Raw genomic sequence first — 144,179 nt, 5'->3', positions numbered from 1 at the left:
ATGCAGCATCTTTTTTCCCTCCATTTCATTGTTCAGCATCAAGGGGGGAGGGAAGAAGAAAAACAGAAAAGAGAGGGAGCAAAATGGACCATGGGGATAGAGGAGGAGAGATGGACCCATGGGATGAGATCTGGGATAAGGGGATGGAAAGAAAGGGACAGGGACTTATAGCCTGACCAGTGGAGAGAGGGAGGGCAATTCTGAAAGTGGTGAGCCATGTAGATGAGGTCAAAAGGGAGAAGACAAGATGAGTGAGAGAGCAGTGAGTACAGTGGTAGAAATGTGGTAATGGGGAGTAGATAGAAAGAAATATGAGTAAAGATGAGAGAGATCAAGGGGGATCTGCACCCCCAAATATTTCTACGTGGGATCCACCCATCGCAAAGGAAACGGGCCCTGCCAAGAAGTACGTACCGCAGGGCAGGAGGGCAGAGCTACAGATTTATCCAGATTGAAGGAGAGCCCAGAATAAAACCCAAATTCCGATATAAGATCCAGCGCAATCGGTAAGAAAACCTCAGGGTCTGTAAGAATCAAAAACATATCATCCGCAAAAGCCAGCATCTTCAAGTTTGCCCCCGTGACCCTGAGTCCCCACACCTCAAAGAGACAAAGCATACAAAGGAGGGGTTCCAAAGAGAGTAAGAAAAGCAGAGGAGAAAGAGGCCAACCCTGTCGGGTACCCCGAAGAATAGGAAAGGAGTCGGTGCGGGTTCCATTAATCAGCAACAACGCCCAAGGATTAGAGTAGAGAAATCGCACCGCTTGGAGAGAGAATCCCCCAAGCCCAACATACTCGAGAGTACAAAACAAGAATGACCAATGGATGCTATTGAAAGCCTTAGATGCATTGAGACTAACAAATAACGCAGGGATCCAGTGCTGTTGAAATTGGGTGAGTGCGAAAAGAACCTTACGCACATTGGCGGCCCTGAACAAAACCAACCTGTTCTGCATGGATAATGGCAGGAAGGTGAGCAGCCAGACGATTAGCCAACATACGGGAAAGAAGTTTAAGATCCACTTTAATCAAAGAAATGGGACGATAAGAGCCAGGATCATCAGCCGCTTTATCTGGCTTCAATAACCACGTGATCAGGGCTTCGTTGGAAAGGAGCCACAAGGGGCCACAAAGACTGGGCAGGAATATACGATAGAACTCACCCGAAAATCCATCCGGGCCAGGGGCCTTACCCGGTCGCAGAGTCTTTATGGCGGACTGCAACTTGAGTGCCTGAAATGGGCTATTGAGAGTAGACACTACATCCTCCGGGAGACAAGGCAGCCCAGAGGACTGAAGGTAATCTGCCACAAGCTTCTCGGGGACATCATCGGGAGCAGCATATAACTGAGAGAAGTAATCAAAAAGAGTGTCAGACACCTCCGAAGTATGAGACACGGTACCCCCCAGGCGTCCAAAGCGTCAAAATCGGTTTGCTGCTCAACTTGGTGTCTACAAAGCGGGCTAGCAAATGCCCTGGCCTATTACCAAACCTTTGGAAGTGATGCTTGTGATAAGCCGCCCATTTCTGGGAATGCAAATGGAGCAGGGAATTAAGCACCTCCTGGGCCGATAAATACTGTTCCCGGGTTGCTGCCAAGGGAGCAGAATGGAAGTTCCTCTTTGCAAGGTGGAGGGCTTGCTCCAAAGTTACTATGCCCCTATTAATCCGTTCATTCCGTGCACAAAGGAAGGAAATAATGTGGCCCCGGAGCACAGTCTTGGCAGCCTCCCAGAACAGAACAGGATCGTCCTGGTGCTGTATTTTAGTAGCAAGATAGTCATCCCATTAAGTCTGAAGAAACCACTGAAACTCCACGTCATTCGCGAGATAGAAGGGAAAGCGCCAAGAAGGGGAACGGGAATAAGTGGGATTTAACTAAATGTCAATCCAAATCAGAGTATGATCGGAGATACTCAAGGAGCCAATCTCCGCTAACGATACCAGAGGGAACAATCCGGGAGACACAAAAATATAGTCAATTCGAGACCAAGTGTTATGTGCAAGGAAAAGATGGGTATAATCACGGACCTCCGGATGTAGAAGATGCCAGGGGTCAATCACGGATATGGTATCAAAAAATCTGTAAGAAGTCGGCCTCTGGCCCCTAAAGAAGAGGACATAGCACCAGACTTATCACAGTCAGGATCCCTGACCAGATTAAAGTCACCAACCAGAAGAAGCGGATCCCCAGAATGTCGTGCACAAAGGGCCACAAACTGTTGCAAAAAGGCAGATTCAGATGAGTTAGGACCATAGACCACCAGCAACAAATATCGCCGGTTCCCCAATGTGAAGCGTAAAAGCAAGTAACGGCCATCTAAGGATTTATCAAGAACATGAACTCCCAAGGACAAGGACCTACGGAAAAAAACACAATTCCCGCGTGGTGCCACAGGGAGGAGACAAAATAGACCTCCCCTACCCAGGAGCGACTCAATTTCAGATGTTCCGCATTGGTGAGATGCGTCTCTTGTAAACAGATGACATCTGTGTGGTAACGCTGAAGTGCTACCAAGATTTTAGACCGTTTGATTGGCAAAGTGATTCCCCCTACATTCCAAGAGGTGAGTCGAAAAGGAGTACTCATATCAGCTAGAGTGAGGAGAAAAAGAAAATAACACACAAGAAAGAACACCAGTATGACACCCCAGGAGCCCAGCCTCCCCCAGGGCAATAAGTCTCAAATAGGATAGCAACAGAGAAGAAACAAAGGGAAAAATCCAAAAGTCCAAGTCTACTAGAGAAGCGGAGAAGAAAGGCCTGTGATTAAGAAAAGAACAGAAGCAGAGCTCCCTGAAGCCATTCCCAAACCCCTGCCACCCCAACCCCACACCCCACCGCCCACCCCCCAAAACCACCACCCCTATACTCCCAACAGAGAACGCTCGCCCCGTCCCACTTAGGTAGGCCGAAGCGATGAAGTCACGTTCTGATGTGAATGGGGCCCCTAGACCCCCCCACACCCAACCCCCCCATCCAAATAAACCTATAATCAAAGGCCAGACACCAAAAGCCTTCCTACAAAGCAACCACTGCACACACGCACACACACCTCCCACCCAGCAGGAACACCCCAATCAGCCGAGCAAACACCAGCAAATTATTAAAAAGCAAAGCACCAAGCCTCCAGAAACCCACAAAAAGAAAACACACCATGTCCCACTGAAGGACTCGATAGAAATGCCCTCCCCCCGCAATCAGTCTCCCTCCCCAGAAAATAAACCTCAGGCATACCAAACCTAAACACTCATCCCCCGAAACACTCCAAAAGCCCACAAATATACAAAGGCCAACGGCAAAAGTCCAATAGCTGGAGAGGCAATAAGTTCCAAACCAGTCATAGAGACTACCAGGCAAGTGGGAACCTCCAACAACCGGGCGGCAGAAAAAAGTCCTCGGAGGTCCAGGACTAACAGCTACTACTCCAGCCTGTCCAGGGCGCCGAAGAGGGAACAGGAGCAGCAGGCAAAGCATCCAGGCAGCCTTGACAGTATCAAAACTCTTCCACCCGGCGCTCGTCCAGATCTTTAAAAGCGCCTGGTAGAGCAGCATGAAGTATTGTTTTTGGTCAAACAGGGCACAGCATACTCGTGAGAATTTCTGACGTCATTCCTGGAGAGCCTGGGAATAGTCTTGAAATAGCCGGATCGGGGTTCCCTCATAACAGAGAGTATTCCTTTTCTATTTATAGCGCCGTATCAATTCGGCTTTGTGGGTAGAGTTATGAACTTTAAATATGGTCACCCTGGCACGTGCATGGTCCTTTGACCTCCTGCCGAGACTATGGGCAAGATCCAGCTGCAAGGGCCCCATCCCCTCTGGTAACGGCAATTCTGTTTGCAACCAAGATTCCAGGGTAGACAGAAGTCGAGAGTTGGGGACCGCCTCCGGTAAGCCCACCAAGTGGAGATTATCTCTCTGAGAGCGATTCTCGAGATCTTTGATTTTCTCAGCCTGACATTGCAACTGCTCTCTGAGAGAAAGGAGGTCTGCGCATCCTCTACAAGCGCTACCCGGGTTTCCAGCTCGCCAGTACGTCGGGTCATCTCTGACAATAAGGATTCCATAGAAGTGAGCTGTCCCGATAACTGCTCGAATCGGGAATCCAGGGTGCCAAAAGCGCATCAATGTGTGCTTCTGAGAGGGGGAGCGTGGAATCCGACTCCGCTACCGCCATCTTAGCGTCAGGCTTTGATGTCCTCGAGTCCTTTCCCTTGTCTTTCTTTGTTGCCTTTCTGCTCATAACTGGGCTTAAATGGAGGACAAACCTGTCCATACACTGTCCCAAGCACTATTTCACCAATACAGACTATCAGTGAGACAGGGTGAGGTGGGATATGACCCGGGGACCCAGAGCCAGAGCAAGACACGTCCTGCTCTGTTCAGTACATCACATGGCTACAGGGACTACAGGGACCAGACGGACTCCATTTGACCAGCAGAGGTAAGAACATCTTCGGACACCGACTAGCCCGCCTGCTTCGCAGGGCTTTAAACTAGGTAAGTTGGGGGAGGGGACCTACTCATATACTGGGAGGGAAAGGAACTATCAGGATGGGACGGGTCGACACTCTGTTTCCGAGATAAGGACCCACTTTGCAAACAGTTCTCTAGGAGCCACACAGACTCAGACAGGAATAGCCTTACAGGGACTTAGCAAACACAAAGAGTGGAGGGCCATGTATGTTAATGCACACAGTTTAGGTAACAAAATTCTAGAACTGGAAACTGAAATAGGAGATGCCAACCTGGACGTGGTGGCAATATCCGAGACTTGGTTCACAGACGCACATGGGTGGGATATGGCCATACCAGGGTACAATCTCCTTCGTCAGGACAGAGAGGGCAGGTTAGGAGGAGGGGTAGCACTATACATTAAAGAGGACATCAAAACCACCAGGATCACTGATGTCAAGTACACCGGGGAGTCCCTCTGGGTAAACCTGGCAAGAGGTGGCAAAAAATGCCTGTATCTTGGTGTGGTATACAGACCTCCAAGACAACCGGAAAACATGGACGCAGAATTAATTGAAGACATAGAGAACATAACTCTACGGGGCGACACTGTACTGCTAGGGGACTTCAACATGCCTGATGCAGATTGGAACACATTTTCAGCAACAACCAGCAGCAACAGGAAGCTTTTGACCTCCATAGAAGGAGTACATCTCAGACAGATGGTAACGGAGCCCACTAGGGACCAGGCGATCCTAGACCTGGTACTCACCAACGGGGAAAGCGTCTCAGAGGTTTCAGTGGGAGATACATTAGCCTCCAGCGACCATAACATGATATGGTTCAACCTTGGGAAAGGATCCCCTAAATCAATTACAAAAACAAAGGTACTCAATTTCCGGGGCACCGACTTCACACGCATGGGAGATTTCGTTCATCAGACGCTGCAGGACCAAGCAGAGACCGGCAATGTGGAAACTATGTGGTCATACCTGAAATCATCCATACACGAAGCAACTAATCGCTACATAAAATCAGTAGATAAACGGCAAAGAAACAACAAACCCCAATGGTTCACTGGAGAGATCTCGCACCTCATTAAAGAAAAGAAAAAAGCATTTCTTTCCTACAAACGTACGCAAAAAAAAGAAACTAAAGTAGAATATAAGACCATATCTGCAGCAGTCAAAACAGCAGTTAGGGAGGCCAAACTTCGAGTGGAAGAAACTCTGGCAAAAAACATTAAAAAGGGGGACAAATCCTTCTTTAGGTATATCAGTGATAGGAAAAGGAACACAGACGGTATAGTACGCCTTAGACAACCGGACGGAAACTACGCAGTGGCGGACTCCAAGAAAGCAGAACTACTAAATGAATATTTCTGCTCAGTCTTCACCTGCGAGGCACCAGGACATGGACCACAGTTGAAAGAGAAACAAGACGTGGATGACCCGTTTCAGAATTTTGAGTTCACACCTGGGGACGTCTATAACGAACTGGCAAGACTCAAGGTGAGCAAAGCCATGGGACCGGACAATCTACACCCAAGAGTGCTCAGAGAATTGAGAGATGTTCTGGCAGAACCGTTGGCAGTGCTCTTTAATTTTTCACTAAGTACGGGGAAAGTACCGTTGGACTGGAAAACTGCCAACGTCGTTCCTCTACATAAAAAGGGTTGCAAGGCTGAGGCTGCGAACTATAGACCGGTAAGCCTCACCTCAATAGTGTGTAAACTCATGGAGACACTGGTTAAGTATAGATTGGATACGATCCTAAACGAGGAAAATCTCCGGGATCCCAGTCAACATGGATTCACCAAGGGTAGGTCATGCCAGTCCAATCTTATCAGCTTCTTTGACTGGGTAACAAAAAGACTGGACTCAGGCGAGTCCTTAGACGTCGTGTACCTGGACTTCAGCAAAGCGTTTGACAGCGTCCCACACCGCAGGCTGCTGAACAAGATGAAATCAATGGGGTTGGGAGAGACTCTAACTACATGGGTCAAAGATTGGCTTAGTGGCAGACTTCAGAGGGTAGTGGTTAATGGTACTCTCTCTAAAATGTCGGAAGTGACTAGCGGAGTGCCACAGGGTTCAGTCCTGGGCCCTCTCCTCTTCAACATATTCATTAGGGATCTGACTCAAGGGCTTCAAGGCAAGGTAACCTTATTCGCTGATGATGCCAAACTATGCAATATAGTAAACGACTATAATCTAAAGGATGCTATGGAGCAAGACCTGCGTACTCTAGAAAGCTGGTCCTCGATCTGGCAGCTGGGCTTCAACGCCAAGAAATGTAAGGTCATGCATCTCGGAAACAGAAACCCTTGCAGAACTTACACCCTGAATGGAGAAACTTTAACCAGAACTACGGCAGAACGAGACTTAGGAGTAATCATCAGTGCTGATATGAAAGCTGCCACTCAAGTGGAGAAGGCTTCATCTAAAGCACGGCAGATGATAGGTTGTATCAGGAGAAGCTTCGTCAGCAGGAAGCCTGAAGTCATGATGCCATTGTACAGAGCCATGGTGAGACCTCATCTGGAATACTGTGTGCAATTTTGGAGGCCACACTACTGTAAAGATGTGCTCAGAGTTGAATCGGTTCAGCGGATGGCCACCAGGATGGTCTTGGGGCTAAAGGGTCTCCCGTATGAGGAAAGACTGAGCAAGTTACAGCTCTACTCTCTCGAGGAGCGTAGGGAGAGGGGCGACATGATTGAGACATTTAAGTACATCACGGGACGGGTCGAGGTGGAAGATGATATCTTTCTCCTGAAGGGACCCTCGACCACAAGAGGTCATCCGCTCAAACTCAGGGGAGGGAAGTTTCGTGGAGATGCCAGGAAGTACTTCTTCACGGAGAGAGTGATTGAGCATTGGAACAAGCTTCCAATGCAGGTGATAGAGGCACACAGCGTCCCAGACTTTAAGAATAAATGGGATACCTATGTAGGATCCCTACGAGGGTCAGCCAAAGGATAGGATCACTAGGGTATAGACTTGAAAGAGCGGGGCAGTAGAATGGCATTCTTACAAATCTACTTAAATGGGACATTAGACTTAAAAGGGAGGGTCGATGGTGTGGGCAGACTTGATGGGCTGTAGCCCTTATCTGCCGTCATCTTTCTATGTTTCTATGTTTCTATGACCCCCTTCATCATATTTATAAACGATCTGGAAATTAGTACAACGGGTGAGGTGATTAAATTTGCAGACGACGTGGCAAATGAGGTTCAACATGGATAAGTGTAAGGTGATGCATGTCAGTAACAAAAATCTTATACACAAATACAGGATGTCTGGGGCGGTACTTGGAGAGACCCCCCCAGGAAAGAGACTTGGGAGTACTGGTCAACAAGTTGATAAAGCTGTCAGTACAATGTGCAGCGGCAGTGAAAAGGGCAAACAGAATGTTAGAAGGGAATCATGAACAGATTGGAGAAGGTTATCATGCCTCTGTATCGGGCCATGGTACCCCCCACCTGGAATACTGCTTCCAGCACTGGTCGCCGTACATGAAGAAGGACATGGTACTACTCGAAAGGGTCCAGAGAAGAGCGACTAAAATGGTTAAGGGGTTGGAAGAGTTGCCATACAGCAAGAGATTAGAGAAACTGGGCATCTTCTCCCTTGAAAAGAAGAAGAAAACCAAAACCCAAAATAAGTACTCCCACAAAACACTATCATTCTTTCTCCATATCTAATCCTGCCACTGCAGATTCCCCCCCCTTACCCTTATGCTCGTGTATGACCCCTAGTACTTTCAGCAAATTCATCATAAGAACATAAGAATTGCCGCTGCCGGGTCAGACCAGTGGTCCATCGTGCCCAGCAGTCCGCTCTCGTGGGAGCCCCCAGGTCAAAGACCAGTGCCCTAACTGAGACCAGCCCTACCTGCATACTTTCCAGTTCAGCAGGAACTTGAATAACTTTGTCTTGAATCCCTGAGGATGTTTTCCCCTATAACAGCCTCCGGAAGAGCATTCCAGTTTTCCACCACTCTCTGGTTGAAGAAGAACTTCCTTACGTTTGTACGGCATCTATCCCCTTTTAACTTTAGAGAGTGCCCTCTCGTTCTCCTTACCTTGGAGAGGGTGAACAACCTGTCTTTATCTACTAAGTTTATTCCCTTCAGTATCTTGAATGTTTCTATCATGTCCCCTCTCAGACAGGGGAGGGGACATGATAGAAACATTCAAGATACTGAAGGGAATAAACTTAGTAGATAAAGACAGGTTGTTCACCCTCTCAAAGGTAAGGAGAACGAGAGGGCACTCTCTAAAGTTAAAAGGGGATAGATGCCGTACAAACGTAAGGAAGTTCTTCTTCAACCAGAGAGTGGTGGAAAACTGGAATGCTCTTCCGGAGGCTGTTATAGGGGAAAACATCCTCAGGGATTCAAGACAAAGTTATTCAAGTTCCTGCTGAACTGGAAAGTACGCAGGTAGGGCTGGTCTCAGTTAGGGCACTGGTCTTTGACCTGGGGGCTCCCACGAGAGCGGACTGCTGGGCACAATGGACCACTGGTCTGACCCGGCAGCGGCAATTCTTATGTTCTTATGATGAATTTGCTGAAAGTACTAGGGGTCATACACGAGCATAAGGGTAAGGGGGGGGGAATCTGCAGTGGCAGGATTAGATATGGAGAAAGAATGATAGTGTTTTGTGGGAGTACTTATTTTGGGTTTTGGTTTTCTGGGTTTTTTTGGATTAGATCAGGGTACTGCACACTCATCCCCGGGCTAGGCTGATCATTAATGGGTGCCTGAAGGATGTATTTGAGCTGCAGCGGGGGACTCGGCAGTGTTGCCTGCTATCCCTACCATTGTTTCTTTTGGCTATTGAGCCTTTGGCCCTTAAGATACGACAGGTTCCTAGAGTTCGGGGGAATTTGGGTGGGGGTGGGTGGGAATGCAAAATAAGTTTGTTTGCAGACGATATTTTACTTTATTTGGATCAGGCCCACGTTCATTTGACTGAAGTGCTGGCGATCTTGTGGGATTTTGGGGCCCTATCAGGTCTGCAGGTTAACTGCAGTATGTCTGAGCTTCTGTTACTGGCTGGGGGCCCTGTGAAACCGTGGCATGCCCTGCTTCCTGTTCCACCTTTGGCCGCTCTGGTGCTTTATCTGGGTATATATTTGAGTACTAATTCTGCTACATTTTACTCCATGAACGACCTTCGCCATCTTGACACCATTGGGAAATTGTGCCAGGCATGGCAGGAACTTCCTTTGGGCCTGTTGGGACGCATAGCCCTGGTAAAAATAGTCCTGCTTCGCAAATTACTCTATCCCCTCCAGGATGATTACTCTATTCGCCGCCAGGATGAACTTCGTTTTAAATCAATAATCTACCGGTTTATTTGGAGGTCTAAGGCTCCTCACGTAAAATTTAGCTTCGTGACTTGCACCAAACACATCACGGCTGGAGAGTTGATGTAGTAACTTCTAAATATTCAGAACTCAGCAAAGCTAGAATAGCAATATGCCATCAGACTCTTTAATTTAGTAATTAAAACAAGCCTTTCTGTTATGAGCTTATAAATGGTAGATTTTATACTGCAAGAGGGTCTCTCTGTATTTAACAGAGGAACTATTTTCAGAAGAACTGTGTTATAAGCTTAGAATAGGGGATAAGCTTTGGCTAAGCCAAGGTCAGCTTTGGCTAAGCTGACCTTGGCTAAGGGGGCTGGGGGTTGAATGTTCCATACGATTGTACAATGTTGCTGCCCTTCTGCGGTGGATCCACAAGGGCTACACAGGGCATGATCGTTACTTTTCCCTAGGGTGGGTTGAGGGCTGGAGCCAGCCCTTTCAGTTCATCAATTAACTACACACTCAGCCGGAGCATGCTGCTCGCTCGGGAGGCCGCTCTACTTTTGTTGCCCTTTCGGCAGGCCTGGCAGTGGTGACGGTGCCAACAGGGCTTACCGTCAGTAATTTCTCCTTTTTTGATGTTTGAGGGTAATTCGGGGTTTCTGCCTGGTTGGAGGCGGTCGGTATTTCAGCAGTGGGCACAAAGAGGCTGCCATCATATGGCATAGTTGCTGGCCTTATCGGAGGCTCCTTTTCCCTCTTTTCAGCAGGTCCAGGCAGCTTGGGCCATTCCCCATAAGTATCTGTTTTCCTTTTTTCAGCTTCGACATTACTGGGCCTCTACCCGTCAGGCCTGGGGGGGATGGAACTCTGAGTCTTTGGACCAGATCTTTGCGGCTACCCCACCTATGCTCAATAGGTTATCCCACTGGTATGGTGCCTTGTGGCTCTCCTCTCGAGTCCCGGAGATGTGTAAATTGCAGGAGAGCTGGGAGGAGGATTTGGGCCAGAGTATTCCTGATCCCCAGTTCTTGGACTGTTTACGGACCCTTTATCTCTTTTCTAAGTTGGCAGATTATCAGGAAATGCAGTATAAAATATTACATAGAGCCTATATCACCAGGCATTGGGGTGCACAGAATGGGTTGTGGACCAGTGATCTCTGTGTCAAGTGTAAATGTAAACCTGGTACCTATCTCTACTCGTTTCTTGAGTGTCATGAGCTCACCCTTGTAGTATGTTTGCCGTGTTTTTGTTGTGGAGTGTGTGGATTGATGCTTGTTTGTTTGAAAGTTGGTGGGTTTTTTCACTTAAAAATGTTATGGCCGATGGTCTAGTCTGGTCTTGTGCTCATTCCGGGAGCTGTGGGTCTGGGTTCACTTGCTGTATTTCTGTTGCTGTACCTTGACCTGCTCCTAGATGGATTCTCTCTTATTGGGGGGAGGGGAGGCTAGTACCTGCTTGTTTTTCCTTGTTCTCATTGTTCTCATTCATATGCTGATTGTAATTGCCTGTCTGGGCCGTTTGCCATTCTAAATAAAAACATTTTTTAATAAAAATTTTCGCCAGCATGAGCAGCTTCTCCTGCCTGCAGCTTACTCTGGCGTTGGCTTTCCCTCTGATGTCACTTTCTGACCCCACAACCTGGAAGTGATTTCAGAAGAAGCCAGGTTGGTGGGAGCAGCAGGCTAGAGGTTTTAAAGAGATACAGGGGGCAGGGGAGTGCACGAATGTGGCATGAGGGGCAGAGAGGTGCCAGCGCCCACACAAAGATGGCGCCCGGGGCGGTCCACCTCCCCCCCGCCTCCTTACTACGCCACTGTCTGAGGGGGAAAACGAAACTACCGATGAAGAAATGCAAGCTGAGATGAAACGGGAATGCAAAAACAGTAACACGATCATTATGGGAGACTTCAACTATCTTGGAATATAATGGAGTCTTGGAAACTCAAAATGCGCTAGGGAGACCGGATTCCTGGAAGCTATACAGGACTGCTTCATGGATCAGCTCGTCAGAGAACCAACGAGAGGAAATGCCACTCTGGATCTAATCCTTAATGGGCTAAGAGGACTTGCAAAGGACATGGAAGAAGTGGGACCGTTGGGAAACAGCGATCATAACATGATCAAGTTCAAAGTTGAAGTAGGAATACCAAAGGGAAAGAGAACCACAGCGACAACTTTTAATTTCAAGAAAGGAAACTATGAAGCAATGAGGGTAATGGTAAGGAAGAAACTCAGGAACAACACAAAGAAATGGCAGACTGTAGAGCAAGCCTGGTCTTTATTCAAGGACACGGTAAGCAAGGCGCAAAAATCGGCATATCCCCAGATTCAGAAAAGGGTGCAAAAAGAGTCTAACAAAAGACCCGGTGTGGATAACTAAAGAAGTGAAGAAAGTGATAGGGGATAAGAAGAATTCATTCAAGAAATGGAAAAAGGGCAAAACCGAGGGAACTGGAATGAACACAGGAAGTATCAAAAAGAATGTCACCTCGTGGCTAGAAAAGCAAAAAGAAAGGGGTGCAAAAAGAGTCTAACAAAAGACCTGGCGTGGATAACTAAAATAGTGAAGGAAGCGATAGGCAATAAGAAAAATTCATTCAGCCCGGGATTCAAGATGGCGTCAAGGACGGACACTTGATCGGGAGGCAAAGAGTCGCTGACTTTTTTCGTTTACTTACCACAGTAAAGACTGACCCACAATGGGGAAAAGGAAGGGGACAGTTCGCCCTAACCCTCCGGCATCTGTTGCCTCGCAGATGATAAGTCAGCAGACGATTTTGGCTGCCTTTGCCCGCTCAGGTGTGGAGACACACGCTACTTCGGAGGTGAGCCTGGAGCTGTCGGGAGACCTCGGCGCTGGAGTACTCCGGACGATTCTGAGTCCGGAGCAAAGGTCAATTCCTCCCCAGCCGGAAGTTTGGTGGTGCAGGGAGCCGCAGGAGCCCAGCAGCCCGGTGAGAGGAGTCTGGATTCCAGCAGAGGAGGGATGCCAAACTGGAAACTCAGGAGGAAGGTGCTGGCTTGGAAGTTCAATTAACCCCCACCACCAGTGAAGTAGAAGTGAGAGGAACTTCTAGTGGGAACAACATTGGTTTTGGGGAATTGAAAAGACCTGCAAAGATTGATATGGAGGCGCTGTGGCAGGCCATATCTATAATGGACGCCAACCTAAAACTGAGTCTTTCAACAATTAAAAATGACTATGGAACTATCTATTCCAAAGTGGAACAGCAAGTTTTACATCTATCTAAATTAACTGAAAAATTGGAGAAACAGGAAGAAAATTTGAATGAAGTAAAGACTGTCCAGTTGGAATTGGTAAAGGAAAAATCATTTATTTCAAGCAAATTGGAGAATTTTTAAAATTCATTTAGATAAAATAATTTGAGACTCTTGAATTTTCCCAAATGTCCAGTCATATCCCCAGTGTAGATGGCGAGAAAATATTTTCGTGAAGACTTGGCCATTCCTGTGGAAAATTTACCTCCAATTGTTAGGGCTTATTACCTGGATATAAAGAGACCTCAAGGGGAGTCGACCCCTAAGGAAACATCTAAGGACAATGTAGATTTGTCTTTATTTTTGGAGAGTTCTCTTGAGGTGGTTACAGATAGAACTACTCAGAGGCGTAGGAAGGAGTTCTTGGCCTTGAAGCCCAGAACCCTAGCCCTCGGAGCTACTTTTTTGTTAAAGTTTCCAGCGAAATGTTTTATTTCCTATCAAAATAAAAATTTTCTTTTTTTTTGAGCCTAAACAATTAATAGATTTTTTTAGGACCAAAGAAAGGGTCAGTTTAGTCCATTGATTTATGACCTGACCATCGGCTGTAGCGTGGATAACCAGTGCTGTTATTCTATTTAGGATAATTTTCTTATTACAGTGGAATGTATTATTATTTTTTATTTCCATGTCTTGAATCTATTATTTGTGGACTAAATAGTTGTTTGTATTTCTTATACATTTATGCGTATGCATATGTTAATTTTTATTTCCTATCTGTGTATATTCTGATCCTTTGTCAAGATTGTTATGCTTGATGAAAATATAAAACTATATAAATAAATAATTAAAAATAAAAAATAAGAAAAATTCATTCGGGAAATGGAAAAAGGACAAATATGAGGGGAACTGGAAAGAGCACAGGAAGTATCAAAAAGAATGTCACCGAGTGGTTCGAAAAGCCAAAAGAGAGTATGAAGAGAGGCTAGCTAGGGAAGCATGAAATTTCAAACCGTTCTTCAGATATGTTAAAGGGAAGCAGCTGACTAGGGAGGAGATGGGACCGCTGGATGACGGAGATAGGAAGGGAGTGGTGAAGGAGGAGAAAGAAGTGGCGGAAAGACTAAACATGCTCTTTTCGTCAGTATTTACAAAAGAAGACACATCCAACATACCGGAACCTGAACAAATCTTCAAAGGAGACCAAGCAGAGAAATTAACATCCATGGAAGTAAGCCTTGAGGACGTACAGAGACAGATAGAAAAATTAAAATCTGACAAATCGCCAGGCCCGGACGGAATCCACCCTAGAGTATTGAAAGAACTAAAGGAGGAAATAGCGGAACTACTACAGCAGGTTTGTAATCTATCCCTGAAAACAGGCATGATCCCGGAGGATTTGAAGATAGCCAATGTTTTGCCCATCTTTAAAAATGGATTGAGAGGTGACCCAGGGAACTACAGACCGGTAAGTCTGACCACGGTTCCGGGGAAAATGGTGGAAGCGCTGATAAAAGATAGCATCGAGGAGCATCTAGAGAGGCATAAACTTATTAAAAATGCCAACATGGCTTCTGCAAAGGAAGATCGTGCCTGACAAACTTATTGCACTTCTTTGAAGGAATTAACAAATGGATGGACAAAGGGGACCCCATAGACATTGTATACTTAGACTTCCAAAAAGCCTTTGACAAGGTACCCCCCATGAACGCCTACTTCGGAAACTAAAGAACCATGGGGTGGAAGGAGACGTACACAGATGGATCAGGAATTGGTTGGCAGGCAGAAAGCAGAGGGTAGGCGTGAAGGGCCACTACTCGGACTGGAGGAAGGTCACGAGTGGTGTTCTGCAGGGGTCGGTGCTTGGACCGCTGCTATTCAATGTATTTATAAATGATCTAGAAACGGGGACGAAGAACGAAGTAATAAAATTTGCAGATGACACCAAGCTATTCAAAGGGGCTAGGACTAAAGAGGACTGCGAAGATTTACAAAGGGACCTAAACAAACTAGGGGAGTGGGCGATGAGATGGCAGATGAAGTTCAATGTAGAGAAATGCAAAGTTTTACATGTAGGAAACAGAAACCCGAGGTACAGCTACACAATGGGAGGGCTGTTATTGAGTGAGAGTTCCCAAGAAAGGGACTTGGGGAAAATAGTGAACATGACAATGAAGCCATCGGCACAATGCACAGCGGCTGCTAAGAAAGCAAATAGAATGCTAGGAATAATCAAGAAGGGTATTACAAGCAGAACGAAAGAAGTTATCCTGCCGTTGTATCGGGCGATGGTACGCCCGCATCTGGAGTACTATGTCCAATATTGGTCGCCGTACCTAAAGAAGGATATGGCGATACTCGAGAGGGTTCAGAAGAGAGCGACGCGTTTGATAAAAGGTATGGAAAACCTTTCATACGCTGAAAGATTAGAGAGACTGAGGCTTTTTTCGCTGGAGAAGCAGAGACTTAGAGGGGATATGATAGAGACTTATAAGATCACGAAGGGCATAGAGAAAGTGGAGGGGGACAGATTCTTTAAACTTTCGACAACTGCAAGAACGAGAGGGCATTCTGAAAAATTAAAAGGAGACAGATTCAGAACCAATGCAAGGAAATTCTTCACCCAACAGGTGGTGGACACCTGGAACGCGCTTCCAGAGGGAGTGATAGGACAGGGTACGGTATTGGAATTCAAGAAGGGATTGGACAATTTTCTGAAGGAAAAGGGGATAGAAGGGTATAGATAGAGGGCTAGTATACAGGTCCTGGACCTGATGGGCCGCTGCGTGAGCGGACTGCTGGGTATGATGGATCTCAGGTCTGACCCATCAGAGGCACGGCTTATATTCTTATGGGACAAAGAAGCAATGGGAGTAAAACCCCATGGTCTGCTGTCCCAGAAGAGCCTCCATGATGAAATGGCAACAAAGCAGAGCTTAAGCTGCATGAAGAGGAAGGGTGGTCCAGAAAGATGGAAAGGATACTCTTTTGTAATCAGAAGAAAGTGTAGAGAGGCCTTCCCTGATATTGAGGGCCCATCATTGGTAAAAATGATGGAAACGACCCCCCTGTGGAAAAAAGAGATGAGAGAGGTAGAACGAAAAAGGTTATGCTCTCTTGGTTAAAAAGACTGAGAAAGCTTAGGTGCAGCAGGAGTCTGAGGTTTACGTTGCTGGCATTGCTGCTGTTGAGGCTGCTGTTTCTTAAGAGTCGGCCTTGAATCAGGTGCTGCCTTTTGAGGGAAATGCCTTTGGGAAGATGGAGGAGGTGTAGAACCTTTATCTGTGGAAAGGTTCAGGTTTGATCTGATGATGGAGGTATATGACTTCTCATGTTCAGACAAGCACTTTGTAATTGACTCAATACAGTCCTCAAACAAGTCATTGCCTTGGCATGGGATGTTGGCAAGTGATCCTGTAGATTTGGGTCCATATCTATGGTGTGGAGCCAGGCGAGACGGCGCCTCGCCGCCGAGAAAGCAGTGGCCCTGGAGGACATCTCAAAAGCATCATATGCAGCCTGGACCATATGTATGTGAAGTTGTCCTAGAGTGGAATGCATATGCTGGAACTCTGTCTTTACATCATATCTCAAATATTGGGTCAATGCTATGCCCACTTTTTTGAAGTACCTTCCAGAGCATCATTTGACAAAGTTGTAGTTTAAAATTCTATTTGTCATCATAGAATTTTGATACAGGCGCCGGCCAAATTTATCCATGGCCTTTCCCTCTCAGCCTGTGGCATAGACCCTGGCCGGATTGGTTGTTGTCAAGGAAGACTCAACAAGAAGAGATTGATGGGAAAGTTGAGATTTTTCAAATCCCTTAGTAACCTATTTGATATCAAGATTCTAGTTTCACTGGCACAGCAGGAACGGAATATGGTGTAGCAAGATTTCTTTTGAAAGTCTGAGTGAGAATGCTATTCATGGGTAATTTTAATGAATCCACATGAGGATGAGGTATACCCAGTTCTTCCAAATACTCCTTAGAGTATGTTGAATCAGATTGCAAAGTGATGTTAAGATCTTTAATCATTTGGAATAAAAATTGAGTAAAGGACATCGAAGCAGAAAGCACAGTTACTTACCGTAACAGGTGTTATCCAGGGACAGCAGGCAGATATTCTCACATGTGGGTGACGTCATCTACGGAGCCCTCGCGCGGACAGCTTTTCAAGCAAATTTGATTGAAGTTTCAAGTTTGCTACACTGCACCATGCATGTGCATGCCTTCTCGCCCACTAGAGGGCGCATCCCACCTCGTGGTCCTCAGTTCCATAACTAGCAAAGAATCCATCCCCGGGGAGGAGGGCGGGTTGTGAGAATATCTGCCTGCTGTCCCTGGATAACACCTGTTACGGTAAGTAACTGTGCTTTATCCCAGGACAAGCAGGCAGCATATTCTCACATGTGGGTGACCTCCAAGCCAACCAAAAAGGGCAGGTGGGAGGATGGCAATTTAGGAAAACAGATTACGTAACACCGACTGGCCAAACCGGCCGTCGCTTCTGGACAAAGTGTCCAGACAGTAGTGGGAGGTGAACGTATGAACCGAAGACCAAGTGGCAGCTTTACATATGTCCTCCATAGGAGTAGATCGGAGGAAAGCAACCGAAGCTGCCATCGCCCGGACCTTATGCCCCGTGACTCGACCTGGGAGCGTAAGACCAGCCTGAGCGTAGCAAAAAGAAATACAAGCAGCCAACCAGTTGGACAAGGTGCGCTTGGAAACAGGATGTCCTAAACGATTAGGATCAAAGGACAAGAACAATTGAGGAACCTTCCGATGAGACCTTGTACGTTGGAGATAAAAAGCCAACGCCCTCTTACAGTCAAGCGTGTGGAGCGCCGTCTCGCCAGGATGGGAGTGGGGCTTGGGAAAGAACACAGGAAGAACAATGGTGGAATGATTGAGGTGGAAATCAGACACAACTTTAGGTAAAAATTTAGGATGGGTGCGGAGAACCACCTTGTCATGATGAAACACAGTGTAAGGCGGGTCCGCAACCAAAGCCTGCAACTCACTAATCCGTCGAGCAGATGTGAGGGCAATCAGAAAAACCACCTTCCAAGTAAGAAACTTGAGAAGAGACTTGTCGATAGGCTCAAAGGGAGGTTTCATCAGTTGAGCTAAGACAACATTCAAATCCCAAACGACGGGAGGAGGCTTCAGAGGGGGGCAAACATTGAGTAGACCCTTCATGAAATGCGTCACGAGAGGATGAAGCGAAAGCGAACGTCCGTCCAAATGCCTATGAAAGGCCGAAATGGCACTGAGATGTACTCGAACAGATGTCGTCTTCAGGCCGGAATTAGACAGATGTAACAAATAGTCCAGCACCGAAGACACCGGGACCGAATCCGGATCCAGATGACGCGAGGAGCACCAGGAGGAAAACCTGGTCCATTTCTGGGAATAACAAAGCCTGGTCAAGATCTTGCGCGAGGCTTCCAAAACTTCCCTCACTGACTGAGAAACCTGGACCGAAGTCAGGGGGAAAGGAACCAAGCGGTCAGGTGTAAGGACTGAAGATTGGGATGCAACAGCGAACCCCGACTCTGAGATAGCAGAGAGGGAAACACAGGCAGCAGCAGAGGCTCCCTGACACTGAGTTGAAGAAGCAGGGAGAACCAGTGTTGACGAGGCCACCGAGGCGCAATGAGAATCATAGTGGCTCTGGATGATTTGAGACGAACCAACGTCCTCAAGATCAGGGGAAAAGGAGGAAACGCGTAAAGGAACCTCCCTCCCCAGTTGAGAAGAAAGGCATCCGCTTCCAGACGGTCTAGGGAGTACATCCGAGAACAATATAGGGGCAGTTTGCGAGTCTCAGGGGAGGCAAACAGATCCACCTGCGGAGTCCCCCAGCGATGGAAGACCTCGCGCAGGACTCTGGAGTTGAGAGACCACTCGTGCGGCTGGAGAAGTCGACTGAGTTTGTCTGCCAAGCAGTTTCGTTCTCCCTGGATATAGACAGCCTGCAGGAAGATGTTCTGGGAGATCGCCCATTCCCAAAGGCACAGAGCTTCCTGGCAAAGGGACCAAGAGCCTGTCCCACCTTGCTTGTTCACATAATACATGGCCACCTGGTTGTCCGTTCACACCAGGACTATCTGATCTCGGAGTAGGTGGCAAAACGCTCGAGCCGCCAGAAAAATGGCACGAAGCTCCAACACATTGATGTGACAGCGGCGATCCTCCGCTGACCACCGTCCCTGGGTCCGCAGACCGTCCAGGTGGGCCCCCCACACGTACTCGGAGGAGTCCGTGGTCAGAACTTTGCGATGAGGAGGGACGAGAAAGAGCAAACCTCCGGAAAGATTCGAAGAGTCGGTCCACCAACGGAGCGAACGTCTCAAAGAAGGAGTCACTGTTATGCGACGAGAGACAGGATCGCACTCCTGGCGCCACTGAGAGGCCAGAGTCCACTGAGGAATTCTCAGGTGCAGTCTGGCGAATGGAGTGACGTGGACTGTAGACGCCATGTGGCCCAGAAGCATCATCATGCGCTGAGCCGACACCACAGGTAAAGGAAGGATCAGGCGGGCCAACTGTACCAAAGCCTCCAAACGAGGAGGCGGGAGGAATGAACGGAGGCAAACAGTGTCCAGCACTGCGCCTATGAACTGAAGTGACTGGGCCGGGCACAACTGTGACTTGGGAAAATTTACTTCGAACCCCAGTCGCTGAAGGAAGATGATAGACTGTCGGGTCGCTGAGATAACCCCCTCTCTGGTTGGGGCTTTGATCAGCCAATCGTCCAGGTATGGGAAGACCTGAAGCCCCCGAGACCTCAGGGCTGCCGCGACCACCACCATACACTTCGTGAAGACTCGAGGGGACGAAGCCAGGCCGAAGGGGAGGACCCGGTACTGTAGGTGTAGCTCGCCCACCTGGAACCGTAAGAATTTGCGGAAGGAGGGATGCACCGGAACATGGGTATACGCTTCCTTCAGGTCCAGGGAGCACATCCAGTCCCCTTCCTCCAAGAGAGGATACAAAACCGGAAGTGACAACATCCGGAACTTCTCCCGGACCGGGAACTTGTTGAGCTTCCTGAGGTCTAGAATGGGGCGCAAGTCCCCGGTCTTTTTTGGGACCAAAAAGTAACGGGAGTAAAACCCCCGCCCCTGCTAGTCGAGGGGTACAGGTTCCACCGCCCGAAGCTTCAACAAGGCCCTGGCCTCCTCCAGGAGGACGGGGAGCTGGGCCCGATCGTATGGGCGAGCCCTGGGTGGCTGTTCCGGTGGCATAGCACAGAAATTGAGAGAGTAGCCCTCGGAGACGGTCCGGAGCACCCAGGCGTCGGATGTTATCTTGGTCCAAGCCACATAAAAGGACCGGAGTCGACCCCCTATGGGTAGGGGTTCCGGCATGAACGCGGAGGGGAACCCGCCCCATCCGCACAGACTGTCAAAAAGACGGCGCAGGCTTGGACGCGCTCTGCGGCTGAGGCTTAGATTGTCCGCCCCTCCCCTGATGAGGTGGACGCCGAGGTGGAGGCCTAGAAAAGGCCGGCGTTGTCTTTTGAGGGTAACGCCTTGAGGGTGGCCGGAAAGGTTTTTGCGGCGTGGCCCTAGGTTTCGGTCGGACCAAGGAGGCCAAAGAGCATTCCTGCTCAGACTACCGCTTGGTCGCCGCCTCTAGGGATTCATCGAAAAGTTCGGACCCCACGCAAGGGAGATCCGCCAGATGCTCCTGCAGGTTAGGGTCCATGTAGAGGGTGCGCAGCCACGCCAGCCGGCGCATCACTACCGCAAAGGCCGACATCCTCGAGACAAGTTCAAATGCGTCGTACACCGCATGGAAGAGGTACAGGCGCAATTGAGAAAGGTTGGACATGAACTTGTCAAACCCCTCCCTACGGGAGACCGGAAGGTCCTCCCTGTACTGAGGGAGGTCCTTCACCATGCCCCTTAAATATGATGAGAACGTAAAGGCATAGTTAAGAACCCTGGTTGCCATGAGGGAATTCGCATAGAGGCGACGACCAAATTTGTCGAGGGTCCGACCCTCCCTACCGGGCGGAACCACCGCAGAAACCCTAGAGGGTTGTGTCTTCTTCAGGGCCGACTCAACCAGCAAGGACTGGTGAGATAGTTGGGCCTTATCGAACCCCTTAGGTGGGATTGTTCTATACTTGTTCTCCATCTTGGACGGCACCGCTGTGACTGTAAGAGGTGAAGTCAGGTTTTTAAGGAAGGTCTGAAGAAGGACCCTATTCAAAGGAAGCCTTGGTGTTTCCCTCGGGGGAGCGGGGAGATCCTGCTCCTCGAGGAACTCCTTAGTGTATTGGGATCCCACCATGAGGTCCAGACCCAAAGAACGTGCCATGTCCTGAACAAAACTGGTGAAGGAGGACGGTCTGGCGGGTGGCGAGGGGGTTCTCGACCTCTCCGCCGAACAGAAGGGGGAAGCCTCATGGGAGTAGTGTGGCTCCCTACCGGACCCCGAGCCCCAAGAGGCCCTATCCAACGGCCTCGAGGGGGTCGGGGACCGTCCGCGTCTTGAAGACCCTCTGGGAGAAGTCCCAGAAGTCCGAGGGACCGAGGCACGTCCCCTCCTCCTCGGAAAGGAGTCACGGGAACCCCCTCGGACGGGAGAACGAAGCAACTCCGGGTTGTCGAGACGAAGCTCCGAGACCCTTAATGCCTCACCCCCGAGAGTCGAAGAGCGAGTACGGCGCCGAGGAGAACCTCGCGACTGCTTGGGCTTCCTCGGACGGCGCCTCGCCCGAGGCCTGCCCGAGGGTGAAGAGCCCCGGGAGGACCTCGAGGAGGAGGAGGAGGAAATCCGACGCACCCTGCGCACCTTGTCACGGGGCTGTACGCTTCGGTCAGGCGGGGCCCCCGAGGTTGAAGTCGAGGGCAAGGTCGGGGTCGAGGCCGGTGCCGCCCCAGTGCCCGAGGGAGTCGAGGCCGAGGCCGCCGAGGGCGGAGCCATCGAGGTCGGAGCAGCCGAGCTGCAATTGCTCGAGGGCCCCGGAGAGCTCCGAGGCAATCAGGGCTCGCAACAGATCCTGGAACGCCGGGATCCCTACCATGGACGGTAGGTCTGAGGCCGGGGGATGCTCCCTGGAGGGCGACCTCAGTCTCGAGTTATTCCCTCGGGGCATTAGTGGCCGTTGTCTTTGGCGGGGCCGAGGACGACTCACCCGCCGTCGAGGAGCCCGAGGATGGCTTCTTAGTCGACCCTGGAGTCGAGGAAGGAAGAGAGGACTTACCCGAGGCAGGCTTAAGCGAGGGTGTAGGTTTCGAAGAAGGCGAAGGTCGAGGCGAGGCCGAGGGAACCGAGGCCGACGTCGAGGACGGGGCCGAGGCCTCGAGGCCTTCCCCGGCGCGGAGTCGACCGAGAAAAGCTCCGCCATCCTAGCACGGCGTCGGCGGAGCGCTCTGGCCTGAAAGGTGGAGCACCGATCACAAGAATCAGTCGGATGCTCAGGCCCCAAGCAGAGCAAGCACCACCGGTGTGGGTCTGTAATAGAAAGTAACCGCTCACACCGGGTGCACTTTTTGAAACCCGTCACAGGACGGGACATGAAACCCGAACCGGCCGGAAGCAAGGCCTGCCGCGGCCGCGGCTCACGGGAGCCCCCGGAGCCGACTGAAGGAAAAAACTCGGGTTTCGTTAGATTTTTTTTTTTTTTTTTTTTTAAACAATAAAGAAAGAAAGAAAAGACAAAATAAATCACAGCGACCGACGAAAAAACAACCAGACGCGGCGACAGAAGGCAAATTTCACAGAGCTCAATTTCCACAGGGCTTCTGGCTCCGCGGAAAAAACTGAACTGAGGACCACGAGGTGGGATGCGCCCTCTAGTGGGCGAGAAGGCATGCACATGCGTGGTGCAGTGTAGCAAACTTGAAACTTCAATCAAGTTTGCTTGAAAAGCTGTCCGCGCAAGGGCTCCGTAGATGACATCACCCACATGTGAGAATATGCTGCCTGCTTGTCCTGGGATAAAAGGGGAGATCCTGTTGAGTCGAAGACAACCGGGAACCCCTCAAAGAGGGTGAAGCCACTGTAGAATATTGACACCTGAGATCTGAATCCATAGGCAAAAAAAGAATTATAATGGTGAAGAAAAAACACATGAGAAGGACAAAACTGACGAAAGTGGTTCTGCCATAGATTTCCTCGAGAAGAAGGATGACTGTCTCGAGGACTATTAATGCTTTGAGAAACAAGGTCTATATTGAGAAGAGGACCTGGGTCTCGATGAATACCTTGACAGATGGTGTGGAGATGAACTGTGCCTCAAAGAATGAGGTTGTGATCTCGAATGCAGCCTCGATGAGCAATGTCGAGGAGTCCTCACCCTGTGCCTTGAAGAAGGCAATGCCTTATGCATAGAGGTAGAGCTGGAAGTTGGGAGATCGAAGTCGAGACTTTGATAAGGACTCAGCTTCTTGTGCAGATGTATCTCGAGGCACTTGCAAAGACTCAACTGCTTGCATAGTGTGTGTAGACTGATCTCGTAACACTCTGAAGGACTGGGCTCCTTGTATAGAGTGTATTGATTTTTCTCGAGGCACTCTCAAGGACTCGACTCCTTGTATTACTGCTGAGTGCTCAGGCTGGCCTGCAGGAAGCAGGGTCGAGGCAGGAGTTAAGTTGGCAACCATGTTACCAAACTCCTGATGCAGAATAAGTCCCATCATACTCTGCAAAGCCGACACCAAGACCACTGAAGCTGGTGCAATTGGTGTGGCTATAGACTCCGAGGAAGATGACCTCGAGGAAAAGTGTTGCCTCGATTTCAAGACACATGTCTTGGAGATCCTCAGACCCACCAGACCCACTGGTTCTAGAGGTGGCATGTCCATAAGGGTTGACTGAGCAATCATACCTGATAGAAACACCAAAGATAACGGCGCTCCAAAGAAAGAGTTAGCTGAGCTCCCTGAAAACAACGGCTTCCCCATCGAGAAAGATTTAATCGAGGTCAAGGTTGAAGATTTTGATCTCGGAGAAAAGTGGGCTGGCTTCGAGGTTGAGGCAGAAATAGGATTCAAGGCCTTAGGCACAGATCCATTTCTGTTAAGCGAAAACCCGTCCTGAAACGTGGTCAGGCTACACTGCATAACCCTGTGACCAGCGGGAATGGAAGGAAAGACGGGTTCGGCAAAATCGAGCCCCGCAGGCAAAAACCGCGAGTAAGCCCCACCGTGACACGAATAAAATATGAAAAGCTAAATAATTTTTTTTTTTTAAGAAACGTGCAATTAAACACAGCGACCCTGTAATAAAAAATACACGTGAGAGAAGGTACGAGTAGAACTAAGTCTAGCGCAGAGCGTCGAAACGAGTGGCTTGTTGGCTCCATGGAAAACTGAGGAGATGCTGATGCCTACATCAGGCGGGAAGGCACTCGCACATGAGTGGTGTGGCAGTCGTCAACTTTCTTAAAGTTTTACAAGCAAGTCTGCTTGCGAGGCTGTTCACATCTGGCCTCCGTGGATGACATCACGCACATGTGAGAATATCCTACCTGCTTGTCCCGGGATAAAACTGAAATGCATTTCCTTTTCTACTGAACATAATACAGTAAAACCTTGGTTTATGAGCATAATTCGTTCCAAAAACATGCTTGTAATCCAAAACACTTGTATATCAATGCAAATTTCCCCATATGAAATAATGGAAACTCAGGCGATTCGTTCCACAACACAAAATCTTTAATACAAAATACTATATGTACGTACTTGTATTGCAAGACCTCGCTCATTTAGAACAGTCATAAGAACATAAGAATTGCCGTTGCTGGGTCAGACCAATGGTCCATCATGCCCAGCAGTCCGCTCACGCGGCGGCCCTCTGGTCAAAGACCAGTGCCCTGACTGAGACTATCCCTATCAAGGTACGTCCTTGTTCAGCAGGAACTTGTCTAACTTTGTCTTGAATCCATGGAGGGTGTTTTCCACTATGACAGACTCCGGAAGAGCGTTCCAATTTTCCACCACTCTCTGGGTGAAGAACTTCCTTATATCATACGGAATCTATTCCCTTTCAACTTTAGAGAGTGCCCTCTCGTTCTCCCCACTTTGGAGAGGGTGAACAACCTGTCTTTATCTACTAAGTCTATCCCCTTCAGTACTTTGAATGTTTCGATCATGTCCCCTCTCAATCTCCTCTGTTTGAGAGAGAAGCGGCCCAATTTTTCTAATCTTTCACTGTACGGCAACTCCTCCAAACCCTTAACTATCTTAATTGCTCTTCTCTGGACCTTTTCAAGTAGTACCGTGTCCTTCTTCATGTACGGTGACCAGTGCTGTACGCAGTACTCCAGGTGAGGGCGCACCATGGCCTGGTACAGTGGCATGATAATCTTCTCCGATCTGTTCGTGATCCCCTTCTTTATCATTCCTAGCATTCTGTTCGCCTTTTTCACCACCACACATTGTATGGACGGCTTCATTGACTTGTCGATCAGAACTCCCAAGTCCCTTTCCTGGGAGGTCTCTCCAAGTACTGCCCCAGACATCCTGTATTCGTGCATGAGATTTTTGTTACTGATATGCATCACTTTACACTTGTCCACGTTGAACCTCATCTGCCATGTTGATGCCCATTCCTCGAGCCTGATTATGTTACGTTGCAGATCTTTGCAATCCCCCTGCATCTTCACTACTCTGAATAACTCCGTATCATCTGCAAATTTAATCACCTTGCTCGTCGTACCTATGTCCAGATCGTTTATAAAGATGTTGAAGAGCACGGGTCCAAGCACTGAGCCCTGTGGCACCCCACTGGTGGTGCTTTTCCAGTCCGAGTATTGTCCATTTATCCCCACTCTCTGTTTCCTATGCTCCAGCCAGTTTTTAATCCACATGAGTATTTCACTCTCGATGCCATGGCTCACAATTTTCCAAAGTAGTCGTTCATGCGGAACCTTGTCGAACGCCTTCTGAAAGTCCAGATATACAATGTTGACCAGGTCGCCTTTGTCTATCTATCTGCCTGTTCACTCCCTCGAAGAAGTGCAAGTTTGTCAAATAAGACTTGCCTTTGCTGAAACCATGCTGGCTGGTCCTCATCAGACTGTGTCCGTCAAGGTGATTGATAATGAGGTCCTTTATCAGTGCCTCTACCCTCTTTCCCGGTACCGAGGTCATACTCACTGGTCTGTAGTTTCCCGGGTCTCCCCTCGAACCTTTTTTGAAGATTGGCGTAACATATGCCACCTTCCAGTCCTCCGGAATCTTTACTGTTTTGATCGACAGATTGGCTATTAGTTGAAGCAGTTCAGCTATGGTCCCTTTCAGTTCCTTGATGACCCTCGGATGGATGCCATCTGGTCCCGGGGATTTATCACTCTTGAGCCTATCAATCTGCCTGCATACCTCTTCTAAACTGACCGTCAACCCTCTCAGTTTCCCATTTTCACTTCCAGCATATATCCTGATGGGTTCCGGTATGCTGTGTATATCTTCTTCGGTAAATACAGACGAAAGAAACATGTTCAGTCTGTTGGCGATTGCCTTGTCCTCTTTTATCGCTCCCTTTATTCCTTGATCATCCAACGGTCCCACCGCTTCCTTTGCAGGTTGTTTCCCCTTAATATATCGAAAGAACGCCTTGAAGTTTTTCGTCTCCTTGGCTATTATTTCCTCGTAGTCTCTTTTGGCCCCTGTTAAGGCACCTGCATTGATGTTGTTTGTGCTTATTCTAATTTTCATCTGTTTTTGATCTTTCCATTCCTTAAACGAGGTTTTTTGGTCTCTGATCGCTTCCTTAACCTCTACAGTGAGCCACGCCGGTTCTTTATTCTTTTTCCTCTTTGATCCCTTGTTGATACGTGGTGCCTCGGTGACTGTAGCCTTAAAAAGAGACCAAGCTTGCTCTAGCGTCTTTACAGTGTTTATCTTCTTCCCCACCGTGCGTCTCATCCCTTCCTAATTTCCTTTTCGGAAGTTAAACGCCGTGGCCGTCGTTCTGGACCGATGTTTTGTCCCTGTTTCCAGGTTGAAGCGGATCATATTGTATACTGTATGTACTTGTATTGCACAACCTTGCTTGTATATCAAGTTAAAATTTAATAAAATGTTTTGCTTGTCTTGCAAAACACTTGCATACCAAGTTACTTGCAATCCAAGGTTTTACTGTACAGACATTTGCTTTGCACATTTTCCAAAGCTACAAGCTCGCACTATATTCAATTTAAAATATTCAAAATAAAATGCTTTTTTCTACCTTTGTTGTCTGGACATTTTATTTTTTCATGTTGGTTTCAGTTTCTGTTTTCTGCAGTCCTGTTTGTCATTTGCTAATTCTTTTTCAAGCAGCTGTTGTCCATTTCTCTTTTCTACTCTCTACTCCCTCACTACACTTGCCTCTGACATATTGATTGCTCTTTTTTAGTTCTTTCCTCTTTTTTCTTTTCTGCATCTGTCAACTCAAATTTCACCCTCTTTCTCAATCTTATCTTCCTTTTCACTTTTCAGCTATCTATCAAATTTCCATCTTCTTTCCTGCACTAGCTCTTCCATTCCCAATCTCATTCCTTTCCAGTCCTCCATTCCCTTTCATCTACTCTACTCTCCATTACCATATTTCTACCCTCTTGATAATTACAGAGTGCAAAACACATCCAAGTCATAACTTTTTGAAAGGTGACACAGTAGATTGGAGGAATTCTGAACACAGGAACTTTAGGTCAAAGCAGGGATAACACTAGCAGGCAAATTAACTTGGCAGGACTCTACTTCATCCCCTTCCCCTTCTCCTCAGACTATAGCTGAGGACTTCTATAACAAGGGTCACAAGATTAATCCTGGGTTCTCAATCAGGTCACCTCCACCTCTCCTTCCTCCAGTCCATTCTTTATACCTTCCTTCAACCCATGCCACCTTTCTCTTAAATCACTGAAAAGGAAACTACACATTCTTTCTTCCTCCAAACTCATTACCTGTTCCTCTGATATGATTCCATGAACCTACTCAACACTCTCTCTCCTACTGTCATCCCTTTTATCTGTCATAGCCTCAATCTTTAAATTTCTACTGCAACTGTTACTGATTTCTTCAAACATGCCGTAGTTATACCAATTCTCAAAAATCCCATCACTGGACCCTACCTACCCTTCCAACTATCACCTCATCTGCCTCTCTCCTTTCTTATCCAAGCTATTTGAATGTGCTGTTCACTACTGCTGTCTTGCATTTCTTTAATCTCAAGCTATTCTTCACCCAATTCAACCAGGCTTTCACCCTCTGCATTCTATGGAAACTACCCTTGCTAAAGTCTCCAATGTTCCTGTTCCTGTGCAGATCCTTCTGCTGCTTTTGACACTGTTGATCGCCACCTACTCCTTGATACGCTGTCCTCACTTGGATTTCAGGGCTCTATTCTCTCTTAGTTTTCTTCTTATTTTTTCCATCACACTTTCAGTGTATAAGAATACATAAGAACATAAGAATTGCCATACTGGGACAGACTGAAGGTCTATCAGACCCAGTATCTTGTTTCCAATAGTGGCCAACACAAGTCCCAAGTACCTAGCTAGATCCCAAGCAGTAAAAGGAGATTATCCCAGGACAAGCAGGCAGCATATTCTCTACATGTGGGTAACGTCATCAACGGAGCCCCCTAGCGGACGTTTTCACAAGCAGACTTGCTCGAAGACCTTCGGGCTTGCGATTGGCCCGTGTATGCACGCGTGCCCCTCCCGCCCTGCCTAGGGCATGCGTCTCCTCAGCGTGTCTTCAGTTCAATGTTTTCCGCGGAGCAAGAAGCACTGCACCCTTGCTGCGTGCAATCTCGTTGTCCCTCTTGCACCGCGGCTTTCTTTCTTATTTTCATTTAAGTCACTGTGCTCACGTCTTTATTATTTTCATTTTTTCAGTTCGTATATTTTTGACCAGGTTCCCGGTCCTTCCCTGGCCGCCTGGCCTCGCGGGGCCACGGCCATACTTTTTCTTATGTCCCGGCCTCGTTCCAGATTTAAATACTGTACTCAGTGTATCCGGGTTATCTCCATTATTGATCCCCATCGTTGGTGTGTTGAGTGCCTGGGTGCAGAGCACCAAGCTGAGTTGTGTCCACGTTGTGCGACTCTACAACTGCGGGCTCTTCGTCGAAGGGTGGCCAAGATTCTCCAACTCTTTGGCCCCATGGATCCTCGAGCTCGGCCTCAGCTCCCTCATTGGGTGCCTCGGTCTCAAAGTCCTCAGCCTTGAAGTTCCCATCGGCCTCGAAGGCTCCGGCCTCGGCCTCTTCTACTACTCTGGCCTCGGGTAAGTCTCCTCTTTCCTCCTCAGGTGTGCCAGCAAAGAAGCCTTCCTCTGAATCTCATGTCAGCGCCGCCTTCGAGATATCACTCTAAGCGTGCCTCCTCACATAGGGAATACTCTTCCTCGAGGTCGCCCCCAAAGAAGCGCACTGCTGCACCTCCGACCCACCTTCCTTTGGTCTCGGTGCCTATGTTCGAGGACATGCTTAAGGCTATTATTGCCACACAGTTTTCCTCGGTGGTGAGCCAACTAGTCCCGACCTTGACGCCTGTGGCCTCGGTCTCGACCCAATCGCGGTCTGCCCAGCCTGAGCGTCCCCTCGTTTATCGAGGCGTCACCCGCAAGATTCGTCGGATTCCCTCGAGCAATTCTTCCTCCCCTGAGGCGCCAAGTACTTTTCGGGGGTCCTGGCCAGGGGCCCGTGTTTCCCTCACTACTGGGGCAAGGCTTGCCTCTTCTAAAAGGCCCCGGTCTTCCCCGCCCTGTCGGGGCAGGTCTCCGTCCTTGAGACCGTCTACACACACGCATGTCCTCGAATTGGATTCTAGTGTTTGTTCCTCACTGAGAAGCTTGCCGGCTTCTAAGGGGCCTGCTTCGAAGCCTGTTGGAGATTTTTCCAATACCCCATCTTCTCTGAAGCTTTTTTCAGCGATTTCCTCGGACTCCGGGATCTTCCCCGGTCCATTTGGCACGGGGCCGTTCTTCGACGCCCCCTACATGCCTTAGTTGAACCTCTTCAGTCTCCCATTCACGGGACTCTGAGGCTCCAGCTTCCTATTCCAGGGAGGTTTCTCCCACTTTCTTGGTTGCGCCCCGATCTCGGTCGGAGTCTCCTCCAGAGGATGAATCCTCTTCTTGGACCTCCTCCTTTTCTCGTTTCATCTCTGACAAGGGCAGAGCTCTGAACTTGGATCTTCAGTCCAACTCCCGTTTTACCCAGGAATACCTGGCAGAACTGGGAGTTGACAATATGCCTCGTGAGGCACTTCGCCTACCTTTGCATCAGGTTCTTCGGCAGACATTTCTCTGGAACCTGGAGACACCATATGCTGTCTCTGCTATCCCCTCCAAGTTGGAATCCCATTACCGGACTACCCCGGTTAATGGGTTTGAGGGTGCTCAGCTTTCCCACCAATCCTTGGTGGTTGAGTCTTCCTTGAAGAAGTCTAATCCCTCGAAGGTCTATGCTGCCGTCCCCCTTGGCAGAGAGAGCCGTACGATGGACAAATTTGGTCGCCGTCTTTATCAGAACTCAATGATGGTGAACCGTGTCCTTAACTAAAGTTTCTTCTTCACGTCCTACCTTCGGTTCTGTATAGATGCCCTCCGCTCGTTCCGGGAGGTCATGCCAGAGCCTCGGCGTCAGGAGTTTCGTCTCCTCGTGGAGACCCTCTCCCAGCTTACAACGCCTTTGAATTGTCCTCGAGAGTCACAGCCTTTGCGATCGCTATGTGTCGCCTCGCTTGGCTCCGGCTTGTGGATATGGATCCGAATCTTCAGGATCGTCTGGCCAATCACTTGTGTGTGGGTCATGGGCTCTTTGATGAGTCCATCGAGGCAGCCACAAAGCGCCTCTTGGACCACGAGCGGTCCTTTGCGTCTCTGATGAAACTTAAACCTAAGGCCACTCCTGCTCGCCACTATAAAATTCCTCTCCAGAGGTATCCACAGAAATCCACTCCTGCTTTCTCTAGGCCTTCTTCGAAATGGCCTCTGCAGCAGCAGCAGCAGCAGCAGCAACGTCAGCCTAAGACTCAGCCATCGGCCCCGGCGAAGACCGTCTTTTTGACAATTCCAGTCCAAACATTTGGGCTCCCTTCCTCATGGAACCTTCCCCGTTCCCCATCGGGGGTCATCTCCATCATTTCTATGCCCAGTGGAAAAATCTTACCACCGACAGTTGGGTGCTGTCTATCATCAAGGAGGGGTACTCCCTCCCCTTCAGTCACGTAGCCCTGGACCTGCCTCCAAGAGTTTCCTTCTGCTCAGTCTCAGCTTCCTCTCCTTCTGCAGGAAGCTCAGGCCCTTCTTCGCCTTCGGGCGGTCAAGGAGGTTCCCAAGGAACAGTGGAACTCTGGATTTTATTCCCGATACTTTCTGGTACCCAAGAAGATGGGGGATCTGCGTCTGATCCTGGACCTCCATGCTCTGAACAAGTTTCTGGTGCAGGAACGGTTCAGAATGCTCACCCTTCCCACGTTGTATCCCCTCTTGGACGAGGGGGGCTGGCTGTGCTCTTTGGACCTCAAAGAGGTGTACATGCACATTCCAATACACCCGGCCTCTCACCAGTATTTGAGATTCCGGGTGGGGGTCTCCATCTCCAGTGTTGTGTTCTTCCCTTCTGCCTGGTGGCCTCTCCGAGGGTCTTCATGAAATGTCTGGTTGTGGTAGCTGCAGCCTTGCGCCTCCGTGGCCTGCAGGTGTTTCCCTACCTCGACGACTGGTTAATCAATGCATCCTCTCGCAACGAAGTCCTATGAGCGACGGAACAGACAATCTTGCTCCTTCAGAGTCTCGGCTTCGAGGTGAACTTTCCCAAGTCCCACCTCTGCCCGTCCAGTCTCTCGAGTTCATCGAAGCGGTCCTGGAGTGTGTCTCCGCTCCTTCTTGCCTCGGCCTCGGCAGGAGGCCCTTATCCGTTTGTGCCGAATGTTGACCTATCTGTACTCGGCGCCGGCTCGACTCATGATGGTCCTCCTAGGTCACATGGCCTCTTTTGCCAGACTTCACCTCCGTATTCCTCAATGGACTCTGGCATCCCAGTGGAACCAGGTTCGGGATCCTCTCTCTCGACACATTGTCGTGACTCCTTTGTTGAGGAAGTCTCTCCGTTGGTGGATGCTCTCTTCCAATCTTTCCAGAGGTTTTCTGTTCCATGCTCCTCCTCCGCAGAAGGTCCTCATGACGGACTCGTCGACCTATGCTTGGTGGGCTCATCTGGACGGTCTGCGTACCCAGGGTTTTTGGTCCCGTGCAGACTGCCTTTGTCACATCAATCTTCTGGAGCTTCATGCAATTTTCCTCGCTCTGAAAACTTTTTGTAACCTGCTCTGCGACTGAGTGGTGCTGGTTCGCATGGACAACCAGGTCGCCATGTATTATATCAACAAGCAGGAGGGCACGGGGTCCAAGTCCCTGTGCCAGGAGGTGCTGCGGCTCTGGGAATGGGCCGTCCGCCACAACATATTCATTCGTGCTGTCTACATTCAGGGTCAGAGGAACTGTCTGGCGGACAGGTTGAGTTGTCTTCTACAGCCTCACGAGTGGTCTCTCCACTTCGTGACTCTGCGTCAGGTGTTTGCTCATTGGGGGACTCCGGACGTCGATCTGTTCTCGTCCCCCCTCAATCACAAGTTGCCCCGCTTCTGCTCCAGGGTTTACACCCCTCTCAGGATCGAGGCGGATGCCTTCCTTCTGGATTGGACGAACGCGTTCCTGTATGCGTTCCCTCCATTCCCTCTGATTCTGAAGACTCTCATCAACCAGTGGCGTACCTAGGGTATGTGGCACCCGGGACCCATCATTTTTTGACACCCCCCCCCCCTCATGGAAAAATTTTTTTTTTTTTTTTTGCAATAACCATGAAATGGAATAAATGGTCAGAATAGAAACAGGCAGTGAAAATTTTCTTTTATTGAACCTCATTTATGTAACCATTATTCCAAACATAACATAACATAAATTATGTCGGAATTGTCATGACATCAGAAGTACATATGGAGTAGTTGCAGGTGATGCTTGGGACAGTTCTGATTATGTTAGTTTGGTTTTATGTGTTTTTTGAATAGAAGGGTTTTTATTTCTTTTTTTAAGGTTTTGTAGTTTGTGGTCGAGGTCAATAGGTTGTAGAGTTGGGGGTCAAGTGTTGCAGCTCGAATGGCTAGGAGGTTGTCGAACAGTTTTTTTCTTTTGACGTTTTTGGTTGGAGGGTGTGTGAATGGTGCGTGAGTTCTCCTATGTCTGTTTGAAGTGGATTGAATTATTTAGCTGAAGAAATTAGTTACCCCCCCATTCCACACACATTAATTCTCTTCCATTTTTGTTCCCATTATAAAAAAACACTGATAAGTTCCCAGGAAAAAAATACATTAAAATAAGAAGTGAAAACAAAGGCCCCTACAGATGAGAACATAACATAAGAATAGCCTAACTGGGTCACACCAATGGTCCATCATGCCCAGTAGCCCATTCTCATGGTAGCCAATAGTGCTGCCCGATTCAGAGAAAAATATTTCATTCGATTCGATTCACCCTGTTGAATCGATTTTTCGATTAGATTCACTGTTAATGACACCGCTTTTTAAGTTTAAACAAAGTATAACAATAAATTTCACAACAACAATAAATTTCACAAAGTACTTAAAAAAAAAAAATCACATTTTTCCATTAAAGCAGTTCTGGAGACATTTGCTTGAACAGTCTTTTTTCCCAGTCCATAAGCAAGCAATATGAAAAAGATTTCCTTAATTATCTACTCAAACATTTTTGCTATTTACTTTCATTGTACCTAGACTATTATTCAGTAGAAAAAATTTAGTTTGTTCAATCAAGCAGAACATTCACTCATAGAAGTCCAATGTCCACACAGGATTTGATTGAACAAACCATATTTTTTCTACTGAATAATAGTTTAGGTATACTGAATAGCAAAAATGTTAAAGCCACACAGAAAAGCAGTAAAAGTCAATAGGTTCTCCAAGTGGGAACAACCTGATGTCTCAGCACTTGAGGAAAAGACCACGTAATAATGTTTATAAGATAAATCATATAAATGATTATACTGAAGCAGGGTGTCCTCAGCGTGAGAGGTAAGCGAGAGGAGAGAATTCTCCAGTGCTTTACACAATAAGGCTCCTCTGCCTGCAGTGCACACCATCATAGGACACCTCAGGTGTGCTCAAATTAATCAATGTGATAAATTAAACAGTGATAAACAATTGGTCAATCACAAGAGTGCAAGATCAAACAGGTTGTTCCCACTCAGAGAACCTATTGACTTTACTGCTTTTCTGTGTGAGTAGATAATTAAGCAAATTTCTGATAGCCTACAGAACTGATTCTCACCTTCCATCCCCAGCCCCCAAGACTTACCAGACCCCCCCTGCCGATGCATTTACTTACTGCCTGAACTGGATATTAAATCGTGGGGAAGAGAGGAGAAATGCGGGGAAAGAGCCAGCCAAAACTAGTATTTGTTGCTGCTGAGTGCACCAATCCAGGGCAAGCAGACGCTTCCCCCATGTCTTAATAACAGACAATGGACTTTTCCTCCAGGAATTTGTCCAAACCTTTCTTAAAACCAGCTACGCTATCTACTTTTAACATAACTTCTGGCCACTTCATTTTTAAGCTTAGATCTTTCCTTCCAAACAGAGACCTTGCTAGATGTCAAATACAGCACAAGGTAACTTCACATGGACTTAACTGTGCAGGAAATGCATCTCCTCATACACCCACCATATAGTGCAAAAATGTGCAAAGGTCTGTTTTTTTCTTTCGATCACTACATAGCCTAATGCCACACAAGCAGCGCTGTTACAAACATATTCTGAAGGTCAATGCTAAGGTTGACAAAGTTTCCTTCCTTGGACCAGAAGGAGATACTGACAAACCACTGGAAGAGATTCTAAAACAACTACCCAGAAATAACACCCAAAGACCCACTCAGTGTGTGAACCAGTTGAGTGGAGTGGACTAACTGGGGGTGGAAATGGGCCCAGAGTTTGCTCAGCAGAATTTCCCAGACTACCTCTTCCTCTCAACACACTGACATGCTACCACCACCACCAACACTAGGAACACCTCACCGAGTATGCCAGCAATGCTTATAAACTTTATAAAACACATTATTATATTTTCTTATAAAGCATATATTTTAACTGAACTCAGCCTTGCCATTCACAAAAATAGAAAAGTTCCCATTTCAAGCTGTCTCATGTACACTTTTCAAATCTAACATATTGTAATCACAAAACAGAAAATAAAATTATTTTTTCTACCTTTTGTTCTCTGATCAATATTCAAATCTTGTTGGTCCCAGGCTCTTGTTGTCTTGCTTGCCAGGGTCTCCTTTCTCCGTGCTAACCATCCGTCTGCCATCTCTGTTCTCCCCTTCCGTTTCCCTTCCCTCTCCCGGAGATCTGGCATCTTTCCTTTTTTTTGTCTCCATCCACAGATTCACCTTTTCTCAACTCCCCACCACCCCAGGATCCACCATCTCTCCCTTTCTGTTCCCAACTATCCTCCTATCCAGTATCTCTATCCCCCCTCCACACCATCCCCTGTTTCCAAGTTCTCTCCCTTTCTGTTCCTTCCCTCCCTAAATCCCATTATGCACCATCTCTCTCCCACTCCTCTGTTTTTAGACCCATTATTTCTAACCCCCAAAGTCTGGCATATGCACGTATCTTTGAACCCCCCCTTCCCTCTCTCCCTCAGTGTACTTTTACACCAGGACCCCCCTCCCCCGAAGGTCTGTCCCCCCTCAGAAGGGCTACACCCCACCCCTGAAGACCTGCACCCCCCGAAGGACTTTACCTCCCACCCGAAGGTCTGTCCCCCTCTGAACGCCTAAACCCCACCCCTGAAGGCCTGCACCCTCCCCGAAGGATTGTACCCCCCACCCGAAGGTCTGTCCCCCCCTGAAGGCCTGCACCCATCCCGAAGGCCTGCACCCACCCCGAATGCCTGCACCCACCCCGAAGGCCTGCACCCACCCCGAAGGCCTGCACCCCCGAAGGCCTGTCCCCCCCCTTGAAGGCCTGCCTGCTTGTCCCCCCTTGAAGGCCTATCCCCCCTTAAAGGTCTGCCTGTCCCACCCCCTTGTAGGCCTGTCCCCCCTTAAAGGTCTGCCTGTCCCACCCCCTTGTAGGCCTGTCCCCCCCTTGAAGGCCTGACCCCCCCTTGAAGGCCTGCCTGCTTGTCCCCCCTTGAAGGCCTGTCCCCCCCCCTTGAAGGTTGGAACCCCCCCAAAGGCCTGCACCCCCTTGAAGGCCTGTCCCACCCCCTTGTAGGCCTGTCCCCCCCTTGAAGGCCTGCCCCCCCCCTTGAAGGTTGGCACCCCCCCAAAGGCCTGCACCCCCTTGAAGGCCTGTCCCACCCCCTTGTAGGCCTGTCCCCCCCTTGAAGGCCTGCCTGCCTGTCCCCCCCTTGAAGGCCTGCACCCCCTTGAAGGTCTGCACCCCCCCCGAAGGCCTGCACCCCCCGAAGGCCTGTCCCCCCACTTGAAGGCCTGCCTGCCTGTCCCCCCCTTGAAGGCCTGCCCCCCCTTGAAGGTCGGCACCCCCCCTGAAGGCCTGTCCCCCCCTTGAAGGCCTGTCCCCCCCCCCTTGTAGGCCTGCACCCCCTTGTAGGCCTGTCCCCCCCCCTTGTAGGCCTGTCCCCCCCCTTGAAGGCCTGCCTGCCTGTCCCCCCCTTGAAGGCCTGCACCCCCTTGAAGGTCTGCACCCCCCCCCGAAGACCTGCACCCCCCCTTGAAGGCCTGCCTGCCTGTCACCCCCCTCCCCCTTGAAAGTCTGCCTGCCTGCCCGCCCGCCCGCCCCACCCTGAAGGCCTGATGCCCCGACCCACCCCGAAGGACCATTCGCCCCCCTGGCCTCCCCGCACTACCTATGAAGCAGCCGCAGCAGGATCGCGACGTCAGCTATCTTTGCGCTGCTTAGGAGCTGCTTCCTGCGCCGGGCTACCTTAAGCTACTGCCCCCCCCCACGCCCGAAGGACCGCTCGCCCCACTGACCTTCCAGCACACCTATGAAGCAGCCCGCAGCAGGATCGCGACGTCAGCAATCCCTCAGCTGCTTGGGCGCTGCTTCCTGCGCCGCGGTCCCGCCCTCTCCTCTGACGTCAGAGGAGGGACGGGACCGTGGCGCAGGAAGCAGCGCCCAAGCAGCTGAGGGATTGCTGACGTCGCGATCCTGCTGCGGGCTGCTTCATAGGTGTGCTGGAAGGTCAGTGGGGCGAGCGGTCCTTCGGGCGTGGGGGGGACTGAGCCGCAAGGCCGGGAACACCCCCTCAGGGCTGGTACCCGGGGCGGCCCGCCCCCCCCCCCCCCCCCCCTAGGTACGCCACTGTCATCAACCTCAAGTCTTCGCATGCTACCATGATTCTGATAGTTCCTCGGTGGCCCCGACAACCTTGGTTCTCCCTTCTGTTGCAACTCAGTTCCAGGGAGCTCTTACTCTGCCTATTTTTCCTTCTCTGCTTACGCAGAGTCAGGGTTCTCTGCTTCATCCCAACCTCCAGTCTCTGAACTTAACGGCTTGGTTCCTCGAGACTTAATTCCCTCGTTCCAGCTCTCCCAGCCTGTTCTGGATGTCCTGGAAGCCTCTCAGAAGGAGTTCACTCACCAATGTTACCATCAGAAGTGGACCCGCTATTCTTCCTGGTGTGCTACTCGACAGCTGGAGCCTCTGTCTGCCTCCTTGCCTACTGTCCTGGATTATCTATTACACTTATCTGGTGCTGGACTCCGGTCCTCTTCGGTTCGAGTCCACCTTAGTGCTATTGCTGCTTTTCATCAGCCGATTGACGGGAAGCCTATCTCGGTTCATCCTGTGGTTTCCCGCTTCATGAAAGGGCTTTTCCACGTAAAGCTACCACTTGGTCCTCGGTTCATATGTTCACCTTGCACTACTGTCTGGATGCTTTCTCCAGGCGTGAAGGCCGCTTTGGCCAGTCTGTTTTCAGCATCTGTTCTCCTATATTGCCAACTTTCCCTTTATCCCATTATGGTTAGCTTGGAGGTCACCCACTGTAGAGAATATGCTGCCTGCTTGTCCTGGGATAAAGCACAGTTACTTAACAGGTGTTATCCAGGGACAGCAGGCAGATATTCTCGCAACCCACCTACCTCCCCGTAGTTGGCTTCTTTGCTTGCTATCTGAACTGAGGACACGCTGAGGAGACGCATGCCCTAGGCAGGGCGGGAGAGGCACGCGTGCATGCGTGGGCCAATCGCAAGCCTGAAGGTCTTCGAGCAAGTCTGCTTGCGAAAACGTCCGCTAGGGAGGTTCCGTTGATGACGTAACTCACATGTAGAGAATATCTGCCTGCTGTCCCTGGATAACACCTGTTACGGTAAGTAACTGTGCTTTATGTACTTACCCTGGTAAGATCTTTTCCAGTAGATAGGTGAGACATTCTAGACCATAGGGTTATTTCCCAATACTCGTATGGTCTGCAGAAGAAATCCATTACAGGTTTTTCACTCTGCCTCTAGTGTACTTCACAGGATAGTTTAGCGCCCTCTAGCAGTCAGTATCCAAACATAGAGAGATACACTCATCTGTGAAGAACTACTCCCACAACAGGTTATACATATGTACAAACTCTTGTTAATCCCAAAGGATTGACCAGTCTCCAAGAAACAGATTGGATAAGCAGAAGGAGACTAAAATCTGAAATCAGAATCTGAAACAGACACAGCAAAGGACAGGGCGGGTGTCTAGAATGTCTCACCTATCTATTGGAAAAATCTTATCAGGGTAAGTACATAATCTCCTTTTCTAGTGCAATAGGTGATACATTCTAGACCAGTGTCTCTCAAACTTTCTTGAGCCGGGGCACACTAAAGGTAGTGGCCATGGCTTGAGACACCCAGAAGTGCATGGACGTCACCATGATGACATCACGCATATGCATGATATCATCACATCGACGTCCATGCATGTGCAGAGTCCCTCCAGATGAGCCCTGAAATGCCAGTAGGGGGTGCCAGCAGGGAAGAGGGCCAGAGAGGAGAGGCACTGGCGCCAGCTGATTGTCTACAGCAGTGTTTCTCAACTACTTCAAGCTATGTACCCCCTAAGTCTAACAAATATCCTCCAACCACAATCTCAAACAAATATACTCCAACCACAGATCCCCCTAGGCTCATCCAGGCTCTGCCCCAGATCCCATCCCCTTTACTAATTGTAATGCAATTTTTTTTCATTCATTTTTTATATACACACAATATATACAGCAGATATAAATTCTCAAAACTGATATTTCAATCACTATATTGAAAATAAAATCATTTTATCTACCAGCGATCTTCTGAAGGCTGCTGTAATTAGCTTTAAAGGTGAGACTGGGAGGCAAAGGGGAAAGCCGGAGGACGCTAGAGAGAAGGGGGAAACATACAGGCCTTCGGCAAATTGGGCAGCGCTGGCGCTGTACCGTGTAGGGAAATCAGCTGTCAAGTGCCTCTCTTTCTCCTCAGTGTGCTTAGGGGGCTAACCAATGTGACAGGGCAACTCCTAGTTCCCAGCTAGGATCAGAGTTCCTGTTTAAGCACCAAGCCACTAAGCCCTGGGGAGGGGAGGAAGAAGGAGAGAACAGCCTAGAGCAGCAGGAGGTGTGCCCTGGAAAGCAACAGCCTAGGAAACAAGTTCCTAGGGCAGGTAATACTCAGCTGCAAGGAATTAAAGCACAGAGGAAAACTCAGTGGAAGGAACAAGCTGCCCTGCCCCCTTTCAAGCTAGGGCGTGGTCAGCTGCATGCTTTAGAGCACAGTTCTTCAACCGCCGGTCCGCGGACCGGTGCCGGTCCGCAGAAAATTTCTGCCAGTCCGCGCAGGGCCGGCGAGATCCAGTTGGCAGTTAAATTTCCTGCCGCAGCAGTAGCGTACTAAGGGGGGAGCGGACGGTCCAGCCTTGCCGTTCAGTCCCCCCCACCCCCGAAGGACCGCTCGCCCCACTGACTTTCCTGCACCACCTATGAAGCAGACCGCAGCAGGATCAAGATGTCAGCGATCCCTGAGCTGCTTGGGCGCTGCTTCCTGCGCCGCGGTCCTGCCCCTCCTCTGACTTCAGAGGAGGGGCAGGCCCATGGCGCAGGAAGCAGCGCCGAAGCGGCGCAGGGATCGCTGACATCACGATCCTGCTGCGGGCTGCTTCATAGGTGGTGCGGAGAGGCCAGGGGGGCGAGCGGTCCTTCGGGGTGGGTCGGGGAATCAGGCCTTCAGGGTAGGGCGGGCAGGCAGGCTTTCAAGGGGGAGGGGGGTGACAGACAGGCAGGCAGGCCTTCAAGGGGGGAGGCAGGCCTTCGGGGGTGTGCAGACCTTCAAGGGGGTGCAGACCTTAAAGGGGGAGGGACAGGCCTTCAAGGGGGGGCAGGCAGGCCTACAAGGGGGTGGGACAGGCCTTCAAGGGGGGGCAGACCTTCAAGGGGGAACAGGCCTTTGGGGGGGACCCTGGTTTAGAAGTACATGGAGGGAAGGGGGTTTTCAAAGAGATGTGCTTATGCCAAACTTTGGGGGGGAGGGGGAAATAAATAATGGGTCTGAAAATAGAGGAGAGGGAGAGAGATGGAACAGAAAAGGAGAGAAATTGGACACAAGGGATGGTGTGGAGGAGGGATAGAGATACTGGATAGGAGGGTAATTGGGAAAAGAAAGGGAGAGATGGTGGACTCTGGGTTGGTGGGAAAGGAGGGAGAGATGCCGGATGAAAGGGTAGTTAAGAAAAGGTGGATCTGTGGAGGGAGATGAAAAAAAGGAAAGATACCAGACTTCCTGGGAAGGGAAGGGAAATGGAAAGGGAGGACAGAGTTGGCAGATGGATGGTTAGCATGCAGAAAGAAGAAAGAAGGAGACCCTAGCAAGCAAGTTATCAGAAGAAAACCAGAGCCTTGGACCAACAAGATTTGAAATATAACCAGACAACAAAAGGTAGAAATATAAATTTTATTTTCTGTTTTGTGATTACAATATGTCAGATTTGAAATGTGTATCCTGCCAGAGCTGGTGTTGGACTGCAAACGTGAGCTAGGATTTAACAGAGAGAGGAAAAGTCCTTTTTGTTTCTTTATTTTATTTACACCACAGCGCCAGTGTGGTTAGGAGAAGCCGAAGGGGGTGAAAAAGCTATAACACCCACCAGGAGTTTTGAAAAAAATTACCCAACTGGGCAGGAAAATCGAATTGAAAAACCAATTCAATAGGTTGAATCAAAATTTTTTCCCCTACATCTGGCAGCATTAGTTTGCGCTACTGTCTTAGACTTTAGGACCTGAGATTGGGGAGAGATGGCATACTTTATAGTGCAAGTGAAACGAGGATTTGGTCAGACTTTTGAAGGGTCTGCAGAAAAAAAATATTGTATAGGCCGGGGACATGAGACAGCAGGAAATGGGAACTTTTCTTCCTTCTATTTTTGTGAATGGAAAGGCTGAGGATGTCAGAGAGTTCAGTTAAAATATGTGCTTTATAAGAAAATATAATAATGTGTTTTATAAAGTTTATAGCATAGCTGGCCTACCCAGTGAGGTGTTCCTAGTGGTGGTGGTGGCAGCGTGTCAATGTGTTGAGAGGAAGAGGTGGTCTGGGAAATTCTGCTGAACAAACTCTGGGCCCATTTCCACCCCCCAGTTAGTCCTCTCCACTCAACTGGTTCACACACTGGGTCTTTGGGTGTTGTTTTGGGATCTCTTCCAGTGGTTTATCAGTATCTCCTTCTGGTCCAAGGAAGGAAACTTTGTTATCCTTAGCATTGACCTACAGAATATGTTTGTAACAGCGCTGCTTGTGTGGCATTAGGCTATGTAGTGATCGAAAGAAAAAAACAGACCTTTGCACATTTTTGCACTATATGGTGGGTGAATGAGGAGATTCACATTTCCTGCACAGCTAAGTCCATGTGAAGTTACCTTGTGCTGTATTTGACATCTAGCAAGGTCTCTGTTTGAAAGGAAAGATCTAAACTTAAACATGAAGTGGCCAGAAGTTATGGTAAAAGCAGATAGTGTAGCTGGTTTTAAGAAAGATTTGGACAAATTCCTGGAGGAAAAGTCCATAATCTGTTATTAAGACATGGGGGAAGTGTCTGCTTGCCCTGGATCGGTAGCATGGAATGTTGCTACTCTTTGGGTTTTGACCAGGTATTAGTGTCCTGGATTGGCTACCATGAGAATGGGCTACTGGGCATGATGGACCATTGGTCTGACCCAGTTAGGTTATTCTTATGTTCTCATCTGTAGGGCCTTTGTTTTCACTTCTTATTTTAATGTATTTTTTTTTTCTGGGAACTTATCAGTGTTTTTTATAATGGGAACAAAAATGGAAGAGAATTAATGTGTGTGGGATGAGGGGGAACTAATTTCTTCAGCTAAATAATTCAATCCACCTCAAACAGACATAGGAGAACTCACGCACCATTCACACACCCTCCAACCAAAAACGTCAAAAGAAAAAAACTGTTCGACAATCTCCTAGCCATTCGAGCTGCAACACTCGACCCCCAACTCTACAACCTATTGACCTCGACCATAGACTACAAAACCTTCAAAAAGAAATAAAAACCCTTCTTTTCAAAAAACACATAAAACAGAACAAACACAATCAGAACTGTCCCAAGCATCACCTGCAACGACTCCATATGTATTTCTGATGTCATGACAATTCAGACATAATTTATATTATGTTATGTTTGGAATATAAGAAAATTTTCACTGCCTGTTTCTATTCTGACCATTTATTCCATTTCATGGTCATTACAAAAAATATTTTTTTACATGGGGGGGGGGGTGTCAAAAAATGATGGGCCCCAGGTGCCACATACCCTAGGTACGCCACTGGACTGCGATTCCTCCCGACTAATGTTCCTCCCAGCCCAGGCGATCAAGACAGGCTGCCAACATCGGGGCTTTCCCTCTCTGAGTCTCGCCTGTTAGGAAACAGGAAGTTGAAACAAAATAGGCGGGACTCAGAGAGTGAAGGTCCCGATGTCAGCAGCCTGTCTTGATCACCACCCCTGCCGAGTTGCTGAAGAGGGCCGCGGGGAAGTCGCGAGTAGAATGGAGAGTGCTGCAGATACAGGTGCAGGTGGAGGGAAATGGTCAGCGTGTGCGAGCAAGATCCTGGGGAGCCTTCACAGTGGCTGTCTCCCCTCCCACCAGCTCTCCTACTTGCCAGGGCAGTGATTTACTGGCAGCTTCCTGCAGGCAAGTACTGAGAGCTGCTGGAAAGGGAGGAAGCCACTGTAGGAGGCTGGGAAGCTGCTGGATAAAGGGAGAGCTGTTACTGGACTTGGAGAGAATTAGAAGGAGAGATGCTGCTGGGAGGGGAGGAGGGAAAGGGATGGGAAGAGAGTTAATGTTGGATAGAGGGAGGAGGGAAGGGAGAAGGGAAAAAAAGGAAGGAGGGAAGGGAGAAAGGAAAAAGAAAGGAAACAGCTGGCAGGGAGATTACAGGAGGGGAAGGGGGTCAGGGTGGAATGGAGAGATCAGATGAGGGAAAGGAGAGAGAGAGGAATGAGAAAGTAGAGAGACATTGATGCTGGAAAGGGGGTCAGCAGAGAAATGAGAGAGGGATAAAGATGCTAGATCTGGTGTAGGAGAGATAAAAATGAAGAAGGCAGTGAAGCTGGAATGAATGATATAAAAAGGAGAGAGGAGGAACAGGTTGGATGGACAGGGAAGAGGAGCATAGAAAGAAGTCAGATACATATGGAAGGGGGAGAGGGCAGACATTGGATGGAACGGGCAGATGCTGGAAGGAAAAGAGTGAAAAGAAGATGAAAGCAGAAACCAGAGATAACAAAAGGTAGAAAAAAAAATTTTATTTCTATTTTGTCATTAGAATATATCAGATTTGAAATATATATCCTGCTAGAGACATAACTGGGGACTGCAGTATTCTGTTAGCATGATATTTCTATGTAGCATTCTATAATAACTTGGCTTATTCAGTTTTCTTGATAGTAGAGGGGATTTATGTGAAGGGGAGGGGAGACAGAGGTTTTGTTGGTCCGTGCTCTGTATATTTGTATTTATAAAGTCACAATTGTTCAGAATATTGTTTCTTTTTATACTTTAATAAAATACGTTCAATATAAAATCATAATTGCGGCTTGATCAGATGGTTTGCGGGGACCGAGCTCGCAGAGATGGGGCGTAAACGGGGTTTTTAAATTTTAGTCCTAGTAGTTTGCCGGTCCACAAAATAATTCTTTTATTTCTGCCGGTCCACGGGTGTAAAAAGGTTGAAGAACACTGCTCTAGAGGCTGCCCTGAGGAGAACTAGGTCATTCTACCCTGGATCATCCCAGGAAGCAGGGTCCCAGGACTGGACTCCTGAAGCTGCCCAAATCCAAGACATTGAAATGTCTGAGGCAGCTCCTGTCCCTGAGGCCAGCCAAACAACCAACCTGGAACCCATGGAATTTCTGGAGACTGCCATGGAACCTCAGGACGAATTAATGGATGAAAGTTAAGTGCATTAACTTTATTTTTGTCTTGTGGGTTTAAAACTTTGGTGTTTTTTTTGTTGAGAATTGCTACAAGCACCAATGTGAAGCTAGGTGAGCTGTGCAAAGCTCACAGCCATGAGGGAGCTGGTTTTTGGACTTTAAAGCCAAGTATATTTTGTTTGGCAAGTTTTGTGTTCTGCCTTTTTGCAGAGTGATTGGGACTTGTTTTGTTGATTGTGTGAAGGAACAGTAGCGGGGAGAATCCACTAACCATCCTCGGGTTGGGTTTGTGGGGCCAATTTTTGGCAAGCTGTTTAAAAGCTAATTTAAGGTGGATTCAGCTACACCCTTCCCCCACCAGTGTGCTTAGCTGGTTGGGGCAGGCTGGTTATAAACCAGGCCTCTGCAACAGTGCTCTCAAGCATTAGAGCAACCTTGTGAAAGACTCTGATAAATCTGGACAATTATTGTAGCTTTATTTTTGACCCTGCTCAGACACTGGAACTGTTAGGGCTGAGCTACTGAGGATTATTTGTGACACTTACCTGCTTGTACCTGCCAAGAAAGTGAGGGCTATATTTTGAAAGCCCAAGTTTTTTTTTATGTTTCTTTGGAGTTGAAAGACTAATTACTGATAAAGTATTTCATAGCCAATAAAGTGAGACACAAGTTGCTGAAAGAACTTTATTGAACCTGACCAATTGTTTTTTTTTAATATAAGCAAGCAGGACCTCCAACTTATTTTGGAGGCATGTATAAATCGGTCGTGGCTGAGTGGTGAGCGGGGCCTAAGCCTGAGCCCGTCACCGGCAACGCCACAAGTGGTATCAGGAGTGGGATCTTTAGTGCCTCCTGCTGGACATTCTGATGAACTATTGGAAAAAAAAAAAAAAGTTTAACTTTCAGGTTTTGTTGTGTTAGTTTGTTTTGTTGGTTCCTGTTCCGAATCGAGGAGTGTTCCAGGATGCGTCGGCGGGTGGCTGCTGGGAGAACCTAGTCGGTTGGAGAGGATATCCGGAACATTCGTGGAAGCAGGCTGGAGCTAGAACCGGTGGAACCAGGACGTACTTGCCGTAGGCTGCTCTACAAGGAGACCGACAAGGGCCAGACTGAGTTCAAGAGAAGCCAGAGACACAGACTAGAGACTTGCGCGGGGACAGAAATCCCACCCGTCCCCGTAAGGACTCCCACCTGTCCCCACCCATCCCCGTGAGGACTCCCACCCGTCCCCACCCGTCCCCGCGAGGAATCCCCTACGTCCCCACCCGACCGTATAAACTACAGAAATAGTTATTTCATTTAATTATGCTACTGAATTAAAGGCTCTGGTAGAAACCCATTTAAAAATAAGCAAAAAGACTTTATTAATTTGGAAATATTAATTGGGTTTCTACCAGAGCCTCTAATATTTATAAATTTTTATCAACACAACTAATATACTACTTTATCCTGAAGCAAAAAAAAAAATAAAATAATTTTTTTTACTACCTTTGTTGCCTGGTTTCTGCTTTCTTCATGTTCTCGTTCAATTCCTTCCATCCACTGTCTCTCTTCTCTCTGTGTCCTCCATTTGCTCTGTTACTGTGCCTCTCCCTTTCTACCCCCTCCCAAATTGGTCTGGCACCCATCTTTTTCCCTCCGCTAACCCCATAGTCTGGCATCTCTGTCTTCTTCCCTGCCAGCGTCTTCTCCCCACTCTCTCTTCCCCATTTCCTTTCAGCGTCCTTCTCCCCCCCATCTTCCCCATGTCCTGTCAGGCAGCATCCTTCTCCCCCCTCTGTCTTCCTCATGTCCTTTCAGCGTCCGCCTCCACCCCTTTGTCTTCCCCATGTCCTTTCAGCGTCCTTCTCCCCCCGTTTTCCCCATGTCCTTTCAGCGTCTTTCTCCCCCCTGTCTTCCCCATGTCTTTTCAGCGTCCTTCTCCCCCCTCTGTCTTTCCCATGTCTTTTCAGCGTCCTTCTCCCCCCTCTGTCTTCCCCATGTCTTTTCAGTGTCCTTCTTCCCCCCCCTGTCTTCCCCATGTGCTTTCAGTGGCCTTCTCCCCCTTCAGTTTTACCCATTTCCCTTAAGCGTCTTTTCTTCTCCACTCCACCTTTCCTCCCTTTCTCCCTCCCTGCCCCTTACCTTTGTGGCGCTTCCCCACCCGACCGACAACAGAATAGGCCCGGTCAGACAAATCTCCCTGTCCTGTAGCCGCAAATCTAAATTACCTTCTTACAGCAGCTGGAGTAGTGAAGCTGCTGTAAGAGGTAATTTAGATTCGCGGCTACAGGGCAGGGAGGTTTGTTGGCTGGGCCTGTTGTCGGTCGATCGGGGGATCTGACTGGCTGTGCATATTCCCCGGGGTGTACCGCCCCCCCTCTTTCGTACGCCATTGCCTTCTCTCTACCTGCCCTGCCGCACACAGCCGACCGGAAATCTTCCTGATGTCAGCGCTGACGTCTGAGGAAGGGAGGGCTTTGCTTAAGCCCTCCCTCCGACGTTAGCGCTGACATCGGGAAGACTTCCGTTCGGCTGTGTGCTGCGACAGGGCAGGTAAGGATAAGGAGACTACCCTCGCGGCTCGAGTACACAGCGATCCAACACCGCGAAGCTAGGGAACGTCCCCACGGGATCCCCGCGACCCTAGGGGGCGTCCCCACGGGATCCCCGTGACCCAAAGGGGGAACCCGCGGGTCCCTCGGGATTCCCGTCATCCCCGTTCCCATGCAGCTCTCTAACACAGACCGAATGACAGGGGGGCCAAGGAGGCCTATAATACAAGGCGCAGACTCACCAGTACCGTCGGTAAGAGTACCCGAGCTAAGGGGCTGGTGAGGGGAGATAACTAAGCTGTCTGGAGGTACCGCACTTGGTTTTGTTTTTTTGTTTGTTTCTGTTCCAGACCCGGTGGGAAGAAGGACCAGCAGCAGCTGATGGAGTTCCTGGCCGGCGAAAGACAGAAACAAAGTGAGGACCTGCAGGCTGTCCTCAAAGCCAACCAAGACTTATGGTACTGCTCTCAAGAACACTCAAGGCAGCAGCATGACGAAATGGTGATGGCGATGGGGGACCAAACTAAGGTACTAACACAGCTTTTGCAAAAACCCACGCCAGACACAGGCGGTGAGCTGGGACTGAATTACACTCAGTAGGAGCAGTTAACCCACTCTCGATGCTGAACTTATGCAAAATAACACTGGCTGATGCACCGGATGAATTTTTGTGTGCCTTCGAGAGAGTAGCTACTGCTGCTGGTTGGCCGCAGGGACAGTGGGCTGTCAGGCTTTTGCCTTGTCTAGCTGGGGAGACACTGGCAGCATTTCAGACACTGAACCCAGAGCTAGCCAACAACTACCAGGCAGTAAAAAGTTACATTTTGGAGTACTTAGGGTTCACCCCCGAGCATTATAGACAGAAATTCAGGACTACTATAATGCAGGACAAAGAGAGGCCCAAGGCCTTAGTGCAGAAACTGTCTAAATTAGCTGAAAGATGGTTGCACTCATGGCTAGGAGACCCCAGAGCTCTATTTTTAGAGGTAGTAAGGGAACAGTTTCTGGAGTCAGTCCCGAAAAACTTGCGGAGCTGGGTCCAGAGACAAGGCTGCAAAACCCTTGCTCAGACTCTGGAGGTCGCAGAAGCTTATTTGGATGCCCAGAGCGCTTGCGAAGAAGAGCGGGCAGCCTCTGCACAAAGTCTGGACAAGGGGAAGGCAGTCAGAGGGCAAGTCCAACATACCAAACCCAAGGAGCCTTCGCAGAAAGAGGCCCTCCAATGTTATCGTTGCGGGAAGGCAGGGCATACCCAGCGGTTTTGTAGAGACCGTAGGGACTTAATAGTCACCCAGGGGACAGGCGCCAAGATCCCTGAAGAGTACCGGGTATTAGTCTCGGTTGCTGGGAATGAGGTCTCAGCCTTGGTGGACACAGGGGCAGACCAGTCCATGATGTCCATACAGTGCTTCAGACACTTATTCCCTACTGAAGTTGTAAATAAAAAGGAAGAATCAGTTTCCATCAAGTGTGTACATGAAGACAGAATAAGGTACCCTCTTCGACCCACGACCATTCTGTACAAGGATAGGGTCTATTCAGTAAAGATAGCGGTAGTGCCCGGTGCTCCCTATGATCTCATATTAGGTCGGGACTGGAAAGGCCTAGAAGAGTGCCTCTATCCCAGACAGGCTCTGATTGGGACGCGCTCACAGGGCCCAGCCGACCCCATTAAAGAGGGAGAACTGGGGACTATATTCCCCTTTAAGGGGGAAGTGATACAGGAAGGTTCTCAGGGGCCAAGCCTACGATCCCGCTCTCAGAATAAGAAGCAGAAACAGCAGAGGAGTCGGGCGCTTAGACAGGCTAGCTCAACTAATGAAATACCCTGGCTTCCTAGGGAGGTGGTCCAGGTATTTCCCACCTTCCCAGCAGAGCAGAAGGCTGATGCATCCTTACAGGAAGCCTGGAGGCAAGCAGCCCTCCCCTCTGACAACCCTGTCACCTTTAAAGTAAGACAAGGATTACTGTATAGGTCCACTGCAGGAAGAGAACCCAATGGTAGCAGGGAACAATTGGTAATTCCCCAGGGTTTTCGGAGGATTATCCTACAGCTAGCCCATGACCATCCTCTCTCGGGGCATAAAGGGTCTGAAGCTAAGGGTATCCAAATATCCCGTAGATTCTTTTGGCCGGGAGTAACTCAAGACGTGACGGATTTTTGCAAGTCCTGCCCAATCTGTCAGAAGCTCTCCCTAAACAAGCCCGCAAGGGTCCCTCTCATTTCAGTTCCAAGGGTAGGGGAACCGTTAGCCCAGTTGGCTATGGATATAGTGGGTCCTTTAGAGAAAACACCCAGAGGATATAGTTTCATATTAGTTATCATGGATGTAGCGAGCCGATATCCGTGGGCCTTCCCGCTACGCAAAACCACCTTGGCAGCCTTGATGAAAGAAATAATGGGCCTTTTCTGTTTAGTCCGTTTCCCTCGGGAGGTCTTGACCGACCAGGGTAGCAATTTCCTGTCCAGAGACATGAAAAGTTTCTGGCAGGGATTTGGGATCCGCCACCTTAAAACGTCCGCATACCATCCCCAAGCTAATGGGATGGCAGAACGCTTTAATCAAACGATAAAGCAAATGCTAAAGAAAGTGGGAATCAAGGAAAAACGTGACTGGGACCTCTTCATTCCTTTTGTACTATTTGCAGCCTGTGAAAAAATCCAGGATTCCTTAGGGGTAAGCCCCTTCAAAATGTTGTTTGGAAGGACCCCCAGGGGAATACTAGACGTGGTCAAAGACCAATGGGGCTCGCAGGAGGGGGAGGAAACCAACGTAATCTCATATTTGTCCCAGTTGAGAAGGAGACAGAATCAGGTGGCGCAACTGGGCAAGCAGAATCTAGAGTGGCATCAAGAAAGGCAGATAGAGGAACCCAGGCGCGCCAATTAAAAGTGGGAGATAGAGTTCTTATACTGGTACCTACAGACCCTCATAAATTCCTAGTGGATTGGAAGGGCCCTGCCACAATTATAGAAACGTTAAACCAAGTGGATTAAAGGGTTAAGGATGAGAAAAATCGGGTCCAAACCTATCATATCAACCTACTGAAGCCATGGCGGGATAGGGAAAACCTAGTCTTAATGGCTGAGCAAAACGCTGATAATGATTTAGGTCCGCAGATAGCGGAGATGGGTCAGGTGGAGGGAGTCAACATAGGGGTAGAATTGACCAACGAACAGGCAAGCCAAGTGGAGACACTAGTACAGGCCTTCACGGACGTGTTTTCACCGATACCTGGTCAATCTGAGGTGGTTACCCACGAAATTGTGACCACTCCGGGGAAGGTAGTCCGGATCAAACCCTACAAGCTTACTGAAGGCAAGAAAGAATTGGTACAGAACCTGGTTGACGAAATGCTAGCACTAGGGGTTATTGAACCCTCACAAAGCCCCTGGTGCAGCCCCATTGTCATAGTACCTAAGGCCTATGGTACCCCCAGGTTCCTCATCGATTTTCATCAGCTCAACAAAGTCTCTCAGTTCGACGCCTTCCCCATGCCACGGGTAGATGATCTCCTTGACCGACTGAGACAAGCCCAATTCCTTTCGACCCTAGATTTAACAAAAGGATATTGGCAAATTCATCTCGCTCCAAGTGCCAGACCTAAAACTGTCTTTAGCACACCCCACGGGTTGTACCAGTTCAAGCATATGCCCTTCGGACTTCATGGTGCTGCCACTACATGTCAAAGAGGAATCACCGAGGTGCTAAGGGGGCATCATAAGTACGCTGAGGCTTACTTGGATGACATTGTGATTTTCTCTACTGACTGGGTGCAGCACCTGAAGCACGTAAGGGTCGTATTGGAGTCCCTTAGGAAAACAGGGTTCACTATCAATCCCAAGAAGTGTTACCTAGGGCAGCGCGAAGTAAAGTACCTGGGATATGTAGTAGGGAAGGGGCAAATCAGGCCCATAATAGATAAAGTGCGTTGTGTGAAAGAGTACCCCTTGCCCACCTCCAAAAAACAATTAAGAGGGCTCTTGGGACTTCTGGGCTATTACCGGCGGTTCATACCAGAGTTCTCTACAAGGGCCGCAATCCTGACCGATATGCTGAAAAAGAACCGGCCCGACAACTTTGGGTGGGAGGATAAGGGAAGACAGGCTATAGAGAACCTTAAAGAGGCATTGTGTACCAACCCCGTCCTGACAGCAATCGATTTCAGGAAACCTTTGGTGCTACAAACGGACGCCTCGGGAACCGGGTTGGGAGCAATACTGAGCCAGGAATTCCAGGGAGTTGAGCACCCTATTCTGTTCCTCAGTCGTAAACTGCATTCTAACGAAAGGAATTATGCGACCGTGGAACTAGAGTGCTTGGCTGCCAAATGGGCGATGCAAACCCTAGAACATTATTTGCAGGAACGAGAATTCACCCTTGTTACCAACCATGCGGCACTCAAATGGCTTAACACAATGAGAAACAATAATGCCAGGCTGACGCAGTGGTACTTGGCCCGACAGACATTCCGATTCCGGGTAGTGCATCGCCCAGGCAAGCTTAGTAGCAATGTAGATAGCCTATCTAGAATCCAAGAGGGTGAGATAACATCTCCACAGACTAGGGACGAGCAGCCTTTAAGGGTGGGGGTATGTCACAACCCTAGCATTAAAGCTAAACGTTTTCCAGACAAGGCTTCTTCTAACCCTATCCCTCTGTTAAAAAGGGCTAACCAATGTGACAGGGCAACTCCTAGTTCCCAGCTAGGATCAGAGTTCCTGTTTAAGCACCAGCCACTAAGCCCTGGGGAGGGGAGGAAGAAGGAGAGAACAGCCTAGAGCAGCAGGAGGTGTGCCCTGGAAAGCAACAGCCTAGGAAACAAGTTCCTAGGGCAGGTAATACTCAGCTGCAAGGAATTAAAGCACAGAGGAAAACTCAGTGGAAGGAACAAACTGCCCTGCCCCCTTTCAAGCTAGGGCGTGGTCAGCTGCATGCTCTAGAGCAGTGGTCTCAAACTCAAACCCTTTGCAGGGCCACATTTTGGATTTGTAGATACTTGGAGGGCCGCAGAAAAAAATAGTTAATGTCTTATTAAAGAAATGACAATTTTGTATGAGATAAAACTCTTTATAGTTCATAAATCTTTCCTTTTTGGCTAAGTCTTAATAATAATATTGTAATTTACAGCTAAAGAGACATATGATGAAGATACTGTTTTATTTTACTTTTGTGATTATGATAAACATACCGAGGGCCTCAAAATAGTACCTGGCGGGCCGCTTGTGGCCCCCGGGCCGCAAGTTTGAGACCACTACTCTAGAGGCTGCCCTGAGGAGAACTAGGTCAGTCTACCCTGGATCATCCCAGGAAGCAGGATCCCAGGACTGGACTCCTGAAGCTGCCCAAATCCAAGACATTGAGGTGTCTGAGGCAGCTCCTGTCCCTGAGGTCAGCCAAACAACCAACCTGGAACCCATGGAATTTCTGGAGACTGCCATGGAACCTCAGGATGAATTAATGGATTAAAGTTAAGTGCATTAACTTTATTTTTGTCTTGTGGGTTTAAAACTTAGGTGTTTTTTTTGTTGAGAATTGCTACAAGCACCAATGTAAGCTAGGTGAGCTGTGCAAAGCTCACAGCCATGAGGGAGCTGGTTTTTGGACTTTAAAGCCAAGTATATTTTGTTTGGCAAGTTTTGTGTTCTGCCTTTTTGCAGAGTGATTGGGACTTGTTTTGTTGATTGTGTGAAGGAACAGTAGCGGGGAGAATCCACTAACCATCCTCGGGTTGGGTTTGTGGGGCCAATTTTTGGCAAGCTGTTTAAAAGCTGATTTAAGGTGGATTCTGCTACTCCCTTCCCCCACCAGTGTGCTTAGCTGGTTGGGGCAGGCTGGTTATAAACCAGGCCCCTGCAACAGTGCTCTCAAGCATTAGAGCAACCTTGTGAAAGACTCTGATAAATCTAGACAATTATTGTAGCTTTATTTTTGACCCTGCTCAGACACTGGAACTGTTAGGGCTGAGCTACTGAGGATTATTTGTGACACTTACCTGCTTGTACCTGCCAAGAAGGTGAGGGCTATATTTTGAAAGCCCAAGTTTTTTTTTAATGTTTCTTAGGAGTTGAAAGACTAATTTCATAGCCAATAAAGTGAGACACAAGTTGCTGAAATAACTTTATTCAACCTGACCAATTGGTTTTTTTTTAATATAAGCCAGCAGGACCTCCAACTTATTTTGGAGGAACGTATAAATCGGTCATGGCTGAGTGGTGAGCAGGGCCTAAGCCTGAGCCTATCACCGGCAACACCACAATGGGTAAAGTAAATCCTTATTCAAACATCCAGTCCACATAAACATTGTCGTTATACTAGTGTACATATAAATAGGCCTTTTAATTTCATCTTGTCATGAGCTGACCACACCTAAAGAAACAAGTTAACAAATCTCTTCACTTCACGCTAGACTGTTCCCATGCCTTCCTAAGAAAAGTTGTTCAGGCTTGATTACTTTGGATCATGTTCACAGGTCAAGATGTTGAAATCTGAGCATTAGAATCTCTGGTGCTCTCATTTTCAGCAATTCCACTTTCCAATCGAGAATTCTCCACCCCTGGATCAGAAAAAAATGGTTGGGTTTTAGTCATGAGGCAGCATTTGTGAATTCAGGCATGGTCCCCATCCCATATCAGTCGATGGTATTTTCATCCTTTCTTCACTGCACTTCATTCCAGCTGGGCCACAAGAAGGGCATAGGAAGAGTCCCATGAAGTGGGGGAAAGATAGGGTAATGTTCAAGATTCAAAACAGGATAAAAAAAAACCCAACATACAGGCTTCCTAAATAGTACACCTAGTAAATACATATTGCTTTCAATAGATCTTGCACTATCTTGTTATTACACATACTCAGTTACACACATAAATCAGTACTTCAAAAGTCCATAAAAATCTAAATCAGCAACAAGTCCATAGTTGCAAAGAAAACAAAACACATCAAATTAAAACTTTAAAGTCCAATCTTTTTAATTTCACTCTGCCATTTTAGGCCAATGATCCCGGTGGTAATAGTATATCAGGCAATCAGTCCTTTTGTAGTGGCCAATGAAGAAAAGTCCTGGTGCATGTTAGGCCGCAGTACTCAGCTATGGACAGTCTTTGCCAGAAATCAGGCACCCTTTCTTTGTAGCTCAGTCTTCTCTATGTGGGAGAAGTCATCCCTCCTCTGGATACTCTGTAAATGGAAGTTCTCAACAAATGTTAAAGAAGATTCTACCCAAGTGCAAACAGCAAAATTAATTCATCATATCTGAATATGTGCCTCATTGTATATAGCATTTACATGTTCATATTGGCTCTGATAGCATCCCAATATATTTCATTGTGTTAATTTGTATACATAAATTCCTATTTCCTTACAAATCTTGCATTTAATAACATTCTCATCTCCCGTTCTCACATACACAGGTTGACTTACAATTTTCATTCTATAAACACATCCAACATTGGACTAGTGTCATGCTAGAAATCACATTTCCCACTAATACATTTCTTCTCTCTGTCCTTAACCTCACTTGTTTTCAGGAAAAGCTCCTAGCATTTTATTTATTTATTTAAAGATAATAACTCTTCTCTCTTAAACTATCCTTAAGATAGGAAACAGTACACATCTCTTATATACACGCAACAGAAGAAACTATCACATAATCCAATTTATGTATCATCACTATAGTATAAGTCTCAGAAAGCAGAGAAAAGTCTGAAAGAATGCTTGTATCTCAAAGCTGCAAACAAATAGTAACAAGGCAGTATAAAGAAGAAAAAGTGTATCACGAGAGGGCTAATTTCAAAATATATGGGAGACTCGTAAGAATAGAACAGATTAGGAAATAAATATTCCCATCAGCAAACAGGGATAGGAAGAAAAAAATCTTCAGTGTTTCAGGCCCAAGGACATACACAGGCATAAAGAGATAAGGAAGGCTGAGACAGCTTGGAAGAGATAAGGCCCTCGCAGTACTTAAAACACAGTTCTAGCACTTTCATGATAGTTGTTGGATAAAATAAACTTAACTAGATACCCATCATTTTAGTCCACATACCTAGGAAACAGTTATCTGATGGGACAAAAAATATAGCTAAGGTCCTTGGGTCTATCCATACCAGGATCTGATTTTTAAAAAATTAGATTAAACAGGCATGAAAAAAAAAAAAAAAAACAGGACAGAATGAGAGGGCACTCTCTAAAGTTGAAAGGGGATATAGATTCCGTACAAATGTAAGGAAGTTCTTCTTCACCCAAAGAGTGGTAGAAAACTGGAACGCTCTTCCGGAGTATGTTATAGGGGAAAACACCCTCCAGGGATTCAAAACAAAGGGCTCCTTTTACTAAGGTGCGTTAGGGCATTAACGTGCGGAATAGTGCATGCTGAATTGCCGTATGTGCTAGATCTTAACACCAGCATTGAGCTGGTGTTAATTCTAGCCACGTAGTGCACGGTAATATCCTGTGTGTGCTAAAAACCCTAGCGCACCTTAGTAAAAGGAGTTCATAGTTAGACAAGTTCCTGCTAAACTAGAACATATGCAGGTGAGGTTGGACTCATTAAGAGCACTGGTCTTTGACCTGGGGGCTGCCGCGTGAGTGGACTGCTGGGCACGATGGATTACTGGTCTGACCCAGCAGCGGCAATTCTTATGTTCTTATGTTCCTAGGCACTACTTAGATGAGATAGGTATAAACAGGCATAGGAAAACTTAGATCATATTCAGTACTCTGCATTCAAAAGCTGTGTCATTTCTCTGTATCTAAAAGCTTCTAAAGGCACATCTTAATTCTTTGTCTCTTTCTATACTGCTGAATAGCTACACTTCTCCTTCCGTATTCGCTGTGATAGGGGATTAATAGAACCACAAATACAGAAAAACCGCAAATAACTTTTTCATATGTTATTCGCTGTTTTCTATTAAAAACCTTCGTGAATATAGTGAAACTGCGAATAACATGGTTGGAGACCTGGTCTGTTCCTGAAGGAGAGGCAAAACATGGTGAAGAAAGTGCTGGGAATCAGCGATTTTCTCTGTAAAATCTTGGAATCAGCGATTTCTCTATGAAAGCTGATGTAATTTGGAGGGACGAACCAGCAAGCTAAAAACCGTGAATAATCAAAACCGCGAATAATGAGGGAGAAGTGTAATAACCTTTATTCTTTGAAACTTCTGCAAATGTCCAATCAATATATTCAAAAACAGTTCTGTACTTTTCTGGGGTGAAGCCCTCCACACTTAGTTTCTAGTGGGGCCTTTTCCTCCTCTGATCATCGCACACCCAGGGGATCACACTCAGTGGTTAACATAGAGCACGGAACAAAAACAAATCAGAACAAAATAGGCATATGAAAAACAGAACAGTTCAAAAAGAATGAGGCCTATATACAATCCAAAATTTCCATTTCTCGCTACATATTATCAAATGTTCAATAGCTATTCAAAAGCAAACTTAACAATGGCTGCATCCCTAGATGTTATTGAAATTCAAATAGCAAATATACAAAATATGGAGTAACTGTTATACAAATAGCCTTATCTAAAACAGCTATAATCTTAGACATCATAGCTTCCAAATTAAATTATGTATCTCACCATATGGTCATAACTTCATTAATGAAACATGAATTTGACCTCTGTGAAGAGAAAAAGAAGAATGCAGCTGGTTAATAATTCAAATATTTAAACATTGTTCTTCTTAAATGATTTCCCCCTTATATAACATAGTCTGTGGGAAGATACAAAAGTCTTACAATACAATACAAATCATATACCAAAGGATTCTCACTCCGAAACTGGACCTCCAATAACAAGTTTTAGGGCTCCTTTTACAAAGCCGCGCTAGGGCCTTAATGTGTGGAATAGCGCACGCTACATTGCCATGCGCTAGCCGCTACTGCCTTCTTTTGAGCAGGCAATAGATTTTTGGCTAGCGCATGCTAATCCGATGCATGCGGTAAAACCCATAGCACACCTTTGTAAAAGGAGCCCTTAGTTCTTAAATAAACAGGTGAAGTATTCCAAATTGTAATTGCAACATAAATAAAAGAAATGGTAAATGAATATTTATACCAAGGCATTTACAGAATATAACTTTTGTGCAATTTATCATACATTAAAATTCTTTAAGGCGAAGGGTAAAATTCACATTTCTCCCCTTCTCACTGCTGCAAGGGTTTATAGTCATTCGCGCTTGAGACACCAGTGCGCCGACAATCGAGTACAGACAATTTGGCGTAAGACACCAGCGCGCCACGGGAAAACTTACTTTTAAAGAGCTCTGAAGTGGGGTATGAGAGGGGAACCCCCACACTTTACTTCATACTGTTTGTGCTGCTGTTGGGGGGGGGAGTTATGGGGAGTTGGAATCCTCCATTATAGAGAAAATGGAACTTTTTCCGATTTTTTTTGGGAAAAATTCAGTTTTCTCTATAATGTGGGGGGTTTCACACCCCCCCCAACAGCACCGCAAACAGTATGAAGTAACCCCCCGTCGGAGCTTTTTAAAAGTAAGTTTTCCTGCGGCGCACTGGTGTCTTGCGCCAAATTGTCTGCGCTCGATTGTCGGCAAGCTGGTGTCTTGCGCGCTTTTGTCCCGTCACCCTGCTGCAGCCAGTAGGAGAGAATGCGAGAGAGAAAAATAATAGAACAAATTAAATCACAACATATTAAATAATCACCCAGTCCAAGATCATTCAGGACAACCCCTCCTAAAAATTTATTTAAATGGAGTTAAAATTAGAAATGCATATAGCGGGGGTGGAGCCTGACAGGAGAAGAGAGCAGATGCATGGAGTAGTAGCTCCTCTGCACCAACACCAACTTTCTTGAGTATAGTGGCTATTCCTGCTCCATTTACAGCATTCTCCCCAATATTTTACCGTGCTCGTCGTGCTTTATGTCGCCACCGAAAAATCTTAAAGATGACTCAACCCTGACTCAGCTACCGAGCGGTAAGTGGCCTTAGACTGACTCCCCAGAAAAAGATGGCGTCGAAGCACGAGGAATTTTAGCTCGACATACTGATTAAAGAAATGCGATCCTTCAAGCACATTATGCAAGAGCAGGTTGACGAACTAAACTGGTGCAAGCAGAAATAGAATCCCTGAATGACCAATTTGTTGACGCCAGGCATTGTATTGATGCGCTGGAAGAACAGACCGCTGCATTACAAAATAAATATGCTGCTATCGAGAAGCATGAAAAAATGATTAATACTTTGCAACGCGACCTGGAAATTATGGCCAATCATAGTAGGTGGAACAACATTAGAATCATTGGGCTGCCGGAAACATCGGAAGGTTCTAATATGATAGCCTTATCATCTACATTCTTACCTAAAATCTTAGGCCTTACATTTGTGAGCCCGCTCAAAATTGACCGTGCGCATCGTGTTCCTTCTCACCCTACTGCACAGCAAACCACTGCGAGGCTTATAATTGCAAAAATTTTGCGCTTTCCTCATGTTCTTCAAATCATGACCGCAGCAAAATCACACCCTCAACTCCTTCATCAAGGGAAAAAAATTCTTCATTGTTCCGGATCTTGCGAAATCCACTGCAAGCAAACGGAAAGCGTTTCTTTCTCATCGACAGGAGTTAAGATATTGGTGCAAGTATGGCCTCATGTATCCTGCAAGGATGAAGGTCACTTACAATAATCGCCCCACCTCGTATGTTGACCCAGCTGATCTCAAGGAATTCTTGGACACTGTCAAAAATGCCATGACCTGACTTACACGGGGATGCTTACCTTCGGCTTTGTTTGCATAGTAATGGAATATTACTGTTCATTCTATAGTTATGGTGTGGAGCTGTCTGATGCTCCAGGTGTTTCTCATTAGACTGGTTATAGCACACATCAGCATGGGCATTTCTATTCTACTCATGCTATGTGTTTCTTTTTCTGATCCTTTTCTTCCTTCTTTTTTCTCTCCCTTTTTGACATTATGCACATGGAGTGGTCACTTCATACTCTACTCGATTTGCATATTTACTGGAAATTGTATGTATTTTCTTCTTTATATCTTTGACAATGGCTGATTTAATGCTAATGGGCTAAATCACAGTTCTTCAACCACCAGTCCACGGACCGGTGCCGGTCCGCAAAAAAATGCTGCCGGTCCACGAAGGATTCGGGTCCCCGCCACAGCAAAAAGTGCTGGCGTCAGCTGACGTGCAACTTCCTGTTGCCGTTGCTATGCTGGCACTCCTGCCTTCCACCTCCTACTCCTGCCGCATATGTCTCCGCATCCCCAGACAAGCAGGGGCAGATCTGTGTGCTTTTAACTTCGGCACACAGCTGCCCCTAAGCAGTATTTTAGCCGCGGTTTCATGAGGCAGCCTTGGGGCCTTTGGTAGGCCGGCCCGCTTCGATGATGCGATGTGGGCCGGCCTACCAAAGGCCCCGAGGCTGCCTCATGAAACCGCGGCTAAAATACTGTTTAGCGGTAGCTGTATGCCGAAGTTAAAAGCACACAGAGCTGCCGCTAGCCTACATAGAGGAAACATTTGCTGGAGAGAGAAGGAGGGAAGGGAGAAGGGGTACTCCTGGACAAGGGAGGGGAAGGGGCTACTGCTGACAGGGGAGAAGGGAAGGGATGAGAATTACTGTTGGATAAGGGGAGGAGGAAAGGGAGAAGGGGTACTCCTGGACAAGGGAGGGGAAGGGGCTACTGCTGATAGGGGAGAAGGGAAAGGGAAGGATGAGAATTACTGTTGGATAAGGGGAGCAGGAAAGGGGGAAGGGGCTACTGCTGACAGGGGAGAAGGGAAAGGGAAGGGACGAGAATTACTGTTGGATAAGGGGAGGAGGAAAGGGAGAAGGGGTACTCCTGGGGAAGGGGCTACTGCTGACAGGGGAGAAGGGAAAGGGAAGGATAAGGGGGGAGGAAAGGGAGAAGGGGTACTCCTGGACAAGGGAGGGGAAGGGGCTATTGATGATAGGGGAGAAGGGAAAGGGAAGGATAAGGGGGGAGGAAAGGGAGAAGGGGTACTCCTGGGGAAGGGGCGAGAATTATTGTTGGATAAGGGGAGGAAGAAAGGGAGAAGGTACTGCTGGACAGGGGAGGAGGAACATTGGAAGGGAACAGCTGGCAGGGAGATTAGAGGAGGGGAAGGAGTCAGGATGGAATGGAGAGATCAGGTGAGGGAAAGGGGCGACACAGAGGAATGACAAAGTAGAAAGAGATTGATGCTGGGAAGGGGGGTCAGATGAAAAATAAGGAAAGAGGGACAAAGATGCTAGATCTGGTGTAGGAGAGAGGGGCATAGAAAGAACGCAAATACCATATGGAAGGGGGAGGGGGAGAGGGCAGACAGTGGATGGAACAGACAGATGCTGGATTGAAGAGACAGACGCTGGATGGAAGAGAGTGAAAAGAAGATGAAAGCAGAAACCAGAGACAACAAAAGGTAGAAAAAAATAATTTTATTTCTATCTTGTGATTAGAATATATCAAATTTAAAATATGTATCCTGCTAGAGCTGATCTTAGACATAACTGGGGAGTGCAAAGCCCAGGCAGTGCGTCTTTAGCTTCCAGCTGGCTTAGGGCTCTCTCTGACCAGGAGGCAGTTGCCCTAGTTGCACTCCCCTAAAACTATTCCTGGCATGTGTGACTTCAGTATTCTGTTAGCATGATATTTGTGTAGCATTCTGTAATAATTTGGCTTATTCAGTTTTCTTGATAGTAGAGGGGATATATGTGAAGGGGAGGGGAGACGGGGGTTTTGCTGATCCTTGCCCTGTATTTATATTTATAAAATGACAATTGTACAGCATATTGTTTCTTTTTATACTTTAATAAAATATGTTCAATATAAAATCATAACTATTTGAGGCTTGTGCAGATGGGATCAGATGGTTAACGGGACCGAGCTTGCGGGGATGGGGCGGCAATGGGGTTTTTAAAAATTTCAGTCTTATTAGTTGGCCGGTCCACGAAATAATTATTTTATTTCCACCAGTCAATAGGTGTAAAAAGGTTGAAGAACACTGGGCTAAATCACCCAATTAAGAGAAAAAAATAGCAAATTATTTTAAGGTTAAACATCCTGATGTTATTTTTCTACAGGAGACTCACCTTCCTTCCACCGCTGCGCTCAAATTATCCATTAAGGGTTATTCCTCTCATCTATCATACCCAGTAATGATTAAAAAGAAAAACGGGGTCTCCATCCTTTTCCATAATGACTTACCTATTAATATTTTAGCTCATAGAACAGATGCGGAGGGAAGGTGGTGCCTGGCACATGTTGTGTTGCGCTCTGTGGAATATGTACTCCTGAACATCTATGCTCCTGTTCTGGATCATCCTGAATTTTTCAGAGACTAACAGACTACCTTACTTGAAGTTAACTCGCAATCCATTGTTATTGGGAGAGACTTTAATCAAATATAAGACTACCGCCTCGACAGAATTTCCTTTTGTAAGCCTTCTAAATCGAAATCCCACCAAGAACTACTTAACCTTAAGAACAATTTTTCCCTGATTGACTCCTGGAGGCTTCTGAATCCAAAGGGCAAGGAATATTCTCATTTCTCTCCACCTCATTCCACATACACCAGAATTGACTACTTTTTAATATCGTCTCACTTGCTCATAATTTGTCCAACGCTATCATACATCCGATCACTCTTACAGATCATGTGGCTATCTCATTACACCTTACTATATCATCCTCAGCCCCTTGATCGCCTTCTTGGAGATTAAATAATCATATTTTATTGGATGAAGATATTGTAGACAAATTAAGAGTATTTACAGTTGAATTCTTTGCGCTTAATTCCAAAGACCCCGAAGTTTGTCCCTCTATAATTTGGGAAGCTTACAAGGCCACTCTCAGGGGAGAACTGATCAAACTCTCTGCCTGGAAAAGAAAACTTCTAACACAAAAAGAAGCTACCTTAGAATCCTCTATTAAACTGCTCGAATCGCAACACACATCAAACCTCACACATGACCTCTCTCTATATCACCGTCTGTTCAAACTTAAATACGAATATAACTCTGTCATCCTATAAAGCTAGACAGGATTTATTCATGCTTGCCTCAGGACATTACATGGGGGACAACGCCATAGGCAAACCATTAGCTAGATACCTTAAATCCAAACACAGGAAAACCAACATTTCATCTATCCAAACCTCAACCGGTCAGACTGCTACTTCTACTGATTCTATATCTGCTCAATTTGAATCCTTCTACTCAAATCTCTATAAGTCGGAACTCCCTTCTCCAGAACCCAATTTTAATATATTCCTAGATTCAATATCACATCCCCAATTAGAAAATGAAACCAAACAAAAATTGGATTCACCCATCACCGTCTCAGAAATCCTATCAGCGATTTCCTCCTTAGCATAAAACAAAGCCCCTGGACCTGATGGAATTACCAATTAATTTTTTTAAAAATTCAATACTCTTTTTGCTCCACATCTCTTAAACTATTATAATTATATACACCTCACCCCTGACAAACAATTCAATTTTGCTGAGGCCACTATTATAGTTTTCCCAAAGCCAGACAGGGACCCCAATCTAGTCAAAAATTATAGACCCATCTCCCTACTGAACCTCGATTATAAGATAATGGCCAAAATACTTTCAACTAGACTGAATACAATTATTTCTACATTAATTCATAAAGATCAAGTCGGTTTCATCAAAAATCGATATATCGGGGATAATTTGCGTCTCTTTCATTATATCAGTGCACATGTCAAGAAGCTTTCGGAACCCGTGGTGGGACTGGCCATCGATGCAGAAAAAGCTTTTGATCGTGTAGCATGGCCTTTCCTTCTATGGGTGCTTCACTGGTTTAACTTTGGTGAATACTTCATTAACTAGATCAAAACACTATATTTTCATCCTGCCTCCAGAATTCTTATAAATAATACCCTCTCCAGGAAATTTTATTTACATAAGGGTACTAGACAGGGTTGCCCCCTCTCACCCTTACTTTTTAATTTAGCGTTAGAACCCCTTCTCTCAGCCATCCGTCAATGTCCTCAAATTAATGGTATTTCTACCACCTCTAGACAAATAAAATTAGCTGCTTATGTGGATGATGTCGTTTTTATTCATAACCCTCTCCACTCTTTACCAGCTCTCATCTCCATTGTAGAACACTATTTCTTACTCTCAGGATACTTGGTTAACTGGGAAAAATCTGAACTGTTCCCCTTAAACGACCTTATCACACTATCTGATGCATCCAATTTTCCGTTTCACTGGACAGATGCAGCTGATAAATATTTGGGTATCATGATACATAAAGACCCTGCATATATAATGGATCTGAACTTAACTAAGATTAAGCAAATGGTCACACAATCGATAACCAACTGGTTCCCCCTTTTCTTATCATAGTGGGGTAGGATAGCATCCATTAAAATGACCCTTGCACCTAGACTCACATATGTCCTATCCATGCTACCCTCTCAATGCAAAAAACCCTTTTTCATTGGATCACCCAAAAGTTTTCATTCATTTGGAATAATAAAAAACCCCGCATAGCTCTTACCAAACTTAAAGCATCAAAAAACAATGGTGGTATGAATCTCCCTGATTTTTATTTCTATTCATTAGCCTCCCTTGCTAAATATGGAGCCTTTTGGGCTCACGCCCAACCTCAGCAAGACCTATCCCCTAGTTGGAAATGGAAACATATCTCTGTTCTCCTTACCCTCTACAAGTTCTGTGTACCATGAATATCCCTAAGCATCTTAAAGGATACACCCTACTGAGTGCGACACAACAAGCTATATGACATCTAGACACTGTAGCAGAATTATCGCTTAAATGCTCCAAGATGTCTATTTGGAATAACCCCAAACTTAAGCATAAAGGTAAACTTTTCTGTTGGAAGACGTGGCAAAAAGCTGGATTATGGTTTGTAGAACAATTACTGCACAAAAACTCAATGATTCCATTCTCTGCATTAAGTACTCAATATCCCCAAATTAAGCTTTGTTATTCCCAATGGCTGTAATTGTCTGCCACTGTTGACTCTATAACCCTCCACTCTGAAGCTAATTTATCTTCCTCCTTAAACATATTTCATTACTGGAGTGACCTTGTACTATCCTGTGGAAGAGCTATCTCTACTTTCTATAAAATCCTACAGGATCATTGGTTTTCATTCTCTCCCCAAGATCTTACTCAATGGGTGAATATGATGACTACTCCCATCTCGAACATAGATTGGAAATTATACTGGTTCAAAACCAATTGACCCCCTTCTATCTTCTAGAGTTTCATAATCCTTATATTTTGTCACATGGAAAGCTGTGTGGATCCCACATCGTATGTGGAAAGCGAAACTGAGAATGGATCCTAAATGCTGGCATTGTATTACTGAAGATGGAACTCTAGATCATATGTTGTTTCACTGCTCTGTTGTTCATACCTTCTGGTTTCGTATATGGACAACTATAAAAAAGGTTACACTGTGTGACTGATCTTACTTTTGACATGATTATACTTTGCTCTCAACACCCCTGCTTTGCCAATTCGAAATGCCCTCCACAGCTGATTGATACCATGTTTGCCACTGCCCTCATGCATATCTTAAAAAATTAGAAATTGGCATCTCTCTTGGACTACACTTTCTGGTGGAACTCATTGTGTCTGTATCAAAAACATGAACAATATGCTACAGAAAATCTTCATATCTCCAGAATTTCTAGATTCTCCTCTCATGTTCCTACCAAAAAATCTCCCATGTCTATATCTTGATCGTTTTATGCAATCTAACTATTCTATCTAACCACTTCATTTCTATCCATCTACTCCTGTTTCCTTTTATTCCTTCTCTCTTTCTTTCCTTTATTACTTTCTTCTTTTTTTCCTATATTGCATCTTCTGATTCAGTAGTTTTACATGGACTGATACCTCAGTTTTGTAGAGATTAGTTCACTAGTTTAATAACATAAGGTTGTGTCATATTTCATTTATGCTTATATTTCTTTGCATTTTTCTTTGTATTATGTTACAAGTAGTATAATGGGTACACCTCATGTCAAATGATTGACAGCTGCCGGAGATAAGAATCGACCAATCAGCGTTCACTTCCGGGTTAAGCCCCGCCCATGCCCCCCAACCATGGCCCTGCCCATGACCCAGCCCCCTCATGTCCCACCCCGGAAATGCACTTTCTGATGACATCACCGGAAATGGGGGCATGTTTGACCCCGGAAAGACGGTTTCTGATGACATCACCGGAAATGGGAGTGCCTGCCCTCACGGGACCGATAACAGAAGTAGAAGTCATGGTTCCACTGGGAACGAGTGATCACAATGTAATCAACTGTAAACTGGACATCGGGAAAGGGAAACATGCCAAAACCTTAACCACCACCTTAAACTTTAAAAAGGGTAAATACGATTGCATGAGAGCCATGGTAACAAAACGACTCGAGAAGATGGTGGACAAACTTGAAACAGTAGATCAGGCATGGTGCCTATTGAAAAATACTATTGCAGAAGCACAAGATCTCTACATTCCGAGGATTTCTAAATATCGGAGAACTAAAGGCAAAGGAGAACCGGCATTGCTTACCATACAGGTGAAGGAAGCCATAAAAGAAAAGAAGGACTCTTTCAAAAAATGGAAATGCACAAAGACAACCGAAGCCTGGAACAAACATAAAGATGAACAGAAGAAATGTCACAAGGCGGTGAGGGATGCAAAACAGGACTATAAGGAAAAAATAGCCCGGGAGGCCAAAAACTTCAAGCCCTTCTTTAGATACGTGAAAGGGAAAAAACCTGCAAAAGAGGCAGTGGGACCCCTGGACGACAAGGGAAGAAAAGGGTACATCAAGGAAGATAAACAAATCGCAGACAAACTAAATTCCTTCTTTGCGTCCGTCTTTACGAAGGAGGACACCTCAACAATACCTGAAGCGGAAAAAACTGTTTACAGGAAAAATAGAGGACAACCTCACCACAGTTGAAGTGAACTTAGATCAGATATACTACCAGATCGACAAACTTAAAAGTGACAAATCCCCTGGACCGGATGAAATTCACCCGAGAGTCTTGAAGGAATTGAAGGTTGAAATCGGAGAGTTATTGCAAAAACTTGCAAATCTGTCAATCAGAACTGGTCAGATACCAGACGACTGGAAGAAAGCGAACGTCACGCCAATTTTCAAAAAAGGATCGAGAGGAGAACCGGGCAACTATAGACCTGTGAGTCTTACGTCTGTCCCCGGCAAGATGATTGAATCACTGATCAAGGATAGCATAGTTCAGCACTTGGACACACACGACTTGATGAAACCCAGTCAACATGGATTCAGGAAAGGGAAATCGTGTTTGACGAATTTACTCCAATTCTTTGAGATCGTGAACGAATAAATTGATAGTGGAAAGCCGGTGGACATAATATACTTGGACTTCCAGAAAGCGTTCGACAAAGTTCCACACGAAAGACTTCTCAGGAAACTACAAAGCCATGGCATAGAGGGAGATATACAAAGATGGATAGGCAAATGGCTGGATAACAGGAAGCAGAGAGTGGGCATTAATGGGAAGTTCTCCGACTGAGAGAAAGTGACTAGTGGTGTACCCCAGGGCTCGGTACTTGGGCCGATCCTTTTTAATATTTATATCAATGACTTGGAAAACGGAACATCCATGAGATCATCAAGTTTGCAGAAGACACAAAACTCTGCCGGGCAATCAGATCGCAGGAGGATAGTGAGGAACTCCAGAGCGATTTGTGTCGGTTAGAAAAATGGGCGGAGAAATGGCAGATGAAGTTCAACGTGGAGAAATGCAAGGTAATGCATTTAGGCAGTAAGAATAAGGAATACGAGTACAGAATGTCAGGTGCAACTCTGGGAAAAAGTGAACAAGAAAGGGACCTGGGTGTACTGATAGATAGGACCCTGAAGCCGTCGGCACAATGCGCGGCAGCAGCAAAGAAGGCAAATAGAATGTTGGGCATGATAAAGAAAGGAATCTCGAGTAGATCGGAGAAAGTTATAATGCCGCTTTATAGGGCAATGGTCAGACCCCACTTGGAATACTGCGTCCAACATTGGTCTCCCTACCTAAAGAAGGATATAAAACTGCTGGAGAGGGTGCAGAGACGAGCAACTAAACTAGTGAAGGGTATGGAGAAACTGGAATATGAGGATCGACTTAAAACACTGGGATTGTTCTCCCTTGAGAAAAGGAAACTGCGTGGGTATATGATCGAGACCTTCAAAATACTGAAAGAAATCGACAAAATAGAGCAGAGAAGATTATTTACATTGTCCAATTTGACACGGACAAGAGGACATGAAATGAAGCTAAGGGGGGACAAGTTCAGGACTAATGTCAGGAAGTTCTGCTTCACACAGAGAGTGGTTGACATCTGGAATACTCTCCCAGGGGAGATTATTGCAGAATCGACAGTCCTAGGCTTCAAAAGCAAACTAGATGCATATCTCCTTGAGAGAGGCATATAAAGATATGGTTGGCTATAAAATAAGACAGGTGTATACCTGGCAGGGCCTCCGCGTGTGCGGATCGCCGGACTTGATGGACCGAAGGTCTGATCCGGAGATGGCGCTTCTTATGTTCTTATGTTCTAAGTGCACATTCTGATGACGTAGGCGGAAATAGGGTAAATGAAGCGACAGAAATGCGCTTTTCTGACCACGTAGGCGGAAATAGGGGAAACAGACTTAGTCAAAACCCTCCCGGAAATGATGTGGCCAGAAAAAGAAGTGTCTTTATTTTAACAGTTTTTAGTTAAAAGACAGGGTTTAAGAGCTCATGGATAGAGCAGATCACAAAACAAATGACATTCACAAAATCTTTCCTGTTTTTAAAACAGACCAGGGGCAGAAACAATTGAGAAAACGTTGCATTTATTTATTTATTTATTTTCTGGTTTTAACACTTTCAGTAGGAATTCTGAGCTAATGGTTAATGGGCCAGCTCCCCTATTGTCATGGTAACAGCTGATAAGCCCCTTGCAGTCCCCCCCTCCCCTGATAAAGCCAAGGGGGAGAGGTGGAGGTGTGTTTAAAAATGTCTGAACTTATCCTGGCCCCCTACTGTTGTCTTAACAATCTGAAAAAAAACAAAAGCAGCCGTTACCTAACAGGGCTCTGTTAAAAAGGCAGAGTTTTAAGACCTATTTTTTTTTTTTTAATTTAGAGCTATGAAAGAATCTTTATTGAAGCAAATTTATTATGATCCATACGCGGCAGGAAGCTATGGAGGCATTAACCCTCTAGTTCAAGCAGCTAAAAAGAGCGATATCACAGTCCGGAGAAAAGATGTAGTGGATTGGGTCACCGGTCAAAACGCATACAATTTACACAGACCGGCTAGAATCCATTTTAAAAGAAATAAAACAATTGTGTCGGAAGTTGACAGACAGTGGCAAAGTGACTTAGTCGACATGTCAGCCTTTGCCTGTTATAACAACGGTTACAAATACATCTTAACGGTAATAGATATCCTGTCAAAATATGCATGGGTCGTGAGTTTAAAAACAAAAACCGGTCACAAAGTTACCAAAGCCTTTGAAACAATATTTAATTTAGAGCATACACCTGAAAAACTTCAAACAGACAAGGGTAAAGAATTTTTAAATAAGTCTCTGAAGAATTTATTAAAACAAAAAGGTGTTAGCCATTTTGTGACCCATAATGATGTTAAAGCAGCTGTAGTGGAAAGATTTAACAGGACTTTAAAATCCAAAATGTGGAGATATTTTACAGCCCATAATACCTTTACTTATCAAGATGTCCTACAGGCTATAGTGCACAGCTATAATTATAGTTTTCACAGAACGATACAGGCGAGGCCTGTAGATGTGACACCCTCAAACTCTTTGCAGATTTGGAAAACAGTCTACGGCAGTAACATCAAACGCGATCCCACCAAGGATCTCTTAATGAAAGGAGACCATGTGAGGCTATCAAAAGTTAAAGGAAAATTTCAGAAAGGTTACGAGCAGACATGGACGGATGAGATATTTATAATAAAAGATGTTTTAAACAGGGGTCAGAGAGCAATATACAAGATACAGGATTACGATAGCGAAGCTATACAAGGTTCTTTTTATCCTGAAGAATTACTAAAAGTCAAGCCTCTAGAGGACAGAATATACCATATCGAAAAGGCTCTAAAGGTAAAAGGAGGGGGTAAGAACAAAATTTGTCTCGTGAAATGGAAGGGGTGGCCTGATAAATTTAACAGTTGGGTGAAGGCCTCAGAGATTCAAGACATCTGATTTTGTCTTTTGAAGCAGCACAGAGAGAGAAAAAAACAAAAAGAATGACGGTGGCTTTTATATCACATTGCCTAGCAATGCTTCGGCAGCTATGTTTCCCCATAATACCAGCTCTAATTTCACCATACAAATAGCTAGGCCTTTGGACTTACAGGGTCCGTGGGAAGCGGGGCTGGTGGAAATACAACACCAAACAGGATAGTAAAAGATGTATATATATTTTGAAAATATTTTAGAAATGTATTCTGAAGATTTAATGCAAAATGATGAAATGGTACTGAAATTTGTAAAAAATAAAAAACAAGTCTTGTGTAGACCTTTTCAAAATCCGTTTCATACACCCCAGGGCTGTGTTTCCTACCATGAATGTCATGCTTTTTCTAAATAAAAAAAAAGTAAACCTTAAAATCAAAATGTCTGCAGTCTTTTATTTTCATTTTTAAAAAGCATTATTTTAGTTCAATATGTTTATTAATTTTCAAAAAATAAGAACGATACACACTAGAGTACATGGTAGGCAAAATAATACATGAATGCCAATATTCATCCAGACTTCACCATGCGTCCTAGTTCCCACCCAGCCTCCCCCCCACCCTACCCAAACCCCAACAACCAATGACACACAAAAACAGTGAAGTAGAAACAGTCTCCACTCCAGAGTCCAGTTCAGTATGCTGTGTTATGTGTTAAGCAAATGACTCCAAGCTCTGGGAGTCAAAGTACTCCAGAATGGTTCTCAACAGTGGCGAAAAGCTCGGCCAAGTTTGGAGTCTAAAGAAGAGATATGTAGTCGATCCATGGAAGCCTGCTGCAGCATCAAAATACGCCAATGGGATAAAGTAGGAGAGTCAGAAGAAATCCAGCAGTGCAATATCACCTTTTTCCCCATCAGCACCACACGAGCCATGAAGCTCCAAAATCCCTTCGGGGAAGGGAACGGTAGGGAATCCAACGTGAACAGCAGGACTGGGTTAAGAGTAAAAGTGTAGTTCCACATACTCTGAATGTGTCCTTGAATCTGCTGCCAAAAGAGTTGAACCTTCACGCAGGACCAAAACTGATGCCATAAAGTAGCTGGAGAGTAAGAACATTTGAGGCATTGATCAGAAGCACACATCTGCGCCCGGAACAGATAAGAGGGAGATCTATAGAGACGCAACAAAAATTTATAGTTCATTTCAATCAAAGTTGCACTAGGTGTCAGACGAGCTGTTTTAGGGATCGCTCTCTTAACCATGTGGGCTGTCACCTCACAAGCAAGGTCCAAAGACCACTTAGTTGCATACTGCTCGTAAGGAAGTTTGCCCACACATTCCTGAAGGTGCCGGTGATGGAATCTCAGCGGGATCAAGTCCTGAGCAGATAAACTCAGAGCCTCAGAGATGGACTCCATCCACCGATCTGTATGAAGGGCTCGTGGTAAGGAGCGGATATAAGAAGATAGCTGGAGGTAGGAAAACCAGTCTGCCGCCTTCCATCCATGGTCCCGCTGAAGAACTTCAAAGGGTTTCAAAGTTCCATCAGAACGTACCAATTGAAAAATGTAAAGATTAGCATCGGCAGCCCACACGCTGGGTGATGTAGGTGCTAGGCCCGAGGGGAAGTTCCCATTACCCCTCAGTGGTAAATACGGAGTCACCTGAGGTGAGGTACAAAGCTGCTGACACAAAAGTTTTCAGACTCTGCGCAGAGGCTGCAAGAAAAGGTCCCTCACTGAGGAAGTCTTCGGAGGTAGATGATGAACGTGCAGCAGGTAGCTAAAGTGAAAGGGAGCACAAAGTATAAGTTTGTGTCGGGAGGCTGAGAAATGATTTGTCCCTCTGAACCAGTCATTTAGGTGTTGCATCTGACACGCCTGGGACAATAACCGAAGGCTGCTCAAACCCAAGCCACCCAAGTCCTTGGGCGCGCCAGGTGGGTTAAGGACAATCGTGCTCTCTTGCCATTCCACAAGTATTTTTGCAAACTCTTTCCAATATCATATTTAGCATTATTTTATTGAAGATATGTTTTTATACACTCAACCACCGGTAACTGGGTAATTTACGTCTTTTATGAGGAAGGAGTTCTTTGGTCTTTGCAGCCAACAGAGATGTACTGTTACGCCTCAAGGAGAACCCAGCTATGAAGTTTCCTGAACTTTATACAAAACCTGCAAAGACCAAAGAACTCCTTCCTCATAAAAGATGTAAATTATTACCCAGTTACCGGTGGTTGAGTGTATAAAAATATATCTTCAATAAAATAATGCTTTTTAAAAATGAAAATAAAAGACTGCAGACATTTTGATTTTAAGTTTACTTTTTTTATTTTTATTTAGAAACAGCATGACATTCATGGTAAGAAACACAGCCCTGGGGTGTATGAAACGGGTTTTGAAAAGGTCTACACAAGACTTGTTTTTTATTTTTTTACAAATTTCAGTACCATTTCATCATTTTGCATTAAATCTTCAGAATACATTTCTAAAATATTTTCAAAAGGTTGCCCTTTACAGCGATGATGTAAAAAAAAACACACAGTGATAGCCACAGGCCTCAGAAAGTGGGTGTTGTAACTGTTTGTTATGATATAATACGGCCTTACAGTGTTTATTGAAAAAGTTCATAATGCTGTTAGGAAAGAATAAACTATCCGGTGGTTGTCCGTAAGAATCAAAAAATTCTCCTGTCCTGTCCCCGGTCACATAAAGGGCCAACCAGTTCACCTGGTAGGTTGTATGGGTGTGTGTTCACGACAATTCCCACGGGTTTCCTTGGTATTTCTAATCCTGTTAACCAGTCACTGGGCAGTACATCTAAAAAAGATTCTGCAACACAGGAGTCCTTCTTTAAAACACGGAAGATCTGTACGGTGTTCATGTTCAAGAATGGTCAAAAAGAACATTCCTTCTATGATTAACTTCTATCACGTTGTTGAAAACCCCATACACAATCATGTTCACAGTGTGAGGTAAAGCTCTGGCAAAATGTATTTCAGCCCGCAGGTTACCGGTTTTGATCAGCGAGTAGTGGTCAGCGCACTCCTGGTCCGGCGATAGGTCACAGGCTAGCAGCATATAACCTTTGTAAAACTCCTGACGATCAACCGGGAGGGCGTTGTCTTCCAGGTGTTTACCGGTCGCTTGAATAAGCTGCATATATTCTCTCACACAATTTCCATTTTCAAATACTGGTTGTAGAGGTTTTCCGGGTACATGTTCACCATCTACATACAGAGCTGCAAAATTAATATCGTAATGTTTAAAATTGAAAGGGTTTTTAGCATAATTACCACTGAAAGTGTCGTTATCCACAAAGCCCAACATGATGAGCTTTGGTAACTGCCCCCAAAAGAGATTTTCCTGATTAGTCACACGGGCGCCAGCCGGTATGCTAAACACCTTCAACCCCACATGGTCTATTGCATACTTGGCGTTAGCTTTCAGTAGAGCTTCAGCATGTCCCAAATGCACTCCAGGAGCCACTTTAACTCTCTTTACAAAGAGGGCAGCGTTTTAGGATAAGGAGTTTCTAATTTTGGTCAGCATCACCGCTCATTAAACAGAAAGAGTTTTTGTTACGAGACAATTTTATTTTAAGATCTACGCCGTTGATGAGTAGCTTTTCTTGAAAAAATAGATCGCTGTGTAAATGTCCCAACAGTTCCACCTTGTGGCTAGATGCTGTAAAGTGAGCTCTTTCGTTAAAACCCACATTACGTGCACCTATATCTCTAACGTCGTGATGTTCGGCTATATCCTTATAAAACAGGCCGCTTGTGAACTGTGATTTGAGGGCTCCTTCACCGTAGTTGAGGATCAGCTCTATGAGGGCTCTGTAGGGGTAACAGTTATTACTCTGACTAATCAGCTGGTCTCCCAGGGTAACATCCAATTGGCTAAAAATAGATGCAATCGGGTAGTTTACCAGGGCTACTTTGGCGGCTGCGTCAATGTCTGAACCGTCTTCTTTCACAATTTTACAGGTCAGGTGCAGGAGAGTGTTGTTTAAATCAATGTAGTCTTCACCGTGCCCCGCTATGTAGAAGTCCAAAGGTGCTGTTTCCAATAAAGCTGATAATGGTGGTATTTCCACATAGATGCTTTTTTCGATACTGGTTCGGGTTGGGGATAGCTCAAACAGATCTAGTTCTGATTTAACGCATTCTTCAGAGCCGTTGTGTACAAAAGCCATGTTTTTTTTAGAACATATCGCGTTTCGTAGAATGGGTCCTTCTCTTCTTGGGTCCGCTGGATAGTTTCTGTGATTTGTTACCTTGGGGTTTTTTTCTTTTAAAAGGTTTTGGAGGTCTTTGCAGAATCTCTTGAGGACGGGTCCTCTTTCTTTTAACAGCCCGTCTAACCACAGCCAGTCCCAATCCCCCTGCTCTGCGGAATAGTTTATTTTATTTAGAACGGTTGTTGCGACATGACCAATGACATCTTTAGCTATGTTTTTTGCGGCTCCTTTCACATGTGGTTTATTAATTTCAAAACCCCTTCTCAAAAGCGATATTGCTTTTCTAAAGAGACTACGAAATACGCCACCTACACCGCACCGTACATGACAGGGGCCCCGTGATATCCTGTAAGTCCATAACCGGCTTTTGCTTTGTAATAATTTTTGTATGCTTTGGGGTCTCCGTAATCTTTAGACACCAACATTTTAAAACACAACAGTCTTCCTGGGCCGCAGGTGAAGCTTAAGGATCACCTTCCCGTAACGAAATGAGACGTTCCTGTTCTGATCCGTCTTTATTTCAAATGTGATGGTATCGATGTGCTGCTTGTTCACAGGTACATACTGTGGTTTATCGTACGTGAGGGTGATAAACTTATCCGCTGACCCTAGAGCTGGAACACAGCGCAACAGTTGTACAAAATGGTCACCTACTAACTGGTGCTCTACAATATCTACAAAAAACAAAAATGGAATAGAACGCCTTAGGCAATCAGATGGAAACTACGCAGAATCTGATACTACCAAGGCAGAACTGCTAAATGAATACTTCTGCTCAGTATTCACCTGTGAAGCACTGGGAAATGGTCCACAACTACAAATAAGAGACAGCCAAAATGACCTGTTTCGCGATTACGAGTTTACACCTAGTAGCGTCTACCACGAACTTTCAAGACTCAAAGTTGACAAAGCCATGGGGCCAGACAATCTACACCCCAGGGTACTCAGAGAGCTGAGTGAAGTTCTGGCTGAACCACTATCCGTACTCTTCAATCTTTCCATGCGCACGGGAAAAGTACCCCTAGACTGGAAAAAAGCTAACGTAATTCCACTCCACAAAAAGGGATGCAGAACAGAGACAGGAAATTACAGACCGGTGAGTCTTACATCCATAGTGTGCAAACTCATGGAAACACTGATCAAACAGGAACTTGACAAAATTCTAGACGAAGAAAGTTTACGTGATCCACATCAACACGGATTTACCAGGGGAAGGTCCTGCCAATCTAATCTGATTGACTTCTTTGATTGGGTGACCAATTATCTGGATGCCGGTGAGTCCCTTGACGTGATATATTTGGACTTCAGCAAAGCTTTTGATAGCGTCCCACACCGCAGGCTGTTGAACAAACTAAAATCAATGGGATTAGGGGATACATTCACTACATGGGTAAAGGATTGGCTAGATGGTAGGCTTCAAAGGGTGATGGTAAACGGTACCCCCTCCAAAATGTCAGCAGTGATGAGTGGAGTACCTCAGGGCTCCGTCTTAGGGCCGATTCTATTCAATTTATTCATAGGAGATTTGACCCAAGGACTTAGAGGAAAAGTATCACTGTTTGCCGACGATGCCAAACTATGCAACATAGTTGGCAAAAGCAGTGTGCCTGACTTTATGACGCAGGACCTAAGACAGCTCGAGCAGTGGTCATCAACTTGGCAGCTAGGCTTCAATGCTAAAAAATGTAAAATAATGCATCTAGGCAAAAAAAATCCACACAGAACTTACACACTAAATGGTGAAACCTTGTCCAGGACCACGATGGAACGTGATTTAGGAGTGATCATTAGCGACGATATGAAGGCTGCCAATCAAGTAGAGAAGGCTTCATCCAAGGCAAGACAAATGATGGGCTGTATTCGTAGGGGTTTTGTCAGCAGAAAACCTGAAGTAATAATGCCACTGTACAGATCCATGGTGAGACCTCATCTCGAGTATTGTGTTCAATTCTGGAGATCACACTACCGAAAAGATGTGTTGAGAATTGAGTCGGTTCAGCGAATGGCTACCAGGATGGTTTTGGGGCTCAGGGATCTCACGTATGAAGAAAGGTTAAAAAAACTGCGGATGTACTCATTGGAGGAGCGAAGACAGAGAGGAGACATGATTGAAACCTTTAAGTATATTACTGGGCGTATAGTGGTGAAAGATGATATCTTCAGTCTTACGGGGCCCTCGGTAACCAGAGGACACTCGCTGAAAATCAGGGGAGGGAAATTTCAGGGTGATGCTAGGAAGTACTTCTTCACCGAAAGGGTGGTCGATCATTGGAACGAGCTGCCTCAGCGGGTGATTGAGGCCAGCAGCGTGTTAGATTTCAAGAGGAAATGGGATATTCATGTGGGATCTCTAGGAGAGTAAGAATCAGGGAGTGGGTCACTGGTATGGGCAGACTTGATGGGCTATGGCCCTTTTCTGCCGTCAATTTCTATGTTTCTATGTTTCTATACACGTAGAGGGTATTAAAGCCTTGTATTAATGTTAGCCTTTACCCCCAAAATGGTTGCCAAATCACCCCCTGCAGAAATAACAGACTTATCCTCTGATTTTACATGAATTCTTCGCGTATTGGGGTCATATATGATTCTCCGTGGTCTCTCAGACTCATAGGCTCTTCTAATGTCATGATTCATGGTTTCCAATAACCTCCCCATGGTCGCATAATATCCTCTCTGGATTGTAAATTGGTGTACATTTCCTTCTCCAGAGGTGACAACGTACTTTGTCTTCCTTAATATTTTCCCAAGTATTTGGGTATTGTATTTCCACCAGCCCCGCTTCCCACGGACCCTGTAAGTCCAAAGGCCTAGCTATTTGTATGGTGAAATTAGAGCTGGTATTATGGGGAAACATAGCTGCCGAAGCATTGCTAGGAAATGTGATATAAAAGCCACCATCTTTCATTTTGTTTTTTTCTCTCTCTGTGCTGCTTCAAAAGACAAAATCAGATGTCTTGAATCTCTGAGGCCTTCACCCAACTGTTAAATTTATCAGGCCACCCCTTCTATTTCACAAGACAAATTTTGTTCTTACCCCCTCCTTTTACCTTTAGAACCTTTTCGATATGGTATATTCTGTCCTCTAGAGCAGTGTTCTTCAACCTTTTTACACCTGTGGACTGGCAGAAAAAAAAAATTATTTTGTGGATCGGCAAACTACTAGGACTAAAATTTAAAAACCCCGTTTCCACCCCATCTCCGCGAGCTCGGTCCCCACAATCATCTGATCCCATCCACACAAGCCTCAGTTATGATTTTATATTGAATGTATTTTATTAAAGTATAAAAAGAAACAATATTCTGTAGAATTGTCATTTTATAAATACAAATAATTCAGAGCAAGTATCAACAAAACCCCTGTCTCCCCTCCCCTTCACATATATCCCCTCTACTATCAAGAAAACTGAACAAGCCAAATTATTACAGAATGCTACACAGAAATATCATGCTAACAGAATACTGAAGTCACACATGACAGGAATAGTTTTAGGGAAGTGCAACTAGGGCAACTGCCCCCTGGTCAGAGAGCGCCCTAAGCCAGCAGGAAACTAAAGAAGCACTGCCTGGGTTTTGCAGTTCCCAGTTATGTCTAACACCAGCTCTAGCAGGATATATATTTCAAATCTGATATATTCTAATCACAAAATAGAAATAAAATTATTTTTTCCTACCTTTTGTCGACTCTGGTTTCTGCTTTCAATCTTCTTTTCACTCTCTTCCTTCAAGCGTCTGCCCTCTCTGTCTCTTCAATCCAGCATCTGCCCCTTCCATCCACTGTCTGTCCTCTCCCCCTTCTATATGGTATCTGTCTTCTTTCTATGCCCCTCTCCCCTTTCCATCCAGCTTGTGCCCCCTCTCTCCTTTTTACATGATTCTTTCCAGCTTCACTGCTCTCTTCATTTTTATCTCTCCTACACCAGATCTATCATCGTTGTCCCTCTCTGCTTATTTTTCTGCTGACCCCTTCCTATCATCAATCTCTCTACTTTCTCATGCCTGTGTCTCCCCTTCCCCTCCTCTAATCTCTCTGCCAGCTGTTTCCTTCCTTTTTTCATTCTCCCTTCCCTCCTCCTCCTGTCCAGCAGTAATTATCTTCCCTCCCCTCCCAGCAGCATCTCTCCTTCTCCCTCTCCAGTAGCAGCTGTCCCTTTTTTCCTTGCCCAGCAGCTTCCCAGATTCATTTCCCTCCTCCCCTTCTAGCAGCATCTCTCCTTCTCCCTCTCCAGTAGCAGCTGTCCCTTTTTCCCCCTGCCCAGCAGCTTCCCAGACTTTGATAGTGGTTTTCTCCCCTCCCAGCAGCTCTTCTTACTTCCCAGCGCAGCGATTCACGAAGGCAGCCTCGGGTCCTTTGTTGGGTCACGCTGCCTCCGAGGAAAGAGGAAGTTGCATCATCAGAGGCAGCCGCGACTCAGCAATAACCCCGAGGCTGCCTTCGTGAATCGCTGCGCTGGGAAATAAAGGAGAGCTGCAGAGAGGGGAGAAAGCCACTGTCGGAGGCTCCCCAAGATCTCTCCTGCCCAGCGCACGCTTCACATGTTGATCTTGCCGGCCCTGCGCGGATCGGCAGGAAGTTGAAGTAAGTCAATCTTGCCGGCCCTGTGCGGACCGGCGGTTGAAGAACTGTGCTCTAGAGGCTTGACTTTTAGTAATTCTTCAGGATAAAAAGAACCTTGTATAGGTTTGCTATTGTAATCCTGTATCTTGTATATTGCTCTCTGACCCCTGTTTAAAACATCTTTTATTATAAATATCTCATCCGTCCATGTCTGCTCGTAACCTTTCTGAAATTTTCCTTTAACTTTTGATAGCCTCACATGGTCTCCTTTCATTAAGAGATCCTTGGGATCGTGTTTGATGTTACTGCCGTAGACTGTTTTCCAAATCTGCAAAGAGTTTGAGGGTGTCACATCTACAGGCCTCGCCTGTATCGTTCTGTGAAAACTATAATTATAGCTGTGCACTATAGCCTGTAGGACGTCTTGATAAGTAAAGGTATTATGGACTGTAAAATATCTCCACATTTTGGATTTTAATGTCCTGTTAAATCTTTCCATTACAGCTGCTTTAACATCATTATGGGTCACAAAATGGCTAACACCTTTTTGTTTTAATAAATTCTTCAGAGACTTATTTAAAAATTCTTTACCCTTGTCTGTTTGAAGTTTTTCAGGTGTACGCCCTAAATTAAATATTGTTTCAAAGGCTTTGGTAACTTCGTGACCGTTTTTTGTTTTTAAACTCACGACCCATGCATATTTTGACAGGATATCTATTACCGTTAAGATGTATTTGTACCCGTTGTTATAACGGGCAAAGGCTGACATATCGACTAAGTCACTTTGCCACTGTCTGTCAACTTCCGACACAATCGTTTTATTTCTTTTAAAATGGATTCTAGCCGGTCTGTGTAAATTGTATGCGTTTTGACCGGTGACCCAATCCACTACATCTTTTCTCCGGACTGTGATATCGCTCTTTTTAGCCGCTTGAATTAGAGGGTTAATGCCTTCCTAGCTTCCTGCCGCGTATGGATCATAATAAAATTGCTTCAATAAAGATTCTTTCATAGCTCTAAATTAAAAAAAATAAAAAATAGGTCTTAAAACTCTGCTTTTTTAACAGAGCCCCCTGTTAGGTGACAGCTGCTTTTGGGTTTTTTTTCAGATTGTTAAGACAACAGTAGGGGGCCGGGATAAGTTCAGACATTTTTAAACACACCTCCACCTCTCCCCCTTGGCTTTATCAGGGGAGGGGGGGACTGCAAGGGGCTTATCAGCTGTTACCATGACAATAGGGGAGCTGGCCCATTAACCATTAGCTCAGAATTCCTACTGAAAGTGTGTTAAAACCAGAAAATAAATAAATAAATAAATGCAACGTTTTCTCAATTGTTTCTGCCCCTGGTCTGTTTTAAAACAGGAAAGATTTTGTGAATGTCATTTGTTTTGTGATCTGCTCTATCCATTAGCTCTTAAACCCTGTCTTAACTAAAAACTGTTAAAATAAAGACACTTCTTTTTCTGGCCACATCATTTCCGGGAGGGTTTTGACTACGTCTGTTTCCCCTATTTCCGCCTACGTGGTCAGAAAAGCGCTTTTCCATCGCTTCATTTACCCTATTTCTGCCTACGTCATCAGAATGTGCACTTCCGGTAGGGCAGGCACTCCCATTTCCGGTGATGTCATCAGAAACCGTATTTCCGGGGTCAAACATGCCCCCATTTCCGGTTATGTCATCAGAAAGTGCATTTCCGGGGCGGGACATGATTGGGCGGGGCCATGGGTGGGGGTGGGGCATGGACGGGGCTACCATTCATTCCTATGGGAGGGTTCGGGGCATGGGCAGAGAATGGGGCAGGGCAATGGGTGGGCGGGGGCGGGGCTTAACCTGGAAGTGACCAATGATTGGTCGATCCTTATCTCTGACAGCTGTCAATCATTTTGACATGAGGTGTACCCATTATACTACTGTTACAAAATTCAATAAAATTTTTGTACTGAAAAGACTGTGCGGAATTGCAAAGAGACTTGAACAAACTAGGGGAATGGGCGACAAAATGGCAAATGAAGTTCAATGTTGAGAAATGTAAAGTATTGCTTGTGGGAAGCAGAAACCCAAGGTACAACTATACGATGGGAGGGATGTTATTGAATGAGAGTACCCAAGAGAGGGACTTGGGGATAATGGTGGACAGGTCAATGAAGCCGACGGCACAGTGCGCAGCAGCTGCTAAGAGAGCGAATAGAATGCTAGGTATAATCAAGAGGGGTATTACAACCAGGACAAAAGAAGTTATCCTGCCGCTGTATCGGGCGATGGTGCGCCCACACCTGGAATACTGTGTCCAGTTTTGGTCGCCGTACCTTAAGAAGGATATGGCGTTACTCGAGAGAGTTCAGAGAAGAGCGACACGTCTGATAAAAGGGATGGAAAACCTTTCATACGCTGAGAGAATGGAGAAACTGGGTCTCTTTTCCCTGGAGAAGAGGAGACTTAGAGGGGATATGATAGACTTATAAGATCATGAGGGGCATAGAGAGAGTAGAGAGGGACAGATTCTTCAAACTTTCAAAAAATAAAAGAACAAGAGGGCATTCGGAAAAGTTGAAAGGGGACAGATTCAATACAAATGCCAGGAAGTTCTTCTTTACCCAACGTGTGGTGGACACTTGGAATGCGCTTCCAGAGGACGTTATAGGGCAGAATACAGTACTGGGATTTAAGAGAGGATTGGACATTTTCCTGCTGGAAAAGGGAATAGAAGGGTATAAATAGAGGATTACTACTCAGGTCCTGGACCTGTTGGGCCGCCGCGTGAGCGGACTGCTGGGCAAGATGGACCTCAGGTCTGACCCAGCAGAGGCATTGCTTATGTTCTTATGTTAAGAAATGCATATAGCACATAATAAATTCATTTAATATCACAGGTGACTTTAAAATGCAGTCCCCACATATGAAGAAAAACAGGAATTTTGTAACTAAATCATTCAGTTTTGTTTCAAGAGTAAATCACCGTTTGCATCAATAGGAAACAATAGCGTCATTAACACTGTATGTACAGCATTTAAAACAAATGCAAATAAAACCTTATTATCCTATATCATGCCTAATACAGTGTCAGAAACAATACCGTAACTAAAAATAACGGTACTTTAACTAAAAAGAATAATGCAAAATGAAATAAGCTTTACTAATCGAAGCTGTATCATAATATCATAATATCGAGCCAGCACGGCTTCTGCAAGAGTAGGTCATGCCTCACAAACTTATTGTACTTCTTTGAGGGGGTAAACAGACAGGTGGATAAAGGGGAATCCATTGACATCATTTACCTTGACTTTCAAAAAGCCTTTGACAAGGTACCGCACGAAAGACTGCTTAAAAAGCTGTGGAGACACGGGGTGCAAGGGGAGGTCCAACGATGGATCAAAAACTGGCTGGCAGACAGGAAACAGAGGGTTGGAGTGAAGGGCCATTACTCAGACTGGCATGGGGTCACGAGCGGAGTTCCACAGGGGTCGGTGCTGGGACCGCTCCTGTTCAATATATTTATTAATGACCTGGAGGCGGGAACAAATTGCGAAGTTATTAAATTTGCGGATGACACCAAACTCTACCGCAGGGTTGAAACCATGGAAGACTGCGAAGATCTGCAAAGGGACCTAACGACGCTAGAAGAATGGGCCAAAAAATGGCAAATGAACTTTAACGTAGGGAAATGCAAGGTCATGCATGTAGGGAAAAAGAACCCGATGTTCAGCTACAAAATGGGAGGATCACTGCTAGGGGTAAGTAACCTTGAAAGAGACCTGGGAGTGATGGTGGACACGTCTTTGAAGGTGTCGGCACAGTGCGCCACAGCCTCAAGAAAAGCAAACAAAATGTTGGGTATCATTAAGAAGGGTATCACGACCAGGACAAAGGAGGTCATCCTGCCACTGTATCGTGCAATGGTGCGACCGCATCTGGAGTACTGTGTCCAGTATTGGTCGCTGTACCTCAAGAAGGACATGGCGGTACTTGAGGGAGTCCAGAGAAGAGCAACTAAACTGATAAGAGGTATGGAAAACCTCTCATATACTGACAGACTGAAAAAGCTGGGGCTGTTCTCCCTGGAAAAGCGGAGACTTAGAGGAGACATGATAGAAACCTTCAAGATCCTGAAGAGTATAGAAAAAGTAGACAGGGACAGATTTTTCAGATTACGGGGAACCACAAGTACAAGGGGGCACTCGGAAAAATTAAAAGGAGACAGGTTTAAAACAAATGCCAGAAAGTTCTTTTTCACCCAGAGGGTGGTGGACACATGGAACGCGCTTCCGGAGGCTGTGATAGGCCGGAGCACGTTACAAGGCTTCAAAGAAGGTTTGGATAGGTTCCTAGAGGATAAAGGAATTGAGGGGTACAGATAAGAGTAGCGGTAGGTTATAGGGAAAGTCTGGGACCATTGCTCAGGCAATGGGCCTGATGGGCCGCCGCGGGAGCGGACCGCTGGGCGAAATGGACCTCTGGTCTGCCTCAGCGGAGGCAACTTCTTATGTTCTTATGGAGATGTCTGCTTCTGTGTACAAAAATTATTCAATTTTCCACACCATTCTCCCAAAGGAGCTCAGTATAGGTCACATTAACTTATTCAGGTACCCAAACACTTTACCTGTCACAATATGTCTAACATACCCTGGGCAATGGGACAAACCCAGATCAAAGGGAGAGAAGTGAAAAGAAAAAAATCATAACTTTCTTCAAGTTCTAATTACACATTACCTAGGGAGATAAAGTTTTTAACAATCTCCTGCTCACATAGCAAATTTCCCTTAAACAGGATGTCATAATTAAAAGTGGAGGGTTGCACAATGGCAAAAAGATAGAATATACAAGGGAAAAAGGGGATTGTTGCTCATAAACACAATGCATTTTCTACAGCTTTCATGGGAAATCTGCCCATGGTCAGAAGCAACAGTGTGCTGAGGCAGCCTTAACTACTGCACCAGAATCCAGCACACCATTGATGTCCAGAGTGGATAAGTTACATTTGCAGAGACTAAAATATGTATTTGGCCCTTGGAAAACTAAAATACCTCAGCTCTCCTCACATCGACTTGCAAATGAACAGAACTAACCCAACTTGGTGTAGTGCAGTACTTAGAAGGGAAAAGAGGAACTCAAATCCTGAGGTACTGTGGCTCAGATGCAGGGTAATAAATATTTACGGATAAAATATTTTCTACTATATCTCTCAACATCATAAGGGGAGTAGCAAAGATGTTATACACTCTCCATTAAATGAAGAGCCCCCCCCCCCAAAAAAAACCCAAAACTCTTGAGCATTTGAAAGAAACCCCCTGCTAAAAAACCTAAGTTAATTAAATCTACAAAAAACTTTGCAAACCAGGGAAACAGCATCTCCTATTACATTCAGGAAAGCATTGGAAAAAAAAAAATCAGAACATATTCGATAACACAGAGGTTAATCACTTGTCCTTAGACAGTTGGACTATTGTAACATTGTTCATCTTGCTGGTACTCAGAAAAATCTTCATAGACTGCGCATAATTCAGAATGCAGCAGTCAGATTGATTTTCAACTTAAAGAAGTATGATCATGTCACTGATTTTTATAATCAGTCTCAAGTTCTCAATTTAAACTAATCCAGGATTCAATTTGAGTGATTTAAACATAAGGAAACTAAAATACATAAGGCAAATATGTAGCATGTGCTAGGAAGAGAGTTAATCTAAACTTTAGAGGTTGTTATAACTTCTTCTTTATCAAAGCTTTTTAGAGACAAAAAAGCCTGTCAACTGGGATGGGTCATAGAAGACATATTTAAAAGATTTATATCTAATTATACACTTGCATGGATATCGCAAGAAAAAGGCTCCTCCAATTGAGGTTACTGCAGGTCTCATCAAAAAGAATTGATGCCTTCTTTTTTGAGTATCTTTGGAGACATCAGGGAATATCAATATTTTCTGTCCCAAAAATTCTTTAGATTTGTTTTTGAAGAAAATCCTCAATATCCATTCTTTATCAGGAGCAAGCACCACTGTTGCCAAAAGTGTTGCTGGTTTTGCAAGTACTTCATCAAAAGTTTCCAAAAGATTGGAAACATCAAGAGACTTTTCCTGATAAGATTTTTCTTATTTAATGGAAGATAATACAACCTTACAAAGGGAGGTATTGATTGTTCAGGTACATTTAACACTTCTAGAAATACTTGGACTGGAAAAGCGTCATCTGTGGAGTGACCTCACCGAAAATTTAACAGCTTGCATAATGAAAATCTAATCCTGGGCCCTCTCTGTACAAATGAAGCTGAATGAATCCAAAACAAAACTACTCTGGCTTGGCCCAAAATTAGATCAGTTACCCACGCTCATTCCACTACCTTCTGGTCCCACACTGCAGATCGAATTCTCAAGTAAAGTTTTGGGCATCATTATTGACTCTACACTTTAATGGTAAAAAAATGTTTTTTTAGTCTTCACATGTTGAATAAAGTGAGATCGTGCTTACACCAACAACATTTTGCTGTCCTTGTGCAATCAATCATTCTTTCTAGACTGGACTAATGTAATTCCATCTATCTAAGTCTAACCAAGAAAAATCTTCAAAGACTTCAGCGGATCCAGAACACTGCGGCTAGGTTGATCTTTGCAAAAAGTAAATTCAATCATGTTTTCCCGCTTCTGTCAAAACTTCACTGGCTTCCAGTGATTTCTAGGAATCACTTTAAATGTACCTGCCTAATTTTCAAGATCCTACATGGCATTCTTCCTCCCCTAATCCCACTATCCTGGAATTCTTTGAGACCCGACACTACGAGATCCACCCACATACTCAAACTATCTTTCCCCTTGTTAAAAGGTGTCATGTGTGCAGGTAAATTAGGGAAATCCCTTTTCTTCAAATTCACTGAGCTTTGGAATAACCTCCCTGCCCCGCTGCGGAACCTAGGCTCATTCCAATTATTCCGAAAGCATCTGAAATCCTGGCTTTTCTCCAAAACGTAAAGCTATCTATTTAAAATGTAAAGCTAGCTATCCTCTTCATAACCTCTAATTTCTTATTATGTCCTTCCCTCATTTATTGAATTACCTGTAAACCGTGTCGAGCTCTATCTTTATGGAGATGATGCGGTATACAAACTTAAGGTTTAGTTTAGTTTATAATGCACCCTTACAAAGGGAGGTATTGATTGTTCAGGTACATTTAACACTTCTAGAAATACTCGGACTGGAAAAGTGTCACCTGTGGAGTGCTGCAGGGTTCGGTGCTTGGACCCGTGCTGTTCAACATATTTATAAATGATCTGGAAATTGGTACAACGAGTGAGATGATTAAATTTGCGGGCGATACAAAGTTATTCAGAGTAGTGAAGACGCAGGAGGATTGCGAACATCTGAAACGTGACAAACATGCTCGAGAAATGGGCCGCGACATGGCAGATGAGGTTCAACGTGGATAAGTGTAGGGTGATGCATGTCATAAGAACATAAGCAATGCCTCTGCTGGGTCAGACCTGAGGTCACGCGGTGGCCCAACAGGTCCAGGACCTGTGCAGTAATCCTCTTATCTATACCCCTCTAACCCCTTTTCTAGAAGGAAATTGTCCAATCTTTTCTTGAACCCCAGTACCGTACTCTGCCCTATTACGCTCTCTGGAAGTGCATTCCAGGTATCCACCACACATTGGGTAAAAAAGAACTTCCTAGCATTCGTTCTGAATCTGTCCCCTTTCAACTTTTCTGAATGCCCTCTTGTTCTTTTATTATTCGAAAGTTTGAAGAATCTGTCCCTCTCTACTCTCTCTATGCCCTTCATGATTTTATAAGTCTCTATCATATCCCCTTTAAGTCTCCTCTTCTCCAGGGTAAAGAGACCCAGTTTCTCCAATCTCTCAGCGTATGAAAGGTTTTCCATCCCCTTTATCAGTAACAAAAATCTTATATACGAATACAGGATGTCCGGGGCAGTACTTGGAGAGACCCCCCAGGAAAGAGACTTGGGAGTACTGGTTGACAAGTCGATGAAGCCATCCGCGCAATGTGTGGCGGCGGCGAAAAGGGTGAACAGAATGTTAGAAATGATTAAGAAGGGGATCATGAATAGATCGGAGAAGGTTATCATGCCACTGTACCAGGCCATGGTATATCCTCACCTGGAATACTGTGTCCAGCACTGGTCACCGTACATGAAGGAAGACATAGTAATACTCGAAAGGGTCCAGAGAAGAGCGACTACAATGATAAAGGGGCTGGAAGAGTTGCTGTACTGTGAGAGATTAGAGAAACTGGGCCTCTTCTCCCTTGAAAAGAGGAGACTGAGAGGGAACATGACAGAAACATTCAAGATACTGAAGGGAATAGACTTAGTAGATACAGACAGGTTGTTCATCCTCTACAAGGTAGGCAGAATGAGAGGGCACTCTCTAAAGTTAAAAAGGGATAGATTCCGTACAAACGTAAGGAAGTTCTTGCTCACCCAGAGAGTGGTGGAAAACTGGAATGCTCTTCCAGAGGCTGTTATAGAGGAAAACATCCTCCAGGGATTTAAAAGAAAGTTAGACAAGTTCCTGTTGAACCGAAGCGAATGCAGGTAGGGATGGTCTCAGGGCACTGGTCTTTGACCTGGGGGCCACCGCGAAAGTGGACTGCTGGGCACGATGGACCACTGGTCTTTAACCAGCAGCAGCAAATTCTTATGTTCTTAAACTATCTCTTTAACATATCTCGAGGAGATATTGTAGAAATTTTTGAGAAGTTTATAAAACGTAAATTATTAGCCCGATTACTGTTCTCAAGAGATTCAATTTTTCTCCTTATAATATTACTATCTTTATTCTTAAATCTTTTATTGATTTTCAATTTAAGTTTCAAGTATTACACTTGTACAGAAAGCAATAATAGGATAGATATTAAATACAATGTAAATATAACTCATAAGTTAATAAATTTACTATTTATGCTCAAGTCCTCAACTTGGATCCAAGAATCAAGTAAAAATGGCGAAAATAAAATTACTAATAGTTACAAAAGAACTGAAAGCTGGCACTGAAGTGAGGTCCAATAATCAAATTATAGGGCTCAAAAGTTGCTTACATTCAGACGAGACATTGCCACAAAATTGGATAATTGAGATGGTTCAAAAAACACATACTTAAGAGTACGGTAACACACAATACATTTACACGGATGTCTTAAATAAAAGGTCACCCCCAAAGATATCACCCCAGGTTTCAAAAGAAGAAATTCACAGCGGCGCCTTTGCGTCTCCCATGCCAAATCTGGAAACATTTGTATTCTGTAACCAAGAAAACTTTTTTGTCTATTTTTAAAGTAAAACTTTAACAACTATGTTTTATCAATAGGTAAAGCTAAGGTAATAATCATAGTGGCTGATGATGCTAAGTCCTTCTCAGATGTCTCTAAAATTTGTGAGATATTTAAAGGTTCTTGGTCTGAAGGTTTTTCTTTTTGTTGTTGATTTTGTCCTTTATCAGGCAAATAATAAACCCATAAGAATGGTGGTAACGATTCTTCAGGTATCTCCAGAATTTCCACTAGATATCTCTTAAGCATATCTCTAGGAGTTACCAAATCAAGTTTCGGAAAGTTAATTAACCTTAAATTGTTACTACGTGAATTGTTCTCAAGCATTTCAATCTTCTTCCTTAGGTTAATATTATCTTTAACTAAAGTCTCTTGCAATTGTTTCGATGTTATAATTTCCTTTTCTATTTTCTGAATGGATGAGTTAGAAGTATTCATTTCTTTCCTTATGTCCTTCAATTCTTTATTATGTTCCTTAATTTTCCCTTCAATTTGTTGAAAAGTAGGAGTAATATTTTTTACAAAATCAGCCATTAAATCCCAAATGGAATCTAGGGTTACTTCAGCAGGTTTAATCAATACAATTGGAGTTTGTGTGAGTATAAAGTGCTCACCATTCTGAAGATTTTCTTCGGGGCATGTCTTCTGTCCTTCCCCCTCATACAAAGATGGTACTGCCCCAGATATCTCCATGGGGGCCCTTATAATACGAGCCCCAGCCTCCAAACTCTCCTGAAGATCCTTGCTTGCCTCTGGAGAGGAGAATACCTCCATATCCGGGGTTTCCCCACCCCTGGGGGAGCTGGCAATCTGAGGCTGCAGGGGCGTAGCCCTATCATCGGGGCTTAGAGTGGTGTCGGGCCCAAGAGTGTCCACCGCGGGTTCGTCTCCCTGTGTCCTCAACAGGCCGCCATCCGATGTTACCGAGACCTCCTGCATACGCCTCAGAAGATCTTGAATATTACTGAGACCCAGAGCTCCAGAGCGCCGCGAGGCAGAAGCAGCACTCCGGCCCCGTCTCTTAGGCATCGCGGTAAGTGAAATATACCGCTAGAAATTCATTAAAAAAAAAAATCGCTATCTGAGATGAGCAACTCAGCGCGTCCTGCTCTCAATCACCATCTTGGATCAATATTACTATCTTTCATTTGCGCTTCTTGGGTGTTCTTAATTAAAGTCAGTAATCTTCCGGAGCGAAAGAGCAAAACAAGCAAAGAGGGAAGCAGATTGAGCAGGGAAAGTAGGGTCAGAGGAGCGGACCGAGCAGAGGCGAGGGATAGAGGCGAGAGATAACTCCGCCTACCCCCCGACGTCACCAGCCAAACTCCCCCATAAAAGGGGAGGAGACAACGGCGAAGAGTCCAGCAGCAGTAGGATAGGAGGTGCTGTGCCCAGCTACCCAGAACACATGGCAGAGTTATTTAGGAGTTAAGTGGAGATTAACAGAGAGGAGCGGAAAGCGGAGCAGACAGAGCAGAGAGGAGCGGAGAGACAGGCAGACAAATCGGAGCTAGCTGAGAGGAACAGAGAGCAGAGCGGACAGAGCAGAGAGGAGCGGAGAGACAGGCAGACAGAGCAGAACAAGCAAAGAGGGAAGCAGATTGAGTAGGGAAAGAAGCGAACCGAGCAGGGTCAAGGCGAGAGATACCCCCGACGTCATCAGCCGAACTCCCCCATAAAAGGGGAGGAGCCAACGGCGCACAGCCGTTCGGCGTACGGCGAAGGCGAGCGGCAAAGGTGCTCGCCTTAGTGAGAGCGCCTTTGCGAAGGGCCTCAAGAAGGGCCTCAAGAAGGGCCTCGAGGGAGGGCTCCGGATAACCGCCAAGGTAGGGACTCGACACATAACAAGGCGGAGTACAACCACCAGGCACACACAATTTGCAAATTAACTTTTAGACTATACTAGACAAGTTTAAAAGTTCTTTGAAAACTTTTCTTTTTAAAGACGCTTTCGATAATTAATCCTTAACCGTTAGAACTACTGTAGTTCTCCTGCTATTAAGCATTTTTTATTCCTTTCCCTTTCTTTTTGTGTAATCCTTCATTGTTGCGTTCTCTCTAATTTTTGTAGTTCTACCCCCTTTCCTCATGTTGTCTGTAAGTCTGTCTATAAATTTGTCAATGTATGTGTAACTAATTTTTTGTTACCCCGATTTTATATTTGTAATTCACTTAGAAATTTTGTCATAAGCATTTGCATCAAATTTTAATAAACATGAAACATGAATAATGGCCTATGGACTTCTCTTTTAGGAAATTATCCAAGCCTTTTTTTTTGCAATTGTTTATTTATAACCAAAAATGCACACCAACTCAGCATCACAGATGCCAAACTATGCAATGTAGTAAACGGCTATAATCTTCAGGATGCTATGGAGCAAGACCTGCGTACTTTAGAAAGTTGGTCCTTGATCTGGCAGCTGGGCTTCAACGCCAAGAAATGTAAGGTCATGCATCTCGGCAACGGAAATCCTTGCAGAACTTACACCCTGAATGGAGAAACTTTAGCCAGGACTACGGCAGAACGAGACTTAGGATTAATCATCAGTGCTGACATGAAAGCAGCCACTCAAGTGGAGAAGGCTTCATCTAAAGCACGGCAAATGATAGGCTGTATCAAGAGAAGCTTCGTCAACAGGAAACCTGAAGTCATGATGCCACTGTACAGAGCCATGGTGAGACCGCATCTGGAATACTGTGTTCAATTCTGGAGGCCACATTACCGTAAGGATGTGCTCAGAGTTGAATCGGTTCAGCGGATGGCCACCAGGATGGTCTCGGGGCTAAAGGGTCTCCCGTACGAAGAAAGACTGAGCAAATTGCAGCTCTACACTCTCGAGGAGCGTAGGGAGAGGGGAGACATGATTGAGACATTTAAGTACATCACGGGACGGGTAGAGGTGGAAGATGATATCTTTCTTCTCAGGGGACCCTCGACCACAAGAGGACATCCGCTCAAGCTCAGGGGAGGGAAGTTTCGTGGAGACACCAGGAAATACTTCTTCACGGAAAGAGTGATTGAGCATTGGAACGAGCTTCCAGTGCAGGTGGTCGAGGCACGCAGCATCTCAGACTTCAAGAACAAATGGGATACCTATGTGGGATCCCTACGAGGTCATGCCAAGGGTTAGGGTCACTAGGACTGAATGAGCGGGTCAGTAGAGTGACAGTATAATTACAATTATTCTTTAGGGGGTCAGTAGATTTAAGAGGGTGGGTAAATAGTGTGGGCAGACTTGATGGGCTATGGCCCTTATCTGCCGTCATCTTTCTATGTTTCTATGTTACCAAAACAGTACAGGCAATACAATCAAACAAGCAGAAATCCCCTGGAAACAACCCCCCCTCCCCCCCTCTCACCCTCCCCCCCTCTGTAACAGCATACCACACCCATCATCCCCTTTAAACCAAAAATCATCCCCAGACGTCATAGCACCCTAGGAAAAGGAAGGATAAAAAGTACAGAATCAACTCAAAACCCCATCATAAAAAGAAAAAGTCAGCTGAAAGCAGCGCTCCCCCCATCCCTGGTCTCCACCTCAAGGTATCTCCCCCAAATATCATAATATTGCTGCCACCGCTGAGTCAACAGGGCCGAAAGCCTGTATTTTTCACAGACCCAGCCCAATTTATCTTTCATAAGAGGTAGTGTAGGCAAAATCGTGCTACGCCAAAGGCGAGCCACAGTCAACCTGGCCGCTGTGAAAGCCAACCGTGCCAGTCTATCCTGGGTATCATCAGCACCTCCCGTGGGAAACCCCAATAACGCTACCTCCGCTCTCCTTTGGAGGGGCACCTGAAGAAGCGCCCCCACATACTGAAACACCTGACTCCAAAAATCGTGAAGTGAAGGACAGCTCCACCACATATGAAAAAAGGTTCCCCGCTGCCCACATCCCCTCCAGCACAAGGCTGATCCTTGAACCGACATCTTACTCAGCTGAACCGGGGTCATGTACCAGCGAACCAACATTTTAAGAGCATTCTCCACCAGTACAGGAGCCACTGCTATATGATGTATCCTAAGTGCTATAGTTTCCCATAAGGCCTCATCAAACACCTGCCCCAAGTCCCGTTCCCATGCCACCAAATACATAGGTTTCCGGGCCCCATCCTGATGCACCCACTTGTACAACATAGTAATGCAGCCTCTGCGCACTGGGGACCCCAGCAACTGCTCAAAGGCAGAACAAGTATAAACCGCGGCATCATCCCGTTTAGCCCTCTGCAGATAACTTTTTACCTGGAGATAGGGGAAGAGGTCCCTATAATCTAACTGATGAAGAGCCTGGAGCTCAGGAAAAGCCCGAATATTCTCACCCTCCAAGAATTGGCCAAAGTACTGCAACCCAATCGCTGCCCACCTCGCAAATATCCCCCCATCTCTCCCCGGCATAAAATCAGACGCATGGCACAAGGGGAGGAAAAACACCACCTTACTTTTACCTAGCAGTTTGCGAGCTTCTCTTTTCCAAACCCGCAGCGTCCATTTAGTGAACGGGTTAGAGATTGTCCCCAGCTCCCTCATCCCCAAATCTTCCCACATAAGCGACCCCAGGGTCCGTGCCCCCCATGACACATCTAGCACCCCTTGTTCAACCTGTACCCATAATTTCAAAGAGGGCGCATGCCACTCCACTCCCGCTCGTAACTGAGCCGCCCGGTAATAGTGTTCCAGATGTGGGATCCCCAAACCCCCCTCCGTCTTAAACTTAAACATGGCCCATTGAGCCACCCGTGGCCTTCTACCTCCCCATACAAATCGCAAGAGGCTGCGCTGCCAGCGAAGGAAATATTTCTTAGGGATTTCTATAGGCAAAACCTGAAAAAAATATAAGAATTTAGGTAACACCAGCATCCGAGTTACCTCCATGCGCCCCATCCAAGACACATATAATTTATCCCACCGATCCATATCCCTGGCCAGGGACGCAACCAGGGGAATATAGTTAAGTTGAAATAAGGTCGCCCAGTCCACCCCCAACTGGATACCCAAATATCTAATGGGGCCTTTAACCCAACGAAAGGGCACCACTCTCTGAATACCCGGAATATCCGAGTCCGGGACCGATATATTAAGTATCTCTGTCTTAGCCATATTGGCCTTAAAGCTCGAAAGAGCCCCATAATCTGTCATAAGGTCCTGAAGAGATAAAAGGGACTCCACCGAGCCCTCCACAATTGCCAAGATGTCATCAGCGAACAAAGACAATTTGTATTCATTCCCCCGGATCGGTACCCCCCGCACCCGAGCCGTCTGTCGAATCTTTTGTGCAAGAGGTTCAATCACCAGAGCAAACAGCAAGGGTGACAGGGGACACCCTTGCCTCGTCCCCCTCCGCAATTCGAAGGGGGAGGATTAAACCCCATTGATTTTCACACACGCCATGGGCCCATTATACAAAGATAAAATCCAGGACACATAGCGAGCCCCCAGGCCTACCTGTCGGAGGACCGCCTCCATAAATCGCCAATCTATGCGGTCAAACGCCTTTTCGGCATCCACCGTCACCGCCACCCAGGAGCCCCCAAACCGTCGTGCCTGCCATATCAAGTTCAAAACTTTACGAATCCCGTCCACCGCTTGCCGCCCCCCTATGAATCCCACCTGATCAGGATGGATAAGGGTTGGCATATGAGACGCCAAATGATCAGCGAGCACCCGAGCAAAAATTTTGGTATCAATACCCAATAGAGAAATCGGCCGGTAGCTCCCACACTGAGTAACATCCTTCCCCGGCTTTGGTAGAATCGTGATCCCCGCCAGCCGCATAAAGAAAGGCAATTGTGCTCCATCCCTCAGATCATTATACAAGCGTGCCAACAACGGTGCCACCAGAGTAGACAACTTCTTATAAAATAATCCCGTAAACCCGTCTAACCCCGGTGATTTTCCCGGTTTCAGCTGTCGAATCACATTATGCACCTCCTCCAAAGTAATATCCGCATCCAGCCCGTTTGTCACAGAGGTCGGTAGAGCTGCCAGGCCCAAGTCCTGAAGATACTGTTTAATCTCCTCCTCTGACCCCTGACTCTCTGGTGAATATAGCTTTTGATAGAATTCACAAAAGCGGGCGTGAATAGCCCCCTCTTCCGTTAACGTCTGTCCTGAACTATCCTTAATAGCCATAATATTAGAAATCCTTACCCATCCAGTGCTGGGAACGCCAGCCATCAACCACATTGAGGACATCCACGAAATGCTTAAGCCTCTTCCTATCTGACTTAAGTCTATCCCCCCCAGCCCCCGTAGAATCCCAGCGAGGGTCAATAACCAAATTAAAGTCTCCTCCCACCAACAATGAACCCTTTTTTACTAGCAGTACCTTGGCCAAGACCTCATAAAAAAAAAAACCCCTGTTGCGTATTCGGGGCATACAGATTCACTAAAGTAACCACTTCCCCATTAAGTTGGCCCACCCAGATAACCCAATGCCCCCCCTCATCCCTCCATACCTGTTCAGGCACTAATTTAAGATGTCTGGCAAACAAGATACCCACCCCCGCCTTCTTTCGCTCGATTCGATTAGAAGCCCAAACCCTTTCAGGATATTCTTTATATTGTATCAGCTTTTCACCAGGTTTCAAGAAGTGAGTTTCTTGCACAAAACTAACATCAATCCGCAGCCTCTTTAATTCCTTTAACAATAACTGACGTTTACGGGGCATGTTGAGACCCTTAACATTAAAGCTGCCCACTCTCAATTTATCAGCTGTCATGACCCAGAATACCATATCCACACCATTCACCCTTCTTCCTCCTCCCCCTCCATCCTCTCCTAAATCCCATGCTGTTACCCCTCTTCCCCCCATCACCCCACCCCCCTTCCCTCCATCCCCACTCCCACCACCTCCATCTCCCTTCCATGGCTTCGGGCGACCCCACCAAAGCCCATGTCCCCATCCCTCCTCCCCCCCCCCAAAGGTGCTTCCCATCATATTCACACTACAAACACTCCCCTCCACTGGATACCCCGCTCTCATACCCCCAAATATACCCCCACACACAGAAATACTGTCCATCAGGTCCCAAAGTCCCCCGCTTCCAAGAATCTTCAACAGGAGTAGACCACTGTCTTCACATCTCCTCCTCAGGTGGCTGGCCTTGAACCACTGCCTTTGGACTCTCCCACGCCTTCTCTACCATCCGGTCTGCGTTTGCGGGACCGCACCGGTCTAGCTTGCCACTGGAATCGCTCTGCCATCTGGCCCGATGAGCTCCCCAGAGGGAGATCCTCCGCACTCTGGAAACCTTCCCTCCGCAGCAATGCCCCAGCTTCTTCCAAAGTGGTGACTCTCCTGTGCGTTCCATTGATGGTAATCAGGAGCCCAAAGGGGAATAACCAGCGGTATTTCAAATTATTCTTTCTCAGGATCTGCACCACCGGGTGAAATTCACGCCTCTTCTGCAAAGTAATTGCAGATAGGTCTTGAAAAACTTCCACTTTATGTCCCTTCCAATCAAACGTGCCCAGCTCTCTGGCCTGCCTCACCATCCGGTCTTTGTCCACAAAGGCATGAAGACATGCAATGATATCTCTAGGGCTATCATCCCTTTTGGGGCCGAGTGCCCGGTGGGCCCTGTCCACCTTCACCGTCTTGGCTCCAACAGCGTCCCCATCCTGCGGGCAAAGGGCCACAAAAATCTCTTGAACCACTTGAACTGCATCTTGATATTCAGTTAGCTCCGGCACCCCTCTGATACGTACATTATTCCTGCGTGACCTGTTCTCCAGGTCCTCAAGGCGTGTAAAGCAGTCATGCCAGTCCTTTTGCGCTTCCTTGAACGCCCCACTCAGATCCTGCACCACCACCTCCTGATCCCCAATGTGCCGCTCCGTCTCCTCCACTCTTCCCAGGAGGTCAGCAAAGTCCTTCCTGATTTCTTTCACTGCATCCTTGATCTTGCCTTTCACAGCTGCCACCTCCTGCTTAATATCGTAAGCCCACTGCTGGAGATCGGCTTTGGTTACCGCCGCAGCGCAGTCCTGGCGTCTCAGTCTCGGGGAGGCGCCTTTCTCCGACTCGTCCTCTGACGCGCTCTGCTCCGACTCTCGCTCGGGCGCTCTGGACGCCCCATGCACATGGCGCAGGCCGGATTGCTCACTGCCCGTATCGAGCCGCCGTCCCTCTGCGCTCGACTTTTTGGAGGGCATATTTTGCATGCGATCCACTGCCGGCTCGGATTAGCAAGGCTCCGTGGCAGGAGGAGACACCCCGGCACCTCAGGGAAGGAGGTATGTGCCCACGGAGGTCAGAGCTCGATCTCTAACCGTCCACCATGCTCCGTGACGTCACCGGAAGTCCATCCAAGCCTTTTTTAAACCCCGTTAAGCTAACTGATTTCACCACATTCTCCAGCAAGGAATTCCAGAGTTTAATTACACGTTGTGTGAAGAAATATTTACTCCGGTTGGTTTTATATCTACTACTTAGTAGCTTCATCGCATGTCCCCTAATGCTAGTAGTGAACAAGTGATTCACATCTACTCTTTCCAATCCACTCATTATTTTATAGATTTCTATCATATCATCCCTGAGCTATCTCTTCTCCAAGCTGAAGAGCCCTAGCCACTTTAGCCTTTCCTTTTATCATTTTTGTCACCCTTCTCTGTACCTTTTCTAATTCCACTATATCTTTTTGAGATATGGTGACCAGAACTGCACACAGTATTCTAGGTGAAACCGTACCATAGAGTGATACAAGGGGATTATAACATTTTCATCTTTGTTTTCCATTCCTTTCCTAATAATTCCTAACATTCTATTTGCTTTCTTAGCAGCCACCACACATTGAACTGCAGGTCTCAACATATCCTCAACAATGACACCTAGATCCTTTTCCTGGACAGGGACTCCTAATGTGGAATCCTGCATCATGTAGCTATAGTTTGGGTTCTTCCTTTCCACATGCATCACTTTGTACTTGCTCACATTAAACATCATCTGCCATTTTGATGCCGTGTCTCACAAGGTCCTCTTGCAATTTAACAACTTTCAACAACTATGTGTCATCAGCAAACTTAATTATCTCACTAGTTATTCCCATCTCTAGATCATTGATAAATATGTTAAAAAAGCAGTGGTCCCAGCACAGACCCCTAGGGAACCCCACTAATTACCCTTCTCCATTTAGAATATTGACCATTTATACCTATTCTCTGTTTTCTGTCTTTCAACCTGTTCTTAATCCATAATAGGACATTACTTCCTATCCCATGACTTTCTAATTTCCTCAGAAGTCTTTCATGAGGTACTTTGTCAAATGCCTTTTGAAAATCCAAATACACAATATTAATTGGTTCACCTTTATCCACATGTTCATTAACCCCTTTGAAGAAATACAGAAGATTGGTGAAGCAAGATTTCCTTTGACTAAAACCATGTTAGCTTTCTCTCATGAATCAATGCTTGCATATATGTTCTTCAAAAACAATAGATAGGAGCACTACAAATGTAAGATCACTTTATAAATTTCCTGAAAGAGCTCAGAACCATAAGATGGTGTGGAAAACACAACCAGGATAGAAACCTGATCGGTGGTTTCAAATGTCTATCATTGCTCCCTTTTGGAATTTTTTATAAAGTTGTTTCATATAGTGTAAAAAAAACATTTAAATAGAAGTGCAAAAATTTCTAAACTTGCTAGAGATAATAATTCACAACAGCTTTCTTGTATATATTATAAATTTTGACTTAACTTTTTTTGAAAAACTCAAAGCATTTTGTTTTTTATAATAGTTGTTACCATTTTGCCCAGCACTGACATCTGACTCCCCAGTCTATAATTTCCCAGACCACCTCTGGAACCCATTTTAAAAATTGTCACGTTGGCCACCCTCCAGTCTTCTGGTACTTTGCTGTTTGGGTTTTTTTTAACCTTTTTTTTAATTGATTTTATATTACATCAAATAAACATTTAAATATCAGCAGGAAACATTATAAACTGAAAAAAGATTTTTACAACCCAATTAAGGGAAACAAATACAAATCATTATCAATAGAATCCTAACAGAACAAACAGAGCATGGATCCAAGAGGAGAAAAATGGAGGCTAACAATAAGAACAAAAAAACATACAAACTATATAGGAAATTATACCTGAATTTCCCCTTTCCATTATAACTGTCATAACTTCAAATTCTTTTAAACATTTTTATTTGGTTCAACTGGATTTGAAGATAAATCCTGAGATTCTCCAGCACATTGGGATGAATTTTTACTCTGAAGAAATCTAGAAAATTGCAATGGTTCAAAAAAAACATTTTTGAGATTGATATATTGCCTCACATTTACAAGGAAACCTAATCATAACTTGCATACATTTTTTATTGAAATTTATTAATGTATCCAAACAAGTATACAAGATATGGGAATTTACATAAAAAATATAGAAATATTATTTCTTAATACAACTTAATTCAGTCATAGAAAATCAGAAATCCCATCAAGCCCACATCATAACTTGCATACTGAGGGACTTAAGCCCAGATTCAATCGCTGTTGGCCAATTACTGGCCAATTTTAAAACAATTGATTCACTACCTTTTTTGCATACAAACGATTTGTATGGAGGTGCAAATCTTTTGCATGCAAACTCCCTGACTCAATCACTCAAGTAGCAGGAGACGCAGCCTCCTGTCACTGCTGTCAGTGGGCGAGATATTTTACATGTCTGTTACACATGCAAACTATCTGGCCAATTAAAAAAAAACCAAGCTATTCCCTTATCTTATGAAGCTGTAATTTATGGTACATTACTACATATTAAGCCTACTTTAGATAAGTATAAAAGTCGCCTTTTCCTGATTATGACGGGAATAGCTGTTCAATTGATTATACAGAATTGGAAAAATCATGATAGGATCAATTTCACTTTTTGGTGGGTAAATGTGTGTAACACATATAAGTATGAATGGATGATGGCGGAACGTTTGGGGACTAGTAAGTCCTTTCATGATGTATGGAGTCCATTGACTACTTTTATTGCATTATAATAAGGGTCATGTTTCTTTCTTTTTCATTAGATTTCCTTACACATCCAAAGAGGGTGGGGGGGAGGGAAATGTATTTTGAATAGTTAAATTATTTATTTAAAATTTGTAATCACATCATATGTATTATTATATTAAGAATGAAGATAAGGATGGGAGAAAATGATTGTTTAATGTGATAATTGTATAGTGAACTAGTGTTAAAGCCCGTTACATTAATGGGTGCTAGAAAGCGGCCCCCTTTCCCTCTCCCCCTCCAGTTCCTCCCTGACTGTCTCTCCGTGGCCCCCTTCTGTCTCCCCTCCCCAAGCAAAGCTGTCTGCCTCCCAACACACCCCTCCCCCCAAAGCAGCCTCCTTTCCCTCTCCCCCTCCAGTTCCTCTCTGATTGTCTCTCCGTGGCCCCCCTTCTGTCTTCCCCCCCCCAAGCAAAGCTGTCTGGCTCTTGGCACACCCTTAACCCAAAGCAGCCCTCTTTTCTTCTCCCCAGTTCCTCCCTGACTGTGTCTCCATGGCCCCCTTCTGTCTCCCCTCCCCCAAGCAAAGCTGTCTGCTTCCCAACATACCCCTCCCCCCAAAGCAGCCTCCTTTCCCTCTCCCCCTCATGTTCCTCCATACTATTACCTCACGGAAAATTGCTTTGACAACCGAATGTGCATGCTATTACCCCGACGGGAGTTGTGTCTCAAAACTTTCTGGCGCTTTGTTCAGGTTCAAAGAACGTACATACTCTTTAGCTCATGCATCCTGTTGAAGAGGAACTTCCGTCTTGCAGCGAATCACTTTGGGATCAGGTGCGGTTCGTGATTGTTGAAAGTTAGCCGGCCAGGCCGCAAGTGTGGGGCCCAATTTATCTTGAGAGCGGCAGCGGTGTATATGTGGTATGAAACGTTGTGCACATTGGTGTTTTTTTTTGGGGGGGCAACCTTTTCTTCAATGTCCGTGCCTTTGCCAGCAAGAGAAAAACACCAGGCAAACAGCTGACTTCTTCGGCTTCCCCTATTATCTCCACCGCCGTAGTCTCTTTTTTAATCTGGGGAAACTGCCGTGCAGAAAATGTCATTGCAGTAGAGCAGGGAGTGCCACATTTTAAAATTTCTCTGCTGCACATGGGGCCGTAGTAAGCGCGCATGCGCACTCTTGCTGGCCACAGACCTACGGATCATGTAAGCATGCTGATAAAGAGTGCTCATGCGCTGCTTAGGGTTTTATTATAAGAGATAGTGTGTTTTGTGTAGTTTTTCTGATTTACCATTTGTATTGCACTATCGAAGTTTGAAAATCAATAAAGATTAAAAAAAAAAACCAAGAAAAAAAGCCCCCCCAAAAAAGCGATCCCCCCATAGAAAAAGACAGGAGGGATGCCCACTCCCTCCTGCCATTAGCCAGCTCCTCAACAAAAACCCCCCAAAACAAAATGACAAGAGGGATGCTGACTCCCTCCTCCCAGCAAATACCTCCCCCCACCCCTGAAGAAACCCGGCACCGGCCACCAACCCCAGACCCCCGCTCCCCCGCCCTCAAAATGTTGAGAGCAGGAGAGGTGCTCAGTCCCTCCTGCTCCATAGGCCTCCTGGACACGGTGGGGCCTTAGGCTCTGCCCTGGTGCATCATGTGATGCACGGGGAGGGACATAAGACCATGATTGGCTCAGGCGCCTCAGGCTTCTTCATTGAGAGGGGCCTGAGCCAATCAGGGAATTCTTTAGGGAGGAGCCTTAAGAAGCCCCTGATAGTATATATAGGTCGCACAAGTAGACCAGTAAAATTGAGACTTAATGAACACAAATCACGCTTAACGAATGAAAACCTTCAAGCCCCCATGGGATAGCACTGGGTGGCTAAAGGACATATGTTTTGAACAAGGGTGGGAGGGTGGGAATCTAGAGAAGGTTTTAAATGAAAAAGAAAAGCGCTGGATATACCAGCTTGATACTGTAGAGCCAAGGGGGGTTGAACAGTGAATGGGCATCACTGATTGGCTAGATTTTGCCCAATGAAGTGCTGGGGAAATCAGCTGTAATGATTGGAGAAGAGGATTTAAGGGAGGAGAAAGAGGCCGCCGCCATCTTGCTCTTTGAAATTAGTAGAAGTCGGATGACAAAATTGGCCGCGGTAAGTGTAGGTTATGAGTTGGTATAAGGGAGGAGCATTTTGAATGTAAAATGTTATTCTTAATGCTCTTATTTTGTATTGTAGGAAGACCCTTGAAACAGAAAGCATTCTGATGCAAAATATGTCGGGTCTGTCTCTCCTGGGTCTGAATATAAAAAGCAACTAAAAAGCATAGTTACTTACCGTAACAGTTGTTATCCAGGAACAGCAGGCAGCTATTCTCACATATGGATGGCGTCATCCACGGAGCCCGGATGCGGACACAGGCATACTTGCTTGTAGAAAACTTCAGAAGTTTCAAATCAGCAGCACTGCGCATGCACCTTCTCACCCAGCACAGAGCGAGTCTGCTAAGTTCAGAAAGCTAGCAGAGAAGACAACCAGGGGAGGTGGGTGGGTTGTGAGAATAGCTGCCTGCTGTCCCTGGATAACAACTGTTATGGTAAGTAACTGTGCTTTATCCCAAGACAAGCAGGCAGCCTATTCCCACATTTGGGTGACCTCCAAGCTAACCAGCATGGGATGCTGGGAGCATTGACAACTTACGAGAATAAATTTTGTAATACTTTCTGGCCAAAATTGCCATCCCGTCTGGAGAAAACATCCAGACAATAATGAGAGGTGAAAGTATGAACCGAGGACCAGGTGGCAGCTTTACAAATTTCTTCAATAGGAGTGGATCTGAGGAAAGCTACTGAAGCCGCCATGGCTCTGACTTTATGGGCTGTGACTCGACTCTGTAGATGCAGTCCAGCCTGAGCATAGCAGAAAGAGATACAAGCAGCCATCCAGTTGGAGATGGTACGCTTAGAAATTGGATGTCCCAACTTGTTTGGATTGAAGGAGACAAAAAGTTGAGAAGCAGATCTGTGTGGTTTGGTGCGTTCTAGGTAGAAGGCCAAAGCACATTTACAATCCAGAGTATGAAGAGCTGATTCTTCAGGGTGAGAATGAGATTTTGGAAAAAACACTGGAAGAAGAATGGATTGGTTGAGGTGAAATTCTGAAACCAGTTTAGGTAAGAATTTAGGATGAGTATGAAGGACCACCTTGTCATGATCGAACACAGTGAAAGGTGGATCAGCAACTAAAGCTTGCAGCTCACTGACTCTTCAAGCAGATATGAGGGCAATGAGAAACGCCACTTTCCAAGTGAAATACTTCAGATGAGCCGTAGACATTGGTTCAAATGGAGGCTTCATCAATTGAGCAAGAAAAACATTGAGATCCCAAACCACTGGAGGCGGTTTGAGAGGAGGTATAACATTGAAAAGTCCTTTCATAAATTTGGAAACCACCGGATCAACAGAGAGGGGTTTCCCTTCAATATGCTGGTGGAAAGCAGCAATTGCACTGAGATGGACTTGGATCGATGTAGACTTGAGGCCAGAGGTGGATAAGTGCAAAAGATAATCCAGAACAGAAGATAAAGAGGAATCTTGAGGCTCCTTATCATGAAAGATGCACCACGTAGAAAATCTAGTCTATTTTTGATGGTAGCATTGTATAGTGGTAGACTTTCTGGAAGCCTCTAAAATATCTCTTACAGGTTGAGAAAACTGAAGAAGAGTTATGTTGAGAGGTACCAAGCTGTCAGGTGCAGAGACTGCAGGTTGGGATGAAGTAGAGATCCTTGACTCTGTGTAAGCAGAGACGGAAAAACTGGTAGAAGGTATGGCTTCCTGCTGCTGAGTTGAAGTAGAAGGGAGTACCAAGGTTGTTTCGGCCACCGAGGAGCTATCAGAATCATGGTGGCATGATCATTCCTCAACTTAACAAAAGTCTTGAGAATGAGAGGGAATGGAGGGAGTGCATACAGGAAGCGATTCGTCCATTCCAGTAGAAAAGTATCTGTCTCGAGGTGATGAGGAGAATATATCCTGGAACAGAACTGATGCAGTTTGTGGTTGTGGGAAGATGCAGAGATCTATCTGAGGAGTTCCCCACTGCGAAAAAATGTGAGAGACACTAACTGCATGGGTCAATGATTGGCTGAGTGGCAGACTTCAGAGGGTGGTGGTTAATGGTACCCTCTCTAAAACATCGGAGGTGACCAATCGAGTGCCGCAGGGCTCGGTCCTGGGTCCACTCCTTTTCAACATATTCATAGGGGATCTGACTCAAGGGCTTCAAGGTAAAATAACACTATTCGCCGATGACGCCAAACTATGTAATATAGTAAGTGAATGCAGTTTACAGAATTATATGGCGCAGGACCTGCTTACATTGGAAAGTTGGTCCTCAACCTGGCAGCTAGGCTTCAATACTAAGAAATGTAAGGTCATGCACCTCAGAAGCGGAAATCCATGCAGGACGTACTTCTTGAACGGAGAAACTTTAACTAGGACTTCAGCAGAACGAGATTTAGGAGTAATCATCAGTGCAGACATGAAAACTGCCAATCAAGTGGAGAAGGCTTCATCTAAGGCAAGGCAGATATTGGGTTGTATCAATAGAAGTTTCGTCAGCCGAAAGCCTGAAGTCATAATGCCGTTGTACAGGGCCATGGTGAGACCTCATCTGGACTACTGTGTGCAATTCTGGAGGCCACATTACAGTAAAGATGTGCGCAGAATTGAATCGGTTCAGCGGACGGCCACCAGGATGATCTCGGGGCTCAAGGGTCTCTCGTACGAAGAGAGACTGAACAAATTGCAGCTCTACACTCTCGAGGAACGTAGGGAGAGGGGAGACATGATCAAAACATTTAAGTACCTCACGGGACATGTCGAAGTGGAAGATGATATTTTCTTTCTCAAGGGACCCTCGGCAACAAGAGGGCACCCGCTCAAACTCAGGGGCGGAAAATTTCATGGTGACACCAGAAAGTATTTCTTCACAGAGAGAGTGGTTGATCATTGGAACAAGCTTCCAGTGCAGGTGATCGAGGCAGACAGCATGCCAGACTTTAAGAATAAATGGGATACCCATGTGGGATCCCTACGAGTGTCAAGATAAGGAAATTGGGTCATTAGGGCATAGACAGGGGGTGGGTAAGCAGAGTGGGCAGACTTGATGGGCTGTAGCCCTTTTCTGCCATCATCTTCTATGTTTCTATGTTTCTAAGAGGAATTGAGGAATTGAGTGTCCATTCGTGAGGTTGCAGAAGATGACTCAATTTGTCCGCCAAACAGTTTCTTGCCCCTTTGATGTAGACAGCTTTCAGGAAGATGTTGTGGAGGATTTCCCAGTCCCAAATCTTCAGAGCTTCTTGAAAAGGGAGAGAGATCCCATCCCTCCCTGTTTGTTGACATAATACATGGCGACTTGGTTGTCTGTCCGGATGAGGACTACCTGGTTGTGAAGAAGATGTTGAAAAGCTTTGACAGCATTGAAGATTGCTCTGAGTTCCAACAGATTGATGCGACACTGACGATCCGTGCTGGTCCAGTGGCCATGAGTATGGAGACCATCGAGATGAGCCCCCCAAGTGTAGGTCGAGGAATCTGTCGTGAGGCCCTTGTAATGAGGGGGCGTTTGAAACAGCAAGCCTCTGGAGAGAATGGGAGAGAGCATCCACCAGCGAAGAGACTGTTTCAACGAAGGAGTGACTGTAATGTGTTGAGAGAGTGGTTCACAAGCCTACGTCCACTGAGATGCCATGGCCCACTGAAGAATTCTGAGGTGAAGTCTGGCAAAAGGAGTCACATGCACTGTGGAGGCCATGTGACCAAGGAGGACCATCATGTGTCTCGCTGAGATTGAAGAGCAGGAAAACACTGCATGACAGAGTTGAAGAAGAGCATCCAGACGTTGTTGAGGAAGGAATGCTCTGAGTTGGATAGTGTCCAGAACAGCTCCGATGAACTGTAGATTCTGAGAGGGCTGAAGTTGGGATTTGGGGAAGTTGATTTCAAATCCCAAGCTTTGTAGGAGCCACGTAGTCCACTGGGTCGCTACAATAACCCCCTGAGATGTTAAATCTTTATGAGCCAGTCGTCTAGGTAGAGAAAAACCTCAAGACCATGGTTCCTTAGAGCTGCTGCTACCACCACCAGGTACTTGGTGAAAATTCTGGGAGATGAAGCCAAACCAAAGCACTCTGTATTGGTAATGCAGATTCCCCACCCGAAATCTGAGGTACTGATGGGAGGTCGGATGAATGGGATTGTGAGTATAAGCCTTCTTGAGATCTAGAGAATATAACCAATCGTTCTGATCTAGAAGGGGGGTAAAGGACGCCAGGGACAACATGCAAAATTTTTCTTTGATTAAAAATTTGTTGAGAGCCCTGAGATCCAGAATGGGTCCCAGATTGCCCGTCTTCTTCGGAACTAGGAAGTAATGTGAGTAAAACCCCCTGCTTCTTCAATGGCATGGAGACGAAGCAGAGCCTGAGCTTCATGAAGAAGAAGGGTGGTCTGGGATGGATTGGAAGGATACTCTCTTGGAGGAAGCTCTGGTTGAACCTGAGTGAAATGAAGAGCATAGGAAACAGAGAGTGGGGGTAAATGGACAATACTCGGACTGGAAGAGCATCACCAGCGGGGTGCCACAAGGCTCGGTGCTTGGACCCGTGTTCTTCAACATCGTCATAAACTATCTGGACATAGATACGACGAGCAAGGTAATAAAATTTGCGGACGATACGAAGTTATTCAGAGTAGTGAAGATGCAGGGTGATTGTGAAGATCTACAATGTGACATAATCAGGCTTGAGGAATGGGCTGCGACATGGCAGATGAGGTTCAACGTGGACAAGTGTAAAGTGATGCATGTTGGTAACATAAGAACATAAGAACATAAGCAGTGCCTCTGCCGGGTCAGACCAGAGGTCCATCCCGCCCAGCAATCCGTCCCCGCGGCGGCCCAACAGGTCATGACCTGCCTTAATCACCAGAAGGGGCCCCCTTGCCCCCTAGGTTTCTCATCGAAGTCCTATCTTCCCATCAATGTCCTAACCCTCCGGCCTTGCACCTGCACGACCTGGTGAGCTGTCTATACTTATGCAACACCCCAGCACCTCCCTCAGTACCCCACGATCCCCTTTTCCCTCAGGAATCTGTCCAATCCCTGTTTGAATCCCTGTACTGTACTCTGCCGGATCACTTCCTCCGGGAGCGCATTCCATTTGTCCACGACCCTTTGGGTGAAGAAAAACTTCCTTGCATTTGATTTGAACCTATCTCCCTTCAGTTTCTCTGAGTGCCCCCTCGTACCTGTCATCCCTTTTAGTCTGAAGAACCTGTCCCTGTCCACCCTCTCTATGCCCCTAAGTATTTTGAAGGTCTCTATCATATCCCCCCTGAGCCTCCTCTTTTCCAGAGAGAAGAGCCCCAGTTTATCCAGCCTCTCAGCATATGGGCAGTTTTCCAGCCCTCTTACCAGTTTCGTTGCCTTCCTTTGGACTCTCTCAAGAACTGCCATGTCCTTCTTGAGGTGTGGCGACCAATATTGAACGCAGTATTCCAGATGTGGGCGCACCATCGCTCGATACAGCGGCATGATGACTTCCCGCGTCCTGGTTGATATGCCCCTCTTGATGATGCCCAGCATCCTGTTGGCTTTCTTCGAGGCTGCTGCACACTGTGCGGATGGTTTCATGGATGGATCCACTAGCACACCCAAGTCTCTCTCAAGTCCGGTGTCTTCCAGCAATCTCCCCCCCATTTTATACTCGAACAACGGGTTCTTTTTCCCTATGTGCATGACCTTGCATTTATCTACGTTAAAGCGCATTTGCCATTTGTTTGCCCAGTCCTCCAGCTTATCGAGGTCCCTTTGCAGTTCCTCACACTCCTCCCTGGTCCTAACTCTGGCGCAGAGCTTGGTATCGTCTGCAAATTTTATAACCTCACACTTTGCCTCCGTTTCCAGGTCATTGATAAATATGTTGAAGAGTAGCGGCCCCAGCACTGATCCCTGCGGCACACCGCTCGTGACTCCCCGCCAGTCAGAATATTGGCCCTTTACTCCGACCCTCTGTAGTCTACCTGACAGCCAGTGCTTGATCCATCTGTGTACATCCCACCGCCCACCCCGTAACAAAAATCTCATGCACAAATACAGGATGTCCGGGGCAGTACTTGGAGAGACCTTTTAGGAAAGGGACTTGGGAGTTATGATCGACAAGTTTATAAAGCCGTCCGCGCAATGTGCGACGGTAGCGAAAAGGGTGAACAGAATGCTAGGAATAATAATGAAGGGGATCACAAACAGATTGGAGAAGGTTATCATGCCGCTGTACTGGGCCATGGTGCGCCCTCACCTGGATTACTGCGTCCAGCACTGGTCACTGTACATGAAGAAGGACACGGTACTACTCAAAAGGGTCCAGAGAAGAGCGACTAAGATGGTTAAGGGGTTGGAGGAGCTGTCGTACAGCAAAAGATTAGAGAAGCTGGGCCTCTTCTCCCTCGAACAGAGGAGATTGAGAGGGGACATGATCGAAACATTCAAGGTACTGAAGGGGACAGACTTAGTAGATAAGGACAGGTTGTTCACCCTCTCTAAGGTAGGGAGAACGATAAGGCACTCTCTAAAATTGAAAGGGGATAGATTTCGCACAAACGTAAGGAAGTTCTTCTTTACCCAGAGGGTGGTAGAAAACTGGAACGCTCTTCCGGAGTCTGTCATGGGGGAACATACCTTCTAGGGATTCAAGACAAAGTTAGACAAGTTCCTGCTGAACAAGGACGTACGCTGGTAGGGCTAGTGTCAGTTAGGGCGCTGGTCTTTGACCAGAGGGCCGCTGCGTGAGCGGACTACTGGGCATGATGGACCACTGGTCTGACCCAGCAGCGGCAATTCTTATGTATATATTCAAATGGAGGATTCTATCAGCTGGTTTCAACACAGCAGCAAAGAGGGGCCACTCAAACGCTGTCCTCTAGTGCCAAGTCACTTGAGAAAAAGCACACCAGACTCTGAGGGAACTGTGTTTTCTTTCATCTCTCCTAACTGCTGCTCTTCCTGGGGATTCTATCAGCTGGTTCAACACAGCTTTCCCTGTCCCTATATAACCTGTATAGCCTGCTTATTTAACTTGTACAAACTGCATGTCCAGCATGTCATAGATTGTTATAAACCGCACCTATAGCCTGTTAAAACATGCACAGACTGCATCTATAGCCTGTTACCGCATATAAAACCACATGTATAGCCAATATACGCCTGACCCTGACCCTGTTCTAAGTTTTCCTATAGGACACTATTCAGTTGCTAAGTGCTTGTCCTGTTCAGTTTTTTATAGGACACTATCCAGTTGCTAAGTGCCTGTCCTTGTCTACAGCTTCTTATAGGACACCATCCAGTTGCTAAGTGCTTTCAATGTTAAGGGAGAGCGCAATATTTAAGCCCTCTCCTTTACCTCTATACTAGTTCCATCAAGGTATGCTAAGTCTGTCTAGTCCTCTCTCTACCTAGTTGTCTAGATCCTCTTCTTGCTTAGATACCAAGTTGCCTAGCTTTAAAAAAAAATAAAAAAAAAAAAAAAAAAAAATATATATATATATATATATATATATATAAAACCCAAAGCTCAAAAAAGGCTAACTTTCAAAAAATTAAAAAATAAAATATATATATATATTTTCACAACCCAAAAGCTCACCAAAGGCTCACCAACTTCTCACCATGAAGCCACCCTCATGGCCCTTTCTCCTCCTACTTTGCTTTTCCCTCAACTCCACCCTCTGTGTAATACCCCCTTTTCCCGATCTTCTCAATTCCGCAAATACCAATAATATCTGCCCTGGTCTCAAAATCCCCATGCTGATTCGCACCAGACCACATCCTCCCAACCCCCCCCCCACCGAAGAATCAACCATGCTTCTTTAAAGTCTGTTTCCCCTGCCAATCTCCCCAACCTTGCCTCTGACTCGCTCACCCCAGTCCCAATGCTTTATTGCAACGCAAGATCCACTTACAACAAGATTCAAATTCTGAAGGACTTACTTGAAGATTCTGACCCTGGTTTTCTATGCATCACGGAATCATGGATTAAAAAAGATGACCTCTTTACACAAAATGAACTCTGCTCCGGGGGGCACGTGATGCCGGGAGGGTGAACGGACGTGCCTCTGTGTAGCTCCGGGCCGCGCCGACATATCCCGCTCAAAAAATCTGCTTTTAACTGAACGGCGCGCCGCCTAAACTTGTGACCCTGAACGGCCTCGCTGTGTTGCTACTGCCCCGTTGAGTTTCCTTGGGCTGGGCAGGTTTGATGGCAGCGAAATCTGCTCGAACCGTGAGAGACAAGCAGAGGGGACAGGACGGCAAGATGGCGGAACACCACGAGGTGCCGGTCTTTACCTTGGAGGCAGCGGCGGTTCAAGAGCTTACGTGTTCGCTGACCCTAGTAATGGAGGACAAGCTTGCTACAATTCATACTTTCATGGAAGGTATAAAAGAAAGTTTGGACTCACAAGCCAGCCGGCTCCAGCGCGTCGAGGACAGGGTAGCCCAGCAGGAGGACGTAACGGCCAATATCGAAGAGCGCCTTCGCACGCTTGAATCAGCGAATGCAACCACGGGGGAACGTCTTGAAGATATGGAGAACAGAGGACGGCGCAAGAATTTGCGGTTTGTGGGGATACCCACCTCCATCAGGGATGTCGATCTGCGCACATGGCTGGAGGAGTGGCTGCCCAAGGCTCTTGCTATGCCTGACCAGCTGGCGCCATTTTCCATCGAGAGGGCTCATAGATTGGGCTCCCGCCGAGACGACGATTTCCGACCCCGGCCGGTCATCGCCCGTTTTCTTAGTTACGCTCTGAAGGAGCGCGTGCTGGCCCAATACCGCAAGGGACGAGATCTTAACCTGCTCCTGGAGGGTCGTAAGGTGCTTATCTTCCAGGACTTGTCGCCTCAGGTCTCCTTGAAGCGACGAGCCATGGCGCCCCACTGCAGTGAGTTGTTTAAACGTAACATCCGCTTTTCCTTACTGTACCCTGCAAGGGCAAGAGTGACCTATAATAATTCTACTGCTTTCTACAACACACCTGAAGAGCTGGAGGGGTTTATTAAATCTTTACCGGCTACACTACAGGGGGCTCAGCACCCTTCCTGAGTCGGCCTGGCACAAGTCCTTTCGAGAGCCACCATGATGCCTTCCCGATTTTTGTTTTTCTGTCTTTGTTGGCAGCGGGAAGGTGGCTGTGCAAGCCACGATTGCCACTTGCCCTTCATTGTGCCGGTTGCGGAGGCGGCTGGATGGATGCCTTAGGGGCCTGAGGCGGCTGCACTTTCCCCGATGGCAGTTACCCACCTAACTTTAGACTTCTACGTTTGCTTTCCACCTAGCCTGTTTTCCAGCAACAGCTACCCCACTTCATCGTAGTGGTCGTGAGGGTCTGTGGGACAGTGATCTTGGACTGGAGCCCCTGAATCTTCCACCTCTACAGGGCCTCTGGTGGATGCTTCAAGCTCTAAATGGTGGCCATCTCAGACGTAGGGCATTGAAAGTACTCTTATTCAGTGTTCAGCATGTTTCTTTGTCTCTCCACGAGCCTTGTTTAACAGAGGCTACACTATGCAGTGTACTGCACTTTTCTGGTTCCACCTGTTAAATGAAGGTTATATTATGTTTTATACAGTGCGTTATTCTCTCTTCTAGAATTTGTCTTAGTGGAAGCTAATCATGGGAAGCTAATCATGTTGCAGATGTCACCATCGGCTTTGTTTCCTTTGCACCCTACCTCTGTGGAGGCCCTGGTCTTGCTGAAATCTGGCAGCTCTGGGGTCGATGCACTGTCCGCTTTGGTGCGGCCTGGGGCTACATGGTTGGGGACACTAAGGGTTGGGGAGGGAGGGGAAGGGGGTGATAACTATGTTTAGTTTGTATGTGATGGTATGCTTGGGGTTGTATGATTGTTTTCTCTGCCGGAATGATGAGGCTTGTTGGGGTATTTTACTGTTTGCATTTTCTCTTATGATGCTGTGTATGTTTTCCAGGGAGGAATATAGCTGGGATGTCCTCCTCTGGTCTATTTGTTCACTCCATATCTGTTTTTCCTTACTCTGTGCTCTTTATGTAATGTAATGTAATTTATTTCTTATATACCGCTACATCCGTTAGGTTCTAAGCGGTTTGAAGAAAATATACATTAAGATTATAAATGAGAAGTAAGAAGGTACTTAAAAAATTCCCTTACTGTCCCGAAGGCTCACAATCTAACTAAAGTACCTGGAAATTAATAAAGAAGAGAAAATAAAGATGGTTGAAAAAAGAAAAATTCTATGTGAATTTAAACTGGAAATTAAACTGGAAATTAAACTGACAGTGAAGAACTGTATGAAAAATACATATGGAATTCAGTTAGAGAGGGTAGGTTACAATCTATTTATGGTATTTGTTTAATTGGAAGGTGTTAAGGTGGGTAATTTGGGGGAAGGTTATCTGAAGGTAGGTGAATCTTCTGGAGGTAAAAGAGGAGGGGTTAAGATATTTGGATGAATTTTTTGAAAAGCAGGGTTTTGATTTCTTTTATGAATGTTTTGAAGTTGTCTGATATTGTCATAAGATTGGAGATGGAATGGTTGATTTTTGCTGCTTGTGTTGCTAGAAGGTTGTCAAACATTTTCTTGCATTGTGTGCCTTTGAGTGGGGGGAAGGCGAAAGGGTTCGAGGTTCTTCTGTGTCTTGAGGTGGAGATTTGGTTTAAGCGGTTATTTAGATAGGAGGGGGAAGAGCCGTGTAATGCTTTGAATATCAGGCAGTAGAATTTGAATTGGATTCGTGCTTGTATGGGTAGCCAGTGAGAGTCTAAGAAGGCAGTTGTTATGTGATCATATTTTTTGAGTGAGTAGATCAATCTGAGGGCGGTGTTTTGTATGGTCTGGAGTTGTTTTATCATAGTGGCTGGACAAGGAAGATATAGGGAGTTGCAATAATCCAGCAGACCTAAGACTAGGGATTGGACGATTAGTCTAAATTGTGCTTGGTCAAAGAATTTTCTGATTTTACGGAGATTTCTCATGGTTAGAAAAGCTTTCTGGGTTGTTTTGTTGATCTGGGGCTGCATTGTGCAACATCTGTCTATCGTAACTCCTAGGAGTTTTAGTTCGGGTTGTATTGGGTATTTGGTATTTTTGATTTTCAGTTCAGTGATGGTAGGAGTTTGGGCTTTACTGAAAGTGAAATCCCTAAATGTGGATGGGATCCATTCCCCTATTAAATGTACGAAACTGTTAGCCTATCTTAAAAGAGAACACGCTGACATTGCCTACTTACAGGAGACACATCTGACGCCCATTGAACATAGTAAGCTTCGCCGGGATTGGCTGGGGCAGGTATGCCATGCTTCTTATACAGCTAGGAAATGTGGGGTGGCTATCCTTATCCACAAAAACATACCCTTCCATATTCATAGCCAAATTGCTGACCCTCATGGCATTATCCTGGTTGGGGAACTATGGGGCAAACCTTTAGTACTATGTAATATCTATGCCCCAAACCTCTATAACCCTGCATTTTTTTGTGTCATTGGTGGGCCACCTGGCTCCACTTATGCCCCAACCGCTCATTTTGGGTAGGGATTTCAACTTTGTAGCTCACCCCCAATGGGATCATAAACCTGCTAAACCGGCTCCGAAAGGACACTTCACTAAAGGTGTGCACTTCCTCATGAAGGAACTGGGTCTGCTGGACTCTTGGCGTACTCTGCATCCGGATGAATACGATTTTTCTTTTTACTCCCACCCCCACTCGACTTATTCGTGCATTGATTATATCCTTATCTCTGCTTCGTTCTTCCCTTATCTCACGGATGCCAGCATTTCCGCGCCGCTGATTTCTGATCATGCTCTTTTAGGCCTTACCTTACAGTTTGGTTCTCCGGCAGTGGGTCGAGTTTGGCGTATGTCTCCCCACCTCTTCACTGACGCTTCGTTCCGTGAATTTTTCCAGAAGAAGTTGGATGAATTTGTTCACACCAACTCTGTGGAGGATGCGGGCCCCGTTATCTATTGGGAAGCTGTTAAGGCGGTCATGCGGGGACATATTCTGGCTTACTCTGCCTCCTTGAAAAAACGACGTGATAGTGAACTTCTTTCTTTGTCCAGAGATCTTGCTGCTTATAGGACTCTTCATATTTCTCGACTTGATGATGAAACCAGAAAAGTCGTGAGTACTCTTAAATCTAAAATTAATCTTCTTTTAGATCAGCGAGCTAGCCGTAACATTTATTGCTATAAATATAAACTACACCGGTGGGGTGATAAAACGGGGCGGCTGTTAGCCAATTTGGTGGGACCTCATAAAGCGTGACACACTATAACTGCTATCAAAGACAAACAGGGAACTACTCATATTACCCATCAAGCTATTACACAGCAATTTGTGAACTTTTACTCCAACCTTTATGCCGCTCAACCATATGATGCAGCCGCTAGTGACCAGTTCTTTCAGGGCATTTCTCTCCCTAGTTTAAATGATGTCCAACGCGCTGCTCTTAATGGCCCCATTACAGGCGAGGAGCTGCAGGTGGCCATCAAAAAACTTAAGCTAGCCAAGACTCCGGGACCTGATGGTCTGGGCCCAGAATTTTATAAACTTTTGGAACCTTCTGCCTTATTCTCTTTACAGAACTACTTTATGGGTCTCCGCACTGCTACCCCTCCAGGGGATTCTCACAATAGAGTTCATGTCATCATTCTTCCCAAGCCTGGGCGGCCACTTGATGCTCTGGGATCTTATAGGCTTATATCACTTCTCAACCAGGATATCAAAATTTTGGCGAGTATACTTGCAGCACGACTCAATGCTTTTCTGCCTTCGCTCATTCATGAAGACCAGGTGGGCTTTGTACCAGGCAGACATGCCTCAATGAACCTTTTGAAGGTCCTTGCGGTGCTACAGTCTCCTCATGCCCTAGCCGACAGAGCGCTCATTACCAGTTTGGATGTGGAGAAGGCGTTTGACATGGTCTCCTGGACCCATCTCTTTGGGACCCTTGAACGTTTTGGTATCCGAGATTTCATTGCCTGGTTGTTAGCGTTGTATCATAATCCTCACTCCCAATTGTTGGTGAATGGTGGAGTTTCGGATCCCTTCCCTCTCAGGAGGGGTACATGGCAAGGTTGCCCCCTCTCGCCACTTCTCTTTCTTCTCTCCTTGGAGCCCTTAGCCGCCCAGATCCGTCAGGACACCCAGCTGGAGGGACTCCGGGTGGGTAGCCGGGAATTTCGCATTAGCATGTTCGCGGACGACATGCTCTTATATGTTAACCATGCTGACCGGACTATGCCAGCCCTAATGTCGATTATTCGCTCTTATGGCGTTTTTTCCGGTCTTAAAATTAATTTCGAGAAAACGGAGGCTCTTTTGTTAGGAAACTCCGCTGTGGAACCCTGGTGTCAGGGATTGGGCGCGGGTATAGCACCTGGGAAACTGAAATATTTAGGCATCATGCTTTATAGAGACCATCGTAAATTGTATGATGTCAACGTCACCGCCACCATCGGAAGGATTAAAGCCCTTTGTCTCAAATGGCACTCACTCCGCCTTTCCCTGCTGGGACGTGTGGCCTTGGTGAAAATGGTGTTATTTCCGAAACTGCTATACCCATTACAAACAATTCCCGTCTGGATTTCCCGTACGGATGAGCGTTCTTACCAATCTATTATCCGCTCTTTTGTCTGGAGGGGGAAAGTGGCCCGCATCAATGCTCTTAAACTGTCCCAGAGTAGAGACAGAGGGGGTTTAGGCCTACCTGCTCTTCGTGTTTACAATGTGGCAGCGCTACTCCGCTGGATCCATGAACAACTGGTATCTTCGCGTCGTTATTCCCCAGCAGCCTTGCTGGAGGATTGTTGCGCATCCTGGTCTTTTTCGTCTTTCGTTCATGGGGTGGGAGGCAGGGGTGGGGGGCCTTGCACTCCCTTTCTTCCATTCCTTCTCCCTTTTCGTAAAGCCTGGCGATGGTGGCGTGTGCACCAGAGCAAGTCGCCTAGTGTTTCTCCCTTTCTTTCTCTTCTCCATACTCCTGTTTTTGCTCCCGGGGTGGGGGGTCTGGCGGGTTTGAGCGGACGCTCGGAGCGCGCTACGACCCTGGGTGATGTGCTGGCATTGGGGGGCGGGGAGTTCCCTTCTTTCGCTCAAATGCAAACATCGTGGTCTTTACCTCCTGCCCACTTTTACACTTATCTCCAAATTCACCACTATTATCATACAGAAGTGCGCACTCATGGGGCTAGCTGGGGATATGGCACTTTGGACACGATTTTCCTCTCCACCCCCACAGAAACCAATAAAATATCCACTTGGTATGGCGAGGGGAGGGATAAAATTGGGGAGAGTTGTCTTCACACTTTGGTGAGAGAATGGGCTGCCGAACTTGAGATGGAGGTATCCCTCCATGACATCCGACTCTTTTTTCAAACGTTATACCTCCATGTGAAAGCAGCGAACTTGCAAGAGACCCAAACTTTTGCATCGTTTTTACCTTACCCGAGCCCGGGGATATGTCATGGGGTTATGGCCTGATGATAAGTGTCTTAAATGTAAAACCCATAGGGGTAATTTCCTTCACTCCTTCTTTGTTCAAAACTGGCTTTCTGGACCTCAGTTAGGCGGTGTTTGGCTGTTCTACTGCAGTGCACGTTACCTTGGAATGCACCTGCTCTGCTGTTGGGGGATGTCTGTGACCTCCAACACCATGGTTTGGATTTCCCTTCCCAGAAATTTGTTTTACATGCAATTCTTGTGGGGAAAAAACTTCTTTTGAAATATTGGACTTCTGAGGAGGCTCTGTCCTATACCCTGTGGGTGACCACGATGCAACAGCAAGCCCGCTTTGAGTTGGACACTTATGAGTCCCGAACACAGGACCACTGGAAGTCTTACTGCTCCCTCTGGCAGCAGTTTTTGGATATGGATGCCTCATTGCTATAGTTGTGTGGATTGCTGGATCATTTTGCCACTTCTGTTTACAATGTACCATTGCCGGCAGAGAGAGTGTGCTAGGGGGTTTGTGGTTGTGAGTGTGTGAGTGGCTGGGTGCGCCTGTGGAGTATGGCTGAGTTTATGTTTGGCTGGGTGTGATGCGTCTGGCTGTGGTATGCTTGTCCTGAAGCGTTTGGGGATTTGGGTTGTTTGTTCTCTATATTCAAAATGGACGGAGGGCGCTGGTCTGCGAGCCTTGCAAGCCTTTTTCCATTGCCCATGTTGTGGCTCTATGTTATCTTTTGAGAGCTTTGCGAGTTCATTCTTCTTACTTATACCATTCTGCTCATGTTTGTTTGCCGTCATGTTTATATTAATGCCATGTCCTGGGCTCTTGCTGTCCAGTTGTCCTTTGTCTCAATAAACACGATATTTAAAAAAAAAAAAAAAAAATGAACTCTGCTCCCATGGCTACCAAGGTCTCTTTTCACCTAGATCTAACCGTAAAGGAGGTGGCCTGGCAATTCTCTACAAATACTTTTTCGATGTTCAGCTCCTCGAAAGGGGTTGCCACACCTCACTAGAATACATGCTTACTTCCGTCAACGATGAACTTCACCCTCACCCACTGGGCATCCTGTTCCTATACCGCCCACCTAACCCTTGGAACAACTACTCCAAACTCGTCCTTGAGACTATAACAAATGCCTTCCTCAAGTTTCCAAGTTTATTAGAAAAATTTGATTAATCGCCTATCACATTTCCTAGGCGATGTACAATCTCATTAGAAATCATTTGGGGTGACAAATATAACAAACAATATTCAAAGTGAGTTAAAAATAATAATTACAGACATTGTTATACATAATTTCTACATATCATTTCAAGGCAAAGAAAAGATTATTAAAGGATTACAATCAATATTAATTTAATTTAATTACATTTAAGGAAAAAACAATAGGAGGGGTAACAAATAAAATTTATATTTAATATATAGAATAAAAAGTGAAAAGTAAAAAAGTTTTTAGAATATAAAATTTATGCATTAAAAGCATCATTAAAAAGGAAGCTCTTAAGTTTGGATTTAAATTTATCTAGGTTCCTTTCCTCTCGAAGAAATAGTGGGAGATCATTCCAAGATTGAGGAGCTGTTATTGAGAAAATGGTGTGACGCCTTGTATTGATAACTTTCAGTGAGGGCACTGCCAATAAATGTTGATCCTGCGATCTTAACTGTCTCGAAGTACGATAAGGTATTAAAACTCTAAAAATAAAAGCGGGGGTTTTAAATAATAATGATTTAAATGTAAGCAGACATATTTTAAATAAGATTTGGTGTGCAACTGGGAGCCAATGTGCTTTTTTGAGAAGTGGAGAGACATGATCGAATTTTTTGGCTTTATAAATTATTTTAACAGAGGCGTTCTGAATAATTTGCAGACGTCTGATTTCTTTCTGCGATATACCTTTAAATAATGCACTACAATAATCAATTTTGGAAATTACTAATGAATGAATTAAAATATTCAGAGATTTTGCACATAAAAATTTTGCCACTGAACGAATTTGTCGGAGTCGATAGAAAGTAGATTTGACCACATGACTTATGTGATCATGATACGTTAATTTATTATCAAATATCACTCCGAGAATCCTAATATTGTGAGCCATGTGCAAAGGGATGCCCTTAATGGAAATGGGAGAAAGTAGTCTAGGGCAATCCTTCCATGGAAAAAGCATAGTGTTTGTTTTATTAATATTCAAGGCTAGTCTGTTGGAATCTAGCCAGTAATGAATTTGATCAAGTTTTCCATTAATTGCTGTTATTTCTTGTAAGTTGTTAGGATCAATTGGATGTATCAACTGAATGTCATCTGCGTATGCGAATATAGAAAATCCAATAGATTGACATAGAGTCATGAGTGGAGCAAGAAAAATGTTAAATAGTAAAGGTGAAAGTATTGATCCTTGAGGTATGCCATAGGGAAATGAAAAATTATCTGAAGATGAATTATTGAAAAAAACATTTGATGAACGGTTTTCAAAGTAAGACTTAAACCATAGCAGTACTTGGTCTGTTATGCCAATAGATTGTAACCTGTTTATTAAAAGGGTATGATCAATTGTGTCAAATGCTGATGATAGGTCGAGTGAAATTAACAATACAGAGGTATGATGATCTAAATGATACAGAATGGATGAAGTCATTCCGATTAAAGAATGTTCTGTAGAGTGATTAAGCCTAAATCCTGTCTGATTTGGATGTAAAATATTAGTTTTTTCAATGTATTCTGATATTTGATTAAAGACAATTTTTTCGGTAACTTTTGCTAAAAAAGGAATGTTAGCGATTGGTCTATAATTAGTTTTTTCCTCGGGGCCTAAGTTCCAAAGATTATTGATCATCACCAGCAAGGATACGATTGAACTTATTAGCTTCCTCACCTCCCTTGGCCTCACCCCCCCTGCACCATCCCCAACCCACCAAAAGGGGCATACACTAGACCTCATTAGCTTCCTCGACCTTACCGCTCACAAGACGTCAATTGCCGACACTCGCTGGGAACATGTCCCCTGATCTGACCACTTCCTAGGGACTTTCTGTCTCCCCATCTTTGTGTCGCACCTTGGGGCTCCACCCTGCACTTCCAACCCCATTACCTTCCGCAAAAAAATCACAAGCGACCTGTTCTGGTCTAAATTTCTCAATCTATTCTCCTCTGCCCCTAAGCCTGCAGATTCAGGTACTAATTGGCATAACTGGGTTGCTCTCTCCAAATCCACCTATCTTTCCCTCGCCCCCCCTTTCCACTAAATCCGTCTCCTATCCCCGCAAGGCCCCTTGGTTCCTCCCATATCACAGAGAGCTAAAACAGAAATGTCGAGTTCTGGAGCGCATATGGAAAAAATCAAAAATGTCCTATAGACAGACAGTCCTGGAGAGTCAATATCAAGCTGTACAATACAGCGCTAAAAAAAGCAAGAAAGAACTTCTATGGTGACAAAATCTCCAGGTCCAACAATCAAAGCAGTACACTATTCAACATCTGGCGCTCCCTAACCTCCAAAAGAGACCACACCGTGCTCCCCTCCTCTCCCTCAGCCGATGTTCTAGCAAAATTCTTCAACGATAAGGTTTCTTCCTTGAGATGCTCCTTCCCTCCTTCAGTCTCTTACAACTCCCTAGTGCCCACCGATTCCACTCCCACCCTATGGTCTCCAACCCTATCCCAGCTGACAGATCCTGGACCACCTTTGAGCGCGTATCTGAATCCCTGGTCCTCAATCTCTATCTCAAACTGAAATCCTGTAATTGCTCCTTGGACCCATACCCCTCCTACCTATACGAGAACATTCCCGCTCAGGCTATTTCTTCTATCACCATTCTCATAAACTCCGCCCTTCAGTTGGGCCATTTCTCCCCAGAAATGGGTCATATTGCCTTGACCCCACTACTGAAAAAATCTGACCTTGACCCTTCCATACCATCCAGCTATCGTCCAATTGCAAATATCCCTCTCCTAGCCAAGATGCTAGAGTCCATCATTTCTTCCCAACTCTCATCATACTTAGAGAGCTTCTCTATTCTTTTACCATATCAATATGGTTTCAGCATCGAATCCCTACTGTCTTCCCTGATTTCAAGGGTTCAACAACTTCACTCTCGCCGTCCTCCTACAATTTGAAAATACAGATTCCCCACCCTAAATCTGAGGTACTGACGGGAGGCCGGATGAATGGAGATGTGAGTGTAAGCCTCCTTGAGATCTAGAGAACATAACCAATTGTTCTGATCTAGAAGGGGATACAGGGATGCCAGGGACAGCATACAAAATTTTTCTTTGACTAAAAATTTGTTGAGAGCCCTGAGATCCAGAATGGGTCGCAGATCGCCCATGTTCTTTGGAACTAGAAACTAACAGAAGTAAAACCCCCTGCTCTGCTGTTCCAAAGGAGCTTCCTCGATGGCATGGAGATAAAGCAGAGCTTGAGCTTCCTGAAAAAGAAGGGCGGTCTGGGATGGATTGGAAGGATACTCTCTTGGAGGAATCTGAGAGAAATGAAGATAGTATCCTTTCCTGATTATTGATAGCACCCAGAGGTCGGATGTAATGGTCTCCCATCGGTGGTAAAAATGATGGAGACAACCTCCTATGTTGGGAGGGAGGACAGAGGCAGAATAATGGAGGTTATGCTCTGTTTGAGGCAGTCAAAATGCTGCGCAGCCTTAGGTGCAGCAGAAGGCTGAGGTTTCTGTTGCTTCTGCTGCTCTTGATTCTTGGGGGGTGCTTGATTGTAAGGAGCCGCCCTTGGTGGATAACGCCTCTGGAAGGATGGAAGAGGTCAAGAAGGTTTTGCAGGAATTAGCTTTGGTTTTGGTCTGACAATTAAAGCAAAAGATTTCTCATGTTTAGACAATTTCTTGGTAGCGGCCTCTATAGATTCATCAAAGAGGTCATTTCCCTCACAAGTAATGTTAGCCAGACGGTTCTGAAGATCAGGGTCCATATCAATTGTGCAAAGCCAGGCCAGACAACGCATTGCTACTGAGAAAGCAGTGACCCTGGAAGAAAGTTCAAAAGCATAATAAGATGACTGGAGGAGATGTAAGCGGAGTTGTGCGAAGGTAGCAGAGAGCTCCAGAAACTTCACATGTCTATGCTCATCCAAGTTCTTCATAAAACTTAGAAGATGGTCAATCAAGAACTTCAAATAAGTTATGAAGATGAAATTGTAATTGAGGACTCCAGAGGCCATCATGGAATTCTGATAAAAGTGACGGCCAAACTTGTCCATGGTATTGCCCTCTCTTCCAGGAGGTACTGTGGCATAGACTCTGGAAGGATGGGTTCTCTTTAATGAAGATTCCACAAGAAGGGATTGGTGAGATAACTGTGAATTCTCAAATCCCTTGCAATGTAGTGTTCTATACCTCAATTCCAATTTACCTGGAACAGCAGGTATAGTATAAGGAGTCTCTAGATTTCGTTTGAAAGTCTGAGACAAAAGTCTATTAAGAGAAGTTTGAGCGACTCTGCAGGAGGCTGAGGCAGATGCATTTCCTCTAAATACTCCTTAGAATATTTAGAACCAGCGTCCAATTTAATTTCCAGGTCGTCAACCATTTGACGAAGAAAGGAGGAAAAAAGAGCCCGGCCTCGAGAAGGACTAGATGACCTCGAGACGTCTTGAGTGGAGAAGAAAGGCAAAGCAGCTCTAGAGTACTGGTAACCCAAAGAATATACAGACTTGGAGGAGGCATTGGAATCAACTGAGTCCTCGGGGTCTGGAAGGAGAGACCTTGATCGAGGGGTTGCAGGCCTCGAAGAGCTGGAAGGTGCTTGGGCTGCTGCTATTTAATATATTCATAAATGGTCTGGAAACAGGGACGAAGTGTGAGATAATAAAATTTGTGGACGACACAAAACTATTCAGTGCAGCTCGGACTAAAGAGGACTGCGAAGAATTACAAAGGGACTTGAACAAATTAGGGGATAGGCAACGAGATGGCAAATGAAGTTCAACGCCGGTGAGCCTGACTTCAATTATAGGGAAGATGGTGGAAGCTATGATCAAGGACAGTATTTGCGAGCACATCGAGGGAAATGGCCTACTGAGAACAAGCCAGCATGGATTCTGTAAGGGAAGGTCATGCTTAACGAACTTTCTGTACTTCTTTGAGGGAATAAGCAGTCAGGTGGACAATGGGGAACCTATAGACATCATTTACCTCGATTTTCAAAAGGCTTTCGACAAGGTGCCACATGAAAGGCTGCTTAGGAAGCTGTGGAACCACGGGGTGGGAGGGGATGTGCACAGATGGATCGAGCACTGGTTGTCGGGTAGACTGCAGAGGGTCGGAGTAAAGGGACAATATTCTGACTGGCGGGGAGTCACGAGCGGTGTGCCACAGGGATCGGTGCTGGGGCCGTTACTCTTCAACAAATTTATCAATGACCTGGAAAAGGAGGCAAAGTGCGAGGTTATAAAATTTGCAGACGATACCAAACTGTGCGGCAGAGTTAGGTCCAGGGAGGAGTGTGAGGACCTACAAAGGGACCGGGACAAACTGGAAGACTGGGCAAACAAATGGCAAATGCGCTTTAACGTGGAAAAATGCAAGGTCATGCATATAGGGAAAAAGAACCCGTTGTTCAACTACAAATTGGGGGGGGCATTGTTGGGAGACAGCAGTCTTGAGAGAGACTTGGGTGTGCTGGTGGATGCATCACTGAAGCCATCTGCACAGTGTGCAGCAGCCTCGAAAAAAGCCAACAGGATGCTGGGCATCATAAAGAGGGGCATAACAACCAGGACGCGGGAAGTCATCATGCCATTGTATCGAGCGATGGTGCGTCCACATCTGGAATACTGCGTTCAATATTGGTCACCGTACCTCAAGAAGGACATGGCAGTACTTGAGAGAGTCCAAAGGAGAGCAACGAAACTGGTGAGAGGGCTGGAACACTGCCCATACGCTGAGAGGTTGGATAGGCTGGGGCTCTTCTCTCTGGAAAAAAGGAGGCTCAGGGGAGATATGATAGAGACCTTCAAGATCATGAGGGGCATAGAGAGGGTGGATAGGGACAGATTCTTCAGGCTGAAGGGGACAACAGGTACGAGGGGGCATTCGGAGAAACTGAAGGGAGATAGGTTCAAAACAAATGCAAGGAAGTTTTTGTTCACACAAAGGGTCGTGGACACTTGGAATGCGCTACCGGAGGAAGTGATCAGGCAGAGTACGGTACAGGGATTCAAACAGGGATTGGAGGGATTTCTGAGGGATAAAGGGATCGTGGGATACTGAGAGAGGTGCTGGGATGTAACACAAGTATAGAAAGCTAACCAGGTAATAAGTATAGAAACCCAATCAGGTCATGCATGTGCAAGACCGGAGGGTTAGGACTTCGATGGGAAGATAGGACTTCAATGAGAAACCAAGGTGGCAAGGGAGCCCCTTCTGGTGATTCAGACAGGTCGTGACCTGTTTGGGCCGCCGCGGGAGCGGACTGCTGGGCAGGATGGACCTATGGTCTGACCCGGTGGAGGCACTGCTTATGTTCTTATGAGAAATGTAAAGTATTACATGTGGGAAGCAGAAACCCGAGGTACAACTATACGATAGGAGGGATGTTATTGAATGAGTACCCAAGAAAGGGACTTAGGGGTAATGGTGAACATGACAATGTAGCCGATGGCACTGTGCACAGTGGCTGCTAAGAGAGCAAATAGAATGCTAGGTATAATCAAGAAGGGTATTACAACCAGAACGAAAGAAGTTATCCTGCCGTTGTATGGGGCGATGGTGTATCCGTATCTGGAGTACTGCGTTCAATATTGGTCGCCGTACCTTAAGAAGGATATGGCGTTACTCGAGAGGGTTCAGAGGAGAGTGACACGTCTGATAAAAGGTATGGAAAACCTTTCATACGCTGAGAGATTGGAGAAACTGGGTCTCTTTTCCCTGGAGAAGAGGAGACTTAGAGGGGTATGATAGAGACTTACAAGATCATGAAGGGCATACAGAGAGTAGAGAGGGACAGATTCTTCAAACTTTCAAAAAATAAAAGAACAAGAGGGCATTCAGAAAAGTTAGAGGGGACATATTCAAAACAAATGCTAGGAAGTTCTTTACCCAATGTGTGATGGACACCTGGAATGCGCTTCCAGAGGACGTAATAGGGCACAGTACGGTACTAGGGTTTAAGAAAGGATTGGATAATTTCCTGCTGGAAAAGGGGATAGAGGGGTATAGATAGAAGATTACTGCACAGGTCCTGGACCTGTTGGGCCGCCACGTGAGCTGACTGTTGGGCACGATGGACCTCAGGTCTGACCCAGCGGAGGCATTGCTTATGTTAGGTCTAGATTGAGGCCTGGACGAGGAAGGCTTTTCTGCGGAAGAAGATCTGCGCCTCGATGGATGCCTCGATAAGGGCCTCGATCTATGACGAGAGTGCTGCCTGGTTGAGATCGAGAAGAGTTCGCCCTATACCTGGAAACGGGCAGTGCCGCTGGTGAATGAATAGCACTAGAAGCTGTAGATCGAAACCCCAAAGACTCAGTGGATTGGATCGAGGCATCTCAAAGCACTACCAAAGACTCGGCTTCTTGTATGGAGTGTGAGGATTCCTGTCAAGACACTCGCAAAGACTCGGCTCCTTGCATAGAGTGTGAAAATTCCAATTGAGATACTCGCAAAGACTCGACTCCTTGCATAGAGTGTGTAGATTCAGCTCGAAGCACAGGCAGGGACTCAACCTCGCGGGAGACTACTGATTGCCCAGGCTGGACTGCAGGAAACAGAGTCGAGGCAGGAATGTATTTGGTCAGTAATTGAACAAATTTCTACTCTAACATGGTCTGGAGAGAAGCCTGCAATTGTGGATCCATGTCTGAAACTGGACCACTAGCTGAGGCTATAGGCTCTGAGGTGGCAGTAGAAGCATGCTTTGGCTTGGACTGATGCTTGGAGAGCTTGAGGACCACTGCAGGAACCTTATGCTTAGGTATCTGACCTGAGGGAAGCTCAGGGGAAAATAAAGCAGGTGTAGTCAAGGCCAAAGATGATCCAAACGAGGAAGGTCTGATGAGACTCGAGGTCGGAGTCATGGAAGCAGGAGGACCCCGGAGGAAGCTTGGACCGAGTCAGGACCTGAGGTCGAAGATGTAGCTGAAGAGTCCATCCTGAACAGCTTTTCCACTTGAACCCGACGACGTTTAAGGGTTCAAGGTTGAAGAGTAGCATAGCGCAGGCACGACTTCGGACTATGGTCAGGTCCAAGACACTTAAGACTCCAGTAGTGTGGGTCCGTGAGGGAAATTGCACGCTGGCACTGGCTACACTTCTTGAAGCCCATTACTGGCCGGGACATAGAAGGGAAGATAGCCGCTGCAAAGTCAAAGCCCGCAGGCTACGGGCACGTGACCAGCCCCACCAGTCAGTCGACAAAGAAAAAATAAGTCTTTTTTTTAAACAGAAAATAAAGAAATTAACAGAGTGATTCGCTAAGAAACTAACACAAACCACGGTGAAGAGAAGGCATGAAGCAATTAAGTTTCATGAAGAGAGTCAAAGACAGACTTCTCGGCTCCGTGGAAAACTGAGGAGACTCGCCCTGTGCTGGGCGGGAAGGCACTCGCGCATGCGCGGTGCGGCAGACTCAAAACTTCTACATTTCTCCAAGCAAGTCTGCTTGTGAAGCTGTCCACATCTGGGTTCCGTGGATGACATCACCCAAATGTGAGAATAGGCTGCCTGTTTGTTCTGGGATAAAGAAGTATATTTGCGTAAGGTAGACAGTTTTTTAACAGCCTACAAGATCACATCATCTGGCAATTCTAGATTTAAATCACGAGACTAGGCGTCTCTCAATCTAGAATGGTCAAGCACGGGGGACTCATCCTTCAGATGCCTATGGTAAAATTTAAGTGGAACTAGGAGCTGAGAACCAATGGTGTAAGTAGTAGACAACAGCTCTTGAAAAGAGATTGTTAAGTGTTGAGGGTGTAGGGAAGTAAGTTAATGATGAATCTGGATTTAGGCATAACCATCAATATTAAGAACATAAGAAGTTGCCACCACTGGGTCCAGAGGTCCATCGCGCTCAGCGGTCCGCTCCCACGGCAGCCCATCAGGTCTGTGACCTGTGAAGTGGTTCCTGACCATTTCTGTAACCTACCTCTACATCTATCTGTAACCCTCAATCCCCTCATCCTTTAGGAACCTATCTAAACCTTCCTTGAAACCCTGTAATGTGCTCTGGCCTATCACAACCTCCGGAAGCGCGTTCCATGTGTTCACCACCCTCTGGGTAAAAAAGAATTTCCTCGCATTTGTTCTAAACCTGTCCCCTCTCAATTTCTCCGAGTTACCCCTTGTACTTGTGGTTCCCCACAAGTACAAGGATTTGTCCCTGTCCACCTTCTCTATGCCCCTCAGGATTTTGAAGGTTTCTATTATGTCTCCTCTAAGTCTCCGCTTTTCCAGGGAGAACAGCCCCAGCATTTCCAACCTGTCAACGTATGAAAAGTTTTCCATACCATTTACTAGTTTAGTTGCTCTCCTCTGGACCTCCTCAAGTACTGCCATGTCCTTCATGAGGTACGGCGACCAGTACTGGACACAGTACTCCAGATGTGGGCGCACCATTGCACGATATAGTGGCATGATGACTTCCTTCGTCCTGGTTGTGATACCCTTTTTAATGATACCCAACATTCTGTTCGCTTTCTTTGAAGCTGTCGCACATTGTGCTGATGCTTTCAATGTTGTGTCCACCATCACCCCCAGGTCTCTTTCAAGGTTGCTCACCCCTAGCAGTGATCCTCCCATTTTGTAGCTGAACATCGGGTTCTTTTTCCCTACATGCATGACCTTGCATTTCTCTATGTTAAAACTCATCTGCCACTTTTTTGCCCACTCTTCCAGTCTCGTTAGGTCTCTTTGCAGGTCTTCGCAGTCTTCCGTGTTTCTAACCCTGCTGCAGAGTTTGGTGTCATCAGCAAATTTAATAACCTCACATTTCATCCCCGTCTCCAGGTCGTTGATAAATATATTGAACAGGAGGGAAGATCATAGTCCCGCTGAAGCTGAGCAAAGGACCTAATCTTCCCATCATCTTCCACTAACTGGAACAAGTAATGAATCCCAGTGCTTCCCCGGAGGGAAGTCACCATTTAAACGGATAGGGAAAAAAGGAGAGATAGTATAACTAACAGAGTGAAAATTGCAAAATCATTGCCAAACCTGCCGCAAAGGACGGTGTACCACCTTATGTAGGAGAAGTTCAGGCAAAGGAGATGGGAGAGAGTGGAGATAAGCACTAAAGTGAGTAGTATGAAAACAGGAAAGCTCCAGTGAAGTATTAGTAAAGGTAGAGGTCCCTCGAAATATGTCATTAATATGGGGAATGCTGCAACCAACAGTCAAAAAGCGAAGATTCAACAAACCTAATCCACCCTTGTACCAAGCAGTTGGTGTAAGCCGATAAGGTAATCAAGCTCTCTTACCTGCCCAGAGAAATCGCTGAACCAAACGCACCAGGTGCTTTTCGTCTTTATGCATCAGATAAAGAGGGAGAACCTGAAAAACATATAACCAGCAGGGGACAATAAGCATATTGTACAAGCTCACTCGACCCAAGAGCGAGAGAGGAAAGCTTATCCACAGCTGGAATTGATTGGTAAGAGTCTGAAAAAGTGGTTCAACATTCAAAACATACAGTCGAGAAAGATCAAGTGGAATAAGAACATCCAGATGTCTCAATGAAGAGTCGGCCCACTGCAAAGGAAATGGCCCTGCCAAGTAGCGCAAACCGCTGAGGAAGATGGCAGTGTCACTGATTTATCCAGATTCAGAGACAGTCTGGAATAAAAACCAAAATCAGAAATAAGATCTAACGCAGATGGCAGAGAAACCTCCAGACGGGTAAGAATCAAAAACATGTCATCTGCAAATGCCAAAGTCTTGAGGTCCACCCCCTGAACGCGGAGGACCCTCACATCGTTGAACATAGTAACATAGTAGATGACGGCAGATAAAGACCCGAATGGTCCATTCAGCCTGCCCAACCTGATTCAATTTAAATTTTTTAAATTTTTTCTTCTTAGCTTTACCCAGTACTGTGCTTGGGTTCCAACTGCCGAAATCTCTGTTAAGACTTACTCCAGCCCATCTACACCCTCCCAGACCATCCTCCACCAAATGGCCATATACAGACACAGACCGTGCAAGTCTGCCAGTACTTGCCTTAGTTCAATATTTAATCTTATTTTCTGATTCTAGATCCTTTGTGTTCATCCCACGCTTCTTTGAACTCAGTCACAGTTTTACTCTCCACCACCTCTCTCGGGAGCGCATTCCAGGCATCCACCACCCGCTCCGTAAAGTAAAATTTCCTAACATTGCCTTTGAATCTACCACCCCTCAACCTCAAATTATGTCCTCTGGTTTTACCATTTTCCTTTCTCTGAAAAAGATTTTGTTCTACATTAATACCCTTCAAGTATTTGAATGTCTGAATCATATCTCCCCTGTCTCTCCTTTCCTCTAGGGTATACATATTCAGGGCTTCCAGTCTCTCCTCATACGTCTTCTGGAGCAAGCCTCCTATCATTTTCGTCGCTCTCCTCTGGACTGCCTCAAGTCTTCTTACGTCCTTCACCAGATACGGTCTACAAAATTGAACACAATACTCCAAGTGGGGCCTTACCAATGACCTGTACAGGGGCATCAACACCTTCTTCCTTCTACTGACTACGCCTCTCTTTATTCAGCCCAGCATCCTTCTGTCAGCAGCCACTGCCTTTGTCACACTGTTTTTTTCACCTTCAGATCTTCGGACACTATCATCCCAAGGTCCCTCTCCCCGTCCGTGCATATCAGCGTCTCTCCTCCCAGCATATACGGTTCCTTCCTATTATTAATCTACAAATGCATTACTCTGCATTTCTTTGCATTGAATTTTAGTTGCCAGGCATTAGACCATGCCTCTAACTTTTGCAGATCCTTTTTCATATTTTCCACTCCCTCTTCGGTGTCTACTCTGTTACAAATCTTGGTATCATCTGCAAAAAGGCACACTTTTCCTTCTAACCCTTCAGCAATGTCACTCACAAACATATTGAACAGGATTGGCCCCAGCACTGATCCCTGAGGGGCTCCACTACTCACCTTTCCTTCCTTCGAGCGACTTCCATTAACCACCACCCTCTGGCGTCTGTCCGACAGCCAGTTTCTGACCCAGTTCACTACTTTGGGTCCTAACTTCAGCCCTTCAAGTTTGTTCAAGAGCCTCCTATGAGGAACCGTGTCAAAGGCTTTGCTGAAATCTAAGTAAATTACATCTAGCATATATGTCTTCGATCCAGCTCTCTGGTCATCCAATCAAAAAATTCAATCAGGTTCGTTGACAAAATTTACTGTTAGTAAAGCCATGTTGCCTCAGATCCTGTAATGCATTAGATTCTAGGAAGTTCACTATCCTTTCTTTCAGCAACACTTTCATTGTTTGTTCAACAACCGAAGTGAAGCTTACCGGCCTGTAGTTTCCCACTTCATCCCTCTGACCACTTTTGTGAATAGGGACCACATCTGCTCTTCTCCAATCCCCAGGAACCACTCCCGTCTCCAGAGATTTAAGAACATAAGAATTGCCTCTGCTGAGTCAGACCATAGGTCCATCATGCCCAGCAATCCGCTCCCGCGGAGGCCCACCTGTAGTGATCTATTACTCAAGGGCGCTTTGTATTGTATAGTAACCCTCTAATTATACCCCTGGATCCCCTTTCCCTTCAGGAACTCGTCCAATCCCTTTTTAAAACCCAAAATCGTACTCTGCTCAACCACCTCATCTGGAAGCGTTGTTGAACTAGTCTTTACTAGGACCCACCAGAATCTGTCTGAGTTCCCTCAGTATCCTGGGATGGATCCCTTCCGGTCCCATCACTTTGTCCATCTTTAGTTTTTCAAGTTGTTCATAAACATTTTCCTCCGTGAATGGTGCAGAATCTACTCCATTTTCACGTGCATGCGCAGTAGTGGATGGGCACTGGTAATGCGCTCCAGTAATGCCAGTGCACCAAAAACTAGACCGTAGGCCTGTGTAAAAGCCATCAGGCCTGGAAGTGGCACTGGAGAGACAGCAGGGACCTGGTCAGGTAGCAGCCAGGTCCCAAAGATAAACGGTAGGCCCAGGAGCCTGAAAATGGATGCAGGATTAGGGGAAACATTATTTTTAGGCTACGGTGGTGGCAGGGAGTAACAGGGATCTGGCACAGGGAAGCCAGTGTCCAAAAAAGTATTTTTGGAAGGTTAAAGAGGTCTGGAATGTGCAGAGAGAACGTGCACAGCTGATGTGCACATGCAGTACAGAGCGAGCTTAATTCCCCAATATATAGAGGTGCGAATTTCACAGCCTGATTGGTGGGCTGATTTCACAAAGATGGGGAGAAGGAACAGAGAGAGAGCATGAGCTGATTGTTTAGCAGGCATGAGACGAGGGAAAAAAACAGCATGGCTGTTTGCATGACTAATCTTAAGGTATTGCAGTTAAAATATAATTTTAACAACTAAAAGAAGCTTTAGCTTTAGTACAGGTTTAGTTTAATAATAATAATAACTTTATTCTTGTATACCGCCATACCCAGAGAGTTCTAGGCGGTTCAACATAGGTTAAACATGGATTACATGCAGTTAAGAGTTGGTTGAACAGATTTACATAAATTAGGTATAGTTATGTGCATCGTTACATGCGGTTCACATAAATTAAACATAGTTACATGCAGTTAAGTAATAGTTGAACAGAGTTGCGTGGAGTTAGGTGTTGAAAGGAGCAGGGATGCAGGCAGGGGAGAAGATAAAATTGGGGAGAAGGAAAAGGTGGGTCGGGGGGGGAGGAGGGGCGAGATAGAGGGGGGGAGAGGGGGGATCTATGAGGAGGGGGGCCATTAAGTGTCGTAGCTTTGGAAGAGGTGTGTTTTGAGTAGTTTTCTAAAGCTGAGGTAGGTTGGAGCCTTGAGGATTAATTGGGCTATCCATGGGTTTAGCTTGGCAGCCTGGAAGGCGAGGGTTTTGTCGAAGAATTTGTTGGAGTGACAGAGTTTTAGGGAGGGGAAAGCAAATAACTGGATTCTGTGGGGGTTCTTGACTCTGTTATTCAGGATGAAGTGTGGGTTGATGTAGTTTGGGGTTAGGCCGAATACTGTTTTGTAGCAGAAACAAGCAAATTTAAATAGTACTCTGGATTCCAATGGCAGCCAATGAAGTTTGTGGTAGAAAGGGGTAACATGGTCCCATTTTTTCAGGCCGAATATAAGGCGGACAGCGGTGTTTTGGATCATTCTGAGTCTTCTGGTGTTTTTCTTCGTGGAGCTCAGGTAAATGATATTACAATAGTCTAGTATGCTAAGAATGGAAGATTGGACTAGAAGGCGGAATGACGTGTGGTCGAAATATTTTTTTATGGTGCGTAATTTCCAGAGCGCCGAGAAGCTTTTCCTGACTATTGTCGGTGTGCTTCTCCAGGGTTAGGTGTTTGTCCAGTGTGACTCCTAGTATTTTTAGGGTTTGTTCGAGGGGAAAGGTTGATCCTTTTACTTGAATTGTGGTGTCTAATATTTTGTCTTTGGGGCTAGCAAGGAAAAGTTTTGTTTTGTCGGGGTTTAGTTTCAGTCTGTAGGATTGCATCCAGAGTTCTATCTGGTTGAGTGTATTTGAGAGGGAGGTGAGGAATTCTGGTGTGAAGCTGGATAGCGGGATGACTATAGTGATGTCATCTGCGTAGATGAAGAATTTGAGTCTGTGGCTCTGCAGAAGATTATCCAGGGAGGCAAGGTAGACATTGAACAGGGTGGGGGACAGGGGGGAGCCCTGCGGAACACCACAGGAGTTGTCCCAGCTGTATGAAAAGGAGTCATTTTTGAATACTTGGTATGATCTGTTTCTTAGGAATCCCTGGAACCAGTTGAGGACCTGGCCGGAGATGCCGATGAGTGCAAGGCAGTCTAAAAGAATGTTGTGGTCGACTAAGTCGAAAGCACTGCTCAGGTCGAGTTGCACGATCAATGCGCTGGAGCCCTGGCTGAAGAGTGTGTGTAAATTGTCTAGAAGAGAGGCTATGATGGTTTCGGTACTGTGGTCAGCGCGGAAACCTGATTGATTTTCGTTTAGGATGTTGAATTTTTCCAGATATGTGGTTAGCTCGGTATTTACCACCCCTTCAGTTATTTTGGTGAATACCGGTAGTGGGATACTTGCAATTGGTCTGTAATTAGACGGTGAGTTGGGTGGTTCTTTTGTGTTTTTTATGATTGGGGTTATCGAAATATGGCCCTGTTCTGCTGGAAAGCTTCCTGTGGATAGAAGGTGGTTTGTCCATGCCAGCATACTGGCTTTGAAGTGGATCGGTGCAGTTTTCAGGATGTGTGGGGGGCAGGTATCCAGTCTGCAGAAGGAGTTGGTGTATTTGTTAAAGTATTTGTTGAAGGTATGCCAGTCGATGGTAGTGAATTGATTCCAGCTTAGGTCCGTTCTGGACCCTGGGTCTCGTGTAGTCCTGTCTGTGTCCGGCAGGATAGGGAAATCCCCGTGGGGGTTTGGGGGGGAAGTTAACGATGATCTTAGCTTCTGTGTCTTAGAGTTGAAGAAGTCTGCTAGGGTGTTAGCGGTTAATGAAGATTCGTCATTTACAAGGTAAATGAAATGTCTGAAGGATGCATGAGTGAAGTAAGAATGTTAGTGTGCATGTGAATATTCCAAACGGTTTCCTTAGGCCAGGGGTGTCAAATGTCAGTCTTCGAGGGCCACAATCCAGTTGGGTTTTCAGGATTTCCCCAATGAATATGCATGAGATCTATTAGCATACAATGAAAGCAGTGCATGCAAATAGATCTCATACATATTCATTGGGAAAATCCTGAAAACCTGACTGGATTGTGGTCCTCAAGGTACCAACATTTTAAACCCCTGTCTTAGGCAATTAGAGTTAGGTATAGGAAGGTACAGGACCTGTGTTACTTGTGCAGAGTTTTTAGAGGATTCTTTTGGTGAGAATCGACTTCAAATCTGATAGATACAGTAATTTTGAAAGCTAAGGAGAATAAGAAGACATTTAGGGGTCCTTTTACTAAAGCACACTAACCGATTTAGTGTGCGCTAAATGCTAACATGCCCATAGAATATAATGGGCGTGTTAGCATTTAGCATGCACTAAATCAGCACGCTTTATTAAAAGGACCTTTTAGTAATTGTCAGGAGAGATTGTAAATCAATTGCTCCATTTTAAAGAAATGTTTTTGGGGAAGACAGAAATCTTAAGGAAAACTGGAAAGAGGTGAAAAGAGTAAGGGGTGGATGGAGACGTGCATAGATGGATCGGAAACTGGTTAGAAGGTAGGAAACAGAGGGTAGGGGTGAAGGGCCACTACTCAGACTGGAGAAAGGTCATGAGTGGTGTTCCGCAGGGCTCGGTGCTCGGGCCACTGCTCTTTAACATATTCATAAATGATCTAGAAACAGGGATGAAGTGTGAGATAATAAAATTTGCAGACGACACCAAACTATTTAGTGGAGCTCGGACAAAGGAGGACTGCGAAGAATTGCAAAGAGACCTGGACAAACTAGGGGAATGGGCAGAGAGATGGCAGATGAAATTCAATGTTGAGAAGTGTAAAGTATTGCATGTGGGAAGCAAAAACCCGAGGTATAATTATACGATGGGAGGGATGTTATTGACTGAGAGTACCCAAGAAAGGGACTTGGGGGTGATGGTGGACATGACAATGAAGCCGACAGCACAGTGCGCAGCTGCCGCTAAGAGAGTGAATAGAATGCTAGGTATAATCAAGAAGGGTATTACAACCAGAACAAAAGAAGTTATCCTGCCGCTGTATCGGGCGATGGTGCGTCCACATCTTGAGTACTGCGTCCAGTATTGGTCACCGTACCTTAAGAAGGATATGGCGTTACTCGAGAGAGTTCAGAGGAGAGCGACACGACTGATTAAGGGGATGGAAAGCCTTTCATACGCTGAGAGATTGGAAAAACTGGGACTCTTTTCCCTGGAAAAGAGAAGATTAAGAGGGGATATGATAGAGACTTACAAGATCATGAAGGGCATAGAGAGAGTAGAGAGGGACAGATTCTTCAAACTTTCAGAAAATAAAAATACAAGAGGGCATTCGGAAAAGTTGAAAGGGGACAAATTCAAAACAAATGCTAGGAAGTTCTTCTTTACACAGCGTGTGGTGGACACCTGGAATGCAATTCCAGAGGACGTTATAGGGCAGAGTACTGTACTGGGGTTTAAGAAAGGATTGGACAAATTCCTGCTGGAAAAGGGGATAGAGGGGTATAGATAAAAATTTACTGCACAGGTCCTGGACCTGTTGGGCCACCGCGTGAGCGGACTGCTGGGCGTGATGGACCTCAGGTCTGACCCAGCGGAGGCATTTCTTATGTTCTTATGTTTTACAAAGGTGCACTAGCGGTTTTAGCGCATACTTAGCGTGCGCTAAAATGCTGCGCACGCTAGCCGCTACCACCTCCTTTTAAGCAGGCGGTAATTTTTCAGCTAGCATGCGCTAATCTTGTGCATGCGCTAAAAACGCTAGTGCACCTTAGTAAAAGGAGCCCTAAATTTAAATTGGAAAGCTTTCCTGAGTAAATCTCAAGTTTCAAGTTTAATTAAAAGTTTGATTAAATCACAAAGCAATGTACAGTTAAAAATTAGGGGAGATGGACTGCATTTATTACATTAAGACAGTAACATTGACACCCCGACTGACATTTGACACTCCTGGCCTAAGGAAACCATTTGGAATATTCACATGCATGGTAGTTTAGGGGGTAAGAAACTCATGTGCACAACAGAAAAGCAGCACTTTGGGTGTGATTGTATGTGATGATTTAAGGTGGCCAACATGTTGAAAAGGTGACAACGAAAGCTAGAAGGATTCTAGGGTGGGATGGCCAGTAAGAAAAAGGAGATATTGATGCTCCTGTATAAGACTTTGGTGAGACCTCATTTAGAATATTGTGTACAATTGCTTATGCCTACTACTTATGGGGAATTTAGGAAACACCTAAAAACATATCTGTTCCTGAAGTATTTATTCCACAATAACAATAATCTTATTCCACAATAACTGATCCCCAGAGCTGTTAATCACTAGCTTCTAACTTTGTTAATTCTACTCAATTTGTTGCATCTTTTAATCATTGTAAACCGCATAGAACGTCAAGGTCCTGCGGTATATAAACTGTTATTATTATTAGTAAAAACGATTATTATAGTAAAAATGATTATTATAGTATTATTATAGTAGAAACGATAATAGACATCTCGAATCCTGAAAAAAGATAACAGAAGCCCTCCATCTGCTCAAACCCTAGCCAATTTCTTTAAAAATAAAATCACAGACCTAAGAGCAACAATACCCACGCCCAAAACCAACACAGATCTCTACTTCGATCAGGAATCCAGATTTCTACCCACGATCAGGAATCCAGAGCAGACATGCTCTGGGACCACTTCGAGCTTCCAAACTGGCATCAATTCCTTACTTTATTCAATAAATACACAAAGTCAAACTGCCTACTGGACGAATGTCCATCTAAAATCATGAAAGTTGCTCCACCAGACTTTAAAAAGGAACTATTCACTTGGCTTACAACTACTCTTACTAATGGAATACTGAATGAGGACATGGGTCACATACTGATCATACCTATCCCCAAAGATCAGAAAAACCTGACATCCAATTACAGGCCTGTAGCAAGCATCCCCCTATTCATTAAGCTTCAGGAAGGATTGGTCAACTTGGAACTAGTGAACTATCTAGACAAATTCAACGTCCTTAGTGAACACCAATTAGGACTCAGAAAAGGATACAGCACGGAAACAGTTATAGCTTCCATCCTAAACCACTTATATGATCTTTTCAGCAAGGGTAAAAGTGCACTGATTTTGCAACTTGACCTTAGCAGTGCGTTCGATCTAGTAGACCATGAAATTATGCTACTATGCCTAGACGCAATGGGGTTCTCGGGAAAGGTAAAGAAATGGTTCCAGGAATTCCTTACCAAAAGATCATACCGAGTAGCTAGCGAAGGGAACTACTCTAAACCATGGAAAAACCCTCAGGGGTTCCCCAAGGCTCTCCACTATCACCTACACTATTCAACATACATCTCATCCTTAGGCCATCTATTAAAAAAGTTAAGCTTAAACCAGATGATATATCCATCCTAATCCCCTTAAATGACATAACAAACGAAACAATAGATAACCTTTCTCACATAATGACCGAAATAGAAAAATGGACAACCGATTTCAAAGTGAAACTAAACACAGAAAAGACAAAAGTCTTCTTGGCAAGCCCCAAGGACAAAATTACCAGAACATCATTACAATTAAACGGCCACGATTACCAAATCTCCAAAACCATAAAAATACTGGGTATCATACTGGACACACACCTAACCATAGCAGACCACATGAACTTAGTGATGAAGAAATGCTTTTGTACATTCTGGAAACTAAGGACCATTAAAAAATACTTTGATGCTACGTCCTTTAGATTACTGGTGCAGTCTCTGATCCTATCAACGCTGGACTACTGCAACATTGTTTACCCAGGTATCCCCCAAAAAAACAGTACCTTAGGGGGGGGTGCACAGCCGGACAGGTCTGGAAAATTCCTGGGCTGCGACGGCATCGGCGCACCCCTGCGACGGCACTCAGCGGCATCGACACCCTCACTGCCCCGCAACAGCACTCAAGTTTGGCCTCCTTCTCCCGGCATCTGCAGAACTTCAGATCGGCAACAGGTACTCAGTCAAAAGCTTCCCCTGACTCAGCTTCCTGTTTCCGCCCAGGCAGTTCATTCAGGGGAAGCTTTTGACTGAGCACCTGTTGCCAATGTGAAGTTCTGCTCATGCTGGGAGGAGGCCAAACTTGAGTGCCGTCACAGGGGTGGAGGTCCTTGCCGATCTTGTTGCCAAAATCGGAAAGGTGAGGGAGAAAGATGGGCCTGTGGTGCATGGAGAGATTGAGAGAAGAGGGCAGATGATGGAAGGAGGGGGGAAAGAGAGAGAAGAGGGCAGATGATGGAAGTGGGGAGAGAGAAGAGGGCAGATGATGGAAGGAGGGGGGAAAGAGAGAGAAGAGGGCAGATGATGGAAGTGGGGAGAGAGAAGAGGGCAGATGATGGAAGGAGGGGGGAAAGAGAGAGAAGAGGGCAGATGATGGAAGGAGGGGGGAAAGAGAGAGAAGGGGCAGATGATGGAAGTGGGGAGAGAGAAGAGGGCAGATGATGGAAGGAGGGGGGAAAGAGAGAGAAGGGGCAGATGATGGAAGTGGGGAGAGAGAAGAGGGCAGATGATGGAAGGAGGGGGGAAAGAGAGAGAAGGGGCAGATGATGGAAGTGGGGAGAGAGAAGAGGGCAGATGATGGAAGGAGGGGGGAAAGAGAGAGAAGGGGCAGATGATGGAAGTGGGGAGAGAGAAGAGGGCAGATGATGGAAGGAGGGGGGAAAGAGAGAGAAGGGGCAGATGATGGAAGTGGGGAGAGAGAAGAGGGCAGATGATGGAAGGAGGGGGGAAAGAGAGAGAAGGGGCAGATGATGGAAGTGGGGAGAGAGAAGAGGGCAGATGATGGAAGGAGGGGGGAAAGAGAGAGAAGGGGCAGATGATGGAAGTGGGGAGAGAGAAGAGGGCAGATGATGGAAGGAGGGGGGAAAGAGAGAGAAGGGGCAGATGATGGAAGTGGGGAGAGAGAAGAGGGCAGATGATGGAAGGAGGGGGGAAAGAGAGAGAAGGGGCAGATGATGGAAGTGGGGAGAGAGAAGAGGGCAGATGATGGAAGGAGGGGGGAAAGAGAGAGAAGGGGCAGATGATGGAAGTGGGGAGAGAGAAGAGGGCATATGATGGAAGGAGGGGGGAAGAGAGAAGGGGCAGATGATGGAAGTGGGGAGAGAGAAGAGGGCATATGATGGAAGGAGGGGGGAAAGAGAGAGAAGGGGCAGATGATGGAAGTGGGGAGAGAGAAGAGGGCATATAATGGAAGGAGGGGGAAGAGAGAGAAGAGGGCAGATGATGGAAGGAGGGGGAAAGAGAGAGAAGGGGCAGATGATGGAAGTGGGGATAAGGGGCAGATGATTGAAGTGGGGAGAGAGAAGGCAGATGATGGAAGTGGGGGGAAGAGAGAGAAGGGGCAGATGATGGAAGTGGGGATAAGGGGCAGATGATTGAAGTGGGGAGAGAGAAGGCAGATGATGGAAGTGGGGGGAAGAGAGAGAAGGGGCAGATGATGGAAGTGGGGATAAGGGGCAGATGATTGAAGTGGGGAGAGAGAAGAGGGCAGATGATGGAAGTGGGGGAAAGAGTGAAGGGGCAGATGATGGAAGTGGAGAGAAGAGGGCAGATTATGGAAGGAGGGGGGAAGATGATGGAAGTGGAGAAAGGGGGGAGAGAGAAGAGGGCTGATGATGGAAGTGGGGGGGGGGAGAGAGAAGGGGAAGATGATGGAAGTGGAGAAAAGGGGGAGAGAGAAGAGGGCAGACGATGGAAGTGAAGAAAAGGGGGGGAGAGAAGAGGGCAGATGATGGAAGTAGGGGGAAAGAGAGAGAAGGGGAAGATGATGGAAGTGGAGAAAAGGGGGAGAGAGAAGAGGGAAGATGATGGAAGTGGAGAAAAGGGGGAGAGAGAAGAGGTCTGATGATGGAAGTGGAGAAAAGGGGAAGAGAGAAGAGGGCAGATGATGGAAGTGGGGAGGGGAAGAGAGAGAAGGGGAAGATGATGGAAGTGGGGAGAGAGAAGAGGGCAGATGATGGAAGCAGAGGGTGGGAGTGAAGGGACACTACTCAGCCTAGAGAGAGGTCACAAGCGGTGTTCCGCAAGGGTCAGTACTCGGACCGCTGCTGTTCAATGTATTTATTAATGACCTAGAAAAAGGGACGAAGTGTGAAGTTATAAAATTTGCGGATGACACCAAACTCTGTAGCAGGGTAGGAACAGTAGAGGACTGCGAAGAATTACAAAGGGATCTGAACAAGCTGGAGGAGTGGGCCAACAAATGGCAGATGAGCTTCAATGTGGAGAAATGCAAGGTCATGTATGTGGGGAAAAAGAACCCGAGGTTCTGCTACAAAATGGGGGGTTGGTACTGGGGGAGAGTAACCTTGAAAGAGACTTGGGAGTGTTGTGGACACCACAATGAAACCATCAGCACAATGTGCAGCAGCGTCAAGGAAAGCAAACAGAATGTTGGGTATCATCAAGAAGGGTATTACGACCAGAACGAAAGAAGTTATCCTGCCGCTGTATCGAGCCATGGTGCGACCGCATCTTGAGTACTGTGTTCAGTACTGGTCACCATACCTGAAGAAGGATATGGCGATACTTGAGAGGGTCCAGAGAAGAGCTACATGTATGATAAAGGGTATGGAAAACCTTTCATACGCAGACAGGCTAGAGAAACTGGGGCTCTTCTCCCTGGAAAAGCGGAGACTCAGAGGAGACATGATAGAGACGTATAAGATCATGAAGTGCATTGAGAATGTGGAGAGGGACAGATTCTTCAGCCTAAGGGGAACTATAATAACAAGGAGGCACTCGGAGAAACTAAAAGGGGACAGGTTTAGAACCAATGCCAGGAAGTACTTCTTCACTCAGAGGGTGGTGGATACCTGGAATGCACTTCCGGAGGGTGTAATAAGACAGAGTACTTTACTGAGTTTCAAAGAGAAATAGAAGACAGCCTCACCACAGTTGAAGTGGAGTTGGACCAGATATACTACCAGATCGACAAACTTAAAAGTGACAAATCCCCTGGACCGGATGGAATTCACCCGAGAGTTTTAAAGGAATTGAAGGTTGAAATCGGAGAGCTATTGCAGAAACTTGCCAATCTGACAATCAGAACTGGACAGATACCAGAAGACTGGAAGATAGCGAATGTCACGCCAATTTTCAAAAAAGGATCGAGAGGGGAACCGGGCAACTACAGACCTGTGAGTCTTACGTCTGTCCCTGGAAAGATGGTTGAAGCACTGATCAAGGATAGCATAGTCCGGCACCTAGATACACACGACTTGATGAAACCCAGTCAACATGGGTTCAGGAAAGGGAAATCATGTTTGACGAATTTACTTCAATTTTTCGAGACCGTGAACAAGCAAATTGATAGTGGAATGCCGGTGGACATAATATATTTGGACTTCCAGAAAGCATTCGACAAAGTTCCACATGAAAGGCTTCTCAGGAAACTACAAAGCCATGGAATAGAGGGAGATATACAAAGGTGGATAGGCAAATGGTTGGAAAACAGAAAGCAGAGAGTGGGCATAAATGGAAAGTTCTCAGACTGGGAGAAAGTGACTAGTGGTGTGCCCCAGGGCTCCGTGCTTGGGCCGATCCTATTTAATATTTATATCAATGACCTGGAAGACGGAATATCCAGTGAGATCATTAAGTTTGCAGACGACACAAAGCTATGCCGGGCAATCAGATCGCAGGAGGATAGCGAGGAACTCCAGAGCGACTTGTATCAGTTAGAGAAATGGGCAGATCAATGGCAGATGAAGTTCAACGTGGAGAAATGCAAAGTAATGCATTTAGGTAGTAAGAATAAGGAATACGAGTATAGAATGTCAGGCGCAACTCTGGGTAAGAGCGAACAAGAAAAGGACCTGGGTACTGATAGATAGGACCCTGAAGCCGTCGGCACAATGCGCGGCAGCGGCAAAGAAAGCAAACAGAATGTTAGGCATGATAAAGAAAGGAATCACGAGTAGATCGGAGAAAGTCATAATACCGCTTTATAGAGCAATGGTCAGACCACACTTGGAATACTGTGTCCAACATTGGTCTCCCAACCTAAAGAAGGATATAAAACTGTTAGAGAGGGTGCAGAGACGAGCAACGAAGTTAATAAGAGGTATGGAGAACTTGGAATATGAGGAACGACTCAAGAAACTAGGACTGTTCTCCCTTGAGAAGAGAAGGCTGCGAGGGGACATGATCGAGACGTTCAAAATGCTGAAAGGCATCGATAAAATAGAGCAGGAAAATAAATTATTTACATTGTCCAACACGACACGGACAAGAGGACATGGTTTGAAGCTAAGGGGGGACAAGTCCAGGACAAATGTCAGGAAGTTCTGTTTTACGCAGCGAGTGGTAGACGCCTGGAATGCTCTCCCAAAGGAGGTTATCAAGGAATCCACTGTGCTGGGATTCAAAGGCAAATTAGATGCACATCTCCTTATGAGAGGCATAGAGGGATATGGGTGACTAAAACTACATCAGGTGTATACCTGACTGGGCCTCCGCGTGTGCGGATCGCCGGACTTGATGGACCATGGGTCTGATCCGGAGATGGCAGTTCTTATGTTCTTATGATATATTCTTGAAAGAAAAAGTTATTGAGGGATATAGATAGGGAAGATATAGGATGAAGAAGGGTACAGTTAGAAGGATATAGATAAGGTAGAAAAAAAAAAAAAAGGATTGAAGGGATAGACGGGTACATACAGAAGACTACTTTGCAGGTCCTAGACCTGATGGGCCGCCGCGCGAGCGGACTGCTGGGCACAATGGACCTCTGGTCTGACCCAGCAGAGGCACTTCTTATGTTCTTAAGTGGGGGAAAGAGAGAGAAGGGGCAAATGATGGAAGTGAAGAGAAGGAAGAGAGAGAAGAGGGCAGATGATGGAAGGAGGGGATAAATAAAAGGAGAGCACATGATGGGGGAAAAGGATTGAGTTAGGGAAATACTGGAGGGGGTGAGAGAAAGAGGTGGCGAACTGTAGGTAGACAGTAAAAAAGGAAATTGATGAGAGGATAGTAAGAACGTAATCTAGATGGATGCAGAAAATAAATTGAAAAGGAAAATGAGGGAAGAAAGGGATTGCAGAAGAGAGGTGTGGGAGAGGGAAGGAGAGGAGAGAGATGCCAGACCAATGGGGGTGAAAGGAGAGATGAAAGGGGGAGGCATACAGTTTCTGGAAGGGGCATAGAAGGAGAGAAGATGCCATATAGGGGCAGAGAGATGGCAGACAGAGGATAGAAGGAAGAGAGTAACAAGAAGATGAGGAAAGCAGAAACCAGAGAAGACAAAGGTAGAACAAAAATTTTCTATTTATTTATTGCTTTAGGAGACATGCGTCACTGTTTCTGTGGTGTTGCATTGTATACAGAGTCCAGCTTCTTGCTGGTTCAATTTAACCTTCGTCTATGTATTTCTGTTTTATCCCCCCTTTTACAAAACTGTGGAACGTTTGATGACATATTCCATACTAGAGTGAAGGTATTTTCTGTGTTCTGTGTGTTCGAAAGACATGGTTTTCCTGTTAGGATTGACGGTGTAGGATTGATCTGTACTAGTCTGGCTTATTTAATTTTACAATGGGTGTATTGATGTTGTACTGCTCACTGCATATGTAAGATGCTGCCTTTTCCTAGGTACTCATGTGTGACGTGTGGCTTGTTACTAAAAATCATGTTTTTCGTACAGATGGGGGGGGGGGGGGTGCCAAAATATGATGGGCCCCAGGTGTCACATATGCTAAGTATGCCACTGGCCATCATGTTTCTTTAAACCACAGAAGGGATCCCAGCAGGATAAGGCCTGCAGCTCAGAAATTCTGCATGCTGGGGCAATGGACACCAGAAACACTGCCTTCAAGGTAAGATCCTTCAACACAGCCTTTCGCAACGGCTCAAAAGGAGCTGACTGCAAGGCTGACGCACAAGATTAAGTTTCCATTCTGGGCAGGGACTAAGTTCAGGAGGCTGCAGCCACCTAACCCCCTTCAAGAAACAGATTACACCAGGGTTGGCCAACAATGAATTCTGTAAATGCCTACGAAAACAAGCTAATTCCACCACCTGCACCTTGAGTGAACTAGCCATCAGGTCTTTTACACAACCCTCCACTCTATAACATTACCAAAATCCATCCTCTTCTCTCTGAACACACGACCAAAACCCTTGTCCACGCTATCAACTCGCGCTTAGACTACTGCAACGTACTTCTCTCGGGCTTCCTGCGCACCTGTCTCTCGCCTCTTCAATATGTTCAAAATGCTGCTGTACGACTCATATTCCGTGAGAGCCGCTATTCTCACATTACCTTTCTTCTCAAGTCGCTTCATTGGCTCCCCATCCATTTCCGAATAGTTTAAAATCCTCTTGCTGACCTACAAGTGCATTCACTCTGAAGCCCCCCCGATATCTCTCCTCACTCATCTCCCCCTATGCTTCCCCCGCCCCCGAGATCTCTGCTCATCAGGCAAGCCCCTCTTATCTGTATCCTTCTATTCCACTGCCAACGCCAGACTACGTCCATTATTTCTTGTGGCACCTGTCACCAACTGGCTCAGGAGAATGGGCCCTGAGCGGCTGGGACAAGAAAATTGTGCTCTTGTGAGCCGCGATGAGCTGCACAAAAGAAAAGGGCGGAAGAGAAATACTGCCACACCAGGGAAGTATAGTTTCTTAAACAAAAAACTCAGGATTTATTCTTTCACTTGCAATAAACAAAGTTTTGTCAGGATGTTTCTCTGCGTTTGCAAATAGTCCCAAAACAACAGTAAAAGAAAAAAAAAAACCTAAAACAGCAAACTGTTCCAAAGTTCAAGTCTTTCTCAAAACTTAGGCTGTTGGCTTCAGCCCATACTTATTTCCATGCAATAAAAAAAAAACATTCAAAACACAAAACAGTCTTTGAACTTGACTATTACAGCATTAGTCAGAGCTACAGCTGTGACTATTCCAGCAGCTTGAATACAGGACAGGTGTGCGCTTCACGTGGTGACAAACTGCCAAAAAGGCCCACTATCCCACCACTAAATTACATGTGGCGAACCCCCACTACCTGGGCTGGCTACAGTCCCTTTTCTCTCAAAAGAGAAACACAAAAAAAACATATTCAAATAAGTCCTTTAAATCTTCTGGAGCTCTTAGTTTCCTAAAGCTCCTACAGGGCTTAACATAAACTTGGAAGTTCTTCATACAATAAGGTCACAGCTACTCACTCAGATTCCACGAGCGGCTTGCCTTCCATGAAGCAAACTTCCATGGGAAGGATCTCATTCACTGGTGCAGCAGTTGGATCCAGGTCAATTTCCATAGCCAGATGTTCCTCATTCACACTGAAAGGTGCTTCCTCTCCAGCCTCCACCAGCTCCATACATTCCAATGGTTGACCGCTATCAGGATCTCCCAGCCCTGGGCACTGCTGCCTGCTCTGTGCCTCTCCTCCTTTTAACTGACTCTTCAGGAGCTTTGTTCTCTGAGCAACCAGTTTGCAGCCCCGCCCCCAACCCTCAGGTGAGAAGGATTTCCTGTCAGCAACCCTAGAGATGAGAGGGGGATGGGCGCCCTGCACCTGTGCTCTCTGACTCCCTCTAGAGTTAAAGGAAGAAACAGCACCAGATGAATCAAAAAGAGGTTTACTTGAATCACTGGGGAAAGGATTTGCCTTTAAAGTAGACTCTGTTCTGGAGCCATGCCTAGCAGGCATAAGCTGCATACCGTATGCCTGGAACAGGTTGCCTGAATCAATACGTTATGCTCCATCCCTGGCAGTGTTCAAATTCAAGCTAAAGGCCCATGTTTTTGAAACTGCTTTCAACTCTTAACTCCCCCTCACTGCTGTCAGATACCTATACCCACTATAACCTCCCTAAACCTGAAATGTCCAGTCTAAATTAGATTGTAAGCTCTTCTGAGAAGGGACTGTCTATGTTAAAATGTACAGTTATCACCACTAGAAGTGTCCAATATCTCACTATGAGGAGACCTCATAGTCGGATGACAGATACAGCCCCGGGAGCCCCTTGACAAAGCGCTATGTGTGCGAAACATGTTGGGGCACAACTCCCGTTCTAAGGCTGAGCTAAGTGCTTTATATTAATATTTATCAATATAAGTATATTTTGTTATACTATTTCATACTATTTATACTCTATAAATGACCTAAACAACAAAGCTATATTTACATGTTGAGACCAATGATGAAAGGCACCACGTGATTCTTCCCGCTTTGAATGATCTACAGCGGTGGGTCTGAGGTCTCCTCTTAGTGAGATATTGGACACTACTAGTGGTGATAAGATTACATTTGGAGCTTCGAGTTACAGACATTTTGATACAGCTCCTGATTGAGATATTCAAAATATTGCCATTTGTTCTGTTTTATGTTAAAATGTACAGCACTGCGTATGCCTTTCAGCATTATAGAAATAATAAATAGTAGTAGTAGTAGTAGTAAGAAACATAGAAAATGACGGCAGAAAAGGGCCACTACCCATCTAGTCTGCCCACTCCAATGACCTCCATGAAGAGATCCCACGAGCCAATCCCATCTTTTCTTAAAATCTGGCACGCTGCTGGCCTCAATTACCTGTTGTGGAAGATTATTCCAGCTATCAACCACCCTTTCGGTGAAGAAATATTTTCTGGTGTCGCTATAAAATTTCCCACCCCTGATTTTCAACGGATGCCCT

At 45.9% G+C, this 144,179-nt stretch overlaps 1 long non-coding RNA gene across 2 annotated transcripts; it reads right to left on the bottom strand.

Annotated features, from left to right (window-relative positions):
- Positions 1-53,084: 53,084 nt before the first annotated feature.
- Positions 53,085-142,904, bottom strand: LOC117366513. 2 transcript variants are annotated; one of them, XR_004540600.1, is made up of 5 exons: positions 142,707-142,904; positions 126,180-126,252; positions 97,337-97,469; positions 56,531-56,571; positions 53,085-54,122 (listed from the first exon to the last, which is right to left on the bottom strand). It is a non-coding gene; the product is annotated as an uncharacterized LOC117366513 (long non-coding RNA). The 2 variants fall into 2 exon arrangements; XR_004540601.1 differs by lacking the exon at positions 126,180-126,252.
- Positions 142,905-144,179: the final 1,275 nt, after the last annotated feature.

The sequence above is a fragment of the Geotrypetes seraphini genome, chromosome 9, assembly GCF_902459505.1.
Source record: "Geotrypetes seraphini chromosome 9, aGeoSer1.1, whole genome shotgun sequence".
Taxonomy (NCBI): Eukaryota; Metazoa; Chordata; class Amphibia; order Gymnophiona; family Dermophiidae; genus Geotrypetes; species Geotrypetes seraphini.
The sequence above is the reverse complement of the archived record's forward strand: the minus strand, read 5'-3'. Positions and strand labels throughout refer to the sequence as shown.